Source organism: Lipophrys pholis (assembly GCF_963383615.2).
Source record: "Lipophrys pholis genome assembly, chromosome: 12".
Classification (NCBI taxonomy): domain Eukaryota; kingdom Metazoa; phylum Chordata; class Actinopteri; order Blenniiformes; family Blenniidae; genus Lipophrys; species Lipophrys pholis.
Window position 1 is genome coordinate 16,949,513 of NC_137641.1, and position 110,121 is coordinate 17,059,633.

Below are 110,121 nucleotides of genomic sequence, written 5' to 3' on the forward strand. Positions count from 1 at the left end.
CTTTACTTTGGCATTATGAAGTATTTATGATTATTTATGAGCTGAATAATGCATGCATAAAAGCATTAAACTCAGAACATTTTCAACTGGTCGTCCTACGCAAGCATATTGTACCTCTTCATTTGGTCTCATTCACAGGTATCATTGAATCAGTTCAACACACAAAAATATCTTTAATTCCATAATCATTAGTTTCATCCTATATTTATTTACTTTTTGTAAATGATTTCTTCTCAAATGAAAGAGAAAAAACTATGCTGATGCAAGTCTGTTCTGTTGCTGATGTTCAGACGAGGTTCATCCTCAGGCCTCGTTTACACGACAATGGTTAAAGTGAAAAAGCATCAGAAAAGCTTCATGTTTACACAGCAACAGCTGTCATTGATATCAAAGAGTCTCTAAATCGTTGATATCGCTTGTGCTCTTTTGAGTACCTGCAGGCGACGTTGCTGATGTATACCGTCACGTAGACCAACAGTACAACACAACAGCAAAAAGCCACAAATAGTCTCTAATAGCTCTACAACAAAAAGTCACAGCACAACAACAAATACCTGCTGCTGCTATTGCTGCATCCCGAGTTCTAACATTCACACTTGTTTTGCTGAGATTGAGTCCAAACTCTCTGCTGGCTTGGTTGACTGTCTCAGTTTCTGAATCACGAATTTTGACGCAGGCTGGCCTTTTTAATGTGACACAGAGAATCGATCCTCATTGATCAAGCCTGCAGCCCCGCCGCCGCCCCGCGGGGCTCCGCAGCTTGTCAGGGAGCAAAGCTGGAATCTAAAATCTGGAAGAGCCTTTGTGTTCTGTGCTGCATGAATACTTCAGCTCGAGACAAGCAGGCGAGTGAGCACCAAGGGGGTTCACGCATCTATAATTTATTTCAGACCTTCACACTACATGAGAAACACATCAGATAGGCAGGCATCCATCTGCAGATGGCTCAGTGAGGCAAACCGCATCCAAGTTCTCGTCTGCTCTGTTTACATCTGAGTGCCGGCAGAGCGTGACCTGCTTTGCGTCCCACTTCGGTCAGATGAAACCAGCTCTGTGTAACAGCCGTCGAACATCTCTGGCCCACTCCTTCCTGATGAACGCTGCTCTGTGCATTAAAGTGACCCTCAGTTATCACACGAGGTTTCCCCCCTTTAACACCATTCAGCTCTGACATGTTCCCATCAAAAGCAATCGTGTTTTATAAAGGGTTCACATCTGACTTACACAAAGAGCTGAAGACGGGCAGTTTGCGGACAAACGCGCTGCTGTCATGCTAAGCGCTAAAGCATGTAGGAGTTCAAGTGTGACCTGCTCAGTCTGCTTTTCCCTCCACTCAGCTCACACTCGGTGGATTTCATTGAAGGCAATTCATCAAATCCAGACACTGAACCTCTGAAAGCTTTAACAGTCAGTACGCATTATGGGTTTTGTGTGACTTACAACTGCAATTTTTAAAATGTGAATACGATAATAGACCATGAGTGTCAAGATAGTGCTCACTGAAAGGTTGAACAGCTTATTTCTGCAGGTCAGCATCGCCCAGTCCATCTAGTTTAAATGCGGCTTTTTGAATGTAGCAAATGTTTACACATTTTATTTAATAAGTAGTAAATCCTCATTTTGCAACATCACTTTTATGATTTTCAAAACTAAAAGACCACAGAAGCATAAAGCTAACATGAACCTGTGAACAGGTTATCTACCATACTACCAGATATGACTTTCCACTACCACAGCTAGGTTGTGTACACTTATCTCTCACATAAATAAATCTGTCATCAGTTTAATGTTTTAGTTAGAAAAGGTAACACAATTGACAGCAAGACATTGAGAAGAAAAAATGTACTGATATTTGAATTGGAAAGATCTTAAGTTAAATTTAGCATATCTTTAGTTACTGATTTCATTTGAAGATTCTGAAAATCTTTAAAAACACATGTGACGTTTACATTTTTGCAGAACCAAAACTGGAAATCAAGTAAGACCTTAATTCCATTATGTCTTCTGCTCTTCATTTCCTCCCTCTTTTTTTTAATGTGTGCAGTAAAGAGCTTGTTTGTCTCTTTGACCCACATCATTTTCACGTTTTGCCTTCAGAAAATTTTCACTTGAAATCGTCGTTGTGTAAACATGCCCTTTATTTTACTCTGATAGCAACAATAGCAGCACTGCAGAAGGAAGTTGTTGTTAGGAAGCTGAAGTCTCTTCAACAGTAATATGTGAAGCCTCTTCAGAAATATATTAACCTTTAACATCCCCAGTAAACTAATTGCATTATTTATTTTATAGTTGCATAATTTTGTTTCTTGAGTCAAATGAAATCAATACACTTTTGTTTTGTTTTTTTACATGTTTTCCAACATGTTTTTGGTCTATGATAGTGTTCTATTGTTTCATAATTACCTGCATGGCCTTGTTTTGCAGCAGAGTTGCTCACACACCCTCCTGCCGTGGCCTTGCATGGGGCTGTGTGGGTGGTGGATGACTCTTCTGCTACTTCTGTGTGGGCGGACAGCTCAGAGTGTAAACTCAAGACTGTGCATGCGCATCTCCATGTGGAAGAGAGTGTATGTGTGTATGTTTAAGTTTTGAAAGCCTGCGACCATCTTTGTGTGCTTGTCTGCTTGCACTCATTTTTTGCGTCTGGTTGAGCTTGAGAGCCGTTGTAGGACTCTGTTCATTTGCTCCAGCAGCAAACAGGTCTGCTTATTATATAAAATGGCTGCAGAGCAGATTGGTCCGGCTTTATTGATGTGAGTGGGCTGGCAGAAGAGGTGCAGGGGGGCTCATCTAATAAGGAGGCCTTCACACCATCAGGGCCAGCCAGTAAGTGGAGAGTTTAATACAAACCGGTTGTGGCAGTCACTCCGAGGCTTGGAGGGTAATCACTAGATGCTTCTCTCCAGCATTCTTATTTTTTTTCAATTATTCTCAGCAGCTCCACCGTGAGAGGGACTTGTTGAGAGTTTTGTTTATTCACATCAACAAGCAAATCCGCCTTTAAAAATGTATGTTGTCCGGGCTGAACCTCCAAAAGAACAGCGTGTACTAAAAGTCTGGACTCAGCAGCACCTGACCAACCAGCCTGTTTCTCGCTGCTTCAAAGCTTTAACATTGTGCGCACTACAGAGGCTTCTCTCTCACTTTGAAAGAAGTACATTTTTAGTTTGTTGCCTTTGGGGACGTGCTCCTCCACCAACTTCTCTCAGCTTTAAGTTTTTACTATCATTTTTCAAAGGCTCCCCTTTACATATACTTTTGATGCACAGAAAAGATGAACTCTAATCTAACAGTGTGCTACTCTCAAGAAGAAGACTGTATACCTTGTATAGGGCATTTCCATGTGAGGTTTGCATGTTCTCCCTGTGGTTAGTTTTCTTTGTTTACTCTGGCTTCCTCTTTGGGTCATCAGAATCTTTTCTCCACTGGGCGAGACTCCAGGTCTATGTGAACTTAACTTCAATAAAAACAGCTATGAAATATGGATGGATGGCTTGTTTCTGAAATTTCCTGAAATATATTTTGTCATGATAAGTTTAAGTCCCGTGAAAATCAAACAAGCATCATATTTGGTGGAACCTACGGGATTTAAGGTTTGAGTTTGAGCAGTTTGAGAACAATGTGTGTCAGATTTAAGGAGCTTGGGGGTCGAAAGGTAATAATGATAGAAATAAATAATTGGAAAGCAAAACTAAAAGTAATCTTATTGAAATCCACATTTTTCAGATTTATTTCAGGTCTAATCATCAAATAATAATAATTAAAGAAGTTTTAGTATAGGTTAAAACATTTGTGCTGTATGTATAAAGATCTACCATATATTTTCACTTCAAAGCATCGAGACAAATCCCAACAGTTATTAATGATAATATCTTATAATATAAAAATCATTAGGAAGTTAAAAATGTACTACTTGGTGTGAGACATGTTGTCTAATAGCTCAGCGACTTGGAGGGAGGTAGTGGTTACACGGTTTAGTAAGGCTCACCCTGCCATGTTTTAGAAAATGTACTTTGAATGCGTCTGTCTTATCCACAGTAAGTGAGTCGTGTTGATGAAGTCCCTCATGTGGCACCACCAGTGTTCTACCCTTGAGTTAATTGAAAGTACAGTGATGCAGCCTTTGTATTTTTGAGTTTTGTTGCCATCAGCGGTTCTTTTATCTTCAGAATGTAAGGCTGAGAGCATTCATTTAAGGACTACAAAGCTGGTTGTTAGGCCCTTTAATCCTGCAGCAAACAACGAGGCTTTATTTGCTTTATAACAAGCAAGAACATTACCATTATCGTGGTGGTCAGCACACAGCAAAACAAACAAACAAAAACTGGGTTTGCATCTGGTCCTCGGCATTTTTCAGTACAGTTTTATATGTTTTGTCACCATGTCTCTATATTCCAATAAATTCATGACAAGATAAATGGTTTGACTTTTCATGAGATTAATATGTTCATGGGGGATAATATCACGGATAAATCCCTGTCATCTAGCTTGAGCTCCAGTTCTTTATAAAAATCTCCAATTTGTTCAAACTTTAGGTGTGAATCTCTTTGTCACTATGATGAAAGAATCTGTGAGCATTTTTGTTTCAGCAGCCAGGTATGGTAACGGCAGGATTTCCATTTTCAGGAGAGTTTTGTGTTTTTGGTTAAATGTCTTATGTGATTTGTGAACATCAGTTTTTAAAACTCAAAATGCAACATTGAAAGCAATGTCTGTACAATTTGCAGTGGGGTTTGCATGCTTCTAACCTTCTCTGAGCATCAACAACATTGTGCTCCGTTCGTCCATCAAATTCTCACTCGTGGTTGAAAGAGAACCATATTATCTTATCACATTGTAAGATGTTAATATCAGCAACTGTTGAGATCTGTAGTCTATTTAAAAATAACACTTGTGATGCATGTACCTGCTTATTAATCATAGTTCTACCTGCCAGTTTTTATCAGGATTTCTTCTTGGATGTGCTAATGGAGGGCATGCCACCCACTAGGAGAACCACGTGGTGAAGTGATAACAGTGACAATCTTCAGGATGTCCCCTTCCTTTCGCCCAATGTCATCTGGAATGGGCTGCATCACCCTTCGATCCCACTCTGCATAAAGAGGCCGTGGGAGCTGAACGGAAGCCTGAATGAGCAATGAGAACTGAATTATGTTTGCAGACATTCACACGTGGTGTCTATTGTCATGTATTAACCACAAGCCACCTGTCTTCTCTGTGTCCAGTAAACGGGACATATTGTTGGGCATTTTTCTTTCTCAGAAGTTGTCCGAACTGATCAAATCATATTCGACAGGCTCGTTTTGGAGACACACACGCAGCCGGCAGCTGATGAATGTTGATTTCTTCTACCTTGTGATTAATTCATCGGCCTCACTGCAAAACAGAGAGTTGTGTGATTCATAATTCACAGCAACGCTGAAATTCTGGCCTCGTTTCCAGACACCTTTTTTGCAACTGCAGGAATTGTTGACACTGATAGTTAGAATAAACACGCCGCTGCTAAACACCCTCTAGGGAAATGTCTTAAATACTTCTTGACTGTCGATCAGGAGAATAAAACACAAAACTTATCTTTTCAATTATCTTGTCATTTTCCTGTGCATGTCCTGTTTTGTTGTGGTGATTTGTTTGGACGCGCCCTGCTGTGATGAATAAACTCACTGTGCTACAGAATATTTCCTCCCCTTGAACATCTCATTTGTGAGTGAGTGTGTGTGTTGTAAAAAAAAAAAAGGAAAAAAAGAGCTTGTTTCCTAGGTAACCGGGAGGTTGATTCAGCTCGTGTCTTCATGCTGCAGGGGTGCTCCTACAGAGGGGGTCCAGAGATGATAAAACACCCACCATAAGTGTGCTTTCACTTCGTGTCCCTGCACGCATGATTTAAGCTTGAGTGGTGGTGTGTGTGTGTTTGTTTGTCTGTGTGTGTGGTGGGGGGGGGGGTTACATCCTGATTGATAAACGAGCTCCTTCAGAGGTTGGTCCACTTTATTCACAAACATACTCTTGCAGGTTGGAGGTGAATAAACTGCATCAGAGCCCGTGTTCATGCCTCAACTCTGACCCCAAACCTGCTCAGTAAGAGGATACATTGAATAAAAAAATAAAAATAAAAAAGCACACATCTTCCTCGTCATCATCATCATCCTCATTATCTATCTGCTCTGGTGCATTCAAATCACACGCAATAATAACTAGGCTCGCATAGCAGCTAATGTGGATTAATTTCGCGGTCTGCAGGTATATGCAACCTAATCGCACTTCACGAGTCATACAATGATTAAGTGTATTTTTAATAAGTGAAGGCATGTATTTTTCATACAAACCTCTTCATCTGCAGCAGCATCAGCGGCTGTACAACACGCCAACGCGCAAAAACCCCACAGTGGGTGAGAGCCGATTCACGACGGGAGCGCGCTTCGCAGCCTCACCGCCATCAGCACCACCGCATCGGCGGCGCGCATGCACAGCTGTCAGCACCAAGGACAGCAGCCGCTCAGCCCCGGAGCGACCAGCCGAGCGACGCATCGGTGTGACAAAGTGCGGACGGAGCGGCGGCTGCAGCGAGCGATACGTGCCCCGGAGAGGAAGCCTGTTTCTTTTCTTTCTTTCTTTCTTTTTTTTTTTTTTCCCTTTCTTCCAAAACCGCAGAGGGTTTGGAAGAAAGGAAAAAAAATGTGCAGAATGCGGGGTGACAGACTGATCATGAACATTCCTCCGCATTGCACATAACAGCCGCCGAATTCTTCTCCTCTCACCTCCCTCCCTCCCCGCGCCACACCGCCCACCTGGATCGCAGCAGTCCGCAGTTTGTGTATCTCTTCCCCGCCACGACCGGCCTGAGCCGTGCCTCTGTCCGGGAGCTGGTCGAGCCGACCCGCCACCGAGGAGAGGAAAAGCGACCGGGTTGTACTGTGCTGTTTGGTGGTCCACCACGCGATGCGTCTGTTTCTGCTGGCGGTGCTCTTCTCGTGCTCCTGCGCGCGGGCCGGCTGCGAGCCGAAGATCGTGAACATCGGGGCTGTCCTCAGCCAGAAGAGGTACGAGCAGGTCTTCAAAGATGCCGTGACCCTGGCCAACCAGGTCTACGGCCGGGACAAATTCAAGTTGACCGCCATCTCCGTCACGCACAAGCCCAACGCCATCCAGATGGCTCTGTCCGTGTGCGAGGACCTCATCTCCAGTCAGGTACACCACCGACACCACCACCACACCTCATCTGGTTCCTGTGATCCAGGCACCGCAACACCTACATGGAAAGACAGCTTGCTCTTTTAGTCTGCACGCGTGTTTGGTGATTGAACTGCACCTCACGCATCATGTAAAGTTTGTGCACCCGCGAGACATTTCTGACGTGCTTTTTCACCATCCACTAATGTGAGAAACACTGCTTTAAATGACCATTCAGTCTGGAGCTTTGGACTGTTTCTTTAAAATATCAAAAGCAGACACTAAAGAAGAATTATCCAAATCTGACACACTGTACTGTATGAACTTGTTTTTTGTGTGTGTGTCTGTGTGCATGCGCCCCATTTGGCATCCCTTCCACACTGTAACACACAACCCCACATGTGAGTGCACCTTGTTTGGTTCTCATACAGTCAACTCCCTGCGGATCCATCTGTCTTTACAGACAAGCCCAAAAATAGACGGATGGTTTGGGGGCATATCTCGGATGAGATGGCAGATGTTGTACATTTCAGGACGCACACAGCTGCAGATCCACTGAACTGCGAAGAAGCAGCGCAGTCAGGAGTGAAAATGGGCAATACGTCATTTACAATTAATAACTTGGCTTTGACTGTGTGTGTGTGTGTGTGTGTGTGTGTGTGTGTGTGTGTGTGTGTGTGTGTGTGTGTGTGTGTGTGTGTGTGTGTGTGTGTGTGTGTGTGTGTGTGTGTGTGTGTGTGTGTGTGTGTTATGCTGTTTAAATTTTTATTTGGAGCAGGAATAGCGCCAAAACTAAGAGTGACGTTACAAGTACGCCCACCAAAACGATTCCATTCATAAAACTAGGTGGTTCTGAAAGTCTGCCTTGAGGGACGCCAAAGAGTTTCAGGGTGGGCACAGCAAGAGGACACATGTGGGACATGGGGGCATGATTCCTGTCAACATGAAATTTCAGTTTATTTTTTTGAGTTGAGAAGTGAAACTATCAATCATTTTAATAAATTACATATTTTCATTCACGAATTTGTAGGCGATGAGTTAAAATGATAAAATAAACTGGAGTGTTAAACCATAGATGTAACAACAGTTGCAGACATATCATTTCATATCCAAAGCCAGTTATGAACACAGAAGAGAGATCTTCCTTTTTTGCTTTTGCGTCTCAACAGCAAATACATATATATTTTATCATTTGAAAAAGATGAAGAGATCCCGCCCTCAACCATATTACTTCCCTTGAGTTTAAACAGTGAGGTTTAAGACCTAATAAACTCCTTGTTAGTGGTTTAATTCTACACTCGTCAGTAAGTTCAAACAAATTGACAACTAATTCAAAATGTGTAGTCTCCCATTGTTTAAATCAAACATTTTGAAAATAGAAAGTTAAAGCAATCCACACATTCTGAACACAAAGTGTTTTTTTGAGAAAATGAACAAAAACATCCTTCTGAAAAGGTAAAAACTATTTTATACATTTATCTATTTTCATGATGGACAGATCAAAACACAAATGAATACGTAAAGTTCAAATTATTTGATATTTTCATTAACACAGCAAACATTTCTTATATTGAATATGGAGTATTCCGAACAATTGACAATGTTTAGAACATTGATTTTAACTGACTAGCCCCAGCCTATTGTGTCTTGTGGTACGACCCTGCACCACAAAATGGTGTGATGAGCCACTTTAGCTTCTGCTTATGTCTTGCATCATTGGTAGATGAAACTTTAAACAAAACATAACGAAAGCTCTCTCAAATATCAGCTTACAGGCAATACTTAGGGCAAATCAGACACATATGCCAGCAGTATCACCCAACACACTCAAACTTAAATCATCCATATTGTAACTTTAAGCAGTGCTCCTGACAGATTCACACCACACGTGCTGCACATCTAAGAAACAAACATATTCCATAAGTAATGCATGGTAAGTGCATGTGTGCACCTCTGAGGGCTGAAGTACGGTGGAAATATGCCCACCATCCTCTCATGTGACACTCGGCATGGCTTTTAAAAACATTATGCTCATGCATAAAGCCCCTCTTGCTCTCACTCCCATCCCACCCACACACACATAATTAGAAGAGAGAGAGAGAGGGAGAGAGGGAGAGAGAGCGAGAGAGAGCGAGAGAGAGCGAGAGAGAGAGAGAGAGAGAGCGAGAGAGAGAGAGCGAGAGAGAGAGAGAGAGAGAGAGACCCCCACAGCATCACTGCTGCCTTCATGTCCTTGTTCCTTTGCTTACAGTAATGATCCTAACTGATACCGGCCTTTAGAATAAATCTGTCATAGCCACCCTCGTGTCACATGTTCACCCAACGCATGAGAGTGCTATTAGTTGGAGGACACACACACACACACACACACACACACACACACACACACACACACACACACACACACACACACACACACACACACACACACACACACACACACACACACACACACACACTCGCACAGACACACACTCGCATAGACACATACACGTACACATACACAAGTACAAATGAGACTAAATCACACCTAGATTAGACTGCCGATCTATAGGAGGCTTGATCAGAAGGGATGAGCTGGTGGGTGATAGCAGTGACTGAGAGTCAGTGGCAGATGGAGGAGGAGATGCCCGGGAGCAGCCCTTGGAAGAGAGACCTCATTTTTTTGACCCAACCATACGGACTCCTCGTACCCAATAATCCATGCCTGTGCAGCCGTGCCAACTGCATTCCCCCTTCCTTTCACATCCCCGAGGCATTTCTCAAGTCCAGGCTTGACAGAAGTTCATTTTTTTAATTGAGCGGTTGGCCGGCTTTAGCTTCTCTAATGCAGGAATAAGACAGCAAACATCCACTAATGAATATTAGTCTCTCGGCCCACACAGCAAACGTCATCCTAACAAAGGAGGAGACATCTCTTGCTCTGTTTCTTTGTTTGAGTTGAGTTTGTCCGTGACTATGATTCATGAAAACATTCATGGTTCAAAAATGTTATTTTTAACCTGTTATACAACATCTCAGAACAGCGGTTGCACTCACTGAAAGACGAGTATATCGATTTTACAGAACGCTCAACTGTAATTTATCTTAAGGTACAAAAACAGATATTCAAGTCAAAGCTGAACAACAGAGTGAGCTTAGCGGGCAGCTACCCTCCAGGGCCACATATTCTCAAGGGCCCCAAATGCCCTAGATTCAGTGTGGTAGGCCTGTTTGTGCACACTGGATTAATCACAAATAGAAGCTGGAATGACAAACTGTTCAATGCAGCTTTTGCATCTCTCTTGTACTAGGACAAGCAATTTGTGTTGTGTCTGATTTATAGTTACTTGTGTTGTTTTTGAAAGAGTGTCATGATATTAATGGTGCTCAGATTCATTGTCATCCCTGATATGCCTTCATGTTTTAAAACTGGTATAACATGCTTATACTGTATGTTTGTAGTTGTGTTCTCCAGCACTAGTCCTGGGGATATGAGAAACCATCCATCCATCCATCCATCCATCCATCCATCCATCCATCCAAGAAAGAAAAAAGATACAAGGAAAACCATTAAAGATAATTGGACATTTAGAAATGTGGTCTTGGTGTGATCCAACAAATCAGTAACTGAATCAAAAAAGTGATTTCAATCCAAAATACTGACTTCATTTAAATTATAAAGACACTCTAAATAAGTGAAATAGCTCATGGCAATTCCTTCAATTACATAAGGTTTTTGTGTTTACAATCTGATTCAAATAAAAGGGTCATTGAAAGAAAGAAAGAAAGAAAGAAAGAAAGGAAGAAAGGAAGAAAAAAAGCCTATTGATGCCTTCATTAGACGATGGGGAACTGGGTTGATATTTCCTCTTAGAACCAGTGTCAGGATGACAGAGTGTTTCTCCTCTGCGTCTCTGCAGGTCTATGCCATCCTGGTGAGTCACCCCCCTCAGTCCAATGACCACCTCACCCCGACGCCTGTCTCCTACACCGCCGGCTTCTACCGCATACCCGTCGTCGGACTCACCACCCGCATGTCCATCTACTCCGACAAGGTGAGTGATGGATGACGAGAGTGAGAGACAGAGAGAGAAAAAGAGAGAGAAAGAGGGAGAGGGAGAAAGGAAGAGAGCGAGGAGTGAGGAAGTAAGACGCTCCCCCGAGGCGTCTTCAAAAGCTTCCTAGATTAAACGTCCCATCACTGTCCATTAGTGGAGCTGTGATTAAATGGGCCTCTGGCTGAAATTTGAAAGAACATCATTAATAATGCCTCTGACCTGAGTGATGTTTTTATGAAGCACAATCCACTAGAATGAAACTTTAAAAGCAATCGTATAAATAAAATGCCACTGACTCAAATAGACCTTAAATCGAGTTTTCAAGTCACATGATCCACGATCTTTGAAATGACGTAGAACCGGACTTCATTAAATTTAGGGATTAATAGAAACAGGAGAGGGTTTGGCTGACGGGCCATTGAAGACATCGTAATGTATTTATATCAGCGGGATGTTTCCCCACCCGGTCCGACATTTGTTTCCTTCAGAAAAGAAAATGTTTGCAATGTTTTCAACAATAGATTCAGCTGCAGCTGAGGGCACAGTTAAACATTTTTATATTAAATTGAAATTGCACACTCCCCATGAATGTGCATTGTCGCTTTGGCAGATTTTCTAAATGTACCAATGTTTTTCTTCAATTTTGTTGCATATTCAAGTGAATTTTTTCAGATAAGCTTACTAACTTTGTTTTTACATAAGAACTGAATGGCTCAATATGACTAATAGCTGCTTGGAGTAAAACAGTGACTCAGGTTTGGTTTTTCATCACAACAGATCCAACATAAGGTGGATGTAGGTTGTTATGGTTGAAGCACATTTGTTTTAAAAGGACAAACAAGCATGTTTGCTTCACGTCTGTCCAGGGCGAGAAGGTGGAGAGATATGGCCGTCTAATGCACGGTTATTGGTGTTGATAATGTGAATAGAAAGAAACACAGCTCGCAGGTTTTTTCTGTGAACGTGATGACGAATTAACCCTTCCTGGGATGCTCAATGAAGTATTTAGAGATGAAGAAGTTCAACACACAGGTAAGGTTAAAGAGAATTTGAAGACAAAGTGTTATCTCTGTAACAGTGTGTTAGAATATTATGATAAATATCCATCAATCCATCTTTTATAGTGATTTAATGTTGTTAAGGCCCCGTTTCCACGACAACATTTCCACGTGAAAACGCAAAACTTTCATTGCCTTTTAGTGGTCTGTTTACACAACAACGGTGCTCTGAGCCACTGAAAAGTCAACTTTTTAGAAACCGCTCCCAAGGTGGAACAAATTCACATCATTTTCAGTGGGTCTGTACGGACATCGTTTTCAAAACGTTGCAGTGTAAATGTGAAACCTTTCTGAAACCAACATACAAAATCAACGCTTTTTCAAGTATTTTGCCAAATTTGATGCCAATAGTATTCATGAAAAATGAAGCTTCATCAAAACCTGAGCAATTGTTGCAACTTTATTTACATTTTAAAATCTCTAATCCTTTCCCTGGTAAGGCACTTTCTGACGGATTTTGGTTGTTTAATGTTTTGTTGTTTCTACTCTTCAATAGGTTCCTGCCGTAAAATAAAAGCTTGAGAAGATCATGCACAGTCTAGTCAAATGTTTAACAGATTATCTGGCGTTGCTTTGAGAATGGACTTTCCTTTTGTAAACTTAGCAATAAGACAAGACATCCACATACTTTTGAGGTTCTTTGTTTCTTTGTAGCATGAATCACAGGGATATAATAAGGATGTTTATCTGGAGCATTAATCCCTGTATTCTCCTGCTTGCTGCTCCTCAGAGTATCCACCTGTCCTTTCTGCGGACAGTCCCCCCCTACTCCCACCAGGCTCACGTGTGGTTCGACCTGATGCGCGAGTTCAACTGGAACCACATCATCCTGATCGTGAGCGACGACCACGAGGGGCGGGCCGCCCAAAAGAGGCTGGAGACGCTGTTGGAGGAGCGGGAAACAAAGGTGAGACGCCCTGGCCGCCCCGGCCGAGTGCGAGAGCATGCGTGAGTGCGTAACGGCTTTTAGAGCTCAAAAGGTCTTCTATGTATGTAACCTCCTTTCTGTTGTGTGGACACATCTCTTTCTCACCATTGTGTAAACATTGGCTAACATTCCTAGAAACATCAACAGCGTCTAATGTGGTCTAATCTGACAAAAGTTTGTATGTTTATTTGCTCATCTTCACGTTGCTTTTTGCCATAGTCCAAATTATCCTGTGTCTATCCACATTGGGAGCCAAATAGCGGACTTTAACATGGGGCTTTGCAAACCATCACAGACGGATGAGCCGAGGTCTTGTGCGGGGACCATCATCGTGGCATTCAGGCGTCTCTGAGTGGTAGTCACAGTTTGCAAGATTCAGGACATCTTTCTTCTTTTTTGCCTTTTGAAATACCGCTGATGCATCCGTTTTAAGTATAGCTCTGAGCTGTGTATGTGGGTCAGTGAAATGCTGATCTTTGAACCAAAGCAGACTTGAGTCTGCGACTATGTGTGCCCTTTAGGAAAAGAGCGTGAGTTACACAGAGGGGGGAAAAAAAAAAACTGAACTCAACAACTGCCATTCATTTAATAGGATGAAATCACCTTGGGATATTTCCTCTTCTTCCTTTATTCTCTGTGATGCTGTGCCCTCGCTGGGAGCTCTTTGCTGTAATTGTGTGTCACAGTGAAATGAGTCCTGATTCTGAGATTTAATTAAATCAAAAGCCAAAAAGTCTCTGGATGTGACACTCACCCGAGCTAATCTCCAGACGACCATTAAAGCTGCTGAAATAAAGCAAAGGGGAACGGTGTTGGCCACCAATGGGAAAACACCTCCCGTCTACATGAGTGTAAAAAACACAGTGACTGTCAAATCATCTAGATGTGACTCACATCCTGTATTAGAATAGAGGAATTTGTGCGTGAAAAGACTTTGATGAGAATCCAGGAAGTTTGCTTTCTTTCGACATGATGTGGGTTTTTAGCTCAGAATAAGCCCATCTGTGTAACATTCAGTCCAGTAATGATGCTGCTCCTCTCCGCTGCAAGCCTGTAATGATGATCACATTTTTCTGTGATTGCTGGTTTTTTTTGGGGACCATTTGTTTGGGACGCTCTGAAAGAGATTTATGCAAGAATCCTTCCAAAAGAATGCAGCAGTGATTACAGGAAAGCGCCAGAAGCTTAAATATATGCAAATGATGCATCTCATATTCTTAGAACAATCAGCAAATGAAGAGACTCACTAATAAGAATCTATTTATCCAAATCTTGTATGACGTAAATATCTCTGAAAATTGTTAAAGAAACCATACAACTACATTATCATGATTCTGCTGTAAATGATAAGAATAGGGATGTGCAGATACCGATACTCGTACTTTGTATGAGTACTTGTACTCATAAAAAGATTCCCGATACAACTTGGCAGGTATCCCATGACAACATCCGTCAGCAACGTCACCTACAGGAATGCAAGTGAGCACAAGCGATGTCCTTAGTTGGAAATTCTTCAATATTAATGAGAATGACAAAAGAATGACTGTAAATTATGTTCTGCCGAAATATCAAGAGAAGGTGAAAGAATGTTTATGCAAGAATGTGTGCAGCGTTACCCCGACGTCGCTCATTAGTTTAACTGCTGCGTGGATCCGGGAGGTTTTTACTTGGAGCCCTGCTACATGCTAAATGCTACATGCTAAAGAGTTTCGGGGCTCAAACACCAGCGATGCTACATGCTGAACATGATTAATGTATAACTGATATACTCATTAACAGCGGGCTTGCGTATTGTAGATTGTAAGGCTGTTGGAGATGCGTGGAGTGTCGATGCAGAGTACTGATACCGAGCTGCCAATGCTTGCCAATACCGAGTACCGATACAAGTAATTTCAAAACCTGAGGAAAGTTAAGCTTACAATCTTTTAACACGAACCTAGGAAAGCATGCATGTAAAGCAACATTCTGATCATAATATTCACGTACAAACACCTTGTTGACTGCAGAGTAAAGAGCACATGTGTTAATTACCTGCAGAAGTCTTGAAGAAGTGCAGAGTCAAGTCATTGTTGCATACATGAGGTGCCGAAAAAAGTCATTTAAAATACAAAATCAAACTTCAAATGAACTTCAGTCATTAAGTTTGACTCTCAAACATAGTAAAATGAAATAATAGTTACATACAACGATGTGAAGCACATTTTACTTTTTTTAAATTCTTAAAACATATCGGAGTCTTTGAACTTTGCAGTTGATAATTCGCAGATGATCTGCTTCAAAACACATATGAACACCAAAAAAACAATAAACTTAAAAACATGATCATCATTGAAGACTTGATCATCACCAATAAAACAGCTGTATAAAAGCCACATTAGAATAAAGTGTTAATAGAACCAGCTTGAACTTTGCAACTTATTTGTTGGAAATCGCTTAAATTGCTCAGTATTTTCATTCCCTGGACCAGTTTTGATATTAACTGACCACTGGTGACCAGGATCAGCCCACATGAGCTGCTGATTAGGAGATTTCACCCAGTACATTCGGATCCAAGTCAAACTCACTGAAATCTGTATGCTTGTTTATTTTTCCTGCTTCTACTGCGTCAACGTTGAGGACGAAATGTTCACTCTGTCGCTTGAAATATCCCACCGATAACAGCTGCCACGATACTGAGCTAATCAATGTCATCTGAGTGGCTGATCAGCACTGATAAATAGATAACTAGTCACTAAAAATAGACAAAATGATGATAAATTATCGTTAAATCAAGCTTGAAAAGACATTCATTTCAAGGCTCCAGCTGCTCGCAGTATAAAAGCCACTAAAGCTTTCTACCCAAAAGCTGTTTGTCTTCATAGTTCTTTGGTTTTTTTCCACAGAGATCACCTTCTCCAATAAACAAGAAAAATGACTTGTCCTGCCACCGTCGGCTGTAATGACCCAAATAAAGTGTTTACGTGGTTGACACTGAGATCAGCATCCAGAGCCGCGTGCTGTTCCTTGTTTTTTCTTCGATTATGTGACAGACACAGCGGAGGAGCTCCGGCTCAGGAATAATGGCAGCAGAAATCTGACGTGGTGTTTTGACAGAGACGGATGTTGACTGGCAGCCGGGAGTTTACCCAAAACGGAGTGGGGTCAGCCCGTGTGAGCCGCGGCTTCGGGCCGCTGTCTGCCGACAGTTTGTTTTCTCAGCACAATCCGAAGAGAAAAGGTTTCCGCTTCCAAAGGTTTCCACGCTGTGGGTCCGTCGGGAGGCAGACTGCAAACATTTGTGACAAGCGAGGGCCGCATTGCAGCGGCAGACGTGTTGACGCGCGGAGGTTTCACTTCGGTTCGGAAAAAACAAGCCAAATGTTTCTCTCTGGGCTCATGGTTTTTTTAAAGCCTCCAGTTTTGTGTGAAACTGTAACAACCGTGTTGTCTGTAGCTCGTGTAGGAGTCTCGGGTCGCTTTCAATGGTCAGATGTCACTTCTTTCATCGTTTTCACCACGACTGCAATTTAACACCGAAAGAAATTCAGCATGTTTCTACTTCAAGGTTAGAAAAAAAATCTTTATAATTTCATTAATGCAATCGCAATGTAAATCAATTTTACCATAAACTACAGTGCACAACTATAAGTGTATCAAGCTTGATGGTTGCGGGATAGAATATATATATATATTTTTTTTTTAAATATGAGGAGCGAATGATCTTCATAATACAGAAACACAATAGAAGAGCATGCTCTCTTCTCATATAAGGACACAAATGCTGCGTTCTTTGTACATTACCCTCATAAATACTTAATGAACATTTTAAATTCAAACAGTGTTCTCTGATGAAATGCACAAATCTCCATTTGTTTTGTAAAAGAGGGGCTCAAAACTAATAATTCTTCATTTGTTTGTAATAAAGAATAAAGAAAATTTTTATTCTGAAAATGAAAAGAGGCCCCCTGCAGGGCAAACCTTTGGTTTTATAGATTTAGTTTTTCCCTGAATTTAAGATCAGGTCATTAATATCAAAGTAAATCAGTTTTGATATGTAAAAGCCTCAAATTTCAGAATTTAAATTTGAAATCAATCAATAATTTAATGTTTTATTTGTAGTATTGATCAACTCAATCAAAAGTGCAGACGATCCAATATTTCATTTTAGTATCAGACATTTTTCCATATATTTAAAAGCAACACTGAATCACAACAACAAGAAATTCACATTCATACTAAGAGACATGAGAGGATTTCACAAGGTGATCTGGGAAAGGATAAAGCAGATCCGTGGATTTGATTCTTGGTATCTCGACGCACTGAGCGGCTGCTTTTAGCTTTGTTTCGCCTCTCTGACATCTCATGAGTCACCACAACGCGTCCCGTCTCCTCCATCGCCTCAGATGTGAACGCACTCACAGCCCCGACGGTCTTAGGGATGTGAGCCCGGCTCGGCCGCACGTATAAAGCAGAGAAGTGTTGATCTTGCTAATGCTGCGTGCGAAAAAGCGTGAGATTATTTCTAGCTGGATAGAGAAACTCTTTAGTGAGCGATGTGATCGTGGTGGAGGCTTGGCGAAGGAGTGTCTGTCCACAGTGGACTCGGCAAACGTGGTCGACACAACCTGAAAAATTAACGTGCGTCTAAGGATGCAAAAATAGAGCGCTCGGAAAAAGTCTCGAGGAACAAAAAGGCAATTTTTCTCATCACATTAGGAGGATTTCTTCAAGACCTTCATAAAATCCTAAAAAATTGGTTTGAGTTTGTAGATATGTGTCAATTCCAGTCACAAAGATCTTTCATGAGGTTTGTAAAGCACATATGATTCTCACATCCCCTCGAAGCAATCTCACCCTCATTAAATAACCATACAATTGGTTAAAAATAACACACAGAAATATTTGATGAGCTTCATCTTTGAAAACATCACAAAATATTTCCATGAAAGGCCTGAAATAGGTCTAACCTTAATTTCATATTGAATAACCCACTCTAGTTACGTTGCATTCTGCTTACGTCCTCACAAGAATACTGTTTGTAACTGTGATTTGAAATTAAGTTCATTTATTCTTGGAGCTACGCTGAGTTTAAATGTGTTTCTGAGCCGAGCGTCAAACCAGCCAGCCCACAAGAGGGTCCGATCCAGCCCACAGGAGGGCGAATTAGCATCTTAAACATTTTTTTATAATTTAACATTATACCAACATTTCAATTTAATTTTCACCTCATTGAGCTTTTGTGAAATTACACTGATTCAATTATAAACCTTTGTATAAAGCATTAACACCTTTTCACACTAAAACAAAGGAAAATACAGGAAATTAGCCATAGGAAATAAATATCCTGGTATAATGTCCAAAATCTCAAAAGGTTAACTTCTGAAACAGTGGAAATTAGTGGCAAGAGAAAGTGCACTGTTATTTGGAAAAACAAATCTGAAAGAAATTAGTCATTCATTTATGTTTATGTTTGTAAATCCTATCGTTATCGCGGGACTTCAAAACATTATCACACGATGTTGTGCAGAGAAAGTATCCACATGTATCAAAGTATTTCAACTTTATATCTACTGTAGTTCTCACAAACGTGTATTTTGCATGTTTTTTGAACGGTGGGTTGACGGCGGTCCGCCTCGACTCGGTGAAGGGAGCCGCTCAGACCCCGAGTGCAGTGAGGTGTGAGCTGTGCGGGCTGACAGCTGTGGGAGAAACGCTGCCAAGCAGAAAGATACAGTATTGTCCTGTAAAATGGCTCCCTGCGTCAGGCAGGGCTCCCAAGAGGCGCCAGTAAAGAGGACCGGAGCCTAAAATGGTGACTGTTTGAAAAGTAGGTTAAAATACTCTTGGCCTCACAAGAGCTCATAAACCTTGAGAAATCATTTTGCACATCAAATATTTCACGTCTATAACTACAGCAGTAAAATCTGGACGCTATAATGAATTCGCCCTTTGTGGCGTAAGACTGACGATGCAGCATTTAGCAGGTAAAACAATTCGGGCTTCATTTACACAATATCTTCAAGTGAAAACGCAAAACTTTAATTGAGTTTTCGGTGTCCGGTTATATGACACTATATTTTCGAATTGAAAATGCAACTTTTTGCAAACAGCTCCCAAGGTGGAACATTTTGAAAATGCTCATGCTCCGTCTCCATGGAAACGGTGGAAATGCTCAGAATGGCTGTAGAAAATATAGTATTTTTTTCTGTACAGTTTCATCACAACAAACAACAGCACCCACCAATGGCCCAATGGACAAACTACATTGTTTTCAGTGTTTCTGCCGTTTCTATGTAAACGTGCATCGTTGTCAAAACGTTGCCATGTGAAAGTGAAACTTTTCTGAAACAAAAACACAAAAACGATCCGTTTTCACTTGAAACGTTGTCGTGTAAACGGTGTCTTGGTTTAGCACAACTTTAGAGTACAAAAAAATGTGTGAATGAGTGAATACATCAGTGGCGCCTTTGTCACACTGATGTTAAAATGTCAATTAGGATAAATGAAATTGATCTTTTAATGACTGTAGACTAATTAAAGACTTAAAAAACAAGAAGGCACTGTAGCATTTGGCAGCTAAAGAGCTATGCAGTCATCTCTGTTAGGGTGGCAGTTAAAAGCTTGCATAGAGCAGGTAGTGCAAATAAATAAATCGATGAATAGTGCAACAACAGACTATCACTACATCTCCGGGTAAATACATACCAGTAATAGTAAAAATCTGATAATCAAACCATGAGTCAGATATAAATACAACAAAGAATAAGTATCAGCAGGAGGCCAGGCAGGGATCAGAACTGAGTTTTTGGTAAAACCGGTTGTCATTTTTATGTTGAGACGGGGGGGCGTGTTGTTCGGCAGCTGCTGAAAGTAACTAAAAAGTTACTTGTAATCTAACTTAGTTGCTTATAAAAACAAGTAATCAGTAAAGTAACTAAGTTATCAGATTACTTTTTCAAGGTGACTGTGGCAACACTGCTCTCAACTATAAAACTACCAAGTCCCGGGAGAATATGGACTGGAGTCACGACACTCTGGAGGACACGTTGTTGTTATTGTCCATCTCCTCGCTCATGTGGAGAAGCACTATTGACCACGGGCCGTGGCGCGCATGCACTGGAGCAGCACATCCGTCGTCGACACAGAGAAGGCGCCTGAACATTTCGGAGCATTTTTCAGTTAGAATTTGATGGAGACCAACATGAAACAAATGGAGGTAATACAACAGTCCTTCTTTTGTAAACTGTGTGGACGTGTCATCAGACACAGAGAAGTAGAAGCCACTTGAGCGTGAGCCAGAACAATGAGGACGGAGCAGATTCACCGCAGCCGCACAGTTCGTATCTGCACGACGTCTCTGAAGGAAGATCCTCTGACATGTTCCCACTACTAGTCACATTTCATTAATTCTCATTTGAATTTCCGTGTCTGTGCGAAGCCTTTGTTTCTTTTGTGCGCAATAGATGGTGTAAGCAAGAGCACACTTGAAAATCAAGAGCTTTTATTCGATGCACGCCGTGCCTTATTTAGTCCGACATTGATCTTCTGAAGCTGCTGAGAATTGGTACATATTATAGAACTGTGACGCAGCTTCACAGGATTTGTTGTAAATTAAAGGATCAAATATCTCCTTGTGTGGATTTATAGGACCGGTATATGACTGTTGTTTTTCATCTTTGCGTATCGCTTCCTTTTCTGCAGTAACGAGTCCTAAAATCCAGAAATAAGTTTGCACTTATTAAGTTTTCATCACTTCCGTTCTCCCATCAAGCCGATGTGGGTTTAAATGGCTTTGGGTTTACGTGCTTGAAATGAGGTTGTGGTTTACAGAGTCTCAGTAGATTTTCAATCTAAAATAGGTCAGTAAATACCCAACTTGGGATTTTCTAATCTCGTATTTCCCCCCGAACACAATCTTCCACTCACAAGAGGCTGAGTGAGAGTGATGAAGTTATTGAGGACTTTACGTCAACATACTGAACAGAGATTGCTCCAGATCTTTTAAACAATTTTAAAGACTCAGATTTTGGTGCATTTTAACACACACTCAACAGTCATTTGATTAAGTGGACCATTTGATCAGTTTCTTAGACACTCTGGAGTCTCTTTTTGATGCTCTGTTTTTTGTTTTTTTTTACAGAATATTGAATATATTATCAATTTAAAGGCGTTTTTCTAGGAAAACCAGTCAAACGACTAAAAGAAGTTCAACTTATGTGACTTACAGTTCATTAAAATAAGATAATCAATTTTTAAAGCTCTTAAAAATGCATTTATTAACAAGCAACAAGCATATAACTGAGCAGAGGTTTTACACTCTTTGGAGAGCAGCAAAAATATAGCATAATGCTAATTACTGTGGCCATGGTTATGATCTACGGTCACTTCGGGTTTCTTTTGATGTCTTGTAATTTTTGATTATGTAAAGTCATCACACAGGCCAGAGTTGACCTTTCAGAGTAACAATGACTGACAATGCTTTGTAATGTGGAGATTTTGTATTTTTTCTTTCTTTTGTTTTTTTCTTATTAAAAAAACAACAAAAAACTCAAACAAAACAAAAAACCTTATTGTTTTTAGCCTTTAGCTGTGAGTCTTTTAGTGTCTTTCAGGCTCCAAACTGATGTTTAGTGGTGAATACTGCAGAATAAAGCCAGCGTTTCATCACAGACCTTATTTCCTACTAAAATCCCAAACCTCCAACTGGCTTTTAACTGGGAGAACCGAGGTGAAGCTAACTTTCTGGCTGTCCCACAAAAACATCCCTGCGGCAGGCACTGCTGCACAGACCGATGGTTGTATTGATTAACGGTTCCCTTTGCAAGTGCAGCATACTGTACGATATTTAATGAGCTCATTGTGTGTGTCTTTTGGAAGCCAGTAATTGATGTTGTGTTATTCTGTGAATTACAATCACACCGTTTTGTCAGACAGTCTGATGAATCCAGGAAAGCGAATAAGTCACCTTGCTCGGTTGTACATGGTGGACTCCACTGAAGTGTTGATCTCTGATGTTTTTTGCAAGCCCCACTGTTAAAGATCCCAATTTGAAGCAGAAAAGTGGAGATTTGTTGGAATGCTTTACTGCCCTCCATTTTCAACTGTTTATAATATTTTTCTGTGTCTGCATATTTTCTCTGTGCACATTACTCATCAGAATAAAAAAAGGAACTATGAAAACCTCGACCAACTGTCCTATGACAACAAGCGAGGACCCAAGGTATATTTGCATGGTCAATGCACGCCGCCCACCAACTTTTCCAAACGTAGCAACTAGAAACCAGCCCAAACCAGTCACCAGCCGACCCAGAAATGTCCCTCTCTTGGTAGCACGTGATTTTCTTTAATTTTTTACTTTGAGACATTTCCCTATGATTTAAATGAAGAATGATTTTGTTATGAAAAATCTATAATTTTTGGTCATTCCAGAAAAAAAAAAAAAAGAAAAATGAAAAAAAAGAAAGAAATCTGTGAACGGCGCCCCGCTTTTATCATTTTCATTTTCTCCTTCAATAAAGGAATGCATGAACTCAAAACACACACACACACCAAAAAAACACTTTTAAAAAAAGAGTTTGCAAGTCCATTCCTTTGTGGAGAACTGGTAGTGTGGGACGGAACCGATTCCCAGATGCTACTTCCTCCTCTTCCGTAGCACCTCCCGAGTTTTCAGCAGTTTTTTTTGTTGGGGGAAAACGTCCCCCTCACCCCCTTCACCCGTTTTTAGTTACTGGTTGCATTGACCTTCTTCTTTCCCCCCTTACCTAACACATGCACGTCCTTCTTTGGAGCCTTGATAACCCTCAGTTTGCATGCGAACAAATGCAAAAGTTTTTTTCCCTTCAAGCTTTTTTTTTTTTATTTTTTATTTTTTAGTTCAGCCGGTTCCCCTGGATCGCTTTCCTTTTGATCTCTGTCTCTCGTTTTTAAACAAACTCGACCAAGCTCGAAACCAAGCAGGTAAAGAGGCAGCATGGTGTCTGGCGGAGGAATAAGTAGCTGGCTTGACCTTTCTTGTGCCCCAATCACAGGCTGAGAAAGTCCTCCAGTTCAGCCAGGAGACTAACTTAACTGCCCTGCTGCTGGAGGCGAAAGAGCTGGAGGCCCGAGTCATCATCCTGTCTGCCAGGTGAGATCCTCCCACTCCATATCTACAAATAAATCACTACTACTTGAGCAGAAGCAGAGACTTAAGTGAAAAGTTGCCACTGAAATAAGTATTTTGCATTTATATGACAACATTTCAAGTGAAAATCCATCATTTGTGCATTTTCATTTGAGAAACCTTTTGCGTTTTGAAAATTTGGGAAACTGAAATGGCAGAAATGCTGAAAACGATGTCATTTGGATGCCGGGCCAGTGGGTTCTGCTGTTTGGGTGCTGTTGTTTGTTTTTTGAAATGAAACCACACACACATGCGCGCTGACAACAATGAAACTACCAAGTCCCAGGAGAAAATCGACTGGGAGTCATGACACTCTGTAGGCCGCCATTGTTGTTATTGTCCATTTACTTGTGTATTTACAGGACTGTTTACATTGCCATGGTGCACATGCCACCTTGGAAGCCATTTTCAAAAAGCTACATTTTCATCAAACCTAAGTATTTTGCTGTCGAGTAAACGGACACGCTAAATGCATTTGAAAGCGTTGTCCTATAAACAGGGCCTTGAGTGTTGATGCCCCAAACAAATCTACTTTGGTTCAGTAACAGTACAAATATGTTGTTGCCTACTACCTTTGGAATCAGTTCTATAGAGTTAAAAGAAAACGTTGTGCCTCCTGAAATTGCTTTGTCTGCATAGTCACTTAAAATCCTAACTTTTCTTGTGCCGATGACATGAATTTTAAATACCTGGTAAGTATTTATATATTATCTCCAAATGTGGTCACTTTTCTATCATTTTTCTTTTCTATTTTCCATTAAGCCTTATAATTAGTCTTCATTTCTCCCAATAAATGAATTTCATCATAATTTATTATTATTATTATTATTTCTTTTCAAAAAAGGAAATTAAAAATATCATGCTGGGAAAAGACATCCCCCTGAACCCCCAGGGTTTTTACCTTGTGGTGAAACTCTCTGGAGCCCAGCAGAGGACCCCCACCACACACATTGAAAACCACTAATCTAGTATAATCATATGTTGCACTAGATCTGAGCCCATCAATGGAACTTTATATGTAAATTGAATCCAAGGAACGCAAAAAGAAAAATCATTCACTCGAGCAAAAAACATTACCACTGTTCATCCTCAGTAGGTACAATCTCATGTGATCCAGTGGTTTTAATCATTGGGACTCCCTGTGAAGAAAAAGGAGCCTAATATTGGAAACACCCCTGATTCTAATGCATTCCAGCTGCACACCAATGCAAACTACAACCTCGAAAAAAAATAAAAAAAATAAAAACATACAGTTACATTAAAACCTCGCCGGTGATCCCAAGTAGAACTGAACAATATTATCTTATTCATGGTAAAATTTCCGTGGCACCAGATTCAGGTCACACAACCGTATTGAATGTAGTGGCAGCTGAGCATCTGGAGAAATAATGTAATTCAAATTGTAAAAGAAAACAACACTGCTTGACGATGCGCCATGCAATGTGCAGCGATGCTTTCCCGTCTCATTAGAGTGGCTCGCTTTAGACTTGCGCATCGATGACCATCTGGTTTGTCTCTTTCTTCTTGATTTGAGGAGACACTGTGTTGACAACTTCAAAAGCACATTTTAAATTCTGACTCATCTCACCTCGGGACACTTTGACATCTGGCTCTGTCCATCTTAAAAGCAGTACTATTTTTGGATGAGTTATGGTTTTTAGGTTTGAGTTTAAACAGTTTTTTGGGGGGATATAATCATCAAGCATGTTCCCAGATCGGTTTTCAGCCTTACTCCTAAATATTTGACTGATATGATGTTGGTTAACCTCACAGCACCTCACAGCTACTTCCCTGACTTTGTAAAAGTGCTGTCAACATCAAGTATTTATGAAATGCTTGCAAAAACAGTATGCATGCCATGTATTCCCAGACATGCGAGTTAACGATACCAACCCGCAATAGAAAATAGCAAAGTATCTTCCTGCCGAACAAACAGCTGCATATTAAAACACAAATGACTCAGAACAATCCCACAACTTCTGGAGTGTTTGGATGGAAGTCAGTTTTTCCCTTTGTGTTTGTCCCTCAGCGAGGAGGACGCTGCCGCGGTGTACAAGGCCGCTCGCTTCCTCAACATGACGGGCTCCGGCTACGTGTGGCTGGTGGGAGAGCGGGAGATGTCGGGTAAAGCCCTGAGCGAGGCGCCAGACGGTACGTTCATCTGGCGGAGATGAGCACCAATACACGACTTAACCCGGGCTTTGCTCGCAGTGCGCGCGGGATTACGAAGATTAACCGTTTAACGATGGATACATGATTAACTGTATAACTGCTTGTTGTGTGTTGAGCGTTTAAACGTTTAAGCATTCAGTGTTTAAAGGTTTAAATGTGGCGTGTACCTACACTCGTTTTTTTTTGTTTGTATGTCCTGGATCATCCCGTTGTAAATCCAATGTGTTGTTGTATTAATTCCCTGGTTTCTAATGAATTATGAAGGGAGAGGTTTGCAACAGATTACTGATAGAATGGTAAGCTACAACAGTCTTTCTTGTCTTTGTTTGTGGACTTTTCGCACACGTCTCACATGGTCTTTTTTAATCACGCTGTGGTCACAAGTGTCGGCCGTCTTTCCCCCCTCAGGCACTCTTGACACAAAACAACCCCCTTTGCAGAGCGTCTCCTCTGTTGTCCTGTCCGTGTCCAGTCCCTACCACCGACACTGCGGCTTCTCTCGGGAGCCTGCAAAAGTTACGGACCTGGTTGCAATCGGAAAACTTAGCTGAAGTTGGATTGTTGCTCAAGTAAAATTTAGGCCTCTATGTCTTTTGTTTTCGCAATAACACAAAATGAGCCTTTTGCCTGTGCTGATTGCTTTCCTGCTAGGACTGACAATGTACAAATCCAACTTCAAGGGATGCTTTACACATGCTGCGAAAAGGTCACCGCTGTCAACATCAGAGAAAACGATCCATTTGTTTCTGCTGCCTCCTCTCATAAGCTACGATTTATGAGTCAGTCTTACTGAAGCTCTTCTTCCAAAGATTAACAGGCAACAAGGATGGATCAAGCTACTGATGTCTGACCTTTTTGCTGGATGTCTAAACTGCAGGCCCTATAAGTTTTTTTCTCACTGTGCGAATTGCAAAAAGGATCCTGGGAGGGTTTCCGCGGCTCTGGTGGATGATTGTCTCTCTTGTCGGCCCGGCCTCAGGTCTGATCGGCCTCCAGCTCATCAACGGGAAGAACGAGTCGGCCCACATCAATGACGCCGTGGCCGTGGTGGCTCAGTCCATCCAGGAGCTGTTCGAGAAGGAGAACATCACCGAACCCCCGAGAGGCTGCGTGGGCAACACCAACATCTGGAAGACAGGCCCTCTTTTTAAACGGTAAGCTTGTTTAGAAGCGTCTGTTTTTTTTTCCCATCAATTCAGAATCTTCAGCAGCTTCAACATCATAACAAGCCTTTTTTTAAATATAAATTACACAACCTAATCTTGCTGTGCAGTTTTTGTCAGTTGTGATGTGCTCCACAGAATTAGAGCGGTATCAGGTTTTCCACCATAAATCTTCTGTTTATCAGACTATTTGACACAAAAGGAAGCCACTGAGTTTCTGCTGACCCACTTAGAGCAGCTTGTCAGCGGCATAGCAGGAAAACGAATGCGGCGCTTCCAGACTGATCCGACTGAACAAACAATAAATATCCAAGCTCAGCATCCAGTGTGCTGTCTTATTCAACGTGTCTCACCCCAAAAAAAGCCTTTTTTTCCCGTCCTTCTTAAATCAAATGATGCAGCCAACTCAAACTGACATTCACAGTACATAATTAACTTCATCTAGATTACAGTCAGCTGGGTAAAGAATGCCAGTTTTTAATTCGAGGATAAAATGTCTTGAACCAAAAAAATGTAATAAGGAAACGTTTCTTTTATCTGCGAGCAGACTCACGTCACTAAGATACTGTTTGTCAACTGCAGAAAACAAATCAAAGTAGAGTTAGCATCGCCAGCATCTTAGTCATTAGCTCATATCGATACTACCTAGCCTGTCAGGTAGCAACAACTCTGTGTGAAACACTGAGCGGGGAGCATCTCCATGGCAACAGAGCTCCTCCATGGTGTGCCTCTCCCATCCACTTTGTATGGGAAATTTCTTTGCAGTTTTTGGGGATTTATTCAGAAATGGTCTGCCATTAGCATCCACAAATCTAAGTGAGTGGTCCTTGGATGCTAACAAATCATCCCTTGAAATTTCATGCAATTCGGGTTGGTAGTTTTTGCGAAACATTGGTAAAACCTATACATACAAACCAATAAATAAATAAATACACAGAGACAAAAACATAATCTTCTGGGCCAACTCTGTTGGTCGCCCAACTTTTCTTGGCGAAGGTAATCAAATCAAATCAAACTTTACAGAATAAAATTTCATTTTAAAAAACTGAGTGAAACCCAGCCATCCGCCCACCCCCTGCCATTGTATATACATTACAACCTGAAAAGACACAAAACACAGATTCGTCAGAAGAGCTTTATTGGACATGAAAGATACTTTGGCAGCTCAGATGCCGGCGGACGACAGTGAGACAAAGTTCTGAATGCATGAACAAGATGATCAACAGATTAGTCTTCCCCCCCGGAACCTGGACACTGGCGGTAGCGGAAGATGAGGATGAGGCCTGAGGTGAGCAGGGGATGATGAGCGTCAATGGGCAGTGTAGAGACGAGACCAGGTGGAGGCGGGGCCGCAGGTAGCAGCACAGCTGGAGTGGACGAGGCAGGAACACGAGGCCTCGAGAGAAGGAACCTGAACGATGATTGGCTGAGGCAGAGACGATCTGCAGCAGGGATTAGCTGCCACGTGGGTTTGCCTGAAGATGAGCGGCGATTGGATGATTGGATGGAGGTCGGTCTTCCAGGTTGAATTGCCGCTTTAAGCTCCATATCAACAATAAATTCCCCTCAGCATGAGCTTAAGTTACAATTGCTCAAACATTCCGTTATTTCTAAGCTTCAGGATTCTTTTTCGCAGGTTTATATGCTTCAAAAATCAACAATCCTTAACCTTAATACAATCCAACAGTCATAGTTAATACTCTACTGGCGTTTGTCATGATGTAAACTTTTGGAACACGTCCTTCCTGCAGCACATTTTACATCATCAATCCCAACTTGGGCGCTTGCACTCATGAAGCTTTTCCATTTTCTTGCCACAGAGTGTTGATGTCATCTAAATATCCCGAGGGCCTCACAGGTCGAGTGGAGTTCAACGACGACGGAGACAGAAAATACGCCCACTACAGCATTCTCAACTATCAGAAGACTCGACTCATTCAAGTGGGCATATACAACGGGACGCAGGTAATCCCGCCTCATCACCCTGCCACGTGTCATTATGAAGAGTTTTTTTTTTTTTTAAGTCGGTTGTTAACTTTATTCTCTCTGCCAATGAGTGGGTCGACTCCTCTTGCGAATTCATATATTTTTTATTCATAGTGGATGTGTACCAAGTTTTTTTTTTATTTTTATGTCTGGTACAGTGCAGTTAAAGTGGAGCAGCTCTGTTCTCTTGAGTCAGTGCAGAAAACAGTCAACCAAAACTAACATGATGCTACAGCTGTCTGTCTTAGTTAAAACAGAAAAGCTGCTCAAATACACGCCATTGCTTCCAGTCATCATTGTAAGATGAATTGCACCACTGAAATTTACCTGAAAGCAGAAAAGGTCAAAGACAGGAAGTACTCAGAAAAATGAATAACTCAGGTGGGAGACATGTGGGGTTTTCTTATGTTTCTGGAGGGGTTGACTCTATTTCATTTCAACTATTGCAATAATCTCAAATGACAATTTCACGTGACATAAGAAACGCATTCCTCATCAGCATCAGACATTTCTAAGGTTTCCTCTGAGAAAGAAAAAAAAAATCCCCTGATCACTTTAAGTGGCTAAGATGTGACTTAACCCTTTGCACTCGCTGAGTTAAGTGCAGCTCTATGAATATGCAAATAGTTCTCATCCCCGGTTTCACCGCCCCTGCGCCACTCGCCCGCAGCTGAAGTTCATCAGGGGGTTCACCAGGAGTGGTCGGATCAGGAAGACTATGTATTCATGCACTGCACATTCCAAGAACCTAATGGTTTGACAGTGCTCCTTAAGTTGAAAGTCTCTTTCAGTCCTTTTGGAATTTTTTCTATTACCGCCTTCTTTTTGTTGAAAAACCTTGATTTTAGGACCACTCTTTAAAGAAATGTGAATTTAATATTGGCTTTCACATGAGGCATAACACAATCAACCTAAAATTTTTCTTTTTTCAACTACTACCCCCCGGAACGTCAAGTAATCACCTCCTACTAAGCACCTGCAAAGGTTTTAATTCTGTAAATCACTTTTATTTAATAAGCTTCAAAACACAGGCTACAATGAGCTTTCAAAGAAATCCTGAGTGAATACCAAAACCGTAAAACCAGACAATGTGCCTGCATAAGAGCATTCAAGCTACATCACCTTTCCTACCTAATTCAGCATCACTTTTGTAATTTTTTATTTTTATTTTTTTATCCAAGCTGCAGCAATTACACTATTTTCTTGTGTTTCATGGTGGATAAATGCAGGTCCAGCTTTGTTCCCACACTTTTGTACTAAACTTTAGGGAACTGTTCAGTCTCAACTTTTTTTTTGTTTTCAGAAAATGTTCACATGTAATTCTTTCTGATGCAAAGAGATGATATTTCTGATGACTTTGCAAGATTAGTGACTCCTGCCCACTGCAGAAGTTGGGGAATTTTGCTGAACGTGCACTAATTATTGCTGTTGGAACATCACAGTTTAATAACCTCTTACAACTGTCATTAGTATAACAATGATTTACAGTAACTGCTTGTTCATGCCAGGATATTTCTTCAATTCCATTTCTTCTTGATTAGGAATAACAGAATCCCTGATGGTTTGTTCCAGTCCTGCAGATAGTGCCTGAATTCTTTGGTTTTCATTTCAAAATGACTAGTCAAGCAGATTCCCAACCTTTTTTCTTTGTAATCTTCTCAGATTTCCATTACGAAAGGCTGCAGAAGCCCTCCTGATGTCAAAAGTTTGCAGTAAAGTCAAATACTTTGGACACATCACCAAAACACAAGGAAAATAAAAGCTATGAACAGTTTCTTACATCTGATCTAGATTCTCAAAAACGCCTTGATGGATTCAACATTTTTTTCCACTTTCATGGATTTTTAATAAGGCAACACTAATAACTCAAGTCTCCACTGCGTAGCACTGCATTAGCTTTTATCTACTTCTGATGTTTTGTTGTGATGAGAGAGCACTTCACTGAAAAAGTATTTCAAAGCGGTACATCGTTGTATAATGATCCTTGAGAGCCACTGTTCTAGTTTTTAATTAAACCACATGGGCTTGTTGGAGGCTTTAACAGCAGGAAATCAGCCAACGCTACCATCTATGTCGAAAAATGTGTCTTACAGTGTTTGGATGCACATTTTCCACTGAACATTAAAAGTGATTTACAGTAGAACATGAATGGCAAATATATATTATTACAATTTCAGAAAATGTCTAACATTGTTCTCAGCTTATTTTAACAAATAGGAAAAAAATCAAGTCAAGGTGGAGAAGAAGAAACAGAGACTTCACTGTATGCATGAAAATTTGCTCTGTAGTTGCTTGCACAGCAGGTTAGTGGTTTTTCATCACAGCCAATCACAGGAGGGGAGGTTCCATTTTCTCTCTGTGTGAGTTCTTCTCCAGGGACTCAGATTTTCTCCCACCTGCCAGCCCCCCTGCAGAAGTTTGCATGTTTTTAAGGGTGAAGCCGTTGTTTTGTTACCGAGGTCAGAATTGGTTTAAGATGATGGTTAGAGTCAGGATTAGTATAGAAGTTAGTTTGGATGGGTTAGGATTGTGATACATGAGGAAATGTATTAAATCAATGAGGAGGCCCCACATAGACCAGGATGTGCTGGGTCAGACTGGCCAGCTGTTGAAGATTGATGGTGATAGTACAATGTTACGAGAGCAAATCAACAAACCCTTTCACGGGAAAAAGACAGCAAGATGATTTTATAGACACTATTTAACTCACATTTTGCATGATATGTCCGTGCAGCTCTGTACCTTCCATCTGTGCTGGCATTACCGTCAAGTAATACACAGGGCAGGCAGACAATTAAAAAGTATCAGGATCAGCACCTCACATTCCTGCCGATGGGTGTAATAAGGACTTCCTGAAACCCCCAGGTATCTCAGAGTCTGAGTTGCGATAAATGACGGAAGAGCTGAGTCGCGGTTACATAAAGCCTGAGTCATTAGTGTTGCTCTCCCACAGTGTTGGAGCCTCATCAGCAGCACGCCTTCTGTCAGCACTCACCGGTGATACTTACACATGATTGTGCTGTTCCTCCGCAGGTGGTGATGAACAATCAGCGCAAGATCATCTGGCCGGGCGGGGAGACGGAGAAACCGCAGGGCTTCCAGATGTCCACCAGATTAAAGGTAGGCTGCCGTCGCTCCACCGCCGCGATGTGACATTCGCGTCCACACAGATTGAACGCAGACCTGGGCTGATGTACTCTCGTCGGACAGTGCGCTAACATTTCGTTCCCAGAGGGGAATGAAGTTGATCCGTGTTCATAAAGGCAGCACTGATGTATTTTATATGACTTTCATCTTCGTTGTAGGCCTGCAGAGATCCTCTCGTCTGTATCCCCGTCAGTTGTTTTTAAAGTCATCTGTCATTCCTACCATGTGTGCTTCTGGTAAAAAACCCACTTTCTGTCAAAAGTCTCCCGGAAAAGATGCAGCTTTGTGTTCTGTTGTAGATAGTGACGATACACCAGGAGCCGTTTGTGTACGTGAAGCCGACCATGCCAGACGGAACCTGCCACGAGGAAATGACACTCAATGGAGTCTTAATAAAAAAGGTTATCTGCACTGGGCCCAATGAGACCATCCCAGGTAACCTATCAGGGACGTTTCTACTATCACTGTGCTTTTACTGCACCCCGCCAAACACCCACTGGAGATGCATACATATATATGCAGTAGGTATCTATATATGTATGCATGAAGCCATTCTGAATGAGTGATGGAGCTGCGTGGGGCGTGTGTCATCTGTGTGCGGTGTGGCTTTTGTGGCTGTGTGTGTGGTCGTGCGTCTGCAGTGCACCGCCGTGTCACGCATTGTGTCCAGTCTACGTGCGCCGCCTTTGGATTAAAAAAGAAAACACAAGACAGCAAACACCATTCCACCTCGACTGTTTCTAACTAGCAACCATCGCTGGTTCCATTACAGGACGCCCAATCGTACCCCAGTGTTGCTACGGATTCTGCATTGACCTCCTCATCAAGCTGGCTATGACCATGAACTTCACCTACGAGGTGCATCTGGTGGCTGATGGGAAATTTGGAACTCAGGAGCGGGTTAGTTCCACATTGAATATTAATATTTTCTTTTGCTGCATGAGGCTGAAGTTGCATGCAATAATCTCACATTTAATACTTGATGTAACTTTTGTTTTGTTTCTTTTACCCCACTCACATGACAGAGCTCACTAACTACTCACAGCTATAAGATGTAGACGAGCACCAACAGATTCAAAAATGCACAAAATTAGCAACAAGCAGTTTCATTGTAGGGTTGAGAGTAACTATGTCAACAATAACTAGATTAACATTTTTGATAACACACTGGAATAATTGAATAAGGGGTCTACCAAAAGGGTCTACTCATTTTACCACCTTGATATTGCCCACACACGTTGAAGCTGATCTACTGATGCTTGACAAACAAAACAACAAAATCAATGAAGCATGTTTGCCTTTATGACGATAAAATGTGGGAGGAGCTCATGCTCATGATTAGTTTTCAACATGCACTGTGATTCACAATATCTGAAAATTATTGCATCTGTTTTTAACACATTGAAAAGGAGATGCAAATCAGCTCAGGCCTCGTTTACATGACGTCTCAAGTGAAAACGCATCGTTTTTGCGCTTTCCTTTCAGAAAAATTTCACAATTACACGTTTTAAAAAGTATGTCTGTTTACACGGAAACAGCAGAAATGCTGAAAACAATATAGTGAGCATGTCTGGCTAGAGTTAGTGCTGTTGTTTGTTTTTGTAATGAAAGCATCCCCATCTGTGCAGAGAACAATACACTATAAACATTAATAATGACGAGTACACAGACATTCATATGGGCAGACGACCAAGTAGGGTGACTCTCAACTATAAAACTACCAAGAAGAAGAACTGTTTGCTGCGGTCGTGGTGTGCATGCACAGTAGCAGCATTTCAGAGAAGTTGAGGTTTCCTACAGGGAAATGGAGATGAAGCGTTGTCATGTAAATGAACCTTTAAAACACAACGAATGTTTTCCGTTTTCACTCAAAAAACACGACTTCAGATTTATTGAGATGCTCTTAAGGTGGAGGAGACGTTTCCTTTTATATGTGAGATGAGATTTTTTTCTGTGTTGTACTCCTTAGATCCTGCAGCCTTTTCTGAATATATTTGGTTGCTGTTCTTTTCCCTACTGCTTTGACTTTTCTTTCCTGTTCTTTCCTTTTGTATTTTTTTTTTTCAAAATTTATGTTTACTTGCTGTAATGCTCCAATATGTTTGATCACTTCCTCAATTGACACATTAATTATGGTATAAAACTTGATTTTGTGCTTGTGGGGACTCAGGGCTCCATCTGATAACTCCACAAATCCTTCATTTCAGTACTCCTGTCTGTGTGTGAAGTCAATAATTTTGTTATTCTGAGTTGTTCACCGACAGCATGTATGCTATCTGAAAGTTCAATCAATGAGAAAGCAATTTAATGAGTATCATAGGGAATGAGACCCTTTGAAATGCACACAATACCTGTTAAAATAGGTTTTAATGCCCATTTAAAGACCATCACTTGCAGGCTGTACACAGACATACCGAGACTTACTACAGCTTCTGACTAACAGACATTAACACATGCCCTTCAAAGCCAACTTTTAGGCATTAATATGTATCTTGAAAGTAGGATTAGATATCAAACACAAGTTACTTTCTTTAAACCTTTCTATGCCACGTGTCTAATTCACACTTTTCATGTTTTCATTTTCTATAGTATTCTCCCAAAAAATGACTTGCTGTTTCACAGTTGCACAAAGAAATTTGAATGTTACCAGGTATGCTTTAGTTAGTGACTTGCCTGATAGAAGATTAATGTAACGGAAAAAAGGGACACTGATACAAAATCAATCTAGATTGAAATAAACAAAACATGCGAACGTGCAGAACAAGGCCAAGAGGGTTTTGAAAAAAATAAGCATGTGCAGAGTCCAATAGAGGCTCTCTCATGACTGTCGCCAATAGTCCCAAATAACACACTTTGTGGGTCAGTGAACACACATTCACCTGTAAGATAAGACAACATGGCATTTTTAGCTTTTTATTTCAGCATGGATACCCCCACACTTCTTTTCCTGGCCTTTTCCACATGGTTCACGGTGCTTTTGTCGTTCTGCGACTTCAGTTTTACATCCAACAGCTGCAGCCAGTGAGAGAAGTGGAGAACGCCAGGCACACGTTTGGGTCAGAAGTCGCATAAACTGAATATTGTTGACAGAATTTCTCTGACAATGCCAGAACATTTTGAAGGCTGTCACTTATTTTGACAGATGAGACGACAGACAGCAGATACTTTGCATTGGCTGTCAGTCAAAATCGCACGGCAGAAAGTGGAGCACAACCTTGGTTTATATCATTGCCTGCAACTTCGTCTCTTCTGTTCCGGCTACAAGTCAGAACACCATCGTTCTCTGAAATGTATTGGTTCATTGTCCTAATCTGTTCTGATGACACTAGAAAAGGGTGATTCATCTGATTAATGTGCAGGTTATAGCTCAGAGCAAAACCAAGTAAAACACACAGAATTTGTATTATAAATAATGGAGAGAAATGATTGTGAACAAGGCTGATTTAAAATGTTCTCATTCATATCTATTAGTACTGTAACACATGGAAAGCCAATTTATTGAAAATCTATTTCATATTTACATTTAGGACAGAATGAAATTCTGTTGTAAATTTCATCACAATGTTTTTATTACATTTCATGATAGAATTTTTTTTTTTACAGTCACAGAGAATGAGACTAAAATTACAGAACTGAAAAAGCCAAGATTGCATAGATGTGATATTTTTAGCTGCTCATTTCTTTCTCATTGTCAGTATCTCATCAGATAATCCCGGATGAACTTTTTCTAAATCTTCCGGCTGCATCACACACACCACATAAACTCAATGCTATTTTTACAGCGTCGCTGAACCGTGTGAGTTCAATGACACATGGAAATTATCCATATATATCATATAGGTGCCGAAGGCTTCTCATTTGGACAGGGCTCATTTATTTCCTTCAAACGGACGAGGACAGGGTGTGACTTTGTGCAGGGAAAATAGGAAATCGGCTATATATAACCTCACCTTCCTTGGCTTCAGGGAGACGGGTCTGAATTTATCGCACCCAGAATGTCCAGTTTATAGCACCTTTATCTCAGGACATCTCAGGTTTAACTCAATTACACTTTTAATTCTTCACAACAAATCACATTGTTACAATTTTGACCAGCATCAAAAGATGAAAGTATACTGATGGAGAATAATTATTTTAACATAGAGATTTGTGCTTTGAACTGAAAGGTTACAGGAATTTGTTGGACATTACTTTTTCTTTGTCCATTACTTTTGTTCAGCATTTCATTTCATTTGAATATTGTCTTGTTTTGACAATTTATTTGTTTTTGTTGTTTTGTTTTGTTTAACTGCTGAATGCAAGGATATGATGCTGTAAATGAAAAACATAGCATATAAATTGTAGGTGTATCTGTTATTCAGACAGAATATACAAATTTACATTTACAGTACAGTAAATATAGACTTGTTAGCCATTTTTAGTGAAATAGGACATACGTATACAGATGTTAGTAATTATACAGCATAGATCATTGCTTATGGGAATGCCTGCTTGTAAGAGTTGTTAACCATCGTTTAATGCCACGAGTTGCGGTGCCTTGCCTCTTTGTTGTGATGTCAGAGTATTATTTCTTATCTAAGGTGTGTTACATCAGAGTGAGGTCTTAAAATCGAAAGCTCTCTTCCCAAACTGGTAGTATGATTGATTAACGCAACGTCGATATACAGCAGCCGCGTTAACAGAAGTGAGACGGGGGAGAGGGAATCAGAGGAAGCGATGAATGTCAACCCATACGGACGAAACAGAACATTCATCTCTGACCCCCTAAAAGCCCCTGTTCGGCAGGCAAAGCATGAACACACTCTTCTATACCTTCTCCTGCTCTTACAGTGCATGATCTGATAAGCCACAGAGCACTCTTCTGATATGTTAAGACGGGCACTCTTTCAGGGATGTGCAGCATGCCTCGCACTATCCCCGCCTGGCTTAACCCAAATCCTCCATGCCTGGAAGCTTTGTCTGGCGTAGACCGCAGCGGGCCCATGGCTGACTTTCGTTGTTCACACCTTTTCTTTTGGGACTCCAGGTGAACAACAGCAACAAGAAAGAGTGGAACGGCATGATGGGCGAGCTCCTGGGAGGCCTGGCTGACATGATTGTGGCCCCGCTGACTATAAACAATGAACGAGCCCAGTACATCGAGTTCTCCAAACCGTTTAAATATCAAGGTCTCACCATCCTTGTTAAAAAGGTAAGTACACTTTTTTTGGGGGGGTTCTTTGTAATGTCAAACTGACTCTTTGGAGCCGAATGTCCTGCTCACTATTGTTCTGCAATGTTCCATGCAATTTCTTCTCGTTTATGTGTCCACAAGATCCAAAATGGTGACAAAACACAAGAGGTATATGGAGTTTTGTGAGCTCTGTGCAGGAATTGCATTGCATTTTCTCCACAAAGTTTCAACAGGATGATAACATATAAGATTAAAGGTAATAGAATCTAAATGAAGTCATACAGTCGGAGTTATCATGATTTTGCTTTGGCTCCTTGTAGTTTTATGTCATCACTGACAGCAGAAATGTAAGATAGCAGTAATGACCAGAAGTGAATGTTCCGAGTATAGCAAGAGTATTTAAAGAGTAATTCTTCATATATTCAGTGCTTGACTTAAATAAATGATCCAATAACCAAATATGGAGTAGTAAAAAAAAAAATAATGTATTTTTAGAATTGTTCAGTCCATCCTTCTATCTTCTTTACCTGCTTTGTGCAACACGGGGTGTTAAAATATACCAATAAACTATAAATGAGGCTTCGGCTTGTCCTTCATTCATTGTGAAAATGTGTGATAAAGGTTATAGTTATGGCAAGTTTGCATTTAATATATTTAAAAGTTAGAAAATGAAGAAAATAATGGTCATGAAGTAAATCAGTTGATGTCTGTTAGTCGTGAGCGTGGTAACTGAAGTTAGCGAGCTCTCCAGCTCGGCCCAGTCTATCCATTTTTTTTTTATTTTTTTTTTATAACCAGCATGCAGTTTGTCCTCAGTCCAATATCATGGCTATCAAACACAACAGAGGGTGGAGCTCCTGGGAATTATAAAATGAAAAACTGACAACCAAAACTCTGCTGGACTGAAGATAAACTGGGAACTGAGTGAATCTCTGCTGCCACCTAATTAACTAAAGTGGTATTCCTTAAATTTTGCATACTGCTCCTTTAAAATCGTATCCCGCATCCCGGGTTATTTTAGCTTTCAATTGTAAGTTATTATTTTCACATAATAAAAAATCTGAAAGCAAAAAAAAAGCATTTTGATGTGTTGTGATGACAGAGCAAGGCAGCCACAGATGGGTATCTTTGAGAGAAACAAACACCATCTGTGATGGTTACGCACATATAACACATTTTAAAAGAGGACCCTGGTGCTATCCTGGTGTTGCTGTGAGATTTTCAACAAATCAGGTGTTCATGCCATGTGTGACCGTGTGTGTTGCTAAAGTGGTCACTTGTGTATGAAAGGGAGATGAAATCAGATTACTTTACATGGTCATCAAGGCACAGCAGCAGCAGCAAGCGAGAGGATGAGACGGGTGTCAAATTACAGACACTCACTGCATGTTAGCCAACTTACGGGTGTTATAACAGTAGCATGGTGTAAAGTGGCTAACAAGATGAAAATGAGCTTGCAGAAGGGTAAATGGGTAAATGGAGTTCAAAGATATAAAAACAGACATTTCTGAATAATGATTCTTATTATTCATGCCCAAATGTGTTGGTCTCTTCTGTTCTGAAAATAAACAATAGTAAATACACAAAACAAAACACCAAAGCAAAATGTATATTTGATGACATAATATCGTGTTATTTGCGAGTTCCTTTATCATATTTTGTTTTTCTCTTGTGTACCTTTTGCAATACTTTCTCTATTTTGTCTGTTCTTGTTGTTGTTTTTTTCCCACAGCAATGACTTTGTGACAAATCCTCTTTCATATTTGTGTTTTTTTCTTTTTTTTTCACCAAATTCAGATGTTTCTTTCTGTAGAATGTTAGTTAAAGATAACTTCCTCCACTAACATATCCAACTCCACATTCCAACTCATTGGTTTAGCGCTTGTGTTTGTGTGAAATTACACAACAACGTTTTCAGTGAAAACATATCGTTTTTGTGTTTTCATTTACACAAAAGTTTCACGTTTCCACAGTAACATTTTGAAAATGATGTCCGTTTTTCCATAGAAAAGGCAGAAACGCGGAAAACGATGCGGTTATCATGTAGGGCCACGAGTAGAAAGACTCAGATTGTCTTTTCGCTAAAATATATACACATAGGGTCATCAGACGTGTTGATTAATCGATGATGATGAACTGCACTGTGTGTGTTTTCAGGAAATCCCTCGCAGTACACTGGATTCATTTATGCAGCCGTTCCAAAGCACGCTGTGGCTGCTGGTGGGTCTATCGGTGCATGTGGTGGCGGTGATGCTTTACCTACTAGACCGGTTCAGGTACAAGGAGGACCTGAGTGTGTGTGCGTGTGCGTGTGCCCATACATGTGTGATACGTGTACTCACGACTGAATCTGAGTGGGCGTGTGTGTGTGTGTGTGTGTGTGTGTAAATTCACTCCCAAGCACTACAGATCTTCCCTCGTCGTGGACGACAAGGCTGACAGAGGTGAAGATTGGCTCCAGTCATCCCACCGCTCTGTCCTTGTGCTGCTGTCTTTTATCCTGTTTCCTTTCCGAGGACTTTGTCTCTGTTCTGCTTCGCTCACTCATGTTCAGTTCTCCTCTCTGCTTGGGGTCACCGGGCTTTCCCCTCTTCAATCGGTTCCCTGCGATTTCTCATTTTTGTCTTCTGCAACCCTCCCAATCTCTTCCCTCCAGCCCGTTTGGAAGATTTAAAGTAAACAGTGAAGAAGAAGAGGAAGACGCCCTCACCCTATCGTCTGCCATGTGGTTCTCCTGGGGAGTCTTACTGAACTCTGGTATTGGAGAAGGTGAGAGAAAATCTTCCCCTCTGTGTATTCAAAATGTTATCTCCTGAAGGGAACTCGGTGGTGCAGAACTCTGTAACAGGACTCATATCAAAACAGTGGATGGCTCCTCTCTAATCTTCTCCCTGGAAGATGACAAATAACTGCTTTCCAGTCACACTTTGTGCATACAGGCTTTAGTGGGGTTTGTCTTTGAACGGTTTATTGTTTGATACTTTATAGACTCAGATTTGGAAAATCTTTTCTGTTCCAGGCTGTAAACTCAATAATTTGCATTGTATGAGACTTTTGTCATGGTTCTTCACACAATTTCACTATCACAGACAATTTGCTAGTATAATTCTAGAATCATGAGAAACTATTCACATCTTTCTCTTTATGATTAAATTCCAAATGAAAAGCTTCTGACCTGAAAACTCAGACCATGAATTGACCCCACAGGTGCGCCGCGCAGCTTCTCAGCGAGAATCCTGGGTATGGTGTGGGCTGGCTTTGCTATGATCATTGTCGCCTCTTATACTGCCAACCTGGCTGCCTTCCTGGTGTTGGACCGGCCTGAGGAGCGCATCACTGGCATCAACGACCCAAGGGTGGGTGAAGCTAAGACCATGTTTGGGCTTGTGTCCACCATCTGGTGTTTTTACAACACATCTCCATTGATCGAGATGAGGAGAAATAACTCATCAATCTAGTGGCCAAGAGGCTGGAGAAGCTCATCCTTCACATGCCTGTATAGCTCGAGCTATGTCCAGTAAAAGTGATCACAATAGAGAAGCAATTCTCTGAGAACGGATTTGTTTCACATTTTCTGCAAGTATCTGTTGTCATGGAAAATATCATGAGGGGTAGGGGGGGATCAGGATAACAGATAACTGTCTTCCAATATAGTATTGAATTGGACCCCGATATTAAGTTAAAGTTTTCTACCTTGACTGTTTCCCAGGCTCCTACTACATAACCATTTCCACTACATCAACATAGCATACAAACAAAGGACATTTTGTTCTGTAAATTATTCATTTTTGGAAACAATAAATGTTTTAAATTGAATAAATTGCAAGATTGGCCAACGGCGGATTTTAATGAGTGCAAGTAACATACTCAACTTTGCTTCTCATCCCACAAATGCAATTTTTTTAGGAGTGTAGATAAGAAAAGAGTACGAAAGTTTCCAAAAGTATAAGATATTTGACCAAGATGCGTCACTACAATACGGAAATAATCTATCAAACACAGATTCGCAATAAAAAGGCACCTGAATACAGATCACTTAATTGTATTACTAAACTCTTGGTGTCTTCTTCCTTGTCTCTTTGCGAAGCTGAGAAACCCATCGGACAAGTTCATCTACGCCACGGTGAAGCAGAGCTCTGTGGACATCTACTTCCGGCGGCAGGTGGAGCTCAGCACCATGTACCGCCACATGGAGAAGCACAACTATGAGAGTGCCGCCGAGGCCATCCAGGCCGTGCGCGACAAGTGAGTTTCGGCCAAGCCGGGCCGACCAGGGCAAAAGTTGGCCGGCAGCTCAACTCATCAAGCCACATAGAGCCAGGGCCAGTTCAGTGAGCTTGGGAAGGGTAGGGGGGGGTCAAAAAAGGGACATGGACCTCCGGACCAGATGGGAAGTGGCAGGACTTACTGCGACGGTCCCTCTGCTTCAGGCCCATCGCCCTTGGCCAAGACTTAGGTCAGGGACAGTGGCAGGTGTGGACGTGTCACCAGAGCGCTGACAACCAGTGTGAGGTCGAGCTAACACTGAGTCCAGGAGCACCCTTTTTCAGGTTGTACCCAGACGAACTTCTTTGAGATTGGTGGGGGATCCAATGGGGGACGCGCCCTCACCCATCTGGCATTGGATTTCATTTGGGCCATAAGCAGCGGTAGAGATATGCTGGTAAACGCTGAATGACACACACGATGTTGGCGTGCGAGAGAGAGAGAGAGCGAAAGAGCGGGGTTGGGAGCCGTAAATGTGTATGTAAACCATTGTACTGTTGCACCGTAACCCCCTCCTTCCCCTCCTCCTCCGCCCTCCTCCCTCCTTCCTCCTTCCCTCACCCCTTGCCCCCTCCCTTCCCCGCTCCCCCCCACAGCAAGCTGCATGCTTTCATCTGGGACTCTGCGGTGCTGGAGTTTGAAGCCTCGCAGAAGTGCGACCTGGTGACCACGGGAGAGCTGTTTTTCCGTTCGGGCTTTGGCATAGGCATGCGCAAGGACAGCCCCTGGAAACAGAATGTGTCCCTGGCCATTCTCAGGTCTGTCCCAGCCGAAGCTGCATTACTCGTATGACTTTCTTTTTATTTGTTTCTTATCGATATGATTTTGTGGTCACGTATTGACCACTTACACAGCCATCCGGTACATTGCCTTATGTTACATCTCTCTGTGTATCTCCCCTCTCCTGCCTTGTTTTGTCTGTCTCTTGTCTAGTTGATGTCTGTTTGTCAAGTGCACCTGTCCAGCTGCATTTGTTTCATCTGTGTTGCTGTGTTGGGAGTAAGCGGCTTGAGTGCTTGGTCTGTTTTCGGTGTGTATTAACTTTGTCACCTCTCTCCCCACTACCCCTACCCCCTGCAGTTCTCATGAGAACGGCTTCATGGAAGACCTAGATAAAACCTGGGTGAGATACCAGGAGTGTGACTCAAGGAGCAATGCCCCAGCCACACTCACCTTTGAGAATATGGCAGGTATGGTCCTTAAGGCGTAGAAAAAGCGTTAAAAGTGATTGGACAAAAACTGCAGTGGTAAGGTACTGTAGCCCTTTTTTGTCCAATACCTTTACAAAAATCATTGTTTCCGTGTTAGCGTGGGTGCTCTGTGGAAGTGTGCCGTACAGTATCTTGTGCTGTGACTTTGTGCGGTTGTGTTAATATTATGTGGTCCACAGCCGCTGTCGTCAGTAGGAGCCGGTTGTGAAATAGGAGGGTGGCGACTGCCGAGCATGACCCCGAATGTTCATGTTCGGCGGGAGCGGCGACTTTGAAGATTTGAGGCCTCACTCGTCTCTGTCTCTTTGCTCTTTCTCCCTTTGTCTCACCCTCCGACCCTGCCGCGCTTGCCAGGTGTCTTCATGCTGGTGGCTGGAGGCATAGCAGCAGGTATCTTCCTCATCTTTATTGAAATCGCCTACAAGCGCCATAAAGACGCCCGCAGGAAGCAGATGCAGCTGGCCTTTGCGGCCGTCAACGTCTGGAGGAAGAACTTGCAGGTAGGAACGATTCCCCCGTGCCTGCTCGCTTACACCCCGGGGGTGTACAACTAATGCTGGAATGCAAGAGAGCCAGTAAAGGCTTTTTATTTTTTCATTTTCAGTAGTGGTCAGACTGCCAGATCACCCTCCAAGAAAAGGTGATCTCTGATGCCTACATGTAAATGTGAGGCATGCCGAGTGGCCACCCCGAAAGGTCATGACAGTTCCCAGAGGCCAACTGCGTCTCTTGTGTGTGCCTGCAGGAGACTAAGGAGGCCTCTGGAAGTGAAGCAGTGGCTGGGACGCCCTCATTAGTATGTAGCAGAGCCATTTCCACCCCCCATGTCACCGCCCGTGGTAGAGTAACAATAAGATAATTAGTCTGGTGACCTTCTAACATGATGGAGATCCCAATTATAACTTCAGCAACTTATGTCTATGGCATGAGCCGGTAGTTCAAAGCTGCTGCTGCCGCCGCTGCTGCTGCAAACCTACATGCTTCAAAGGTCATATGACGCACATACGTGAGCAAACTATAAACAAATGCCCCACCTGAAGCATTAAAAGAATATTCATAAACTGTACATCACTGTACAGTTGAAGCACTTTGATCAAGCCACTATTGATTTACTTCACTATGGCAGCCATACGTGCCAGGAGGTAAAAACACAAATAGAGCAGAAAGAGCAAAATCAATGTCCTGGTAAAATCCCACAGCAGTGACTCTGCCAGTGCTGTCAACTGTAAGGTGCTTACTGTGGTGTGTCTCCTTGTGTACCATGGAGTCACCCAATCAGAGTGCATGCCAGAGGCTTCACGCAACACCGCCTGCCTAAACAGGCACAGATTAAAGGGGTCAGTTCACTCAAATTTCAAAACATGCACACATACCCGACTGGTTGAGTGGTGTGCAACCGTAGCAGTGGAACTGTGTTTTCTGTGATTCGGCAAGCATGTGAACAGCAGAGTTATTGCAAAAATGTTCCAGAATCGTGAGAGATACCGTTTTTTCTGTGCACTGACTGATTATTCATCTTGGGCAACTTTGTTCACGATGAGGGCCAAAATAATATTGTCCTCTTTATTTAATGGCCTATTCAACATTGTATAAGAAGAGGATCTACTAATTTCATTTAAAATGTTTATGAAATAGAAGTATCTTCACGTTCTAAAATTAAAAAAAACATGCATTGGATCATTTCAACCTCAGAATGCTATAAAATATTCAATAGAACGGTTGCAATTATTATTGAGATTATAAATTAGATTATTTCACCATCTTCTTTGCTTCTTAATTTTTGGAAATCGGCCCACATGGAGCCAAGAGGCTCTCGAGCCTCATGAGCTGCCAGTTGTCATATCTAAGGTACCAAGTGTGGAGCACAGAACTCTCTGCAATATAAACACTCACTCTACTAATAACTATCCTGTTGTATGACTGTTGTGGAATGTCCACAACTGCTTTAGCACCTGGAAAAATAGCCCTTGCAATGAGGATATGCCACGTTGATTTATGTTATGTTATGTTCTGTTATGTTCTGTTATGTTAGCGGATTTGTCAGGTATATCGCAATATTTGGGAATAAGTGTTATTAGTGCCATTTACAACGCTATTTTTCACTATTGCTTTCCATCAGTTAAATCACGGGTGTCCAAACTTGGTCCTGGAGGCCCGCTTTCCTGCAGGATTTTGCTTGCTCTCAGTTGCAGCACACCTGATTGCAATGAAGGGCTCGTCATTGTGCTTTTTCACAACCTTGGTGATGACATCATCATTACGTTCATGTATGCTGAAGCAGGGAGAGAACTAAAACATGCAGGACACCTCCTCTCCAGGACCGAGTTTGGACACCCCTGATTTAAATGATTGTGGAATTGTGAATTTTGCTTTGCTGCATGTACTGTAGACTGGAAACGGTGTCCATCAGAGGGGCTTAACAGACTGTTTGAAATCAATAGTTCCAATTGCAATTTTAGTCGTTTTACACACAGACTGGCCATGTTTTATTCTTTTGCTGCTCTGAATTTTTACCGTCTCACCAATCAAATGAAGGAAAATGATACGTCACCACCAGGTATAAATCAGATCTTTATATTTGAGTGAACTGACCGGCTACAACCTATCAATAAGTTTCTTCACCCGGTCATTGCAGGACATGATTTGTTCCTGTACTCCGATGCAATCAATCCTGCTATAAAGCGTGGGAGCAGCGCCTCCTCCATGTCCACACACCACCTACTCTCTGATTGGATATCACGGAGGTATTGAGTTCCCACACGAGGGGGTCAAGTCACAGTCTGTGACGTGGCCCTGGCAGCATGTATCAGTGTAAACGCTGAACCGGGTGTTGTTCGCCCTGCTGTAATCTGGACAGCAGGGCCAGAGGAAGGTACAGTATACAAATCACAAGTGCCTGTCAGCAAATCAGTGTCCTCCTCAGAATGTCTTCCATCGAACTGACTACTGTATGTAACTGTTGTAAGTGTCTTCATATGAACGTGTGTCTTGTAGGCACATACAGCAGGTGAATGCATGCTGTGGGAAGGGAGTGGGGGGGTGTCACTGAGAAAGGAGAGGGGACACACTAAACTGCCCGTAGACTCAGTGTAATGTTCATTACTTGACAGCGATGATCACGTTGATTCCTCTGCGCCGCTGCACAGAGACGGCTCATGCATGCTCATCTTGCTCATTGGCCATCACTGTCGGCCCTGGAGCTAAAACAACGAGCCCACAAACTTCACTTGTTCCAACTATAACCGCTATAATGGCGTCTCATGCTAGGAGCACTGAGGGGCCCGTGAAGTCTTGCTAATCCAATCTGTGCTGCGTGATTATTGCTCAGGATCTTATTCATACTGTTTGGGTGCACTGATTTGATTACGCTCAGTGATCTAATTTTCATAAATTTAAAATGACAACTTAGTTATGTAGGACACAAAGTCATTATGATGGAAAGAAAAATCTTAGGATTACAGTTTTATGTGACCTCCTCCTTCCTTAGTACAGCAAGCGGTGAAACCTGGAGTCCCATTGTCGGCACCGTTTTGACTGCCTGTTTGCGTGTTGTATGTAATTATGTGCATATACTGCCTCAGGTTGGTGTGTTACGCAAAAAAACGCAGTGCAGAACTGTTCCCACACATTTTCAGACAGAAATGTAGCTTCAGACCACGTGCACGCCTGACTAAATCTGACTCTTTGTAGGATGCAACTATGCCTACATAATCTTAATACTCAAAATCTCTGAAACTATGAGTTAATTGGGTGTTGAACCAGCAGTCACTGCTCTCATGATGTTTTACAAAGAGATACAAATGCATGTTTTGTTCAAACTGCATGTCTAAAATAGTCTACAGAGATGTAGAGGGGCAAACCTGCATAACCCCACTGAGCACATGACTTCATCTGGACGACGCAATCTGTCCAAAGTGATTTCAATCTTGACAAGTTAAACATTTTGTTTGCAGCACGTTGCCACAGTAACCACCTGCATTAACTATGTTAGCAAGTAGCTCGTGGAATATAGTGATGGATTCAACTATTGTTCATAATTTACCCAGAAAGTCAATAACAACCAAAACAGAGCTTTATTATGAGCAGTGGATTTCAAAATGCGGGGCAGGCTTCTCCTGGGTACCACCAGAGGGCTCTATATTAGAGATGTCGGGGTCGGGGGATGCCTTTTCCTAGATGCAAAACAAATACGTGTAGGACAAGTCTATCAATTACTTTATAAAAGCACACATTTTTGGAGGGGAGACTAATTTCATGCCAGATTTAGTGCAAATTCAGATAATAAGATAAGCTTTAGTCCAGAACCACGAGTTTAACAGTTCATTTGAATGCAGTAAAAACAGTAACATATGGTAATCTGGCATTCTACTAGATATTACTACTGTCAGACAAAGTATGTGCAGCAACTTGGTTCAGACTCTGAGGGCGAATCCTGCCATGATGATGGTTATTTGGTTGAAATGACATGTTGATATCAGTAACAGAAAAAAATCGAGCAGGCTTTCTAATAAAAACATTAAGGGAGATGCAAGCTTCTTGTTTCCTCTAAAAAAACAACAACACGATCATTTCGCACCACTGATTTCCCCTTCACATGGTATCCAAGCATTTATTCAAAATGAATGCTAATGCTGCATTGTATCTGTTGCTCTTAGCTGTTCGCGTCATCCTGTCAACTAAAATGATCATAATGTATTAATATTTTTGTTTACAGCTTGTTTTCCTCAGCCCTCAAGTGTCCCCAAAAGCCCAGCTATTATTGTTTTAGAGTCTTCTCTCCTACCATGATCTGGAGTGAAAGGAGTCAAGTTAACCACACTTAGTCTGGTCTGAATATTATGTGTATATGATAGATGAGTAGTATTTCAATTTGATGCTCAAATTGACTTTGAAAAGATTTACATCACTGCATATTGCCAATGTACGGCACCCGTAAAGTCCCTGAAGGTGGTATTTATTATCACAAGATAATTTACGATGAATTCAAACGCGTATTTAATGACTTCCGATGCACACAGTCACCATGTAATGGAGAGAACTGAGTGAATCAAGTTTTATTTTCATCTTAAATTGTCATTCAGTGACAATCTTGCTGCTCTTGCACTTAGAGATGGGATTGTTTTCAGCAGGAATCACTTGCTGCGCATACTGAGGCTGCAGATTTAGGCCGTGCCGTTTGACACGACGCTGAAGTTCGGTTCCCGGTTTGCTGCTGACAATTCGGCACAAAATAGTAACTTGTGCGCACAAGATTTAAAAAGTACCACCTCCGAGGACTTCAGGGGCTCCGTACAAATGTTTGTGACTCCTGTGGTGCTGTCAGTTAATGCTAGCCGCTACATCACTGAGAGGCTACACATCTGGCTTTCAGCTTCCCATTTGCAAACAGATGTTACTCAGAAGTGCACTTGTCTGAACAAGAATGAAAGTCAGTGTCAGATTGGGATGAAAAACCAAGTGTGGAAAACCCTGCTGCGTGGTAGTGATGATTATGATTATGATGATGATGATGATGGAGGAGGAAATGGACTTCGGCAGCCCGCTTCCGTTTCCACGCGTGAAACGGAGCGGCTGCTCCACCCCGCTTCACCCACCGGTCCAGCATGCTACCTGCATGGCCGGGACTGTGCACACGCAGCGCCTCCATCAGGGCTCAGAGCGGCAAGGCTGCAACTCCCGCCGACGTGTAAGAAAAGCAAAAGATTTTTTTTTGTTTGAAGTCACATGGGGCATTGATTTAATTTTTTCCTTCCTTGAACTAAGATCAATACACAGACTGACGTTCACCGCTTTACTAACATGAAATGTCATCTTCCAACAGGAGAAAACAAAAAAGATTATTTTTGTCCAATTGAGTCATGTAGTGCACCGATCACTCCTCCGCCAGCTCTCATCTATCCTAAACACCTGATAACACGACATCAGGGAGGGCGAGATGAGAGGGTAACGCTGGTTTGCGGGGTGATGGGTGCCACCAAATGTTCCTTGAAAAGAGCCTAGTCATGTGACCTGATGAGAACAGAAGCACTGCGAGTCCAGTGCTGGCCAGGATCGATTTGTCATGCTATTTGTTTTGTGTTCTACTTATTCTATGTTTTTATCCCCCACTCTTTATTCCCTCCCTCCATCCATTAAAAGAAACTTTTTGGCATGTTGAAATTCACACCACACTGCCCCGCCCACCCCAAGGGCCTCCTCCGCTGCTACTACTCACTTTATACTTTACTGACATTCATCTTAGAGCTCTTTCTTTTCTTCGACGAAGCATCCTTCTGCTTAGATCACCATGAATTCAGTTCTTATATTGTTTTGCACTTTTTTTACAGTGAGAATATGATTTTTGCCGCTACAATAGGAAACCATTCCTTCTCCTTTGTTTCCTCATACTCCATCCCATTCCCTTGTGTGTGGGGTGAATTTCCATTATACCGCTTTCAGGTATAATGACTCTAAATGGGCTTCAAATACTGACTTTTGTCGCTGTTGTTTTCCCTCTTTGATATGCATTTTTAGTGGCATCCAATACTGTAGCTTCTCAACTTTTTGATACCTGCCTGGCTTTGGATGTGGATGTTTGCTTTGCTAGTTTTTTTTGCTTTATTTTTCTAATATACGCCCTTTTTTTTTTCCCTTCCTTTTTGGTTCCCTTTGGCTTTTGCTTAAGGATCTTCTTCTTTAAAGTAATAACGATCAGGTGGATGGAAATTTATTTTATTTTTCTTTTCTCCCCCTATGCAGCCCTCTTCCTCTCTAGAGACTCAGGATGTAAGAATACCTTAATATGAGTTTTTTTTGATTTTCCTGCACACAGACACACAGTTATTGTGCTGAGAGTAGCTGTGGGGCACTCTGACGGTATGATGGCGGGTGGGCACCCAATTGGTCTGGCCAACCTGCTAAAAGTTCCTCTTTTTCTTCACTCCTCATCGTTACATCAAATTGAATCTGAGATTCTTTGCATGTCAAGATGAAGAAGTTGCAAATTGAAAAGCGTGTGGTCAGGTTTGAGGGAGCGTACAGGTCAGACACTTCTGTGGCGCTCCTGAGAGGCGGGGACGTTGTGTGAACTGTGAATCAAAAGCAGAATGTAAACAATGATCAATCACTGAGTTGACCTGAGAACAGATCAGACAACTTGTTACAAGAAACAAATACCCAAACTCTTAATTTAAGTCATTTTTGTTGGAATACCTGCAGGGTTGTCCTTCATTGATGACAACAGTTGTAGAAAATATTGTTTGGAGCCTTTAAAGATGTACAAATTACTCTGAAATGCATTTTCTTTTGCATCGTCCAGTGGAAAAGTTGTGATAGATTGATTGATTATTAATGCAGATGTGCTGTATCACAGATGAAATCATCTCTGTTTTACGTACTATTTATTCACTGTAGTAATGAAACCATCTTCACCTCTATTTTCGAGACCTCACCTTTCAAAATCTCTTTTTGGACCGAATCATATATATATATATATATCTGCACATCTTGTTATATGGAAATTATGGATGTACCAATACCACTTCTTTTAAGGACGAGTATGAATACTAACCTTTAGCTACTCAGTTCCAATACAAGTACTTATTAAATGTCGTGTTGTGCAATATCTAACCCAATACTGGTATCGGTGCATCCCTTGTCATAGTAGTTGTTATTCCAATAGGTGTATATTTAGCATTTCACTACTTTTACAGTAGTTAGTTGCTGTAAAACACACATTGTTTCCTTAAGTTTCAACTAAGTACTTAAACTTTTCAGTTAACGTCATCATTGCATTCTGCTTTTGTTTATACACTTTGCCCGATGTCCCAACTTTTCTCACGTCGAGCTTGTAGATGGTACAAAGTAGAGATCACGCCCACTGACATCTTTGCTAGCCATCACTCATTCCTGTGCATTTCTAGTGGCCGAGTGAATGTGTCCTCACATTTCCAGAAGACTACTGTGCCATCTTGTGCAGTCCAAGTGTGACAATGCTGTGAAAAAATGTAGCTGAATGCCCTCAGACTACTTCCACACCTCACATCTAACAGGCTTTATCCCTTTCTTTCCACATCTTTTTTTGTATTTTACATTTCCAAATGGCGTAGAAGTTCTTTTTTTTTTTTTTTCCTCCCAATTTTTTAGACACGTTAAGACATTTAAGTAAAGGTCCTTCGTTGGGGTGGAGGTGGTTTTGGTTGGTGGGGTAAGAGAGAACGGGTGAGACTGAGCCCACGGTCATCACCCCCCTGCCAGAGAACATGAATAATGTGTCTACATATATTCATTTTAGGATAGGAAAAGTGGTAGAGCAGAACCCGACCCCAAAAAGAAAGCCTCTTTTAGGTCCATCAGTACCACCCTGGCCTCCAGCATCAAGAGACGTAGGTCCTCCAAAGACACGGTAAGAAGACGAAGAAGCAACATCTTCCCTTTGTCTAGTCCTCCCTCTTTCTCCCTTTTTCTCCTCCTCCTTCTCCTCCTCTGTCTCTACTTTCACCGCCTCTCTTTTCTCTTAGCTGTCCTCTTTGCCTTCCATTCCCATGTCCTCAAAGACTTCCCATGTGCCACTCACCCATCTCCACATGGCTCCGCCGGCCTCTCTGCCACGTGTCTTGTCTGTTCACCATCGATCAGCCATCCCCATTCAGGGTTCAGCATTCAGGACGAGACTCGGGGTCAGTGCAGGAGTTCAGGTCAGGCCAGGGCAGGAACTGGGCTCCCATTTTTTTGGAAGGGGAGTCTCCAAAAAGGATATTTTTTTGTCCTTTTTTTTCTTTTTCTTGGAGGTTGGGGATTTGATGGGATTAGTTGCCTCAGGAGGAGGCGACCGAAGCAAAGCAGTCTGCCAGTGGTGTTGTGTCTTGGGCTGCTCTTCCTCCCCCCCGCCCTCTGGTTCTTTGGACGTGGATTCTGGCAAATGTGTCCCTCTTTATTGGTGGTGGTGGTGGTGGTGTACGTTGTGGTGTATGCGTGTGTGTTGGTCTTTTTATATCTGTGTCCTGTCCTTTTGCTTGATCCATTGTTTTTTTGCAACCAGTCCTGCACTCTCCTTTGTTTGGGTTTAAGCCGCTGTTGTTTTTTTCGCTTATGTTTCGAGAAAGCATGCGCTGGTCGTCCTGTGACTACTTTTTTTCTTCCAAAGAAAAAAAAAAAATCTACTTCAAGGTGAAGACAAGTTCTCGTGAGAAGAAAAAAAAAAACCTGTTTTCTTATTTATAAACATTGTCTATTTCAGGATTCCACTCATGGATTTCTATTAATCAGTTTTTACTTTTTTGCTTTGTCATGTTCTGTTTGTCATGAATTCTTGGTTGATTTCCAGTGTCCTTGTGGTCTGAACTGTTTGTGCCTCTTTCAGGGTATATTTTCAGGTGATGAAGACAATCCTCTTATGTTGTACCTATCGGGCTGCAAACCCCCATGAAGCCAGTGTTGTCCAAACCTGATCCTGGAGGGCTGCTGGCCTTGGACGCCACCCTGCTCCAAGACACCTGATTGGGATGTGTGGCTTGTTATTGCCGTCCAAAGACCTTGTTCAGACACATTTATTGGATTCAAGTGTGTTCGAGCAGAGAGACGTCAACAAACTGAAAACAGGACAGCCGTCCTCCAAGACCAGGATTGGACCTCACTGCCTTAAACTCTCACTGTGTTACACGTATAAACCCAAAGCTACTCTTTTCTTTCTAGATCCTCAATTAAATCATTTCTTTGCAGCACATTGAGAGACTGTCAGGGATTTCCCTTCCTTTACAGTTTGCTTGAACAGCCCTGCTCATTGCATTCGAGAGATTATAACCAAACAAGCTTTGGAAACAAAAACCAGTGACCACCCAGAGTCGGGCCATGTAGCCGGTCACTGACCAATCCTGGCATGTTGGGGCATCCCTCAATGAAAGCAAACGTCTTCTGCACTAACATTTGTGTTTTGAACGTGTTTCCCAGGGGAGATGTAGCCTCATGGGTCACAAAAGTCTGTGTTTTGTCTGATTTCTTGTCTTTCTCTCTTTCTCTTTTGTTAACTGTCTTTTCTTTATGATTTTTCTTTATGGATGTTTCTGCATTGGCACAAAGCACCATTACTCTCCCCTTGGCCAGTTCTCAATAGAATGGGTTTGAAGAGAAGAAGTATGGGATCGCCGTTGTTAATATGTCCATGGGAGGTGTTATGTTGCCGGTTTGGAAGCTCTAGTGGGGGAAGGAGGAAGGGAAAAAAAACACAGTGTCCAAGTGGGAAACAAAATCCGGATTTAGTGTAATCAAAACAAGGAAAGACGCTTAAATCTTAAGACCTGCCATCTTCAGTCTTTGACCATTACTTTTGAGTTTATATAAATGTTCTTCTTTTATATTAATGGATATCAATGGACTTGAGTGTCAGTGTCCCTCACCCACATGCCACACTGCTCCTCTCTCCCTCTGCAAGCATGCTAATTACTTTGACCTGTCCTAGATGTAGCAACCGTAGAAAAAGTATCAACCCTCCTCGTAGTTGTGATTTATAGAAAACCACTGTAGCTGCCTTGAAAATAAGTGGCACTTGTAAGCTTTACCTGTGGTTGTGATGTCCTTGAAGTGTCTCTCCTTTGCTGGGCTGCTTGATCACAGTAGGGTGCGCTGTCAGCCGGCCCTCAAGCTACGAGATGTGACGAAACTCAGATGGGGGCTGTAAGCTACGTGATGATGCAACTCATGGGTCAAAGGGATTAAAAAAACAACAACAAAAACATCCACTCTGATGCGAACCCAAAACAAACCAAAAAAATTAGAGATTTTAATATTCAGCGCTTGGTCTGGATGTTTTCCCTTCTTTCAGCATGTTAGTTGCATCATTTACAGCTTCTGAAACTGATACGCTCGGTCGTATTGGCTTCAAACGAGAGGCACTTCAGATCGTGCTTACTTGAGGAAAAACCAATAAATTTGACAAATAAGATCCACACACAGATGCAGACAGAAGTTGTACATTGGATGTCCAACTATTAACTGTATATAAAGATCGACGACGCATCTTGTTCAACTCCAAACAAGTGAAGGCAAAATACTCCAGATAAACTTAAAATCGGCTGTAACTCCATTTAAATGTTGAGCTAGGCAAGTCTATAATGTAAATAAGTAAATATAGAATTATAATCACAGGCTGATAAACTTGGAATGAGTTGACAACAATAATATACTTTGATAAACTTGAAACTTTGTTTTTAATCAGAATGGTTTTTAAGTTACTTCAATGTCTACAAGTTTCAATTCAAGACTGTGGAAAGTGACTGAAACGATCAAGTTTGCATTAACTGTCTTGAGCAGTTTGCTCAGAAATAATTCTCAAAATGTAGTCAAGACGACAAAGAAAAGGTTAGTAGGAAAGGTTAGTTAGGAAAGGGAGCATGAGGTGACTGCCAATTGTTAATGTAGATATTTTCAGTTGTCTGTGATAAAGTTGATAAGGTAAGCGTCTTGTTAAGGGAACTCATTCACACTCACATTCAGCTAAACCTCACATGTAAAATAAGCACTGATTATTTCTTTGCAGGGAAAGTGTTATATTGCAGCTAAAACCTGAGTTTAATTGTCTTTAACATTAGTAGACTTTGCAGTTGTGACCAAACAGTGAAAATAATGTTTAATCTAGTAGCAATACACTGAACAAAGAGCGAGTCACTCCTTCAGTGTGAACAGTGTTGAATAATTAGCCACCAGGAGGCTGTTGAGATATTCTGCCTTCACTTTTGAGGATTGTCAATCTTTATATGCAGTAGATGTTTGGCTGTAATAAAACAGGTTTTACCAACATCGCGCTGTGAGTCAGAATCATGATTGGCGTACTGGAAATCCTTTGTATTGTGATTATAACACAGGCGAGCCACTCCACCCAAACTTCACCAAACAGCGTGTTGTTCCAAACTTCATTTGCTCAGTTCAACATGTAATTTGTTTCATCAGGGGTTTATTTTTCAGCCCCTGAGCAGAAAAACCAGCCTCAGCATTGTGGGGGGAAAAAAAGAGAGAGATAGAACAGGCTTACTGCTGTCAGGCAAACACACCGGAAAGACTCAGCCAAAAGCAAAATCACTGTTGCCATAGAAACTAAGCACATGCATGGAATTGGGATCTCGCTCCCGCCCCCACCGCCCCCATCCCCTCTTTAGAAAGCCTACGATTCAACGCACTCTGCTTTAAAAAGAAGCACAGTCGTGGAGCGAGGACTGGACGTAAAAAAAAAGTCCAAACAGGAAGCACATTTTGATATCAGCCCGCAGAAATTCACCTCTAATGCATCTGCAGCTGCTAAAAGTGGAGACGCCGCCTGTCTGCATGCAAAATGACTGAGATAAACGAGCTGTCCGTTCTCTTCAACGGGAGTTAATTATCGCCCAGTCATGCTGTTTAGGAGGCTGAAAGTTAGAAGAAAAAAAAAAATGTGAATGAGGCCTGATTCAAATTTGCTGCTGGATCTTATGTCTGCTCCTCGCTAGCCCATCTCAGGCACAATCAAACCGCTTCTTTAATGGGAAACAACAAAAACTGAGTGTGCCTGTGAAGGGTTAGAGCACCCCTGTGTTTCTGTAGATAGAACATTCCATTCCTTGTGGACTTTAAATGAATGTTTCGATAGTTGTTTTGCTCTTTATTATTAACATTGCACCCAACAAGGACTTAAGAATTTCAGCTTTTGCCAAGAAGTGACACCCTGTTATGTCTCTCTCTTTCTCTTCTCCGCCCCCCCCGACTTGTTTCTTCTTCGCCTCTGCAGCAGTTCCCACCCACTGACATCACGGGCCAACTCAACTTGTCTGACCCGTCTGTCAGCACCGTGGTGTAGAAGGGAGAGGGCGACAGCGAGGCCCGCTCCCCGAGGAGAGAGGAGACCAGATGAGGAGAGGAGGGAAGGAAAGGAAAGGAAATGAGGGAAGGAAGAGGGGAGAAGACTCCTTGTTCCCTTCATTCTGCCAAATCCGAAGCTTTTCAAGTTCACTACCTGTCAACGGAGCTTTTTGAGAAAGAAAAAAAAAACAACTAAATACAAGAAAAGAGAAATCAACACCGAACTTGCACCTCTTTTTTTTTAAAAGACGGGATTACCTGATCTTAGGTGTTCGTAGGGTCCCTGAGCATGTGCAGAAGAGCCCGTCCGACTCACATATACAACTTTTTCCTTCTGTATATTATTAACCAACTTATTTAACCTTGTTTTGTCCTTCGATTTCATGCACATTTACTCAATGTTTGATGTTTTTCCCCCCAAATTCTCCTGCGGGGCCGTATAAGCGTTATAGTTTGATTTCATTTCCGGTATTCTACATATCACATTGGATTTTAGGGCCTAGCTGCTGCGCTGACATGTGGTATTTCTCAACATATACTGCAATACAAGACGTACTGTAAGCTTCAATAGAGACAGACTATTTTTTCAATAGGAACTACCTGTGTTTTTACCTACACTTTAAAAGTTTTTAGACAAAGTTTCTGTCATCAAGAAGCACTAAAGATGAACTCATCTTGTATGAAGAGGACGAAAGCATGTGTGTGCTTGTACAAGAATAAGAGCTTTATGTGTCTGAATGATGATAATGATTACTCTTGTGAAGGCTATATATGAGATTCTGTAGATGTTTAAATTGTATCCTCCCCTTTAATTTTGCACTAACCTGACAAAATGCACGTCTTTCTACTGAAGTTTGAGCTATTTTGCTTCACTACTATTTATAGCAAGCGATAAGCAGTGGAGCTGTTAGCGGTTACACGTATCAGTGAATTGAAATCCTTTTGACCACCTTGGAGCCGTGCTGTTTTTGGGATGCCCCCACACACCAACTCCCTCTCTCTTCCTCTCTCCTGCCGCAGCCGTCTTTCTCATTTCCAGTGTCCGTAGGGGTTGCATCAAAGGGCCAGGTTTTTCACCCAACCAGCACTCGGCCCCCCGTGCAAAACCTTCCCAATCGGCGCAGGAGCCCCGGGGAACTTTTGCACGAGGGAAATGGAGTGGAATTGGAAAGCTCCCGCTCGGCCGGCGAGCTCATGCGCAGGTCGTGGTTAGGTGCAAAAACAGGCCGTTTCCCATTTTCTGGAGATGAGAAACCACGGCTGTCGAGAAGACGATCACGATCTCTTCTGATGTTCGGCACTGCATAGCACTTTATGCTGAGGGGCGTCCCAAACTGTCGAGCCAAGACCAAGAAACTACAAAACCTACAGCGTTTCCTCCACTGTCAGGTGTTTTAGTGTTTAAAATCACTTTATTGAAAGCTCTGAGTAATTCTTAATACCGTAACGACACACAATCTGGAGAAACCAAGATTACGTCCTCATTCAGGCCTGTGCATGCTTCCGTGTTCTAATCAGTGCGTCGAGTTTGTTTTTGGATGCGCGTTGTTACCATGTACAGCTCGCTAAAGTGTGGAGCACTTCCTTTGAATGAAATGTAAATAGAGTCTGGCCTGTGTTATGACTGCAGCCAAGAATGTCCTATACTATCGAGGCAAACATGCACAACTAAGGAAACACACAGGCATGCCCACACACACACACACACACACACACACACACACACACACACACACACACACACACACACACACACACACACACACACACACACACACACACACACACGCGCACATGCACACGCACACACACAAGCCCCGAAAAGAGGATTCACTTGTGTTTTCTTACCTTTTCCAGTACAGAACTTGCATTGATTCATTCTGTTTATACAACTGTAAATAAAATATACTTATGTTGCCAAGTCTAAAGATTTGTGAGCTTGGATTGTGTTGCAGTTGCGGCTACTAATATTTGGTTATAGTTTACATGCCAGCAATTAGTGGAATTTGCAACCTAAAGATAGCTGTTAACAAGAGAAATAATTCTATCTCTGTTTTATGCCTCCACCAACTGGTTAAGTTGGTAGTAAAGGTAGAAGACTTTTAACATGTGAAAATCTATTCTCTGGAGGTTTTCCTGCGATATTATTCAAAGTTCACAGTAATTTGCACCTCACATCACCAAAATCTAATTTGTCCGTCTTTGCGCGAACGAAATCCTGGGAAAATGAAGAATGAGGAAATATGTGGAGCCCTAACAACAAACTGGGTTCAAACCAGAGACCTCCTCACTGTCGGATGAGAAGGGGAACTGCTTCCACTGTGCAGCATGATGTTTCATGTTAAACATTCATCCGTCTTCTTTATCCATTTCTGGAGCCGTTCTGAGCTGACACCAGTTTAGCAAGGAAGAACATGCCACCCTATACAGGAAGGATTGGAAGCCACAACCTTCTCACCATGAGGCCAAAGGGTTAACCACTACACCACCGTCTGCCCCATCATGTCAAAGATAATTTCAAGAATTCTGTCACCTTTCAGTTTCCAATATGCCTCTTTGTTCAGGCAATTTCTAAGAGAAAAAGTGTTCAAGCTTATTTTTATTTGGAGATTTAAAAGAGATGATAATTTAAAAAATTTATTTAAAGGCAAATGTAAAGTGTAAGTGATGAAAACAAGTTAAAATTATTAACTAAACCTTACATGGAAACCGTTTATCAAGTGAAAATGGCAAACTTCTGTTGAGTTTTGAGGAGTGTTTAGATGTCAATTTGTTTACATAACAACAATGCGCAGAGCCACTAAAAGCTCAACTCTTGAGTGGAACTTTTTGAAAACATTCCGACTCTCTGTCTCCTACTCCGTGTCAACAGAGGAAAAGACCGCTATTCAAAAACGCTGCTCGTGCTCATGCACACCGAGGCCATAGTAAACACTTCTCCTGCACATGTGTGAGTAGATGGACATTAACAACAATGGCTGGCCTCCAGAGCGTCATGACTTCCAGTCCATGTTCTCCTGGGACTTGGTAGTTTTATAATTCAGAGTCACCTGGAATAGCATTAGTTACACTCTGGAAGTGGCCACTAGTCCATCGCAGACACACACACAGAAAACATGAAGTCACTTATGGGCAATTTAGAGTCACCAATTACCTCCAAACCCCGTGGAAAGAAACCAGAGTACCCCCCAAAAAAAAACATAAATACCAGCGCCACAAAGAAAGCCCCCCAACCTGGAATGAAACCCAACACACTTGCACTATGTACACAACGTAATAAAAGCGGTATCATGTAAAGCTCAGCAGAGCCCAGGTTTATAAGTGAAGAATGATGAGTTAAAAAAAAACAGCATTTTGAAGGAGCCCTCGGGTGTAAAGGTTAATGTGAATTAAAGGTTGACATCATTCAAATGTTATCCTGAATTAAACGTTACACCAATGCGGACACTGTCGCAGCCAGTGTCGTCTCTAATTAAATTATGAGCGCCATCGTTCATTAGATCACCGCTGTCGCTGCTAATTAACGACATACTCCATGAGAGCGGGATATTGTCAGGTGAGACATCGGTTCGGGTCCACTGACCCTCTGTCCTCATCATAGGAGACAGTCTGTCCGGAGGATTAATGTGAGTGTGTGTGTCTGATGGATGACAAACACGTCTTATCCCAGCCCACTGCTGGGAGGTGATTTATGGCTTTTCGTTTATACTCTTTTCTTCCAAAACATATATCAAATGCTTCTCTGTTGAGTTGATTATGATTTAGCGCTCGAGTATTTTGGGGAGCTGGTCTTCTTCCGTTGAGGTTGGCTGTTCAATCCCGCATGCTGACAATACATTGAAACTATGTAAATGGTAAAATGTCCTCGGTACAGAAAATCCATGTTGTTAGAACTGTTAATGAGTTTTACAAACACTAAACACCATTTTTTTGTTTTTCATTACTTAAATCATATAATGGATAAACAGACCGTTATAATATGAGTGACAACCTCGTCACAGTCAGACAACAGCAGCCACTATCAATATGTTTTATTTACACATGGCGTTGTGACAATAAAAAGCCTGATTTAAATGTTCTCGTTGGCTTACAACTGTGGCTTGCAACCTTTTTCCTCACCAGGAGACCCTCATGTTGCTCCTCTGATTTTTCACATCATTCCAGCCAAAACCAGGCGAATCTGCTGACTCACACAACCCGAATACATACAAAGGCAGATCTTCCAAATACAAATAATGACACCTCACCAGGTTTGCTCAGCCCTCTTGTTATGGTTTTCTTTGAGTGTTGGACTGCATGTCATTTGGAAAATTCAAAGATTACACAAAACAGTTGGTTCCAGGAGGTCAAGTGGGGTCATGGAAAGAATAAGAGGTTAGCATGGTAGACCTGGATGTATCTGTGTTGAATGTGTCAGCCCTGCGCTGGACTGGTGGGCTGTTCTGCCGTTTCAAAAGATGGTTTAACCGGGTATGAAACATGGATTGCTGGATGTTTTGTTTTACTTGAGAAAAGAATAGGTTATTAGGCAATGCCTGGAGCTGAATTTATTGTGGTGTGCTGCAGGCTTTACACTGTGCTATTACATATCTGCTGCTGCAACGTGTCCAGGAACTAATCCCCTCACCTGCATCCACCTGAAGCCCCCCTCCATGCTGAGCTGAATGTCATGCTTTCTCGAGTCCTGGTGTGAAATGTTCATGCTTTACATATTCAGTATTTGCGTGATAATCCTCACGATGACGGTTCACTGGCTCCAGAAGGTCTGAGGAGGCTGGAGTCACGTGCTGCTTCTCAGGGTGTATAGATGAGGACATGTTTGGCTCATCAAACATACGTTCCTCTATAAAACAAGTCAAATGAACATGGAGTTTACAGCCTGTTTGCACGACATTGAATTCAAGAGAAAGCGCAAAATTTTCCTTCGGTTTTGTGTGTCTGTTTACATGACAATGGCCACTGAAAACACAATTTTTGGAGAACGGTTCCTAAGATGTAACTTTTCGAAAGTCGTCGTAAAAACGGCGAATATGAGACATTCTGAAAACGCTCACGGCCTGTCTTCTTGTAAACGGCGGAAATGCTGCCACTACAATTGTAGTAAGTAATTCTTCTGCACATGAGTGAGTGGGTGGACAATAATGACAATGGTGGCCTCTAGAGTGTCATGACTCCCAGTCCAGATTCTTTTGGAACTTTGTAGTTTCATAGTTGACTGTCACCGCAATGGCAATACAACTTTGTTGTCTGACCATGTGAATGTCCGAGTACTCCCATTGTTAATGTTTATAGATTATTTTTCTTTGAGTGCAGTTTTAATTTAAAAAACAAACAAACAAAACAGGAGTGCCCACTAGTGGCTCAACGTGAAAACTACATTGTCTTCAGAGTTTCTGCTATTTCCATGTAGATGGGCATCATTTTCAAAATGTTGTAGTGTAAACGCAAAACTGAAAACGATGCGTTGTCACTCGAAACGCGTAAACAAGGGCTAAAAAAACTTTTGGGGACATTTGCAAGTGAAACCTGTCTGAATTAAACCTCTGACCTTTAAGCTCTGTTTTTTTAAATCTTCGCTATTGAAGTGTGTCCATGCATAGCTCTAAAGAGATTTGGAAAGTCTGAAGCACAGAGGGGTGTGGATGCCTTTAAGCCCTACAGGAGATTTGTAAAGTTCTCTCAATGTTATGAAATCACTGTGAGGGAAAATTATCTTTGGGAAGATTTGGGGCCAAAGTACAGTTTGCCAATAAACAACAGCACTGTTTCAGAAAAGATTAATGTGTGGTTTGCAAAGATGTCATGTCCCATCTTTTAAAGTTTATGTTTAACAGTAGCCTGATGTGGACTTTGAATCTCGCCGGGCCTTTTTTTATAACCATGTTTGATGGTACACTGGATAGGAACAACACAGGAAAGCAAGTCCCTCTGATACTTGTCTGCTGATTTAATGACAGATTTATCCCCTCTGTTGGAAGTTAAGTCATTGATTTTGATTTGCTGTGACAAGTGTCAACGTGAGATTTATTATATATTATTGTGACTTCTGTGTGATATGTGGTGATAATGATCCACTGTGGCATTCGGTCTGCCCACAGTGCAGCTCTAAGGCCCTGATTACAACAATAATAGTTTCAAGAGAAAACTGAAAACTTTCTTTGTGCTGTTTACACAAAAATGGTGCTCGGAGCTACTATGAATGCAACTTTTTTTAAACGCTGCTACTGTCCATGTGCACCGTAAGTAGTTCTTCTGCACACGTGTGAGTAGAACGGCACTAACAACAATGTTGGCCTCCAGAGTGTCATGACTCCCAGTCCTTATTGTCCCGGGACTTGATAGTTTCATTGTTGAGAGTCATAACAATCTAACTTCACCATCTGTCCATATGAATGTCCATGTACTCTCATTGTTAATGTTTACAGCACATTGTTTGTCTGCGCACATGCCTGTGGTTTCATTACAAAAACCAACAGCACCCACTAGTGGCCCAACATGAAAAGCTACAGTTTTCAGTGTTTCTGCCATTTCTTTGTAGACACAAAACTTTTCTGAAACAAAAATGCAATAACGATGTGTTTTACTTGAAGTGTTGTGTAAATGGGGCCTTCATTTGCAGGCAATTATACTATCAACTGCAGCAATGTTAGTTAAATATAGACCACATCTTTAGGACACACTGCATGTATCCACTCAGATGTCAGAACTATTCTTATCAATCATTAATGCGCCACAATGCAAATATACTTGAGATTACTTTTTTTACAAGTAGCTATGTTTTGCTTTTGTTTTTTTGGGGGGGGGGAGTGTCACATATCTTTCTGGATAAATTGATGGATTACTGAGTTACATTTAGTGATATTGAGAAGGATACCGTTTAATCCAATGACTACTCAAGTGTAACATCCGGTTGGTCCTTCAGAGAAACTCCTTTTACATTCCGCTAAATTTTAGACTCTTGTCAGGAGAGTATTTGAGCAAAAAAAAAAAATATCATTTATTTTAGTCCATGCACAAAGATGGTGTAGGTCTCTGGAGAGAACTTCATTCCCATGCTTTATGCAGCCATTCAAAAGAGAACAATTTGCAAGTCAGTTTTCTTTTGCCCTGCAACCTTTCACATGCAAATCCGGGAGGAAAAGCAACAACAACCAGCCCAGCAGCACCTTTGGTGCAAATCTCTGCACTGGAGTCCTGCCAGCTCTTTACTCATGCACATTCATGGTGAAATAACAAAAACAACCACACGATTTCTCGATCTTGTTTCAAACTGACTGGGAAGTGATTAAAAGGCCCTGCAACTGTAGTTCCACCCATATGTTGTGAATGTGCAGCAGCGGGTTCCTCCTCTGGCCCTGATTAAACATGTTTGCCTTCATGGCTGCAGTCGTCTTGGAGCTGCGTCCATTCACTGAGCCGAGGAGACGGATTCATGGAGGAGGGCCGTGCGCGCAGCTCGCACTCAGCTCACACTGACTTTCCCTCGCCACTGAAATGTAAAACAGGAGGCAGGCAGCAGGTGAAGCGTGAATACGACGCCGGGCCACCGGGAAGCCGCAAGCCACTCTCTCCCTGCGGGCTGACGCACTCAGGCGCTGCGCTCAGAGCGCTGTAGGTTTCTTCCGCACAGGGTCAGGACGCACAGCCGCTCCGGCTCCATGGCGCAGCGCACCGCCCGTCCCGTCCTCGTCCCCGCCGCGCTGCTGCTGCTCGGACTGGCCGCCATCCTGCTGCTCACGATCCCCACAGAGGACGTGCGGGAGCCCCCCGGGTTCATGGTAAGATCCGCTCCCCCTCCACCCACACACCCGCCCGGGTTATTTCGGGGCCGGAGCGCGGTCACTGAACGCGAACACGACAGCGACTGGGCCACTTTTATTCCTCTTCTCACTAGCGCTCCCGATAAATCTCCTCAAGTCCAAATAGGTTCACAAAAATGTAACTTTTATATAGCTCCAGGTGTATTAACAGAAAGTTAATTGGTTTGGCAGTTATTTCTAAGCTTATAATATTCGACCTGGTTAAAAAGTTGGAAAATCTCATGAATTATTGTGATTTTTTTTCAGATGCTATAGTTAAACTAAAATAACAAAGCGAAGATAATAAAGTATAGATTTATTTTTTTTTTTGCTTTAATATTGTCGGTACTCAATCGAAATGTAATGTGTAAATCTAATCTGTATAGTGCATGTAAACTATAGATATCAAAGTATTAAAACAGGGAAAATCAAAAATATGGTCTGAAAGTAAAAAGAAATTGTGAGGAGAAGCAATTACATTTTAAAATAAAATAAAAAATACAGTGTGAGAAATTAAAGTGTTAAGAAAAGAAATGAGGAAAAATACTAAATATCTGTTAGAAAAATAGAACAACCGTAAATGAAAAATATTGTTATTTAAAAAAAAATATATAATGAATATAACCAGCTGTGACTTTATGCATTAATGAAATCCATCACTTCAGCTCGAGCAGCTGTTTTCACCTCAAAAGACCAAATCACAAAGTTCATGAGATGTTGGGAACTAAAATCAACAAAAGTCACTTTTCTGAAGCACCACATTGGTTGATGATTAGGAGTCACATGACAGCCTGAAAACTGGTCACATGACTTACCTATCTTCTTTGCTAAATTTACCACTTTATCAAATGGTCCAATTCTGACAAATAACACCAATTATTAATGTACTTTTTTAATGTGGGGCAGTGTATGCCAATACGAGTCCTGTACGTAATATTTTAGTTGTACTGGTCAAAAGCATGCAGGCATTAAAACCAGGGCCGCGTTTACACAGCGGTGACTTCAAGTGAAATCGATAAACTCTTGTGTTTTGGGTGTTGGTTTACCTGGCAACAGTGTTCCACTGAAAACACAGCTTTTTGGAAACGGCTCCCAAGATGGAACTTAGTGGAAACGCTGCTACGGCCCATCACAGCCGTGGCAAACAGTTCTTCTGCACATGAACAAGCAAGATGTACTATAACAACAATGGCGGCCTCGAGAGTGCCTTAGATGCTGCTCACGCTTTTCAATTTAATGACTGGATATAGTTGATAGTCTCCCCTAAAAGCAACTCAACTTCACTGTCAGTCCATATGAATGTCTGCGTACTCGTTATTTTTAAAGGTTCATAGTATATTGTTCTCTGCTCCCAGGTGTGTGTGATTTTATTACAAAAACCAACTGCGCCAAAATAAAAATTTCCTAAAGCGAAAAGCAAATATGATGCATTTTCTCTTGAAACATTGTCATGTCAACAGAATTGACAACAATTTCCACACAAGAATTTCAATTATTTAAGTATTTATTCATTTTTCATAAGCACATACAGTGTTGAATCCATGGTTAAATTCAATTCTTCAGCAAAGACAATAAGCATTTGGTTTATTCTTTCCTTCAGTGGTGCAGAATTTAAACCGACATGTAAATTCTGAGCTCGAACCATTTGTATGTGATGAAAGCAAAAGCAAAGCGCACCTTTTCTATTTGTTTTCTAATCTTTATACGTCAAACACGTGTCACTTGAGGAAAGAGCTTTTATTTTTTTTAAAAACACATTGTGGTTTGTGTGTTTAACACCTGGTGACGGCGCACTGTTACTCATCCGTCTCGGCACCGGGCGAGGATGATGTGTTATGTGCCTGCAGCAATAAAAAACAGTCATCAGGAAACTTTGTACTCGGGTGACCTCGCGATGAGCTGCACTTCGCTCGTTTTAATGAGGCTTTACTGTGGAGCAGTTTGGCAATGGCGGAGAGATGGCATGAATCCAGAGTAGAAACATTCAATTAGAAGCCTTCCTGCATAATAAATGGGAAAGAAGACGATCTTTTGGCAGGCTGTCGATGAAACTGCGTTACCGTTATGTTTTTATTTTTAAGGGAAAGGAATGATAAGAAAACGGTGTAGGACATCATTAAAACTACACTTGTTGATCACTACCTCCTTCTAGTCCCTCATTTTTGTGTTGCTGCCTGAATATCCCATGGTTCCCTTTTCAAGCACGACACTGCTTCTCTTTCACTCAGTCACAATGTTGGAGACCAGGCATGGTGGGAGGAAAAAGGATTTTTCTTGTGCAGGCGGACAAGTGTGACAGATCCAGTCGTGTATCAAATGGAAGGACAAAAAGCGGCCATTAGAGCCTGTCATGTTTTTGGCTCGTGAGTCCTTACAACTGAGTGCACAGCAGTAATGGGGAGATATTGATAAGGGACATGTCCGCGTCCTGTTTCTCTTCACCTGTCGTGTTCAGTTGAGAAGCCGCGGTGTCTGTGGGTGCCGCGCTGCACTGCGTATGGACCAGTATCGGTTACTGCCAGTGGATTTATGTGTTTGTGTTTGCGTGCTTGTGCTCAGTCTCCGCTTGATGTCAGTCACATGCCTGGTCGCACGGCTTCATTTCACACAGTTACCTTACAGTGAAGCCAAACACTTGGCACTCACACCCACTCTCACCTATATACAAAAGCAAGAGAATTTCAAATGAAAAACATGCACAGTTTCCCAGGTGAATATATTCCCTAGAGCAGTGACTCCCAATGTTTGTCTTGAGGACCCAGTGGAGAGCACAACTGACAGCAACCTAAGTGTTTCTGGACTGCTGCCACAAATTTCCCTGCCATGCCTCATCCGTCCCATGTATTACTATTGCAACAACGCATCATCAGTAGGGTAAAACTAACCTGTCTCACGACGGTCTAATCCCAGCTCACGTTCCCTGTTAGTGGGTGAACAAGCCAACGCTTGGTGAATTCTGCTTCACACTGATGGGAAGACCCGACACTGAAGGATCAAAAGGTGACGTCGCTATAAACGCTTGGCCGCCATAAGCCAGTTATCACTGTGGAAACTTTTCTAACACCTCCTGCTTAAAACCAAAAAAGGCCCCGCTTTCATGGTCTATGTTCATACTGAAAATTGAGATCAGGCGAGCTTTTGTCCTTCTGCTCGACTGAAGACAATGTTTGGGTTTTTCACTTCGTCTCTGGATATTTAGTGGACTGCTGCTGCTTCAGTTTCAAACTTTAATTCTATTTTATTTAATTTTTTTTATCTGATTATCTTTTATCTTTTGTGTTCCTTAATTTTCTTAATATTTTTTTAATATTGTCAGAGTGTGTTATTTTCACTATTGTGTGTTCTTAAGTGTTATTTCTGTTCTTCTAAAAACAGATGTTTCACTGCGCAACATGTACTTAAAGCATTTTACTGCACATTATACGATGTATAATTGTTGCATTGTGATGAATAAAGGACTTGACCAATTCACCAGTTTTTCCATCACGAGAGATGAATTCAGCTCTAAATGCGTCTCCCACTTCAATGAAACCAAATTCTATGATACACTCTTTTTTTTTTTCTTTTTGAGGGATTCGCATTTTGTTTAGGCCGCCATTTTGTCCCCCGCTGCTGACTTTGCAAGCTTTCATTTGTGTATACTAAAGACACTTTTAAATAGTTGTTCAGCATATCTTTAAATGAACATATTTAATGTATATGCTTAAACTTAGTAGTTGTGATATGAATTAATTAAATGCAGACTCGCCTATTTCTAGAATATGATAAATCATTTCACAACTTAAAATCCATAGCGTCGTGCCCCCCTGGTTGGAAATCACTGGAGTACGTCTTATTTTGGTTTTCTTTGATATATGCAAATCTATTCGTGACAAGCAGCGTGCCCTACTCCATGTGTGACGTATTGAGGGATTTCCAAACATCACAAAAAATGAATGTCAGGCTGTACAAATGAACAAATGAAAACAAGAAAAAACACAATTATAATAGATAGATATTGAGAACGGTTCAGTTTATTTGTTTCCCTGTAGGGCAAGTTGTGTTGCAGCGAAGTATAAAACATAAATTACACACATGCATACAAAAACATACATTGCATATAATATTAAAAAGATCCAAGAGGGACGGATGTTGGAGCCAATTGTGTCCAAGTCTTCTCTGTGAAATTGGTGCAAATCTATGTCTAAATATTATTTGAAGTATTCTTGTTTTTGTAGTTTAATTGGTGATTTGAATTGTGTGGATCTCTGCTCCTCCTCGTCAGGCCCTCCTCCTTATAATCAGGAGGAGGTGCAGCTGTGAGTGTGGAAGGAGGGAAGGTAGAGAGTTTTTCTACCGCAGGCACAGGTAGAGGTCTGTAGCAACTATAATTTATGTGAAGTGGTTGTATTATTTAAGAAAGTCAACCACGGAGAGTATTTTTTGTTTGTTTGAATAAATTGTTCATCTTTTATTTGATTGTTAGAAATAATATGTGCTACAGCACACAGTGTTTCTCTAGTCAATATTTGCTATAAAACACACCCTCCTATAGATGAGTGCTATTTCACCAGGAGACTGAACAGAATGATTGTTGACGTGTAAAGCAAAAACAAAGCTGCATTAGATAACCCCCCCCAAATAATTTGCAATCAAAACTGAGGATTGGAAAAAATGTGCACTCCTCCCACTCTCCACTTTCAAAAAATTTCTAAAGCAAATCCCCCAAAATGAATTCTGCTCAATGAACATGATCATCGGAAATTGAAGGTGACTTCAACCAGAGCTTCCCAAGTAAATATGTGGTTAATATTATTAGTAAAGTTTTATGATGACATGAAGAAAGAAGAAATACATCAGGTTCTTGGCACATGAGCCAGGTACATGTAAACAACCTAATCTCTCTCTGCATGCAAGATATAACAAATCCATTCATTTAACTTGAAAGATCGAAGCATCAGTTGTGTTTTCCTGATCAGCACACGCATTTATTTGCCATTTTCCTCCTGCGTTTTGGTATTTGCATGTTTGTGCTTTATCAGTACCTGCAGCTGCAGCTTGAATTCCACCGACTGAAGAGCTTTGGCTTGAAATTGAAAAGTAAGAAGTTCGTGTTTCGGGTGAGTGGGATGGATGAGTCGAGAGAGGGAAATTTGTGGCAGCGGTCCAGAAAGACTTCGGTTGCTGTCAGTTGTGCTCGAAATGTCAGAGTTTGCCCTCAGCACACAAACATCCCTCATAAGCTCTTCATCGCTGCAACATGAAACAACTGTGACATGAGTGCATTTTCTCATTGGTCCTGTTTCATTGTGGTCGATGACTTCACCGTTCAGAAATGAGTGATTTCACCTGTCAGGCCGAATTGTCTCGAACGCAAGAACCGTTGTCCTAAACATGAAAGAGACTTTATTCAAACCACAAAATAGTTTAAAAATTCAAATCTCACTGCAGTTTAAATTAAATTCCCTCGTTGTGTTTTTTTGTATGGGGATTTTTGTTTTTGTAGAATGTTATGTAATGGTGTTCGTTTTTGAGATTCTGTCTCTCAGTCGTGTAACGTTCAGCCCAGAAGGCTTCCCTTTGAAGACCGACATTACCAGTTCACCTGGCAAGCAGCCAGATGTCTTCCAGATGCTAAAATCGAAGTCAGGAAGGTACGACCATAGAATGTCTTTCATGTTCTCCTTGATTAGGAAGCCCAACGGATTCTCTCTCTCCACAGTATGGGATTGTCCTGGATGCCGGATCTTCACACACAGCTTTGTACATCTATAAATGGCCGGCAGACAAGCAGAATGGGACAGGCGTTGTCACCCAGCACAACGAGTGTCACGTGAAGGGTGAGTCTGCAAAACCAAATGTTTCTGCCTGTCAGACGTCATCAAAGTATTCAACACATGTATGTATGCTGTTACACAGTTAGCCCCCTGAAGACCATCACTTCTCTCATATTTTGATATATTTCAGAAAAAGAGAAGCAATAACAAATAAATGATTCATGCTGTAAGAGTCCCTGAAAAAGTTCATTCTGATGTTCAGCCTTGAGCATCAGCAAGTTAACTTTTTTTTTTTTCTCTCTCTTCTCTCAATGTCAATTCAAACAAGCTCTATGGGATTTATTGTGCATTCAGGCAGCTTGGATTTAGAAAAGTTTCCATTTAGAAATATACCACTTGAGTGCCTTCATGCAAAGAACATCAAACATGCAGCATGGGCACATTGTGAAATATGCAGGAAATGACAACGGAATATGACAACATTCAGGAAGACCATTAGGAGCTGGAAGCTACGAGCCACATCTTTTCATATTATGCAGGTTTTTTTTTTCAATTGATATCATTTGACTCAGTTTCCGATCTGCGTTAGGAAAGTTAACTATTATCCTGCTTAGGCGCCAATGTTTTCATGTGAAAATGACAAACTTTAGTAGCGTTTTGGGTGTCTGTTTACACAACAACGGTGCTCGGAGCCACATAAAAATGCGGGAGGAACTTTTTGAAAACGCTTTGACTCTTGTCTTCTACATATTGTGAAAACAGATGGACTATAACACCAATGTTTTCCTCCAGAGTGTCATGGCTCCCAGGCCATTTTCTCCTGAGTAGTTTTATAGAAGATTCACCTGGAATGGCAATCCAACTTGCTCGTCTGTCCATACAACTTTATTCATTTATTCAGAATTATTTTTGGGTGTTACTAGATGTAGCCCTGATATGATCTCAGGCTGTCTGTGGCTGCAGAAACTAAAGCTGAGGAGTGTACAAAGGTCTCCAACAGAAGATCGCAGTGATCAATCAAATCAGAGCAAATCCCTCAAGAAATCACGACACGCCAAAGTTTTTCTTCTCCGACGTGGCCTGATGGAAAGCAGGAGTGACGGGAGTTAATTGCGTGCCAGTGCTTACAATCTAGGTCTTCTTTATTGTTTTGTACCTCGGGTCTGTCCAATAAGAAGTAGAACCTGGCAGACACGCAGAGCAGTCGAAACAGTTCCCGTGGTCGTGTCAGTGTTCATCACTGAAGATCTTGGATTGATAACCTTTTAAGAGGAATAGTCTTCCACAAAGACATTGGAACCTTCAGTGGAATATTTCTTCTCGATGTTACAAACTCGCAGCTGAAGTCAAGTCTGTATTTTAATATCAGCAACATGAATGAGAGCTTTCCAGATGTGGCTCACTTGATAAAGTCTTGAATTCTCCATTTGGTCCCCCGTGTTGCCCGATCCATGTGTCGAGGTATCTTTGCAGAGACACTTGAACCTCATGTCCTCATGTTGAACCCCACCAGTATGAGCACATGGCACGGCAGCCATCACTATATCTGCATGAACGATTATTCTTTGAGACGACCGAAGTGTAAAAGTTTGCTTTATGAGTGATATCCATTTCCCATTAGAGTTCCTCAAAACAAAAAAAAAAAAAGCATTTGTTAGGAGACACAAATATTTCCATGTTGCAAATCTGCTCTCAGATCTCGTAGGAATTTTACATTTTCAGGCATATTCTTCTATTTATTCAAATAGATTTTGCATTAAAGATACTCTAAACTTCATATTTTCAATCAAAAAACACAAGTTTAATTACATTTCCCTTTGTAGCTCTTGGAGAACAGTCCCAAACCTTCTCATTCATGTGTTCGTTCTCGTACCTCCACACTCTCCCACCAAATCCTCACAGGTTAAATATGGACTCATTCTAAAGTTTACAAAAAAAGTTTTCTGTGCTTCTTCTTTTCTTCCACCTTGTCGTCTTCCTCTTTGAGCGTCGAGTGGCTTCTATCGTATTGCTCCACTTCTATACTTGCGTTCGCTGATTCTATTTCGAGCCGTAGCTGGTAATTCTCATTGATCTCTGAAGACGATCCTCACTTCTCCGATTTCTTCAAGATTTTCCTCATGATTATGCCGCCCAATCTGCTGCCGTGCTTTCTGTTCAAGTTTTTCACACTTTCTGACAGCAGTGGGAGTTTTATGGTGATGCTGTGAACAGAGTGGCCTTGTTTCAGCATACAAAGTTACAGCTATACTGCAAATAAAGATCAAACTGTTCAAATCCTTAATTTGAAAACAATAATAGGAATTCAATGACTCTCTTATTTATATCTATTTATTATGAATCTCTTGACATCACAGTATCGACTTTGAAAAATAACCTCGGAGAGTAATTGTAAATGAATTGGAGTCTTCTTGACTCAAATAAACACTGTCATCCGAATGAATATTTCATTTGTATGAAGTTGATAAATGTCACGCAAATGTTCCAATACTTCCATTAATTTTTGCTTTGTCCAAGTTGGATTTAGACCCCATTTAATATTTAATATATTCAAGTGAAAACGCAAAACTTTTGTTGTGCTTTAGGTGTCCGTTTACACGACAACTAGGGATGCACCGATACCCGATACCATCAGCGGGAGCTCTGGGAAAACGTCTCACTCCTTGTTTGGCTCACAAGCACCCTCCTTTTTGCCATGTTTCTGATAGAAAAAATCTTCCTGGTGGAACTTGATAATCATCACTCTTAAATTAAGTGCTATTTCTTTAGTTTTAGCCATTTATTTTACTGTGAAGATTGTGTGACAAATGGATTAAGTTGTATAATTGACCATACATTTAAATATGACAAATAAGGTGCCCAGGTATAGCAAATAACATTTAATTGTGTTGAGTCTAAAACACCAGACGGCAGGATTAATGCATAATTAGAAAATACAGCAACAGGGGGCAGTTTGGGAATAAATGCACTGAGGTGACTGAATAATATTTGATCCATGGACTTTACCTTTTTTCAACATAGTTCGGTGCATTAAGGTTTTTTGGGGGTAAAAACAGTCAAAAACGTGTTCAATTAGGTTGTTTGCTGATAAAGAAAATATGGATCATGCGCCCCAATCAGCAGTAGCTCTATAAAGAAACAAGACATTCAGGAGGTGTTTGAATAATCTTTGGTCTGACTGTAAATAGAAGGAAATAGTTCACCAGTACATCACAGGGCAAATACACAATCGCACACACTTTCATTCACAGCTACGGTCACTTTATTGCTTTATCACTGATCAACCTTAAATGCATGAATTTCAAACTATGGACCCTTGGGAGGAAATCGAGCAGAAGTGCGTAAGGTTGGGCATACCGCTATGCCACTGCATGGTTCACAATGTCAAATGTTTTTAAGATAAAATGTGATCATCGGAGGGATTTTATGTTCTAAGCAACTTTGTACCAGTTTATACCCTCTTTTGAGTCAATACTATATGGGATTGTAGCAATTTTTCAGTCAAGTTCTGATCCAAAAGAGTCCTTCACATCTGACTTGTCTTCAATATTCCTGAAATAAGTCGATTCCTGTTTGAATTGTCGTGACACATCACCGTTATCTATGAAGGTCACCACAGCGAACACGGTTTATCCGTGTACCGCACAACATGATTGTACACGTTCGTAATGCAACGCTCCTGTTTGTCTTTCTTTCTTTGCTGATTCACTCGCTCAGGTGGCGGGATCTCGAGCTACGCGGGCCAACAGGGAGCAGCGGGGCAGAGCTTGGAGGCATGTCTGAACCAGGCAGTGAAGGACATCCCCAAAGACAAACACATGCTCACACCTGTGTACCTGGGAGCCACGGCGGGCATGAGGCTGCTGCAGTGAGTCAGCGTGTCAGCAGGCTGTCTGCACGCCTTCAGTTTGTGTGACTGTCTGTGTGACGTGAGGATAAGACAATCTTTATATAAAGTCAGAACACTAAAACAGTCTAACGTCAGCTTCCCGCCAACATTCATCCAACATATGAACAAAAAGGAATGGAAAGCTGTAGAGAAGTGAAGGCATTGTCTGTATTTTTATTTATTTTTTGTCATGTTTGAGAGGTTATACAAGCTTAATCATGCTTTCAGAGGAAACATTACATGTGATCCTGAAATGAGACTGTAAAAGATCTTTGGATCGAGACAGAGGAGACAAGCTATCAAAGAGACGGAGAAGGGGTCATCAAACAGATGGAAAATTATCGACAAAAATTATTATTATTGCCGACAAAACACCAATTGCGTAGGTGGCATAAGAGAGAGCATGTAAAAAGATATGAGGGCAATATTTTATTAAAAATGGAGGCTTCAATTAAAAGTGAGTCTATAAAAGTGGGTTTTTAAAAAGAGATTTAAAAGAAGTCACTGATTCTGCAATAAGCACTAAGAAAACCAAAACAAGAGTCCAGACATCATTATAAACACGTCCGTCAATCTATTTCAAATTTTTTATTAATTTTAAAAGTTCCCTCTCAAAAAACTTGTCTGTTTTTCCCTGGACCACCACAAGTTCATGCAAGTTGCCGATCTCAGCAATTGCCAAATCGTATTGTATTGAGACCGGTTCAAGGACAGCCGTTGTCATGGTCGCACTCCCAAAGACAGCCTGCGATAAAATTCTGACAGTGTCAGATATTTGGGATGATCGTGACTGCGACCTGCAATCTGTTTGTTAAGTTTACATGGAATGTGTTTTGCTGAAAAATGAAAGACAACAGTAAAAGCTAACGAAAATGCTAGGAGATGCAAACAAGTACATACGTCAAGCTGCTCTTTCCAAACCATGACCCCGTCCGTATTCTGCCCCTTCTCCTTTTTTTTTTTTAAGGATTTCTCTCCAAACACTTCATCTTAAGCTGCGATTCAGCTCACGTTTTCATCGTGCAATCTGCACACAGCAAACTTCATGTCGTGGCCTAAAGCTTATTAGATTTGTGTCATATGCAGTGGCAAGCTGTGAACTTATGAGATCATTAAAATCACACAGTCTCCAGGAGCCGTTAGGGGACAGTGTGAGGCGAGACATAGCGATAGTGGACAAATTGTTTGCTCAAGTGAGGTTTCCCACTGCGCCTCATGAGGGAGGGGGTTTGATCCTGTGGGGGAGGCTTTGTCACACTGTTGGCTATTTGGGTCATTTGGCTGACATCTGATTTAGTTGGTTTTACAACAGAACGCCGAGCGAAAACACTCGCCCCACACTCTGCAAGAAGTAGCCGTCAGACGACCTGACCTGGACCTGGACCCGGGCCTGGGCCTGGGCCCGGGCCTGGTATCCACTGTAGCCTGAAGTGAACTCAAGTGAGACACTTTGGCACTAGTTGTCAAGGAAAAGAAGCTTGGCTGCTCATCCTTCACTTGGACCTCGTAAAGATGGGTTCAAGTCTGTTCGATGCAAGTGAAGTTGCTATGAAAGAAAAGATTATTTACTCGCTTTATCCCAAATTGAATCGTACCATTTAGTTTGACATTTTAGGAATCTCTTGATAGAAGTTAAACCAATAGCTCAGTTCCAGTTAGACCCCATTTACACGGCAACGTTTTCAAGTGAAAACGCAAAACTTTCAGGGGGCTGTTTACACGACAACGGTGGTCAGAGCCACTTTTTGAAAACGGCTCCCGCCATAGTAAGAAGTTCTTCTGCACATGTAGGAGTAGATGGACAATAACAATGTTTGCCTCCAGAGTGTCATGACTCCCAGTCCCTATTCTCACACACATCAGTTTGTGAGCAATGACCAACCTTCATTTAAGATCTTCTGTATTTTCTCTATGTCTTGTGTGAGTTTGTGTTGAGTTCGTGATATTATGTTTGTCTTGTTATGGATCCACTGGAATAGCATTTTAAAGTTTTTAAGTTGTCTGTAAATCATTCAAAACTACATCAGAATTTCTTATAGCAGAATATTCACTGAGCTAACAACAACGAGCAAATAGCCTAAAAACATGAATAGATTTTTCTTTTTTATTTGAATTTTACATTTTTAAACAGTCAAATTCTAAAATAAATCCGAGTGGCCCCAACATCACCATGACCCATCTTATTTGAATTCATTTTCTCAGTCCGACTAGAAACCAGCAGCACACTACTTACAATCAACTATCTAAACATCAGATATAAATCCCAATGATTACATCATGTTGATGTGAAGAACTCCTCTCTCATTTTAGTTTAGTACATATGCAATTTCAAATTATAATATTTAAAATGCTTGAATGTTTTTCTCATTTGACAAGTGTAAGCATGAATGGTTGTTGTATTATTAAACTACACTATTACAGGAAGTTAAGACTAGGGATGGGAATTGAAAACCTGTTCTAGTGGAGAACCGGTTCCTATTGTTTCAGTTCCTTGGAATCATTTGCCAAATTTGCAAACAATGCTCTTATCAACACCAGAGGGTGCAAATTATGTCACCATGCACCTTGCGCAGCCTACCAATATGCAGAAACATTTGCACACACGGCATGCCATAATTTAAATGAGTGTCACGTTTTCAATCCACTCCGGAGTGAATCTCAACTCAGCAGCAGCAACATTAACATGTCCTCTGCTGCAAATACTGTAGTTTTATTCTCCAATTGAGAATTGATAAAGAAGTCAATCGTGAAGCAGAATCGAAAATGGAATCAGAAAAATCATATTATTTCCCATCCCTAGTTAAAACTTTAAATAATCACTAGTACCTGGTGAACTACAACCATTACGCCTATTGTAATGTCTGTTGTTGTGAGGAACAGATCTGGGGCCGAGTCATTTATAAAGCTTGCATACGCACAAAACCAGGTCCTGAAAGATGCATCCGCCCCTTCCCATGCAAAGTTTGTGATCTAAAAAAATAAAGTTTGCGGGAGAATGTGCGTACCGGTACGCAAACTCTGAACCTGGCGCACGGGCATTTTGGAGATGGGGAACCTGGCAGCGTTGATTGTGAGGCGGTGAATTGAAGCCAGATTCATTTCATACATTTATTATCTTCAAATATCAGAGTTATAGATCCACGTCATTTTAAACCGCCAAACCGCAGTGTTCTCGATGTTTCTTTAGTGGAACATTACTACTGAATCAGCAGCACAATGTTCATATGTCAAACTTTCATCTTCAAATGATACAGAGCGGTGGCTGAAACTGATTGATTATCAACTGTGACAAAGTGTGTAACGGTCTGTCTAATTTCAGAGTAAGCGCATAAATGGCTCGGTGACAGTCGTGCGTAAAGCCGCAATGTGGATGCGCCGGTGTTGTGCAAAAACTGATGCCGTTCACAGGAGCGGACACTGACTGGCTGTCACCAGCCGCTGGGGACGTCTGTTCTGTTGCAGCTGCTTTTATTGGGATTTACAGCTGTAACGTAGAAATATACTAAACTGTATGTACACGGTTACAACTAAAGTGAGTCTCAGGGAAAGTCTCAGGCAAAAAAAAACTGCAATTGAGATGATTTACCAATGGGTTACATGTAGTCCACTGAGCCTTTTCACAGTCCCTGTTCAAATATCTAATTCATACATTAAATAAACAGATAAAACTGAACTTTATCGGTCTGCTGTGTCTCCACCAAAATGTGTCCTTCCCTCTCCGACAATCTGACACACCCTGGCCGTCACAACCATGGGGGCTGTTTTGGTGTCCAGCATGATGTCACTCTCCTCTGGCCTCCACCTTCACATCAGATTCTTCTTCTCCACTTCTGCAGTAACAGATCCCTCAGTGACTCTCACACTATTTCCAGCGGTGACGACTCGCCGCCGATCGCTTGTTTTTCTTTTATTCGTGATTCCACTACTGTGACACCAAATAATATCATCTCCTGACCTCCACTTCCTCACATGACTATTTCTCTCTCAGTAAAATCCCTTTTCTTCGTATTTTCTGTCAGGATTTAGTGTCAAATGCCGGGGATCAACAGGCTGAATGAGATGCAATAATATTGACGAGGTACTTTGCATTGACCATTTCTGGAAGAAAGTGGGCGTCAAAATGTAATTGACAGCTTCTGTTTCTATTTCAGAAATGAACTCATTCAAACTGATGCAACCTGGTGCCTTCGGTCTTGCACATACAGCCCATTTTTTTCCCTCATAAAGCGTTCAAATAAATTTTGAACTTTAAAGATTGTTAATAGCCTTAAAGAAATCTTGGACGTTTGGTGAAAAAAACCGTTTTTAATTAGAAAAATAGCATAGTTTTGTGTGAGAAAGTAATTAAGCCTGTAAATTGTAAGAGGCTCTTAAATTCTTTTTTCTTTCTTTCAGCATTTCCAGCCCGACGCAATCTAATCAGATCCTGGAGGAAGTCGGTCACAAAATTCAGTCTTACCCTTTCAGCTACCGGGGGGCAGCGATACTGAGCGGTCAAGAAGAGGGAGCGTATGGCTGGGTCACCGTCAACTATCTCTTGGAGAACTTCATCAAGGTATCTAAACTTTGAAGAAGGTTTTAAATATTTCCATTCTATGCTTTGGGATGTGATTTTGGTTTTTCTGTCTTCAGATAAGAGTGGTAGTGCATTGGGGGAGACATAGACCTCATTCATGATTACGTCGTATCATCCTGCACCATGGGATTGTCTGTGGTATGGGTACTGATGACGGCAGACGCGTTGCTAAGATTATAGCCGTGTTGTGAAAGGGACAGTTTTGCCCATGCCTGTGATAAAAGACAACAGTTATGAAGATCTACGGCAATATATACGTATATTGCTGTGGCTTTAGGAGAGTCGAAGGAGTTGCATGTCACTCTTGTGAGATGGTATTTATAGACACATACACGGCAGCGAGTACCACAGGGTATCCCACAAATTCATCGCGGTGGTATTGTGCAACGTCATCGTGAATATGGTCTATTTCTATTGGGGAATTGTAGGCAGCTCACACAGAAGCTATTTAGATATACATTACTGCCCAAAAGGTGTATGTGGAAGGGTTTATTGTAGGGATGCACCAATATCACTATATTAAAGGACGAGGACGAGTACGAGTACAAGCATTAACCTTCAGCTGCTCGCCGATACTGAGTAACGATTCAAGTACGTATTAAATGCCACAAATCCTAATTCATCCTCCATATGCAAATAATATGTGGCGACTATGCATTGATGTGAACCACCTCTACACAACCTCTGTGTCGACGCCACCTACAGCTCACAGTATGCATAGAGCAGTGGTTTGTGTCTATCTAGCATGTAGCATTGCTGGTATGTGAGCCCTGAAACTCTTTACCATGTAGCATGTGGTACAGCCCAGAGTTACATACTGAGCAGTTAAACTCTGCAGAGTAGTACTACAGGACAGTCTAGACAGAAAATACTTTGCTTTCAAACTTCAGTCGATATCTCTGCAGATGTCCGCAGCTGTCTTTTAGACAATGGCATGATGCTCTTTCTGAAATCTGTATTATCATCTAACAACAATACATTTCCATCATGAAGAAAATCTTATCAATTTTCATTTGAACATCATCAGTGGGCTACGAAGGGGGGCAGAACTTCCAAAGAGAACCTGTAAATAATTGTACTTGTTGCTCTTTATTGTTTTGTTGCAGTATGGTTTTGTGGGCCACTGGTTAAGCTCCAGCAGACCCACAGTGGGGGCGCTTGACTTTGGTGGGGCGTCCACCCAGATAACATTTGTCACTCAGGAGAAGGTTGAAGATGAGCGTGACATGATGAAGCTGCGCCTTTACGGTCAGGAGTACTCGCTGTACACACACAGCTTCCTGTGCTATGGACAGGACCAGTTTCTCAAGAGACTGTTGGCTCATATCCTGAAGGTAGATTCACATGGTGTTATCATTCTTATTGCAAAATAAAACCTCATCTACACTCCATCTGTTTTCAGGAGATTGTTTCAGATTTCTAAGTGCTGCACTTCTCTTCTTCAGATTTCTATGTTTAAATTTAAATTCTCATTGAACAAGTTGCAGAAAAATGTGTGAGAGTCAGAGAGACGGCTTTCCAGGCATGATTTCCTTAGCTCGTCTTCCCAAAATATATTCCACAGTTTCTTGGCCACCATAGCTTCTCTCACACAACAACGTTCCAAGTGAAATTACATTGTTTTTGCATTTTCGCAGTTTCAGAAAAGTTTTGCCTTTATGCAGCATTTCGCAAACAAAGTGCATTCACTGAGAAATGGCAAAAACGCTGAAAATGATGTAGTTCTCATGCCAGGCCATGAGTTGATGCTGTTGTTTGTTTTTGTAATGAAACCTCACACACACTCAGATGCGCACAGAGAACAGTACGCTTTAATCATCAACTATGGCGAGTACACCGACATTGGTATGGACAGACAACTAAATTGGATTGTTATTTTGGCGACTCTCAACCAGAAAACTATCAAGTCCCAGGAGAATGTGGTCTGGGAGTCATGAAACTCTGGAAGCCGCCATTGTTGTTATTGTCCATTTACTCGCACATGTGCAGAAGAACTATTTACAACACAGTCTACTGCTCAACAATTCAAGAAAGTTGCGTTTTCCCCCGTTTCCACAGAGACAAAGTCAGAGCATTTTCAAAAAGTGGCATCTTCAGTGGCTCCAACCATCGTTATCTTGTAAACGGGCCCCCAAAATGCAACAGAAGTTTTATGTTTTCACTTGAAGCGTTCGTTTGAATGGTCGTGTAAATGGGCCCTTTATCTGCAACATTACTGCCAGATGTACCTAAAGCCTGCACACTGATCCTTTATAGGAAATAACATTGGAGCTGCAACTTGTTTTTTCAAAGATTTTGTTTTTTTGAAGCTGAAATAATCATATGGCACATTCTAATGGATAATAAAATAATATCCATGCAACCTTCTGGCATGTTACTGAAGTTTTTTTTAAAAAAAAAAAAACATGCTCATCCATGTGGTACTCCATATTTAATAAACACACTCGGTAAACTCAGTCATTTATATACTTGTATACATGTAATATTAGAATAAAAAGTTTCACAATCCTAATAATTATGTGGCGTTACATTCCTTCTCTCTCTCTCTCTCTATTTCGTTTCAGTCTCAGGATTACCCAGAAACTGTCACCCACCCTTGTTACCCTGCAGACCACAGAAGGGTATTAAAGCTGAACAATATATTTAACTCCCCGTGCACAGAGGCGTCGAAACCCAGCTCCTACAACCCTCAAGCCTCTCTGACGATACAAGGCAGTGGACACTATGAACACTGTCTGGGTAACGTGTCTGAGCTCTTCGTCTTCGGCAGCTGCTCCTACTCCCAGTGCTCCTTAGACAAAGTCTTCCAACCCAACGTCACCGGCAGCTTCATGGTAAGCTTCACGCAATAGATGTTTCCTTTATTTGAATCTGCTAGAGGAGCCAACAATACACTTAAGATAACAGAGTGCATTAAATTCATGGAGTGAGTTTAGAATCGTACTTTTAGCTTTTCATTATTTAGAGTCATGCTGGTCATTTTCAGTCTTCAATCCTCCTGTCACTGCCATTTAGTTGCTTTTTCTTGTGGTCCTCACTCACAGTACTCTTTATCTGATTTGCATGAGACTTTGAGTGATTTGACACCAGCCTCAGCATCCTATTAACTGCTGCTGGGCCTGGAATGTGATGGACTTATAAGAAATTACAATATAAAGACATTGATTGCAAGGTTGTTTTTTTTTTTATCTCCTGTTGTGTATGCCAACATGAAAAATAGAATCCCTGTGATTTGGCACCAGCCTCATCACTTCTATTGTGCCTAGAATATTTTGTGCATGAAGCAGATCTAGCCATAGAGATGACAAGCTGCCTTCAGGTTTTGTCTTTTTTCCAACAAAAAGTACCGAACACTTGTAATTTGTCACCTGCCTCATTGTCCATTTAGGTGCTATTGGACATGAAATGTGCTCCGCTTGTCACAAATGACCATATATATATATACACGCAAACATAACAATCAGCCTCTGTATGGTCTGGTAAAACAAAGCACTGCATATATGTAATTTGACTTCAGCCTCGATCACCATTTTGGTGGTATTGAATCAGAATTGTGTTGTATATGTAACAAAATGTCACGTAACCTAGAAAAAATTTAGCTTTTTAAAATGAGCTTATTATTTAACTCAAACCAAAATATACTAAATTTCAGAAAACACTAATTTCCTATAAACAACTTTGCTTACATTTTGTTCACAATCTTAATGTCATTTTGGTGAATAAATAGATAACGTTTAGTTGAGACTGGAAACAGGTGATCAGCTAACTTGGATAGGATTAAACCCTAATAGAGCTTTATAAGAAGCACAGAGTTGTCAGTACATAATTAAATTCTAAAAACACGACAAATTACAGTTTTTAAAGCGCCGGCATCTCTCTAATGTCTTGACTGGAGTCAGTTGCCAGGCAACCAGCGAGGTTACTGTTCCCAGCTGAGAAATAATCTTCCACTGAAGCCCCGGTAGACTTCTCCGATTTTAAAAATATATGCAAGTACATGTATTATGAACAAGAGTATCCAAATAAAATGAATGAGCTATTCAACCATGTAAGTTAAGGAAACTGCACGTCGAGGGTGGTGTTTAGACCCAACGCACCACCAGGATTTGTATTAATTCATAATTGCAATGCCTTCACATGCAAGTGAACTTGTATTGTCCAAATGGATGAAGTAGGAAGGAATACTATATTGTAAAGTTTATCTGATTTTACTATCATAATAAATTATATTGCTTTGATATCTGCAAAGCTGATGGCTGCACACACAAAAAGGCAACTCCCAGAGGCAACACACAGGAGGAGGTAGAATCACTAGATTAATGGGGCGGAAAGGAGAGGAGATTGAAAAGTGTGTACCTCCACTACTGTTTAGCATGATTGTTTAAAATCATTGAAGGAAGATTGTATTCTCTTTTCTTTCGGATATGTATGTCATTATGGACTGTATGAACTATGAAAGAAAAAAGAACATGTTCTTAGTTTTATTGTGGACACTGTCCATGACCATTTGTTGGATCACTTCAAAATTATATGGACCTCCAGGTAAATCATTCATTACCAGTACCTCATGCCAATGGCTCCATACCTGGGTGGGGTCATGGACAGATCAGAGAACAACTTGCTCTGAAGTTGTCATAATTAGATTTTACATGTCAATAAAATCCTAACACACTTTCTGTAAACTACGAGAGCAGATCTGGGAAACTGACCAGAGCTCCTGCTTTTGTAAGTGAGATATGCGCCTGCCAGTGTTAAGCTTCACTACAATCTTCTTCAGATAAACGCAAAGAAACCTTCAATACTGTTGGTGTGTTGCTCTAAACTCAGGAGTGGTAAACTTCAGGCCCGTGGCCCAAAACTGGCCCGCAAGAAGCTCTAATCCGGCCCGCCAAACCACCAAACAAACACATTTTTTAAACAAATTTCTTAAGAGTAGTGGCAACAACATTGAGATCTGAGCCGAGATATCAGTGATGCTGCTATGAAAACTATGAAAGAATGCAACAGCTATAGATGTTTTTGGGACATTTCATTGTATTAAGTTCCAGGTTTCCTTAAATTGGCATCATGTTGAGATTGTAGTCATTTTCTGTAGTAATTGTTAAGTTTTGTAAAATTATAGACTTTTTTTCACATTTGCTCTGTTGCCGCAATAATTGAAAAGTTTAAAAGTTAAAGGTTAATGTGGCACTATTCTACTGGTCCGGCCCACTTGAGATGACATTGGGTTGTATGTGGCCCCTGAACTAAAATGTGTTTGACACTCCTCCCCTAAATAATTGACTGTGTGTAAAGTGTTCCGGAGAAATGTAGTGTTTTATCCTTTTCTGTGTTACCAGGCGTTCTCTGCATACTATTACATCCACTCCTTCCTGAAGCAAGTCACTGGGATCACCGCGCGCACTCCAGACCAGCTGGAGGAGGCGGTCAAATCTGTGTGTGGCAAGACTTTCAAACAAGTGAGTTCAAGTTTTATGTTTGCATCTTCACGTATTATTATTATCCAGTTCAAGTGGCCCATTCCAGATTTGGGTCCCGTTTACACAACAACTTTTCAAGTGAAAATGCATAATTTTTGTTTTAGACAAGTTTCTCGTTAAGAGAGCATCGTTTTGAAAACAATGCAATTTCCATGTAGGGCCACAAGTGGGTGCTGTTGTTTGTTTTTGTCATGAAACCACACACAAGTGGGCAGAGAACAATATGATATAAGCATTAATCATTTGTATTGACAGATGACATAGTTGGATTGTTATTACAGGTGAATGTCAACTATAAAACTACCAAGTCCCAGGAGAATATGGACTGGAAGTCGTGACACTTTGGAGGCAAATATTGTTTTTTATTGTCCCTCTACTCGTGCAAGTGCAGCTATTTACTAGGACCGTGATGCCCATGCGCAGTAGCAGCGTTTTCAAAAAGTTTAATTTTCATGGCTCCAAGCATCATTGTGGTGTGAACAAACTCCCAAAACACTATGAATGTTTTCCACTTGAAAACGTCGTCCAAAAGAGGGCTTCATTTCATACACATTTTGCCTTTTGTCTCAGATGTCGATTCTTGCTCCGGAGCAAAAGTCACGCCTGCAGGATTACTGCGCCTCCTCCGTGTTTCTTAAGGTTCTCACCTTAAGAGGTTACGGCTTCGACAATACGTCGTTCCCACGTATCTCCTTCCAGAAGAAGGTAACAGCTTCATCATAACATTGAGAGCAACAACAAAACATGTAAATACATTGACATTGATTGAATATTGGTGGTGATCCTGCAGGCGGGGGACACCTCGGTGGGCTGGGCTCTCGGCTACATGCTGAGTTTGAGCAGTCTGCTGCCGGCGGAGACGGTCGCACTGAGGAAGGCCTTGACCCCGGCAGCATGGGGAGCCCTCATCTCTCTGTTCGTGCTGCTCCTCGTGGCCGTCCTGGTCTTCATCCTACTCCGAGCGCGAGACTGGAGGAAAAAAGGAGGTGGCGAGGGCCCCATTTAGGTGCTACAGCAACATACAGTGCAGTGAGAAAACGGCAGTGGAGCGTTTCTGTCTGATTTGACTCTGTGCTCCAACACCCTAAACAATGTTTTAGTTGTGTACAGATTGTATGTATTGTTTAAATGATGTAAACATACTTGAATTAAAGCTAAATATGTCAGTGCTTTAAAGCTACTCTGTATTTTAAAGTGAATCCTTATTCTTGTGGGCTTATTTATGATAGGATTATCCTCTCCTACAAAAAAACAATTGTCAATATTTAAAATCCTTGATTGGTGCAGTGTTTAGCACCATCGCCCCATATAATGAATATCTCTGGTTCCATTCTGGGCTTGGAGGCGTTTCTGTGTGGACTTTGCATGACCTGGATGAGTTTTCTCAGGGTACTCCAGCTCAAAGTCACAGTACGTGTGTGTATTGTGGTTATTTTGTGATTGTAATAAGTGTGATTGTGTTTCTCCTGTGATGGACCTGTGACCTGTCCCGGATGTACCCTGCCTCTACTCAGAGTTAAGCCAGATTGGCTTCAGCCCAATGAGACCTAATCTGGACAAATCGAATATAAAAGAAGGATGCAGTGGGGACATTTTTTTAATTTCAGTTAACAATACTACATCATGATTGTTTGCATTCTGAGACCATGACATGCCCATTGCCATCCTAACCGCAAAAATGTCTCATTCATTTATTACAGTTCACACTGATCCATATCAAGAAGCTACAATGATACACTGAGCAGGATTGGTCAGTCATTATTAATTAAAGGTGAAAATGATTCAAGTAATCCTGGCTTTCCAGTCTTGTGGCTTACTTCTCTGTGACTGACTTTGCTAAACGTTGACTCCCGTTCAGATTGCATTAGCTTTTGAACTAAAGGGAACCTTAAAGTTCTACATGTGACCTTTTGCAGACTGAAACTTGAAAGGTTAACTAATAGGAAAATGCTTGCAGACCTGCATATGTGTCATAACCACTCCTCATACATTTGACCCCATGAAGAAAGACTTCAATTTTATCGCATTTGCTGAGTCAGTGAAGTTATTGCCTTCTTTATGAAGATGACTGCCAAATGAAGCTCAATTTAGCGCTTTAACCTCAATCTTTTTTTCACCAAAAGGTGATAAAGCACCAAGAGTTACCAAGAATTACTAAAACAAAGGAAAAATATGAATAAATGATGTGGTGTGTGGGGTATCTTACAGTGGAAGATAATCTTAGCATAAAAAGGCTACAGGTCTATCTTGTCTGGATTATTTTGTTAAAGCGCTGGAGCACAGAGTCAACAAAATAAAGTCTCACTGACCAAATATTGTCTGACTGCTTGTAGTGTTAGATCCTAGCGTCCTCTGCTGGCTGTGTTTTATAGTACAGAAAAAGCTTGAATGTATTTTTCTTTCTTTTTTTACTCTTGAACGGTAACTTTAAATCAACTTTTGTTTGTATGGAATGTATATATATATATATATATATATATATATATATATATAGATATTGAAAGTATTTTGATGCAGTGTCACAGTAGACTGAAAAACACTGTGGAAGTCATTTTACTTGAATTCAATGATGTTTTATTGTTTGCTTTTCACGTTTCAGTTACGTGCGCGCGCGTGCAGTGGTTATTGCTATTGCCTCACAGTAAGAAAGTCAATGGTTCAACTATTGGCTTGCATGTTCTCCCCGTGTTGGCGTTTCCTCCGGGTACTCTGGTTTCCTCCAACAGTCTAAAAACATGCATTTGAGGTTGAATTGTGACCATCAACTGCCCCCAGGTGTGAATGTGAGTGTGTGCGATTGTCTGTCTCTGTGGTCACCCTGTAATGAACTGGTGACCTATCAAGGATGTATTCTCCCCCGGGAATACATCATATATATATTCACGCGCATACTGCAAGAAACATGTAAAAACCAACAGTACTTTCTGTTAACGTTCAAGCTCAATGATAACATTTAACACAATGTAATACAACAGAGCTGTGGTTTTCATTTGAGTTTAACTTTTTTTTTTAACTGTTTATCTTTTGAAGCTTTCTGTAGAAAAAGCAATGTTTACAATTCTCTAATGTTTCTTGTAAGATAACTGCTAAAATCGTTTTTTGTTATTTAAAGTGTCACACTACGTGAAATAAAAGTCGTGATTTTAATTGTTCTGAATTGTTTGTATTTATGTTGATGAAAAAAAATAAAATGTCTTTTGAGTCTTTGTTGTGAGAAATTGAACTACAACTCCCAGGGTGCGGTTCGCTTTGATAACTTCCTGTATGGTTGTGCTGTCTTCAGAGTAAAAGCTTTTTGACGTTCCGATCATTTCTTTTTCATTACATACCTTTTGTTTTGAATGCTCCTACCGGATGTATTGTAGTTTCTTGCTGAATCATGGCGGCGCTCCTGTGACGGCTCAGGAGCGGCTCTCTGTAATATTTTGAACATTTCGTCGTTTTAAAGCGCCTCACGACCGGCTGTTGTTGCTTTAGTGACGGACACGGAGCTCACAGAGAAAACTCTTGACTTCGGGAGGGTTGGAGATGTGCACACAGACCCGGGCCGCGGCTCTCATGGCCAACATCCCGCAGGCTGACATCGACCCGGCCGGGGTCTTCAAGTACGTCCTGATCCGAGTCCACAGCCGGGAGGAGGGCGACGACTCCGAGGTGGACATAGTCCGAGGATATCGCTGGGCGGAGTACCACGGTGAGTGTGGAGCCACAGGGAGAACATGCAAACTACCTTTGCTGGACTCGAGCCCACGATCCATGACATGCTTGATCACGGGCCTGGTATCATTACGTGGCCCTCAAGGTGTGATGCTTTATTACATTTAAATGGTCAGTTTTCTTCCACGTTATTGGCCATTGATGCACAGACATTTAGCTGTACGTTTTCATCACAGATATCATCTGAGTCACAACAAGCAAAAACCTGAAAGATTCAATCAAAATGTTATGGCACTATTATAAGAATAAATTGGACTGTATATGGTTAGGGTTGGTCCCTATAGGACATCAGCTTTCTTTTTTCTTTTTTGAGCAGCGGTAATGTTATGGACTAGCTGGAACCAGCAGGTGGCGGTAGGGCAACTTCACGGATGCCAACTGCCATTAACCCAAGTGAATAAGAAGGGAAACAGTTATCAGGGACAAAAAAAACTGCTGATAAGAGAGAGAGGGAAACCGTCATAAGGGATGTTGAGAGTGGTGGGAAAATAATGTGGATAGATAGAAACAGTCAATAGAAGTAAAAACTTCCATTAAACCCAAAAGAAGAAGGGTCCGGGTTACCCTAACCAGAATGTGCTTGACACCGCTGCTTTGGATAAAAATGAATCTGTTTTGATATTGAGAAATAGCTGTGGTTGACCAACAAGGTGACCTTTGTCTTTTAATCTACCGTCGTGTTATTCAGGCCTTCTGTCTCTTATTACACCTGGAACATCAGGCTGCCCACTGAGCTTTCACACTTGATTTAAAGATCAGATCTTTTCCTGAGTGGATCTGAAGGACAGGAGAACTTGAGATTTTGTGATGTGTGTCTGAGCTTCTTTCTGCTCGTTTGTACATCAGTCCTGAATTCAGTGATGATCAACTGATGTGCTGTTTTCTGCTGACATCCAGAGCATGTCTTTGCTCCTTTCTATTGTCATTTACTTCTATTACAGTGTGTGGGGAAATGAGATATTTCGTAACGTCTCATCTAACTTCCTCACACACTGCAACAGAATTAGATGACAATAACAAAGTTTAAGAAAGTTTTCTTGTTGTTTTTTGTTTTCTTCCAGATGAATATCAGAGGGACACTATATCTTTAAAAGAAGCTGTTATGTTACGTAATTTCAAGTCAAATCAGCAGATTTTAGAACATTTTCTCCACCGACCCTCATGATTTTATTTCACTGAAAACAAAAACTGTTGCTAAACTTTTTCAGCTTCAATCTTTAGTTTGAAGGAAATGGAGGCTTAAAGACGGGACTTCTCGTGGATACTTTTCCATTAATCATCACTCCTGAATCGTTTATGCATGAGGCTTGGTTTTTCTGTCAGGATATAGGTTTTACTCTGTTGCAGCATTGTCAAACTCATTTTAGTTCAATTTCATCTTGAGTGAGCCAAACTGGTAAACTAGAGCTATAATAAACTTCCAATTTAAACTAAAGTTTTTCTTTGTTGTGGCACAAAGAAAATGTGATGAAAATATTGATATTTTCACAAAATCAAGTAGTTACTCCAAAACATGACTACAGTCTCAGCAAAAAGACAATACAGTGAAATTTTCACGTTTCCAACCTATGTTTCATGTCTTTCTTGCCCATATCTGCTTTATTCTACAAGAACAATAATAAAACTAGTGGAAATAGCAGGTTTTATTATGTGAAGGTGAAGTCTTTCCTTTTAAACAAGATCATTTCTTGAGTCGAACAGACAAGTTGCATTAATAAAAGCACAGCATGATTATCTTCAGTAAATGTTACTTGGACCTTAAGTAATGAGATTACATACTAATCTGATTCAAATCATTCCTTATAACCATTTTCACCAAATGTGTGGAGGGTTTTGATCTCATCAATTCGCTTGTAAACACATTGAGTTGTTTCCCACTGTTGGGATCGTATGTCTCACTCCACTAATGTCACGGTGCAAAGCATCATGGGATTGATCTGCTGAGTGAATGGGATGCACATAAACCTGTATATCAATCTAATCACTTAGTGATGGATTAGGAGAATCTGATCTATCATTAAGAAAGAATTCACCCACATGTTTTGTCTTACAAAATAGTCATTTTAGGTCAAATTCCAGACTTTATCTCCGTTTTAAGATGCTGCTGTTACTGTTTGGATCTAAAGCACAACTCTTCTGGCGCCTGGTCTGATAAGTCCTCAGATGTCATGTAGAACTTTTATAACTGATCACACTTGTTTTATGAATTTGCTTTGTATCTTTTTAACTTTTTAGAAAGTAATTACGGCTCTCATATGTAATCCTTTTCATGATGATTCTCATGCTGGGGAAAGGAACCCCCCGGACCCCCGTAGGGAGGCTCCAGTCTCCACCACTTTGTCATTTTCTTGCAGCTTATGTTTTCCAAAAGTATGTTTTCTTTGAATGTTTTGGCCTCTCTCCTGACTTGCAGCGGATATCTACGATAAAATCTCAGAGCAGCTGGAGAAAGATGGCTACCTGGACTGCGAATGTGTCGGAGGAGGGAGAATCAAACACGAACCCCAGGCCAAGAAGATCCACGTGTACGGATACTCCATGGTGAGACGGATCCTGCTGAGTGCGTTTAGGACGGCGATCTGCAACCTCCATAACCAAAAGAACAATCATATTGTGATTTCTCCATCAAATAAAATTTGTCTGGAGCCGGAAAACACGCTAATTATCTGAAATTAAGAAAAACAAAATAGCATTACATCAAAAAACTGATTGTTTTATGCAGCAAGCGTCGTAGCTCCAAGTCAGATATATTTTTTTCTACTTTTAGCTTCTTTTTTTAGACTCTTTTTTCATGGATTTATTTTTTCACATTAGCCATTTCGCTCTGTGCTTTCAATTTTTAGAGCAGTTTGAGTTATACTAGCAATTTTAGTTTTCCTCCTTTTTTCTTTTGCGATCATTTTTGTTTTCTTTTTTTCCTTATTTCCATTTTTCTTTTTAATTTCCTTTTTAATAATTTTTCTGTTTGTCTTTTTTTATTGCAAAAAAAGCCATATGAGCAATTTTAATCATTTTAGTTTGACCATTCTTACTGTATTTATTCAGGTAGTTATTTAGTTATTTTTAGCAAATCCAACAATTCTGGCTATTTCAGCTGTTCTAACTTATTTAGCTGTTTTTATCCTGGAGATGAGACGAGTTCTGAAGACCAGTCCAGAATACAAATTAAACAAAAATGAAAATTGAATATTTATTTACAAATAATACTCTGCAAGCTTCATGGAGCTTCTACAGGGGAGTTCTGGAGCCACAGGTTGCTGATCTCTGATTTAGGAGAAATCTTGTTGTTGGTTTTTTTTCATAGCACAGCTGAAGGTATTTTACTCCTCCGTTGGCACACTCATGCTTGTTTTTTACCTTCCAGGGATTTGGACGAGCAAACCACTCATTGTCCACGGAGAAACTGAAGGCTCGGTACCCAGACTACGAGGTGACCTGGGCCGATGAAGGATACTGAAATGAACTGAGACAAACCCTCGTTTTTCCCTCTGGATCCCTTTCTTTCCCGGACTGACTTTTGTTTAACCCGTTGTTAATAGGAATAACTTGTCTGAACCCTCATTATCATCCCAACAACTACAAATCAACCTTTTTATATCTAAACATGTTGATTAAAAATACTCGCAACCAAAACAGTGTTTTAAAGTCTGATTCTGTTCCACACACAAGCTGATGTCCGTCCATCTTTGACTGTGGGAGGAAACCGGACAGAAAGGCCTCGGCCGGTATTTGAACCCTTGACCTCGCTGTGAGACGAGAGCACTAACCCAAGCTGATGTGCAATTTGTAATTAAAGTGAAAGTCTGTGTTGATATTTGTCTGCTGTGGCGGTTTTGCAGAAAGTGTTGAAATAGATGAAACTTGGAGCCTCGAATGACTGCAGTTCCTCAGCATGTCGTCTACTTTGTCATTTCTGACAAGCAAGGGCGATAAAAAGAAACGAGTGGAGTCTCACACTGATTTGGGATCTTCTTAAAACACACTTTTGGAATTGAATGTGATTATACGTTTAATGAAAGGACAATTGTGAAAGGAGATCGTTTGCAAAGAGGTTGCATGAGTTTATTTAAGGCTCTGACTTTCACAGAAAGGAGTCCAGCATCTATTACCATCAATGTATTTTTATATGTGATAGATGAAAATATAGAGATTCTGTCACTCGGCAAGAAACTCCTCTGGCGTTCTGCCTTGTTGAAATAGGCAGTGCACTCTTGGATGGCTGTCCACGGGATGCATGAGACTGGAACCCCCTTCCTCTTCTGACAGTTCTTGGAAAAGTCAAAATGTCTACTGTTTGTATTTGAAGACTTTTTGAAGTTTCAGACTTATAAAGACTGTTAATATACAAATCTTTGCAATTTGAAGCTTGAAAATGCTTTTAAATCAGATCGGTTTCCCCAAAAGGTTATACATAGACCGTTAATAATAAATAAATTTAAAAGAAATATATTTATATATATTCTTTTTTAGAAGCTCATGATAGAATTTGAATTGAGTTGTTCTCACTGCATAAGATCAATGACGGTGTCAAACTGGCCAAACACAGTTGAAGTTGTGAAAAGTGTAAAGAAAATTTATCCAAAACGTTGTAGTCTTAATTTCCCCGATGATGGTTCGTGTACGCGCGAGATTTTGGCACCGATTTGACGCCATTGAATTGCTGACGTCATCACCGCACCGGAAGGAAGTCGGTCGCCGGCTGCCTTTATTTGGTTCAAAACAAACCGTGATCCCCAGCTGCTTGTTCAGGGTGAGTGTTTAAATAAACAAAAAACTGCAAGTTTAAATGAAGTTACTATAATGGTGAACTCTTGTTGCACCCGCGGCTGAACGCATCGAGCAGCGGACCAGACAAAAGACGCTTCCACAGGATTTCAAAAGTTAAGATAACATGAGGCTGATCGAACAATGGAGCTCAGTCAGTGTCGGAGAAACACGTGGATTTCCATCATTAACAGGAAGGATTTCACCTCCTCTGGTCACTTTGTTACGGGTACAGCACATTTACATTGAGCTTCGTTGGTGATTCATTCAGTTTGATTAGAACTGATTAGATACATTAAAGTAAATATCCGTGACTGACTGGGAGATTATCTGCCAACAATGTCCCCCTCTAATGAAATAAATTGCTTGTTAACCTCAATAATAAAGCCCGATTTTTTTTTTTTTTTTTTTTTTTTGATGAATAGAAGTCAAGGGCAACACTTATTGAACTGTCTTCACATGCTGCATGCTACAACATTGCCTTTGAACATTATATTTTTCCTCTTAAATACCTGAGCCAATTAATGACATGTTTATAATTAACCAAACTTTTGTAGCATCGTGTGCACATTTTGTCAGCATCTGCTCTGATATGCTGTGATGGAGCGGCTCCATCAGCAACGGGGCAACAAACACGCGCACGCGCTCGCCCGCCCACACTCGCCCGCACTCGCTCGCACTCTGCCCTGCTGTTACGCAGGCAGCGGAGACCCTCGGTCAATGAACGCGCAGTGACACCCGAACGCATACACACACACACACACACATCCTGCGTAGCAGACGCCACACCACGATACACGCCACACTCATTTCCTCATTCCCCTCCGTATTTCGCATGACATCATTCACTGAATTCATCTTTCGTTCCCCACCTGTTAGTATAGTCAGCCAGGGGTGCACACTTGGACTGGCTATGTTTTACCTGCGCATACATTCAAACATCCTCACACACACACACACACAACACTTACCGGTGACATGACGCCTGGTGACAGGCAAGACGGGGGTGGAGTTAACCCCCGGGTTTATAACGAAGCCTGAGCGGGACTTTACGGTCATGTGATCGGTTGGTGTTTGGTTTAAGTATTAATTTTTGTTTATAAAGGGAAGTATGTCGTGACTTTATTTGGAGAATGTTTTTGTTCATTTAAATGGAAAAATGAAGTGTCCTAAAAATAGGATGTTATTATTATTTGTGTTATTAAATTATGATTGGTGCAGAGGACTCAATCACACCCCTGGGAGGGGCATAACGGTATAAGAGCCGTAGGCAAAGCTGCATACGGGAGTCATTACTGGAAGTTGCACTGTAGAGCAACACGACTCGAATAGACCTGTTTTTTTCAAACCACCCAGCTAAAGGAAGAGCTGGGCTCATGGTTATGTTTTTCAGTTCTTATTGTAAATATTTTTTCTCACTGTAAATATCGAGCACCGGCACTGTTTGGGGACAATAAAAGGAAAAAGTCGACTTGCCATTTGGAATTACGGAGGTTGTTCTTTGAACAGGAGCGAACCCCGCCACATATGCTTATTAATCATTGCACTTTACTTCTTCAGGAAAACCGGCAGCACTGTATGATATGACATATCCTGACTGGACGCCGTCACTGAAGTTGCCTTCAGAGTCTGTGACCAAACCTGCTTCCAGAAAGTTGCCGTCTTCTGCAGACTTGCAACCCCACCAGAGGACCAGTGACGGGAGACTTCATCGGGATGAACATATCACTGTGAAAGCCCTCTGAGACTTGTCACAATCATCCATCAAGCTTGGCGAACATTGTACAGAGGAACTTTCTGGAATGGAAGATCCTGACTGTCCTCACTATGTGCAGTCTGTACGGACAACAAGATTGGTACGGTCACAGACTGATGGTTGCAGCACCATTGTGTAGAAAGATTAGAGCAGAATGTCAGCATCACAAGATAGTAAAGTTACAGAGGACCCATTGAGTACCAATGAAAAGATCGATTCTACACTGTTTGCCTTCTTTGGTGTCATTAATATCTGATTTCAAGTTAATCCAGCCATACATTTCTGACAGTAGCTGCATTGCTTGGCTAAGTTTCAGAAATCTGTGATGGTCCTCATAAAGCTGAGGCTCAACTTGCCTCTCCAGAATTTGGCCTATCGATTTAGAGTTCCCACAACAGCAGTGTCACATGCTTTTCTATGTATCATACCTGTAATGTTCCTAAGACTGAAAAAAATTTTTAGGGCCCAAAAGGGAGGAACTTCAACTTTCAATGCCAATGGAGCTTAGCAGACACTTTGTTGTAAAAGTGGTAGAGCAATTACAAGACTTGTTTTTCTGCTTCTTAGTGACTCGGCTGCTCTGTAGATAAGATGTGTTTATTGATGACATTACAAACTTTCCTCTCTTTCCTCTTCCTCACCCTCAGACCTCCAACAGCAACATGTTTGTGATGAAGAGGACGACATCTCTAAGAAGCAGCTCTGGAAGCCAGAGAAGGAACTCCAGTCTGGACCAGGAGGAAGCAGATCCTCCTCACATTAAAGAGGAAGAGGAGGAACCAGAACATTTACAGGGTGAGGAGGAGGAACTACAAACTGTTCAAATTAAAGAGGAAGAGGAGGAACTACAAACTGTTCAAATTAAAGAGGAAGAGGAGGAACTACAAACTGTTCAGATTAAAGAGGAAGAGGAGGAGCCAGATCCTCAGATTAAAGCGGAGGAACCAGAACCTCCTCAGATTAAAGAGGAAGAGGAGGAACCAGAACCCCGACAGATTAAAGAGGAAGAGGAGGAACTAGAACTTCTACAGATTAAAGAGGAAGAGGATGAGCCAGAACCTCCTCGGATTAAAGATGAAGAGGAAATCTACACCTGTGAAGACTCGAAGCAAGATACTGACACGTTTCTTCAAACTGTGACTGATGAGAAAAGTGTCCAGAGTAACTCAGAAACAGACGATGAGGAGCTTCACCTTGGTGACTCTGTGCCGGCTGTGAGTCACAAACGTAAAATAACCTGTGAAGATTCAGAGTCACAAAGAAATGCTGACTTTACATTAAATACTGTAGTTCAGGAAGATCAGGGGAAGTATTGTTGTGAAATATGTCAGAAATATTTGGCATGCAATCAAAGCTTAGTAATGCACAGGAGACTTCACACTGGTGAGAAGCCATATTCTTGTAAACTTTGTGCGAAAAGTTTCAGTCGCATGGATCAATTGACTATCCACATGAGGACTCACACAGGTGAGATGCCGTATCCTTGTAAAGTGTGTGAAAAACGTTTCAATCGCAGTGGTGATCTGACTGTCCATATGAGGTCTCACACAGGTGAGAAGCCGTATCCTTGTAAAGTGTGTGAAAAACGTTTCAATCGCAGTGGTGATCTGAATGTCCATATGAGGTCTCACACAGGTGAGAAGCCGTTTTCTTGTAAATTATGTGTGAAAAGTTTTGCAAAAAGTGGTAAGTTGGCTGTCCACGTGAAGACTCACGCAGGTGAGAAGCCTTATTCTTGTAAAGTATGTGGCGAATCTTTTCGTCGCAATTATGAATTGACTGGTCACATGACGAATCACATAGGCGAGAAGCCGTATTCCTGTGAATCATGTGAGAAAACCTTCAGACAGCCTAGTAATTTGAAGGTCCACATGAGGACTCACACAGGTGAGAAGCCTTATTCTTGTAAAATATGTGGTAAATGTTTCAGTCGCCATAGTAACTTGGCTGTCCACACAAGGTCTCACACAGGTGAGAGGCCTTACTCTTGTAAAACATGTGGAACACGTTTTGGTGACAAAAGTCATTTGAATGTCCACATGAAGATTCACACAGGTGAGAAGCCTCATTCTTGTAAAATATGTGGAAAATGTTTCAGTCACCGTGGTGGTTTTAATACCCACATGAAGATTCACACAGGTGAGAAGCCTTATTCTTGTAAACACTGTGGAAAACGTTTCACTCGTAATTGTGATCTGACTGTCCACACAAGGACTCACGCGCCTGAGAAGTCGTAGTTCCTAAAGACACCTCAAACAGATACAGTACTGTAAAAAAGTATTTGCCCCCTTCTCTCTTTCTCTCATATATATATATATACCGGGCTCAAGGAAAATAGGCAAAATGTATAAAATACTGATGACAAAATGCAGATGTCCATCCATATGGAGGATGTGCAGTCTGTGTGACGTTGCAGCACTACGTACAGCCTCTAACTGGCTATTGTCTGACTTACAGTTTTTCTCAGTCGCTTTGGTACATTTCTCGAATCATCGACTTTTGCAAAACAGTAAGTGCATTTCTTTGAACAATTAGTACAAATAGCAAAACACCATGGATTACTTGCAAACGTCATTCTCTTGGCCAAAATCCTTAGTTCATCTCTCAAAAGTAAATATCTGTCAGTGCCATCAGAATGACAAGTCCTTGTTTCTTTGTATGAATAAGACAGTCAAATTGCTTAGTCATGTTGTCAATATAACTGAACTCTGGAGGGATGTTCTCATGTAAACTATGGCTTAAGTTTTGATGACAGTTATTGTAAATTGAAGGTTACACCGTAACGTATGATTGCAAGAGCCTGGACAAAATTCACATTCACGCTTTTGTTTGTACTGTAATTTGTTGACCGACCACTTCATTGTGATCCAGAAAGGAAAAGACAGCACTGCATAGTACAAAGAAAAAACAAAAGTAAAAATGTAAACATAGCACAATCTCCCCAGGGAAAACTGTGCATGCAGTGCTGGTGGAATTACAGCGCAGTCACCACCTGACGTTCCTCTCTGTTGGGCCACAAATTCTCATCCACGTCACAACAAATATTTTCTCCTGTGATGCAGTGTGGAAAGAATCTTTTAGAGTGTCTTATCCAGCCTCTGCAGGCATCTGCTGTGATATTGTGCCCAGTAATGGGAATATGCCTTAGTACACCATGAATGATACAGTCAATCCCAACATTTGGCTGCACCCTTCAACCATTGTAAGCCCATGATTGAGAACATGGTCTACAAGTGTGGCAAGTCAGGACAGATTTGGAAAAAGAATCTAATGGAAATGTCTAGAAATATTCTTGACATATTATGACAACGTGTTCAACCAATTTGCATGTAAAGACGGATTCTATGAACTAATTCCTAAATGTTGTGGGGGGTGAGACTATTCTACAGAGACCCATTACAATACATTTTGATCAACATGAGATAAGCAATTGATAATCTAGGAAACGGCAGAGAATTGTCCATAATCATTTGCATGGATATACCAAAGCTTTTGCAAGTTGTTCAAAGAAATGAGAAACTGCTTTTTTGATGGGCACAAGTGACACAATGATGTGAAGATTGAACAGATAGTTTTGAGAATTTCAATTCCGATCTGAAAAATGTACCAAAGCGACTGAGAAAAAACAGTAATGAGGCCATACCAATTCTGTTGGAATCACCGTTAACTCTCTGACGTCACTCTCACAAACTCCAGAAAGAAACACTGAGCTGAAGTTTTTAAATACATACTCAAAATGACCGTCTTCCTCTGTATGTGAGGTTTAATTTCCTTTGGCATTTCCTCTTTGTTGTCACTTTTATTTTATTTTAGAATATTTACTAGAAACATTCTTTTGTTATGATTTTGGCCCATACCATTAATTACACTCCAAGTGACCTTAGCATTGTATTTATTTCTGCAACATCTGACCATATTCTTTTTTGTTTTAATCTCAAAAGAAACATAAATCTGTTTTCATATTTCTTTACACCTCTCCTCCTTTTCTCTTGTTGGGCATTTGATAAATTGTCCTTAAATCCTGTTTTTCTTTGTAAAGGCTTTTGCCAAACCTTTGTTAACCATGGTTTGCCTTCATTTTTAGAATTATTGCCATGCTGTTCAATGTCAGTTGTTGAAAATGTGTCGAGAAAGGTGTGATATGATTTTTTTTGTTATCACCAAGAGAAATGTCTTTCCTTGTTTCAAAAGGCCTGCCTTAAATAAATTAAATAATTGCCTCTGGGGTTTTTATTCTCGCCAGTTTGGATGTGTGCCCATTTGTTCTTGAGAGGGCAGGACAGTGGAAATGGGCCGGTGGTCACTCACATCATTCACAAAAACTCCACTATTGCTATGTCCTTCAATTTTATTAATGAAAATGTTGTCAATCAAATTTGTGCAATCCATTGCTATTCTGCTTGGTTTTACAATTAAGGAATAGATACCCAAGAAAACCATCAGATGAAGAAATAATCAAGAAATCCTTTACTTTTGTGTTCAGTAGAGTTCAACAAATCAATAGTAAAATCATCAAAAACTAAAATCAGTTTAGTACTTTTTGTACCATTCAGATATCTTTCTATTAAACGGATCAACTCGTGTACCCATTTCTCTATGGATGTGACTCAATTATTGTATTTTATGTATCTTTCAACTATGGCATTTCGAAATAATTATTTGTGACAAATTGACTGACAAGTTGTCGAATCAAAGTTGGACTCAATTTTCCAGCCCCCAAAGTGACAAATTTGCCATTGAGACAACATTGTTTTCATTTAATTGATGGTTTGATGAAAATGTTGATGACTTGTGACATAAACTAATGATAATAATCAGTTCAGCTGCATTTTAGAGAGGAAATTACGGACAGGGATGCAAAGACTGCTGTAGTGGATCTGATATGAACAAGTGTTTTTTATTCAGCTGTTCAGACTCTGTAATCCCAGTGACGACTGCGTCTCTTTGAGGGGAGTTTTTCTACCTTCAAGCTGGAGAAAATCTACCTTAGTTCAACTATGACCAATGACAGATTAAACAACTGGGGTGTACTACAAATTGAATGTAGGTGGGCACAAGCTTTGATACTTGACGACATCTTAACAAGAACTGGGATACAGATTCCAAATCTTCCAGAGGAGCTCCTTCTCTTTGAATCACACACAGCAGAGAGTTTACTGTCACTTCAGCTGAAATATTATTTTGTTAGTTATTCAACACTGAAACGTTTAATGGGCATCAAACCAGAGAGACAGTAGCACACTCTCATTGCATTCCATGACCCCAGCGGATTGTGAAGGATTGCTCAATTGTTGGTGAGGCTGACTTCAAGGTTCAGCATTACTTTGTTTGTACCCATGGGTAGATTTATTTTTTTTAAGCTGGTGCCCTGTGTCTCGTCCCAATATTTCAATTGTAATTTACAAATTCTGTATTTTATTTTTTTTTATATAAAACAACTAAAACTGTTTGAGTTCCATTAAAGTTAATCTATTGTTCAAACTATTTGAGAAAACACATCTATTCAATCTATTTGTTTCTGATATGTTTTATTCTTTCATTGACGTTCTTTCAAAACTGTCTATCTATCTATCTATCTATCTATCTATCTATCTATCTATCTATCTATCTATCTATCTAAAATAATACCATACCATACCATTGGGTAACATTTAAGAAACATTTCTGTTCAAATATTTACTTGTGTAAAATTGTTGCACAAATCAAGATGGAAACTGTCATTGAAGTTAAAGCATTTCAGTTGAGTTGTGATGACATTTTGTTTTATTTTTAAAAACTATAACGGTGTCTCACGTAGTCTGTGGTTTTGTTAATCAGTTTAAAGTTGAGTCGTGTTGCCATGGTAGTTCATATTTGATTTCGTTTAGTCACTTTAGTTCTCGCGATACTCGCTACAGCCAATCAGGGTGATCACTTGTGTAAACAGGAAGTACTTGTGCTGCGGTATCCGTCTCTGTGGAGGAATGCGGGCGTGTATTGTTCAGTAAAATAATCAGGAGGAACGGATTTAAGTCAGTCCTTTGAATGAAATCACATCTGGTGAGTGAAGAAAGATATTCTATCATATAAGAGTTTATATTCGTGATGTTCAGATGAAGTGACATGAAAGAGTTCATGACTCGATGTTTCATTTTGATTCTGGTGTTTTTGTCCTACAAAACAACAATGAAAGACATATTTGCCTTTCTTTGCTCGAATGTTGCCATATTTACTATGTTCAGACTTATGCGCCATTGAAAAACGAACGCTCTCCAGCAGGTCGGAGATTGGACAAGAAGAAGGAAGTGACGTCATGGCGGGAAAACTCTGGATCACGCATGGGATGCTTCGTTTTAACATTGCTGTGGTGCATTTCTTTTGTTGATTCCCTGTTGTTCTCATCATTTTGGCGGGGGATATCATGCCAGGTCGCTGTGTGGCAGGTTTTTGTTCAAACACTCGGGCAGACGGAGTAAGCCTGCATAAATTTCCAAAAGATGCCGTTAGCCGCCGTCAGTGGACCAGGCAAGTGCAACGAACAAGACTGAAATGGACACCGTCAGACTTTTCCTTGTTGTGTTCAGCCCATTTCGAGGACAGTTGCTTCGATAACGTGCTTCAGATAAAGGAGAGTTTGGGACTGAATGTGTGTCACCGGAAGGTGCTTTTACCATCAGCTGTCCCAACTATTTTTCCACGACCCAGACTGGGACCTGTGACAAGGACTGACGCAGATGGCTATGTGCAAACTAAAACTCAAAAACCCAAGAGAAGTTCGACCGTGCAAAAGCATGCCAAGGTGACAGTAAGTAAATCCAAATCGTATCTGCTAGATATATTAACCCCACAATAATGTAACGGCTTTTCATGTCAAATTTCCAGGCTGCCTAAACAAGGACCGCTAAACATTCATCAGTCATTTTCCCCAAACACCTCTCACTTGTCTTGCAGTTGGTGTATAATCAATTACACCTGATGATAACATACTAGAAGAAGGTCCTGGTCCGCATGTTCATAGTAATTCTGGTACTAGTAGATATATTTGCAGAATTCAGGAAAACTACTTTCATCATGAGTAATATCAGAATGTATGGATTATGTAGCTGACTTCTTTAGGTTTTGATACTGCCAGAGGAGTGTTTTAATCTTTGAATACAAAAATCTATTTCAAGATGCTCAAGGAAGTTCTTCAACAAGTGGAGGCGTTTCCACATCATCCGGCTTCCGAAACTGATACAGTGCCAGCTGACAGCTCTAATTCTGTAAGTGTTGAAAAACTAACATATACATGTATGTAGTCACAATGGAGATATAATTAATTTGTTAATAACAACTCATCACAATACAAAATCGTATTGTTGCTCAGTTGATGGTCAAGATACGTCACAAATCTGTACAGTCTCTCAAGATTTAACTCATACTCCTCTTCATCAAATCAAATCAAACTTTATTTTTATAGCACTTTTCATACACTTATGTAGCACAAAGTGCTTTACATGCTTTAAAAAACAAACACAAAGATATGACCTCCCCTCAATACACACACACAACACCACCACCAACCCCCACTGTCCGTAGCAAAATTTAAAAACAGATGTAAAAGAAACAATCGGATTCCTGATGTCCGCCATGGCCTAATATCTTATCTGTGGTGAAAATTTCGACAAAATCCGTTCAGTAGTTTTAACGAAATTTTGCTATAAGACAGACTGCTTTTAAAAACACCAACAGTCTTTGAGGCCCTCTGGCAGGCTGTTACACAAACGTGGGCCGTAGTGGCAGAGCGAGGCCTCACCATAGTATGGATGGGCCCGATCCGATCCAATATCGGTATCGGGTTCCCATACCAACGTAATTCACAGATTGGAAATTTCCAATCCAACCTGCAGCAACACAGCAAAGTGCAATGTTTGCAAAGCCAGCTCGCCGAGGAGAACGGCTCTGACCGCGGCATCAAAACAATGAACAGCAGCTCCTCCAGGCTGTAGCAGGTGATTCACACCTCTGTGAAGCTGCGTCCTACGCCACACAAAACTCCCTGAAAATAATCCCAATCATTTGTGTTGTGTTAGAGCTGGAAGCACTGCTAATCCCCAGGGATTTATAAAGTGATTCTGAGGTTTTAAAGATAAAACAAGTTTATTATGAAATGATGACGTCACACAGACCCCCACAATGTCCAAATTGAACAAAAATAGTTTGCACTGCTTCTTTTTCTCACCTTATACTAACTTCAAGTTGCCTTATAAGAGAATACATGCATACATTCGTACATTTCATACTTGCCTGTAGAGAGGAGTTTTTACAGCCTCATACAAAATCAACAATAATGATAATAATAATAATAATATTAAAGCAACCAGAGCTCTGGTATCGGAATAGTATCGGTATCGGCAGATGTCCACAATCGGGTATCATGATCGGATCACGAGTGAAAAAATGTGTATCGGTGCATCCCAATGCCATAGGTCCTGATCCTGACACTAGGAACCCTTAACAAGCCGGTAACTAGGACCTCAGTGACCACGAGGGCTCATATTGTAAAAGCAGTTCTGAAAGATAAGAAGGCCCAAGACCATTAAGGCATTTATAAACTAATAATAAAGCCTTAAAATCAATCCTGAAACTCCTGTCTTCTGGCCTTCGTCAGCCCTTGTGCTGCTGACTTCTAGAGGAGTTAAAAGCTGCTGATAGTTTTCTTGGTAAGACCAGAAAGCAGGGCATTACAATAATTCTAAGTGGCTGGCGATAAAAGCATTGGGTCTAAAAGGCAAGTTGTGGGGTTAACTAGCTTTTTCGTCCTAGATGACTGTTTCCCATCTTCTTCATTTGGGTTCAAAGACAGTTGGCATCTGTGAAGTTGCAATACCGTCGTGTTGCGGTTCCTGCTAGTCCATACCATTCCCACTGCTCACAGCAATACAATGCAAATCAGTAAGAGCTGTGGTCGAGTCTTTCTGTCCAGGGTGACTAGTTGATACTCATGTTTCTATAATGACACGGAGAGTGTCATTTTTCCAGTTTCTCTGGGGTTTTGTCAAATCATCTTTGCTTTCCTGCACTGCTTCCCATTTAATGTAGCTCTGACGCGGCTTACTCAACATTTGGCCTTGTTTGTTGACATTTTCCCTAAACATGTGTGATCACATGTGACATTCTCCCAAATACTCCTCATTGCACGGTAATTATATTCTCACTGCATCTAAACAATCTTCAATGATAATGTTACAAATTGTTAGAATTGTTATTACAGTTCCATCAGCTCATATTTAAATATAATTAATGTGTTTTTAGGAGACCTAGATTGTTTTCTGACATTACCAGTGGAAATAAAGTGTTGATGGTCTCGCTGTGTCCACTGGGTATTTAGCTCCAATTCGGACAGCATGCCACCTTACCATAATAAACTGAAGTCAATAAAAGTCCAAAAATCCAACCATTCAACTACCCCAAGCTGTCTTGTTTGGACATGTTATCAAGGGTGTTTCACAAACCTTATTCCAGGGTGTACATAATATACATACCATAGTGAGAGGCATCCCAGGAATAACTTTACAAATATTCACGTACAATAAGTGAAAGCAGGTTGAGCATTGGGTTTAATAAAGAGTTGTGACAGCAGGTAAAAAATATTGTACAATTTTTTTCAGATTTAAATAAACCTTGTGGAGCATGTTACAGGTAATGATGCTCTCGTTCATGGTACATGTGAAGGTAAAAACCAAACAACGGAAGCTTGAATCAATGAAGACAAGATTTTTACTTTCTCTGTAAATTACCTTAAAGCTAACTTTTTGTATCGACTCAGGTGTAAACTAATATAGAGGAAGTAAATATGTATACTGGTCATATGAGAGGCGGTGCTTTTAAAGATACATGCTTGTTTATTGTCACCTGGGATTCTCGCATATCCAGTCTCCCTAAAATTGTCTTAGAATTAATTCTTAAAATTTATAAGAATTTTTTTTTTATATAGAACTCCTTCTGACCCCTTTTCATACTAAATCCTCCCGTGAGAGTACATGTGAGATTATGGCGGGTACAGATGTTAGGCGCCATGTCAATCATGGATACTGTAATTCAGCACCCATTGATTGGCTGCAGGAACTGTAGGAGTTCAATTAGAGCAATTGCAAGACTTGTTTAACCTCAAAGAATAAACTCTAATGTCTTTCGAGCCTTGTCGATTATTAACAACTTTGATCGTTAATATAAGATTATTAAATCCCTCATGAGGTAGGAGTTGGAGTTCAAATAGAGCAATTACAAACTTTCCTCTTCATCACCCCCAGACATCCAACAGCAACATGTTTGTGATGAAGATGATGTCGTCTCTGAAGAGCAGCTCTAGACGCCAGAGAAGGAACTCCAGTCTGGACCAGAAGGAACCAGATCCTCCTCAAATTAAAGAAGAAGAGGAGGAATCAGATCATCTACAGAGTAAAGAGGAAAAGGAGGAACTACAAACTGTTCAGATTAAAGAGGAAGACGAGGAACCAGATTGTCCTCAGATTAAAGAGGGAAAACCAGGACCTCCTCAGATTAAAGAGGAAGAGGAGTTACCAGATTTTCCTCAGATTAAAGAGGAAGAACCAGGACCTCCTCAGATTAAAGAGGAAGAGGAGGTACCAGATTTTCCTCAGATTAAAGAGGAAGAGGAGGAACCAGATCATCTTCAGATTAAATAGGAAGATGGGGTACCAGAATGTATACAGATTATAGAGGAAGAGGTGGAGCCAGGGCCTCCTCAGATTAAAGAGGAAGAGCCAGAACCTCCCCACATGGAAGAGCAAGAGGAAATGTTTCTTCAAACTGTGACTGATGAGAAAAGTGTCCAGAGTAACTCAAAACCAGACGATGAAGAGCTTCACCTTGGTGACTCTGTGCCGGCTGTGAGTCACAAACGTAAAAGAACCTGTGAAGATTCAGGGTCACAAAGAAATGCTGACTTTACATTAAATACTGTAGTTCAGGAAGATCAGTCATAAAGCTTGCAGAAACACACATAGTTTAATAAGCCACGGGAAAATTCACGCAGGTGAGAAGCCGTATTCCTGTGAAACATGTGGAAAATGTTTCAGACAACCCAGTAATTTGGCCATCCACATAAGGATTCACACAAGTGAGAAGCCTTATTCTTGTAAAACATGTGGGAAAGATTTCAGTTGCAATTGTGGTTCGACTGATCACTTGAAGACTCACATGGATGAAAGGCCGTTTTCTTGTGAAACTTGTGGGAGATGCTTCCGTCTCCCTAGTAATTTGGTTATCCACATCAGGACTCACACAGTTGAGAAATCACAGGTTTGAAAGACATGAAACATTGCTATCAAAGCGCATGTTGTCGGGTAACCACTTTAATTTTCTTCAGTTTATGTCAACTGTGGTAGCAGGACAATGAGTCATGGACTTTGAAGCACCTTGCTTTGAGTTTATCATCATATTCAAGTTTTAAATTCTTGATGGAATTATTCTTTTTTTCTCGATGAGGGCAATTGTAAAAAATAAATAAAATAAAGTTTGCTTTTGTTTGGTTATTACAGATAGTTTCCAATGTATTTTCACTGTGTTTCAACTGCTGTTTGCTAACATTAATATTTGAAAATATCTTAAATCATCCTTTCAATGGCTTGTGAGAACTAAAATAATATCGTACCATAGGATAAGGGTACAGAACGTCTGGATTACAAATATTCACTTGTGTAAAATTTCTGCTCAAAGCAAGATAAAACTGTTTTGGAACTCAGTTGAGTTGTGGTGATATTCATTAACTTAGTTTTTTAGACTATAATTGTGTGTCACCTAGTTAATAGTTTCCAGTTTTAGTTGAGTCGTGTTGCGACAGTAATTCATGTTTTATCTTGTTGCTATGGTCATACGTTTCTTATTTTGGTGCTGTGGTAAATCACGTTTTATTATATTTTATCTTGTTGCCATGGTAATTTATGTTAGAGCTCAGTTTGTCTCGTTTTTTGTCGTGATAATAGTCACGGCCAATCAGGGTGATCACGTGCGTAAACAGGAAGTATTAGTGCCTCCGCATAGGGACATGTGTGTCTTAGGAGGAACGACGGTGTTCATTGTTAAGTGAAACAATCACGGGGAGCGGATTGAAGTCAGTCCAGTGAAAGTATGTCGTATCCTCTTGATTGAAATCACACCTGGTGAGTGAAGAAAGTCATTTTTATCGTATAAGTGTTCATGCTCGTGATGTCCAGATGAAGCGACCTGAAGCAAAAATGTATCGAAGGATCATTCCCACTCCGTGGACACGTGAAAAAAAAATTTCAAGGAAAAAATGAAAACTTTCATGACATCTTTCAAACCACAGCGGTGCTCGGAGTTACTGAAAACTTTCTGAAACCGTTTCTAAAGTGGAACTTTGAATCAACTTCGGTAAAACAACGACGATACTGCGCATGCGCGCGTCAGTCGCAGTAGTATAGTTGTGCTCATACAGGAGAAGGATTCATTCATTACAATGAGTTTTTACTGTTCACTCTGTAATTTAACTGCGCTTCTGCAATGCAGTGGGCATTTACTTCACCATCATCTGGATCACTTGTGGAAACAGTTTTTTCACCTGTTCGTGTTGATCAAATGAAGATCAACACCAACAGGTGGTGTAGTTAGTTTGGTCCAACTCACGTAGTATTATGTTTCTATAACGGGGAAGTGTCACCTTTCCATGGCTTCTAATGAAGCTTCCTTTTGTTTTTTCTGCACAGTTTTGTCAAATCATCTTTGCTTTCCTGCACTGCTTCCCATTTAATGTAGCTGTGACGTGGTTTTGCTCCACATTTGGCCTCGTTTGTTGACAATTTTCCTAAACATGTGATCACATGTGACATTCTCCCAAATACTCCTCGATGCACAGTAATGATATTCTTACTGTATTGAAATAATCTTCAATGATGTTACAAATTGTAAGAATTTTTGTTACAGTTCCACAAGCTCATATTTAAATACAATGAATCTGTTCTTTTATAATATCTAGAGTGTTTTTTGACATTCCCATTGAAAATAAAAGGAGTTGATGGTCTTGCTGTGTCCACTGGGTATTTAGCTCCAATTCGCACAGCATGCCACCTTACCACAATAAAATGAAAGTCAACGAGGAACAGTCGCCTCTGCCTGTAAAGTCCAGAAATCCAACTATTCAACTACCCCAAGCTGTCTTGTTTGCACGCTTGTCTCAAGTGTTATCAAGAGTGTTTCAGATAATGAAACGCATTTTAGAGTAAGGAGGAACTGTAACTGCTGCCCACCTCACAACTACCCCCACAGATAGAAGCAAGCAGAATTAAAGCCCAAGATGCACATATAAGGTGTTTCACAAAATGCATTCTAAAGCGCACATGATATACATACCACAGTGAGAGGCCTACCAGAATAACTTCAGAAATGGTCATGTAAAATAAGTGAAATCTGATGGGTTTAATAAAGTGCTGTAGATTTAATTTCAGCCAAAAATAAACCTTGTAGAGCATCTCACAGATGATGCTGCTCTCTGGCTACAGGTACAAGTGAAGGTAAAAGCCAAACAAGAGAAGGTTCCCTGAGCTGGAATTAGAAAGAGACACCTCAAAGCTAACTCTTTGTGTCGACTCAACTGTAAACAAATAAAATATAGGCTGCAAAAATGTGTTCTGGGGCCTCAGCTATAAAGGTTGCTTTTGCACTAAACAGGTCCTGAAAGATGCGTACGCCACTTCCCACGCATACTTTGTGATCGAAAAAAATAAACTTTGCGGGAGAATGAACGTAGTCGTACGCCAACGTTGGACCTTGTGGAGACAAGGAAAACTGGTGGTTTAGATGGTGAGGTGTAGAATTGAAGCCAGAGTCATCTCGTACATTTAATGTTTTCAAATATCAGACTTATTGATCCACATAATCAGAAACAACCAAGCTGCAGTGTTCTAGATGTGTGGAACATTACTACTGAAATAGCAGCACTACGATCAAATGTCAAACTTCTCGTCGCCGCCTCCAACTATGAAGTGACTGAGGATGCAACACAAACTCCACTGAGCCTTTTCACATGTCCCTATTTAAATATTTAATTTATACAGATAAAACTGAACTTTATCGGTCATTTGAGAGGCAGTCCAAACAAAAAGACTCAGCCACTGTTAAACTCCAGATTTTGAAGTTTCAACTGAGGTCCAACACCAATATACATGTTTTCACTAGGAAGCATGTGATTTCCAAATTATGACTCCTTTAATGTCTAAGAACAAACTCTGTCTTTCAAGCCTTGTCCATCAATATCAAATTTGATCCTTAATATAAGATCATTAAATCCCTCATGAGTATTTAGTAGGAGTTCAATTAGAACAATTACAAGACTTGTTTTTCTGCTTCTTAGTGACTCTGCTGCTCTGTAGATAAAATGTGTGCGTTTAGTAATCCCATTACAAACTTTCCTCTCTTTCCTCGTCGTCACCCTCAGACCTCCAACAGCAACATGTTTGTGATGAAGAGGACGTCGTCTCCGAGGAGCAGCTCTGGAAGCCAGAGAAGGAACTCCAGTCTGGACCAGGACGAACCAGGACCTCCTCAGATTAAAGAGGAAGAGGAGGAACTAGAACATCTGCAGATTAAAGAGGAAGAGGAGGTACCAGGACCTCCTCAGATGAAAAAGGAAGAGGAGGAACCAGATCCTCCTCAGACTAAAGAGGAAGAGGAGGAACCAGAGCTTCTACAGATTAAAGAGGAAGAGGACATCTCCACCTGTGAGGACACGAAGCAGGAGACTGATTCGTTTCTTCAAACTGTGACTGATGAGAAAAGTGTCCAGAGTAACTCAAAACCAGACGATGAAGAGCTTCACCTTGGTGACTCTGTGCCGGCTATGAGTCACAAACATAAAAGAACCTGTGAAGATTCAAGGTCACAAAGAAATGCTGACTTTACATTAAATACTGTAGTTCAGGAAGATCAGGGGAAGTATTGTTGTGAAATATGTCAGAAACATTTCAGACACCATGATAGTTTAAAAAGGCACACGAGAATTCACTCGGGTGAGAAGCCCTATTCTTGTAAAGCATGTGAGAAAACGTTTAGTCGCAAAAATCTCTTGACTATCCACATGACTATTCACACAAGTGAAAAACCTTATTCTTGTACAATATGTGGGAAATGTTTCAGATGGCGTAGTAATTTGACGATCCACATGAGTAGTCACCCAGGTGAGAAGCCTTATTCCTGTAAAGTATGTGGGAAATGTTTCAGTCGCTATAGTATTTTGGCAGGCCACATTAGGACTCACACCAGTGAGAAGCCTTATTCTTGTACAACATGTGGGAAAACATTTGGAAAAAGAAGTCATTTGAATGTCCACATGAAAACTCACAAAGTTGAGAAGCCGTATCCTTGTAAAACATGTGGAAAATATTTCTGTCACAGTTATCTGAATCGTCACATGAAAACCCACGCCAGTGAGAGGCCGCATTCGTATGAAACGTGTGGGAAATCTCTCAGACGGCCAACTAATTTGACTATCCACATGAAGACTCGCACAAATGTGAAGACTTATTCTTGTACAACATGTGAAAAAACGTTTGGAGAAAGAAGTCATTTAAATCTCCACGTGAAAACTCACACAGGTGAGAAGAATATGTGTAGAATATGTGGGAAATGTTTCGGTCACATTTATGCATTGCGTCGTCACATGAAGACTCACATGAGTGAGAGGCCGTATTCCTGTGACACATGTGGGAAATGTTACAGACAGTGTGGTCACTTGACTAGCCCCATGAAGACTCACACAGGTGAGAAGCCTTATTCCTGTAGAACGTGTGGAAAATGTTTCAGTCACAATTGTCTCACTGATCTCATTAAGACTCACACGGATGAGAAGCCGTATTCTTGTAAAATATGTGGGAAATGTTTCAGTCACAGTTGTGAATTGACTGCTCACATCAAGACTCACGTGATTGAGAGCCCATATTGTTGTGAAACATGTGGGAAATGTTTCAGGCGCCGTGGTAGTTTGACTGTCCACATGAAAGCTCACACAGGTGAGAAGCCTTATTCCTGTCAAACATGTGGGAAAACTTTTGGTCGATCAAGTTATTTAACTGTCCACATGAGGACTCACACAGGTGAGAAGCCTTATTCTTGTAAAATATGTGGGAAGTGTTTCAGTAGCAGTCTGACTGACCACATGAAGATTCACACGGGTGAGAAGCCGTATTCTTGTAAAATATGTGGGAAATGTTTTAGTCGCAATTATGATTTGACTGTCCACATGAAGACTCACACGGGTGACAGACCGTATTCCTGTGAAATATGTGGGAAAAGTCTCAAGTACCGTAGTAGTTGGACTGTCCACATGAATACTCACACGGGGGAGAAGCCACATTCTTGTAAAATATGTGGGAAACGTTTCATTCGCAATTGTGATCTGACTGTCCACATGAAGACTCACACGAGTTAGGTCATATTTTTGTGAAATGTGGGAAAGGTTTCATCTGACATCAGAAACCGTTGAAATGCCACATGTTGTAGGTAAACACTTTAATGTTCTTAAATTTATTTTGGCTGTGGTTGTTGGACTTTTCATCACATTAGATTTTTAAGTCATCAGTGTAATTATAAGTATTGTGACTAGATCAATAGTGTGCCCTAGATAACACTGATTCCTACAATACTTTAAGCTTGTCATATATAGTAAAATGCTTGTAAGACTATTGTAAGAATTATTTAATCTAGAGTGTGCCGTTGGTCTAGTGGATAGGAGCCTTGCCTGTCATACACATGGTTTGAGTTTGGGTTTGATTTGATTGGTGGAGTCACAATTCTATTTTTTTATTTTTTTTCATTGCGTTACATCATCGTCCAGACGTGACGTCCATGTAATGTCCAGGAAAGATGTACAAAAAACTTCTATTCTGGCTTCCATGAAGCTGGAAGTACAGAAAATACCTCTTAAACACGTGTTTTGGACCACTGTTGCTCAGTGGGTCACAGGGAAATTGTAAAATGTGTGTACATCTGTGTCAAGCAGTGAAAACATGAACCAATTGAAGCCACCACGACACATGATGGAATGAGTGGGGTGGTGGATCAAATTAACTTGTAATCCACTGGTTTCTGTTGTGACAAATGTGGCGATGGCGAAGATTTGCACTCCACC

General features: G+C 41.0%; 3 protein-coding genes and 1 long non-coding RNA gene across 8 annotated transcripts; all 4 read left to right on the top strand.

The window, feature by feature from the left end:
- Positions 1 to 6,382: 6,382 nt before the first annotated feature.
- Positions 6,383 to 57,187, top strand: grin1a (glutamate receptor, ionotropic, N-methyl D-aspartate 1a; the record flags this gene model as incomplete). 5 transcript variants are annotated; one of them, XM_080476809.1, is made up of 22 exons in its annotated part: positions 6,383 to 7,188; positions 11,073 to 11,207; positions 12,999 to 13,175; positions 22,333 to 22,395; positions 23,207 to 23,304; positions 25,370 to 25,491; positions 26,492 to 26,666; positions 28,496 to 28,640; positions 31,695 to 31,781; positions 32,108 to 32,243; positions 32,581 to 32,708; positions 36,835 to 36,999; positions 39,139 to 39,257; positions 39,638 to 39,750; positions 40,189 to 40,337; positions 41,069 to 41,226; positions 41,844 to 42,005; positions 42,328 to 42,437; positions 42,813 to 42,958; positions 49,197 to 49,223; positions 50,731 to 50,841; positions 55,192 to 55,260. In XM_080476809.1, exons 1-22 carry the CDS (start codon positions 6,940 to 6,942, stop codon positions 55,258 to 55,260), a joined length of 2,844 nt encoding a protein of 947 aa, XP_080332935.1. In that variant the 5' UTR covers positions 6,383 to 6,939. The 5 variants fall into 5 exon arrangements, with proteins under 5 accessions (XP_080332935.1, XP_080332936.1, XP_080332932.1 ...); XM_080476810.1 differs by lacking the exon at positions 22,333 to 22,395; XM_080476806.1 differs by lacking the exons at positions 49,197 to 49,223; positions 50,731 to 50,841 and having other exon boundaries at positions 55,192 to 57,187.
- A 5,290-nt stretch (positions 57,188 to 62,477) lies between these two features.
- Positions 62,478 to 85,072, top strand: entpd2b (ectonucleoside triphosphate diphosphohydrolase 2b). The gene is made up of 9 exons (XM_080476815.1): positions 62,478 to 63,040; positions 68,763 to 68,880; positions 72,535 to 72,685; positions 77,102 to 77,261; positions 78,389 to 78,616; positions 79,847 to 80,116; positions 82,622 to 82,741; positions 83,333 to 83,467; positions 83,553 to 85,072. The coding sequence occupies exons 1-9, from the start codon at positions 62,921 to 62,923 to the stop codon at positions 83,766 to 83,768; spliced, it is 1,518 nt and encodes a 505-aa protein (XP_080332941.1). The 5' UTR covers positions 62,478 to 62,920; the 3' UTR covers positions 83,769 to 85,072.
- Positions 85,073 to 86,120: 1,048 nt separating this feature from the next.
- phpt1 (phosphohistidine phosphatase 1) lies at positions 86,121 to 90,825 on the top strand. The gene is made up of 3 exons (XM_080477415.1): positions 86,121 to 86,456; positions 88,893 to 89,020; positions 89,844 to 90,825. Exons 1-3 carry the CDS (start codon positions 86,291 to 86,293, stop codon positions 89,934 to 89,936), a joined length of 387 nt encoding a protein of 128 aa, XP_080333541.1. The 5' UTR covers positions 86,121 to 86,290; the 3' UTR covers positions 89,937 to 90,825.
- Positions 90,826 to 98,908: 8,083 nt separating this feature from the next.
- On the top strand, positions 98,909 to 104,723 carry LOC308117949. Its single transcript, XR_013935854.1, has 4 exons — positions 98,909 to 99,038; positions 99,255 to 99,783; positions 100,151 to 100,240; positions 103,271 to 104,723. It is a non-coding gene; the product is annotated as an uncharacterized lncRNA (long non-coding RNA).
- Positions 104,724 to 110,121: the final 5,398 nt, after the last annotated feature.

Bases quoted from the DNA above. Each gene is read 5' to 3' on its own strand.
- phpt1 (XM_080477415.1), top strand. From the start codon at position 86,291: ATGTGCACACAGACCCGGGCCGCGGCTCTCATGGCCAACATCCCGCAG. The intron at 86,457-88,892 runs GTGAGTGTGGAG...CCTGACTTGCAG, and splicing joins TCGCTGGGCGGAGTACCACG to CGGATATCTACGATAAAATC. The intron at 89,021-89,843 runs GTGAGACGGATC...TTTACCTTCCAG, and splicing joins ACGTGTACGGATACTCCATG to GGATTTGGACGAGCAAACCA.
- entpd2b (XM_080476815.1), top strand. From the start codon at position 62,921: ATGGCGCAGCGCACCGCCCGTCCCGTCCTCGTCCCCGCCGCGCTGCTG. The intron at 72,686-77,101 runs GTGAGTCAGCGT...TCTTTCTTTCAG, and splicing joins GCGGGCATGAGGCTGCTGCA to CATTTCCAGCCCGACGCAAT. The intron at 83,468-83,552 runs GTAACAGCTTCA...GTGATCCTGCAG, and splicing joins GTATCTCCTTCCAGAAGAAG to GCGGGGGACACCTCGGTGGG.